General features: G+C 37.7%; 22 protein-coding genes and 1 long non-coding RNA gene across 41 annotated transcripts; 14 read left to right on the forward strand and 9 right to left on the reverse strand.

Moving 5' to 3' along the window:
* The first annotated feature begins 4353 nt into the window (after nucleotides 1–4353).
* Nucleotides 4354–10503, forward strand: LOC137725881 (uncharacterized). Of its 8 annotated transcripts, none has more exons than XM_088693859.1 (10): nucleotides 4356–4429; nucleotides 5138–5188; nucleotides 5617–5695; nucleotides 5834–5964; nucleotides 6073–6269; nucleotides 6750–6815; nucleotides 7035–7146; nucleotides 7506–8021; nucleotides 9245–9582; nucleotides 10003–10503. In XM_088693859.1, the coding sequence occupies exons 5-10, from the start codon at nucleotides 6213–6215 to the stop codon at nucleotides 10159–10161; spliced, it is 1248 nt and encodes a 415-aa protein (XP_088549985.1). In that variant the 5' UTR covers nucleotides 4356–4429; nucleotides 5138–5188; nucleotides 5617–5695; nucleotides 5834–5964; nucleotides 6073–6212; the 3' UTR covers nucleotides 10162–10503. The 8 variants fall into 8 exon arrangements, with proteins under 8 accessions (XP_068320813.2, XP_088549985.1, XP_088549983.1 ...); XM_088693857.1 differs by having other exon boundaries at nucleotides 4358–4429; nucleotides 6688–6815; XM_068464712.2 differs by lacking the exon at nucleotides 5617–5695 and having other exon boundaries at nucleotides 4354–4429; nucleotides 6688–6815.
* A 2505-nt stretch (nucleotides 10504–13008) lies between these two features.
* Nucleotides 13009–18943, reverse strand: LOC137723648 (cation/H(+) antiporter 4-like). The gene is made up of 4 exons (XM_088693259.1): nucleotides 18704–18943; nucleotides 16365–16478; nucleotides 14517–15542; nucleotides 13009–14136 (listed from the first exon to the last, which is right to left on the reverse strand). The coding sequence occupies exons 1-4, from the start codon at nucleotides 18941–18943 to the stop codon at nucleotides 13009–13011; spliced, it is 2508 nt and encodes an 835-aa protein (XP_088549385.1).
* Nucleotides 18944–20646: 1703 nt separating this feature from the next.
* Nucleotides 20647–22685, forward strand: LOC137725882 (cold-regulated 413 inner membrane protein 1, chloroplastic). The gene is made up of 6 exons (XM_068464713.2): nucleotides 20647–20892; nucleotides 20973–21098; nucleotides 21435–21530; nucleotides 21678–21742; nucleotides 22149–22218; nucleotides 22305–22685. The coding sequence occupies exons 1-6, from the start codon at nucleotides 20735–20737 to the stop codon at nucleotides 22468–22470; spliced, it is 681 nt and encodes a 226-aa protein (XP_068320814.2). The 5' UTR covers nucleotides 20647–20734; the 3' UTR covers nucleotides 22471–22685.
* Nucleotides 22686–23390: 705 nt separating this feature from the next.
* Nucleotides 23391–25395, reverse strand: LOC148696588 (uncharacterized). Its single transcript, XM_088693860.1, has 4 exons — nucleotides 25213–25395; nucleotides 24284–24832; nucleotides 24032–24074; nucleotides 23391–23948 (listed from the first exon to the last, which is right to left on the reverse strand). The coding sequence occupies exons 1-4, from the start codon at nucleotides 25271–25273 to the stop codon at nucleotides 23693–23695; spliced, it is 909 nt and encodes a 302-aa protein (XP_088549986.1). The 5' UTR covers nucleotides 25274–25395; the 3' UTR covers nucleotides 23391–23692.
* Nucleotides 25396–27356: 1961 nt separating this feature from the next.
* LOC137725659 (Peptidase S41 family protein) lies at nucleotides 27357–31964 on the reverse strand. The gene is made up of 12 exons (XM_068464429.2): nucleotides 31535–31964; nucleotides 31131–31250; nucleotides 30719–30856; nucleotides 30483–30587; nucleotides 30158–30326; nucleotides 29539–29615; nucleotides 28684–28728; nucleotides 28428–28511; nucleotides 28262–28300; nucleotides 28116–28178; nucleotides 27815–27944; nucleotides 27357–27736 (listed from the first exon to the last, which is right to left on the reverse strand). The coding sequence occupies exons 1-12, from the start codon at nucleotides 31922–31924 to the stop codon at nucleotides 27681–27683; spliced, it is 1416 nt and encodes a 471-aa protein (XP_068320530.2). The 5' UTR covers nucleotides 31925–31964; the 3' UTR covers nucleotides 27357–27680.
* A 2667-nt stretch (nucleotides 31965–34631) lies between these two features.
* LOC137725297 (uncharacterized) lies at nucleotides 34632–42034 on the forward strand. Of its 4 annotated transcripts, none has more exons than XM_068463936.2 (10): nucleotides 34632–36034; nucleotides 36721–36764; nucleotides 36910–37024; nucleotides 37138–37255; nucleotides 37829–38433; nucleotides 38851–39133; nucleotides 39221–39497; nucleotides 39998–40159; nucleotides 40814–41275; nucleotides 41410–42034. In XM_068463936.2, the coding sequence occupies exons 1-10, from the start codon at nucleotides 35836–35838 to the stop codon at nucleotides 41719–41721; spliced, it is 2577 nt and encodes an 858-aa protein (XP_068320037.2). In that variant the 5' UTR covers nucleotides 34632–35835; the 3' UTR covers nucleotides 41722–42034. The 4 variants fall into 4 exon arrangements, with proteins under 4 accessions (XP_068320037.2, XP_068320039.2, XP_068320038.2 ...); XM_068463938.2 differs by having other exon boundaries at nucleotides 41413–42034; XM_068463937.2 differs by having other exon boundaries at nucleotides 40001–40159.
* A 2272-nt stretch (nucleotides 42035–44306) lies between these two features.
* LOC148696589 (uncharacterized) lies at nucleotides 44307–46366 on the forward strand. Its single transcript, XR_015962297.1, has 2 exons — nucleotides 44307–44642; nucleotides 45819–46366. It is a non-coding gene; the product is annotated as an uncharacterized LOC148696589 (long non-coding RNA).
* A 511-nt stretch (nucleotides 46367–46877) lies between these two features.
* Nucleotides 46878–50729, forward strand: LOC137724545 (uncharacterized). 3 transcript variants are annotated; one of them, XM_088693862.1, is made up of 9 exons: nucleotides 47075–47123; nucleotides 47346–47427; nucleotides 47556–48286; nucleotides 48462–48650; nucleotides 48759–48850; nucleotides 49057–49116; nucleotides 49219–49288; nucleotides 49860–50063; nucleotides 50153–50729. In XM_088693862.1, the coding sequence occupies exons 3-9, from the start codon at nucleotides 47648–47650 to the stop codon at nucleotides 50537–50539; spliced, it is 1641 nt and encodes a 546-aa protein (XP_088549988.1). In that variant the 5' UTR covers nucleotides 47075–47123; nucleotides 47346–47427; nucleotides 47556–47647; the 3' UTR covers nucleotides 50540–50729. The 3 variants fall into 3 exon arrangements, with proteins under 3 accessions (XP_068319409.2, XP_088549988.1, XP_088549989.1); XM_068463308.2 differs by lacking the exon at nucleotides 47346–47427 and having other exon boundaries at nucleotides 46878–47123; XM_088693863.1 differs by lacking the exon at nucleotides 47075–47123 and having other exon boundaries at nucleotides 47274–47399.
* Nucleotides 50730–50743: 14 nt separating this feature from the next.
* Nucleotides 50744–52871, reverse strand: LOC137724547 (coatomer subunit zeta-2). Its single transcript, XM_068463310.2, has 6 exons — nucleotides 52732–52871; nucleotides 51826–51988; nucleotides 51533–51680; nucleotides 51371–51448; nucleotides 51140–51224; nucleotides 50744–51025 (listed from the first exon to the last, which is right to left on the reverse strand). Exons 1-6 carry the CDS (start codon nucleotides 52732–52734, stop codon nucleotides 50966–50968), a joined length of 537 nt encoding a protein of 178 aa, XP_068319411.1. The 5' UTR covers nucleotides 52735–52871; the 3' UTR covers nucleotides 50744–50965.
* A 250-nt stretch (nucleotides 52872–53121) lies between these two features.
* LOC137724548 (Transcriptional coactivator/pterin dehydratase) lies at nucleotides 53122–55932 on the forward strand. Its single transcript, XM_068463311.2, has 7 exons — nucleotides 53122–53237; nucleotides 53314–53360; nucleotides 53654–53757; nucleotides 54521–54606; nucleotides 54724–54847; nucleotides 54986–55054; nucleotides 55578–55932. Exons 1-7 carry the CDS (start codon nucleotides 53217–53219, stop codon nucleotides 55664–55666), a joined length of 540 nt encoding a protein of 179 aa, XP_068319412.1. The 5' UTR covers nucleotides 53122–53216; the 3' UTR covers nucleotides 55667–55932.
* A 976-nt stretch (nucleotides 55933–56908) lies between these two features.
* On the reverse strand, nucleotides 56909–59586 carry LOC137724549 (putative methyltransferase At1g29790). 3 transcript variants are annotated; one of them, XR_011067452.2, is made up of 3 exons: nucleotides 58279–59564; nucleotides 57253–57299; nucleotides 56909–57168 (listed from the first exon to the last, which is right to left on the reverse strand). XR_011067452.2 is itself a non-coding variant. In XM_068463312.2 (2 exons), the coding sequence occupies exon 1, from the start codon at nucleotides 59415–59417 to the stop codon at nucleotides 58293–58295; it is 1125 nt and encodes a 374-aa protein (XP_068319413.2). In that variant the 5' UTR covers nucleotides 59418–59586; the 3' UTR covers nucleotides 56909–57299; nucleotides 58279–58292. The 3 variants fall into 3 exon arrangements, 1 of the variants encoding a protein (XP_068319413.2); XR_015962298.1 differs by having other exon boundaries at nucleotides 56988–57168; nucleotides 57253–57345; nucleotides 58279–59567; XM_068463312.2 differs by having other exon boundaries at nucleotides 56909–57299; nucleotides 58279–59586.
* Nucleotides 59587–61832: 2246 nt separating this feature from the next.
* Nucleotides 61833–64336, forward strand: LOC137724550 (uncharacterized). Its single transcript, XM_068463315.2, has 7 exons — nucleotides 61833–61970; nucleotides 63092–63157; nucleotides 63260–63321; nucleotides 63408–63472; nucleotides 63718–63809; nucleotides 63937–64008; nucleotides 64117–64336. Exons 1-7 carry the CDS (start codon nucleotides 61968–61970, stop codon nucleotides 64153–64155), a joined length of 399 nt encoding a protein of 132 aa, XP_068319416.1. The 5' UTR covers nucleotides 61833–61967; the 3' UTR covers nucleotides 64156–64336.
* Nucleotides 64337–65803: 1467 nt separating this feature from the next.
* On the forward strand, nucleotides 65804–69794 carry LOC137724551 (two-pore potassium channel 3). Of its 2 annotated transcripts, XR_011067455.2 has the most exons (3): nucleotides 65876–67434; nucleotides 68563–68844; nucleotides 69331–69794. XR_011067455.2 is itself a non-coding variant. In XM_068463316.2 (2 exons), exons 1-2 carry the CDS (start codon nucleotides 66290–66292, stop codon nucleotides 68705–68707), a joined length of 1290 nt encoding a protein of 429 aa, XP_068319417.1. In that variant the 5' UTR covers nucleotides 65804–66289; the 3' UTR covers nucleotides 68708–69212. The 2 variants fall into 2 exon arrangements, 1 of the variants encoding a protein (XP_068319417.1); XM_068463316.2 differs by lacking the exon at nucleotides 69331–69794 and having other exon boundaries at nucleotides 65804–67434; nucleotides 68563–69212.
* A 9945-nt stretch (nucleotides 69795–79739) lies between these two features.
* LOC137725820 (WRKY transcription factor 28) lies at nucleotides 79740–82186 on the forward strand. Its single transcript, XM_068464615.2, has 3 exons — nucleotides 79740–80285; nucleotides 80496–80642; nucleotides 81156–82186. Exons 1-3 carry the CDS (start codon nucleotides 79870–79872, stop codon nucleotides 81541–81543), a joined length of 951 nt encoding a protein of 316 aa, XP_068320716.2. The 5' UTR covers nucleotides 79740–79869; the 3' UTR covers nucleotides 81544–82186.
* A 3735-nt stretch (nucleotides 82187–85921) lies between these two features.
* Nucleotides 85922–92143, forward strand: LOC137725584 (protein REDUCED WALL ACETYLATION 3). Its single transcript, XM_068464317.2, has 17 exons — nucleotides 85922–86165; nucleotides 86251–86311; nucleotides 86953–87044; nucleotides 87721–87864; nucleotides 87960–88016; nucleotides 88108–88180; nucleotides 88592–88750; nucleotides 89232–89381; nucleotides 89466–89721; nucleotides 90322–90437; nucleotides 90521–90607; nucleotides 90706–90794; nucleotides 90940–91002; nucleotides 91141–91197; nucleotides 91342–91438; nucleotides 91536–91694; nucleotides 91770–92143. Exons 2-16 carry the CDS (start codon nucleotides 86279–86281, stop codon nucleotides 91689–91691), a joined length of 1629 nt encoding a protein of 542 aa, XP_068320418.1. The 5' UTR covers nucleotides 85922–86165; nucleotides 86251–86278; the 3' UTR covers nucleotides 91692–91694; nucleotides 91770–92143.
* A 2749-nt stretch (nucleotides 92144–94892) lies between these two features.
* Nucleotides 94893–99287, reverse strand: LOC137725281 (UDP-N-acetylglucosamine transferase subunit ALG14). Of its 4 annotated transcripts, none has more exons than XR_015962300.1 (4): nucleotides 98730–99262; nucleotides 98557–98616; nucleotides 98208–98437; nucleotides 94893–95240 (listed from the first exon to the last, which is right to left on the reverse strand). XR_015962300.1 is itself a non-coding variant. In XM_068463916.2 (3 exons), the coding sequence occupies exons 1-3, from the start codon at nucleotides 99165–99167 to the stop codon at nucleotides 98261–98263; spliced, it is 675 nt and encodes a 224-aa protein (XP_068320017.2). In that variant the 5' UTR covers nucleotides 99168–99287; the 3' UTR covers nucleotides 97939–98260. The 4 variants fall into 4 exon arrangements, 1 of the variants encoding a protein (XP_068320017.2); XR_015962301.1 differs by having other exon boundaries at nucleotides 94896–95139; XR_015962299.1 differs by lacking the exon at nucleotides 94893–95240 and adding an exon at nucleotides 96943–97697.
* On the forward strand, nucleotides 95318–97184 carry LOC137725280 (purine permease 21). The gene is made up of 3 exons (XM_088693864.1): nucleotides 95318–95456; nucleotides 95765–96913; nucleotides 97086–97184. Exons 1-2 carry the CDS (start codon nucleotides 95420–95422, stop codon nucleotides 96907–96909), a joined length of 1182 nt encoding a protein of 393 aa, XP_088549990.1. The 5' UTR covers nucleotides 95318–95419; the 3' UTR covers nucleotides 96910–96913; nucleotides 97086–97184.
* A 603-nt stretch (nucleotides 99288–99890) lies between the features above and the next one.
* Nucleotides 99891–102879, reverse strand: LOC137726865 (Pentatricopeptide repeat (PPR) superfamily protein). The gene has a single exon (XM_068465820.2). The coding sequence runs from the start codon at nucleotides 102432–102434 to the stop codon at nucleotides 100551–100553; it is 1884 nt and encodes a 627-aa protein (XP_068321921.2). The 5' UTR covers nucleotides 102435–102879; the 3' UTR covers nucleotides 99891–100550.
* A 1194-nt stretch (nucleotides 102880–104073) lies between these two features.
* Nucleotides 104074–110520, forward strand: LOC137726552 (putative starch synthase 4, chloroplastic/amyloplastic). Its single transcript, XM_068465485.2, has 16 exons — nucleotides 104074–104386; nucleotides 104515–104746; nucleotides 104839–104887; nucleotides 105205–106303; nucleotides 106385–106436; nucleotides 106661–106783; nucleotides 106856–106931; nucleotides 107024–107208; nucleotides 107296–107490; nucleotides 107586–107657; nucleotides 108369–108578; nucleotides 108739–108864; nucleotides 109186–109335; nucleotides 109422–109483; nucleotides 109571–109646; nucleotides 109844–110520. The coding sequence occupies exons 1-16, from the start codon at nucleotides 104235–104237 to the stop codon at nucleotides 110018–110020; spliced, it is 3036 nt and encodes a 1011-aa protein (XP_068321586.2). The 5' UTR covers nucleotides 104074–104234; the 3' UTR covers nucleotides 110021–110520.
* An 865-nt stretch (nucleotides 110521–111385) lies between these two features.
* LOC137724482 (chlorophyll a-b binding protein of LHCII type I, chloroplastic) lies at nucleotides 111386–112561 on the reverse strand. The gene has a single exon (XM_068463221.2). It carries the CDS (start codon nucleotides 112269–112271, stop codon nucleotides 111477–111479), a length of 795 nt encoding a protein of 264 aa, XP_068319322.1. The 5' UTR covers nucleotides 112272–112561; the 3' UTR covers nucleotides 111386–111476.
* Nucleotides 112562–113939: 1378 nt separating this feature from the next.
* LOC137724484 (chlorophyll a-b binding protein 3, chloroplastic) lies at nucleotides 113940–115019 on the forward strand. Its single transcript, XM_068463223.2, has one exon. The coding sequence runs from the start codon at nucleotides 114045–114047 to the stop codon at nucleotides 114840–114842; it is 798 nt and encodes a 265-aa protein (XP_068319324.1). The 5' UTR covers nucleotides 113940–114044; the 3' UTR covers nucleotides 114843–115019.
* A 953-nt stretch (nucleotides 115020–115972) lies between these two features.
* On the forward strand, nucleotides 115973–116952 carry LOC137723749 (uncharacterized). Its single transcript, XM_068462943.2, has 2 exons — nucleotides 115973–116084; nucleotides 116195–116952. The coding sequence occupies exons 1-2, from the start codon at nucleotides 116025–116027 to the stop codon at nucleotides 116864–116866; spliced, it is 732 nt and encodes a 243-aa protein (XP_068319044.2). The 5' UTR covers nucleotides 115973–116024; the 3' UTR covers nucleotides 116867–116952.
* An 85-nt stretch (nucleotides 116953–117037) lies between these two features.
* FLS2 (Leucine-rich receptor-like protein kinase family protein) lies at nucleotides 117038–121100 on the reverse strand. Its single transcript, XM_068465692.2, has 2 exons — nucleotides 117965–121100; nucleotides 117038–117669 (listed from the first exon to the last, which is right to left on the reverse strand). Exons 1-2 carry the CDS (start codon nucleotides 121098–121100, stop codon nucleotides 117329–117331), a joined length of 3477 nt encoding a protein of 1158 aa, XP_068321793.2. The 3' UTR covers nucleotides 117038–117328.
* Between the last annotated feature and the right edge of the window lie 796 nt (nucleotides 121101–121896).

Raw genomic sequence — 121896 nt, forward strand, 5'->3', positions numbered from 1 at the left:
GTGAGGATATTCAAGGGTTGAAGTTTGCCTTGAATATAAAATAATGAACCTTGTATATGGCAAGCGAATGGTGCAGGGCTTGAGTATACAAATTGGTTGATTATAAAATAATGACATCTTGTATATGTCAGGCGTCGGGGGAAGGGCTTGAATATACAATTGGGCGTTGGGGGAAATGGTTGTTTAATAAAGTGAAAACTAAGAGTTTAATTACAAAAATTGGGTTAAGGGATGAACGGGAGTTAACTCATATCCTAAGATATTCAGGGCCAAGTGGTATAAGTATGGTATGGGATGTGTAGACTTGGGTGAATTAGATATGTGTTAGCGGGATTAGAAGGGGGTGAGTGCATTCATCCATCTCATTTGCATATATTCCATGCATTCGAAAGAATTGTTACCATTTAATTATTATTTTGTTGTGAATTAATTTGTGCACTATAGTTATTCCGTTGCGTATTCAATAAATTTTAATAATTTTATTTTAATTTTTTCACCATGTCTTGGTTGTAGAATTTATTTCTATAGCTAAGATATGGCTCACACCCTAACTCATGAATAGACTTTATTCGCGGGTCGGGGCGTGACAGGGAAATGAGTCATGGGCTTTTAATAAGCAAGCCTAATAAACAAGCCATACGATTTTGGGCTCATTAGGAATTAGGGGCGTATTTGTTTGGCTACCTTAAGTTTCACTGGATTGGACTATTTTGGTAGGATTATTATTCTGTGTTTGGTGCAAGTCGGGATTGAGTTTAATGGCATTAAGTCTGACTCGTGCCGACTAAATCTTTCGTTAGCTGGGCTTAGCGAGAGCCTTCGAAAATGAGGGGATTGCTAGTCCCGTTTCCCCGCTTCCCTTGCTTCGCCTTGCCCCAAGCTTGAAAACTTGCCCTCCTACTGTCTCTCTCCCCACCTCTCTCTCGTCTGTCCAGAAGATCTCTAAGTCTGCAAGAATTTCCAGGTCTGCAAGAATCCCCAAGTCTGCACCTGGGTTTGACAAAAACGATTCAAACGAATCTAAAATGTCTAAGTCTGCAAGACTTGATTTGCCAGTATTTTCCCTTTTTCTGGGTTTTCGAATTGATTTTTCTGGGTTTTTAAATCGATTTTTCTGGGATTGGTTTTTTTCTAGGTTTTTAATTCATTTTTTCTGGGATTTGGTTTTCCTTCCAAGTGGAATCCCTAATTGGGTTTTTGAATTTTGAACAGGATAAAAGGTTCTGGGTTGCGCTTTCTGCATTTTGTCTCGAAGGATTACAACTACAGAGGTATTTGATGGAAGGTCGAGAAGGAATTTTTTGTTGTTATTGAAGAGCTATTCGGCTACAAATCTTCAAGTAACTACTTGAGCAGAAAATAAACATATGACTTATGAAGGAGATGAACTCTCATATATCAGGAAAATGATTTTGTGAATTGGGTTGGATTTGTGAGTTGTATGTGAAAAACCAAATTGAAGGATTTGATTTTTCTAGGATATTAGAGCTTTTGAGCAATTTGGAGTGGTTGAGCAAATTGAATGATTTCAATAGTTCTGCTTTTTCTGGGATATCAAATTGAATGATTTCATTTAGTTCTGCTTTTTCTGGGATAGCAAATTGAAGAATTTGGTTAATTCTGCAGAAACTTTCATGTTGGGGTTCACTTTCATTAGATGAGAATATTTTGTTACATATCATGGTTTTTTTTTTTTTTTTTGTCATTATTTTGCTTCTAATTCGACATTGCACCAAACACTTCACTAAGTTAGTCCAGCTTAATCTAGTCTAAGGTAATCCAGCTTAGTCCTTGAAGCTAGTTCAGTCCGAGATAGTATGGTGCAACAAACGCACCCTAGGAGTTCACACCCAAGTTTGTCCTTTAGACACCAAAACCCTAAATATTTTTAGTAATGCTGGAAAGATTAATTTTTTAAATTATGTTTTGTAAATCACATGATATGTTTGTTGACTGTTGATCTTCTTTTTTAAATTCTTTAAATCTTGACATTGAATTCTATTGTCACATTATGTGATTACAAAATGTGGTTAAAATGATGGCCTCTCAAGCATTTTTCATACTTGTTTACCTAAAAAACATTTGTTTCGCTGACAGAATTTAAATTAGAAAGGACAAGAAGCTTCTCACGTAATTTTTCAAGAGATGAGATTCGAACTTATAAACTCTTCCAATATTGATTAGAAAGGTAACACCGAACCAAGAAGCTAACTTGTTAACATGGAGACTAAGAGGATTTAAATATAATTTATTTGAAATGATGTTAATGATCATGATCAATCATTTATAATGCAAGAAACTAATTTTACCACGTGACTATATCTGAGTTATATAATAAAGTTTTGGCAACGTAATTTCCAACCCAAAAAAAATAGGCATAAATAAGAGTTGGCACACATTTATTCTCCTAATTAAAAAAAAGTTTAGGGGTAGATTGGTTACTCTCACAATCAGCGCTAGAGCATACTCACAACTTCGGCCCGAAAGAACTTATGTGTAACACTTAACTGTTAGCTATCAGCAGTATAAATTTACGTAAAAATTTACATCTATAATTAATATTTTACGATCTTCACTTACAAGTGAAGTGTTACTGAGTGAAAATTAGGGAAAAATAAATATTATGTGATCAATAGGAATACAAAAATAAAAAGAAATTTATGGAGAGAGAATTAATTTTTAGGGTAAAATACAAAAAACTACCTCAACTATTGGTCTCAAGACACTTTCATACCTCATCTTTTAAAAATGACAATGTCATACCTCATCTTACGAATTTGTGCTAATGTCAAACCTCCGTTAGTTTTTCTGTTAAATGCTGACGTGGCTAAAGATGGGACCCACTCACTAATCCAATTGGATTAAAAAAGTAAAAAAAATATATTTTTAATAATTAAATATTAAAAAACTAAAAATAAAAATAAAAATGGCCTAAGGTATCCGGCCTTCCCTTCCACCTGCACCAAGCCTTTTTCTTCTTCTCTTCGACAGCCACCAAACCCTTCCCCGTTCCCCCAACCTTTCTCAATCATCCTCTATTTCTCTCTCTCTTTCTCTCTCTGGGATTCGATCTCCATCCTTTGTCCCTCTCCTTACCTGCACTCGTCTTTCCCTCACCACCACCTCCTAACCCGACCCAACCTGGCCACAGATTGTTCCCACCATAAAAATCCCAACCCAACCCATCCCTTCTCTGTCCCGCGACCAATGAATGCTCCGGCGACGGAGGAGCCCAAGAAGGAAGAAAAGTCGATTAAGCAGACGAAACCCAGGACTTCGAAAGAGAGGAAGCCACAACAACCCAAACCCAAAACCAAAACTGCCGCTCATCCTCCATACTTTCAGGTACTTGGATTCGTGATCTCAGATCATGGTTTCTTTATTTTCTCCACCAGCTTTTGCTTTTGGGTTTTGAATTTTGGCTGCAAATTTTGTTTGTAGATGATAAAAGAGGCACTTTTGGCTCTGAACGAGAAGAGTGGGTCGAGTCCGTACGCCATATACCAAACCCACACCCAGATCCCTCCTCCGACCTCTCTCTTCCGTCTGATTCGCCGTCGACCCCACACCTTGTCTGACCTCTCTCCTTCTCTCGACCTCTCGATTTCCTCCTCCTCTCGGCTGTTAAAACCCTCATCTCCTTCCCACCTCCGCTCTCTTCACCTTCAAACCCTCCCCTCGTTCCCACCGTTATTCTCCTCCTCGACGTCGATGGTTGCATAGAGAAGAGGGAGTTATAATGGGAGATAGATGCGGGAAAAGATAAAGAGAAGAAAGAAAGAAGGGTTGGTGCGGGTGGAAGAAATGAAGGCCCGCATCCCTAGGCCTTTTTTATTTGTTTAATTTTTTAACTTTTTTTAAATTTTTGAATATTTTATTATTAAAAATATATTTTATTATTTTTTAATCCAGTTGGATTAGTGCGTGAATCCCGTCTCTAACCACATCAGCATTTAACATAAAAAGTAACAGAAAAACTGACGGAGGTCTGACATTGGCACAAATTCGTAAGATGAGCTATGACATTGTCATTTTTAAAAGATGAGGTATCAAAGTATCTTGAGATTAATAGTTGAGATAATTTTTTGTATTTTACCCGAATTTTTATTTTCTTTGCTTTGACGAAGTGGTTCACGCGCTAAATAAGAGGGTCACCAAAATGGTCTTTGCCTAGCAACAAAAACACCTCCCTCTGTTTCCGGGAAAGTGCACGTGTCAAAAAGTCACTGTAAGCTGGCTCCACAGATTACGTGGCAAACTCCCATTGGCGAATATCATTTGGCGAAGATCCCATCAGAGCCGTCCGTATGATCCGAGCGAAGCCGACATATTAACTGTGTCTGACCGTTAAGAGAGAGAAGAACAGAGTCTTTACAGAGGGAGGGAGAGAGAGAGAGAGAGAGGGGGAGGGGGTCAGCTTTCTCTACAGGTATTTTCTTCTCCTAATTTTCCTCTTCAATTTTTCACCTTTTTATTTCCACTATTCAGTATAATTATTATTAAATAATTACTAATTAATTTAGCTAATTACGGTTCCTGTTGCTCGAATTCAATTGCTTTTTCAGTGCTTGAATTTGGTTGATTTAACTGTATACAACTGCCATTGGAGCTTCGTGTTTAGGGTTTTAAGTTCGTTTGCGGGTTTTGATTGTTCTTTCTTTTGAGGAAATGCTTACACGATTTGAGAGTAGTTGTTTTGGTCAATGGGGTTTTGGAATTTAGAAGCTTTTCGTAATGAGTCTCTTGGTCTGGTTTGGTTGACTTCAAATCTCGAGCTTTTACTTGGAAATTTCGGAGCTTTCACATTGGGGTTTTCGATTTTGTGCCTGTTTAGGTAATCAGTATGTTATCTTTAGTGTGCGTGTGTGTTTGTGGTTATTTTTCAGTTTTTAATTCATAATTTTTTTCAAGAAATATGGTTTTTGAAGAAGAAATTATGCATTTTTAGTAGATTTTGGAATCGGCGTTTGAGTTTACTTAGATTTCAACGAGATAGTATTGTAAATTTTGAGGTCAAAGGCCATTTTGGATGGATTTTTCTGTTCCTTGATTCGGATGTATCATGTTTGGATCATTTCGTGGAATGCATAAATCTGTAAACACAATAATTTTGACTTTTAGATGGTGATTTGAGCAGTGGTGTGCTGAGGAGGCTGTGGCTGTGTCGTGGCGGCATGAAAGCTTTCTGGTTAGTAAGGGAATTTTAATAGCCTTGTTAACAAGCCTTGTTTGTTGGGTTAGTTTACTTGTTTTAAGGATAGCCCAGTGTTTGACTTTAGGTTTCATTTCTTGAAGTTGAGATGAAAAGTATCATCGCTGCTCATTTATATTTGGGGAGGAGGGAAGTTTCTCTCTTTTTCAGATGGGAAAAAGGGAATTTAAACATGTGGGTGTTTACATGCGGGATGTAGTGAATATCTTGCAGCTGTTTAATCATGTTGAGTGGATGGTATCCATCAATGTGATCGCTGATGTTAAAGGGTGTCTTACGTTGTTGTCAACACACAGGAGAAACAAACTATATATGGTTGTAGTTGCAAAATTGTAGCATCTTCTTTGGAAGTCCAGTTTTAGATGGATTTATTGAATATTTTACTTTTTAATGGATGACCTCAGCATCTGATGCAAGAGAATCAGCAGTTGATTACGATATTCTTTGACATGGTTACTGATTGTTGTGGGGAAGATAACTTTGGTAATTAATTAACTTATTTCCCAATTTACTAGGTGAAATCTTGCTTTTGCACTTGTTTATTATCATGTGTAGTTTATCTGTGTGCAAGTTACTTTATTTGTGTGCCGAGGAGCCTTAATTTTTTTCCTCCCCAAACAGATACATTAGCGACGGTTCGACACAGTTTTTGGAAAACTTCAAAAAGCTTGGAGTTTAGATTGCTAATCATCAGTACTATGAATATTTGATTAGATACCCCAGACACAGATACGTGGACCCCACTACAAACTGTATGTTGCTTAATTTCTCTACTGCATGGTTCCCATTGTTACGGTTTCTTTTAGATTAGTATCATTTACTTTATTCTTATCTTGATTTTTTTTTTATTTTTATGACAGAGTCAAGATTGTGGTGCACATCACACGTACAGATCAAATGCCATCTTTCAAGATGAAGGCTCAATCAAGCATGGGATGTTTACGAGAAAAAAATGGTCTTCGTGTATGTCAAAGGTCAAGTGTGATTTCCAAGAATTCTCATGCTAGGAAATCGGAACATTCAGAAGATTTTGACACTTGTAATAATTGTCAGGAGGGTAAGAAACCAAACATAAAGAAGTTTAAGTTTGACCTATCATGTAGTATTATAGTAAGGACTTCATTATGTATCTTTGTATTGATGTGATCAAGTTATCTCATACTGCCTATCCAGATTTGAACATTCCACGCAAGTTTCTGTGGGTATTAGTAATATGGTAAACTATGATACTAGGTTGCACTGCTTAGCAAAGTCTGGAAAAAAATGCAGAATTTCAAAGTCTATGTTAATTTTCCACGCATTTGAGCTTGCTGGCTTTCTAGTTGTAAAATGCATTATTCAAATATTTCTTATGATTCTAATTGAGCATGCAATGGAAGTTTCAATGAAGGACATTGATTCAGTCCATGCAAAACTATCTGCATCTAAATTTTTTTTGTTTAATTATTAATATTAGAGCTTCTTATTATTCATAGTTTCTTCAAGCACACAAGTTTCTACTATAGAAATTGGAAGTGATGAAGCAATTGAACATCAGGAATTTCTGGGCGAGCAAACTGGTCAAATTCAGAAGCAGTCATGCGATTCTCCCACCAAAAGAATGGCAAGTATTTATTTTGAAGTTACGGTGTTGTGGGTACCATTTTTTCTGTTTGTCATTTCACAGTGCATTGCCTTTAATTTCATGAAGTTTGAGTAACCTGTAAATAAAAATTCATTATTCTCATCTTTGTCTTCTTGCTCAAGGTTTTCTAGAATTGCACCTTGTGGGCCTTAAAATTCCTTATAAGCTTGTATGCCAACGGTTGTTTATTAATTTCAGGACTCCTGTCAGGCCTGCCCATCAGACATAAAGACAATTTTCTCTCCTGCTTTGGAGTCCAGTGAAGTGAACGGCGAACAAAATAATGAACCAAATGCTGACATTGATGCAGGTATGTCTCAAACTCAGTATATTGAACGTATAGAGAATCTACTGGGTCTTTGTGGTTTTGCCATTGAAACCCCAGCCAAAGTTGAATAAAACAACCCCTTCTCAGTTCTTTTATACAATTAAAAAAGGAACAAATAGGATGGGTATGTGTTAACCCTGAACCAAGTGTAAAGCTATCCTCAAAACTTTATTCAGTATATTAGGTTATTTGACCAAATAAAATTCAACCACTTTCGGGTGGTAAACTGGTAAACGTGTTTCAAATAAATAATCTAATCTTCCTTGTCATTTAATGTAATGTAATGTTACATGTTCAGACGAGATACTATCTAATATGCTAATCTTGTCCTGCCTTTTCAGTGTTAGGAGCTGGTGACAGTGATGATAACGGAAGTTCATGTGATAATCGAACCTGCGATGTATCAGATTTCTACATTTCTGACATGATAATTTCAAGCTTACCCTTCGACGAGAATGCATTTCATGATGATATAAGTGAAATGAATTGCTTCCAAGACTACAAATCAGCTGAACCAAATATGTTTTTTGATGTGTCTGAGCAATACATGGTATTGCCTTTCCTAGAAGACACTATCAGAAGCAGTAATTTTAATACTAATGATGACAAATCATGTGAAGAAGCCATGATAGATACAAATTGTGCTGAAATGTATTTGGGAATTGGTCAGATGAGCCCCTGCAACCTGGAAACGGTTGTTAACTCTTCTGACTCAAATCAGGCAGAGTCCTTTGATCCACAGTTGTTCATAAAAAACTTACCAGAATTATCAGAGGTGGTATCAAATTATCAACCCAACATGTTGCCCGAGGAAGCTTCAAAAAGAAAGTCTGTAACTCTTGTACTTGATTTGGATGGTAAGTAATGCTATACGCATGTGTTTTCATATGGTTGTGTGCTATCTTGTCATCATTTAACGTTACATCTGACATATTTTTTAGATCATTTTAATGTTACATCGGACATATTTTTTAGACCAGTTGGGAGATTTTAATCGCTAATTTTGGAAATTTTATTTGTTAAATGTTATCTTAAGACTTAAATGACAAATATTCTTTAAATTTCCTAATGAATGTATATTGAAATCATTTAGTTCCCTTAACAAGTTCATCAAAGTCCATTGATCTATGCTACTGGTAGAGAACCTCGTCCTGAACTCTACATGAAGATGGTATACTAGCAAAATGCCTACAAGTCAAAATTGAAAGCCATAATGTTGAAAATTACTAATGAAGTTGTGGAAAATTTTGTGTTACCCATTTCCGGTCTCAGTGCAACATTTTAGGATTCTATCCATTGTGTAGTTGAAGTTTTGGCACATTCACCCTCTTTATACATAGGTGTGCGAGAAAACCTTATCTCTTAATATCATCATAATGTTATACATAAAATGTTATATATATATATATATATATATATATGTTTATAGTTCAGTCTTTATTTGCTCATAATGACACAAACTGTGACACAGTTCGGTGAACACTTTTTTTTAAAAAAAAAAATTCAGTTAATTTTGTCTCAAAGGTGTTGACTAGTTGTAAATGCAGTTTATAGTGTTTATATAAGAGTGATTGGTTGGTATATGTGCCACATAAACAATCTGGCCTCTGTCTAGAAAGCAAATCTCTTATTCTTTCAGTTAATACCTTACATGTGAACATGTTCACATGTACTTATGTGAGTGTGTGCTTGTCTGTCCATGGCCACATTAATACATTCATATGTATATATGTGAGTGCTTGTGTATTTATAATTTAGGCTTAGGATATAGTACACCAAGGCTCTAGGAATGTTATTTTTCCTTTTTCGTTTCTCTATTTGGTTGACTTTTGTCTGATCTTTTGGGAAAATATTTAATCAGTCAGAAATACTATTTCCAAATATGATGTAAATGATAAGGTACAAATCCGGACCACCATACCAACTATGCCCTTAGCAGGGATAGATCAACTAGGGTTCCTGCAGATCCAGTCTTCTACTTGGATATTTTTCAGTTTAATCTCAGTGTGATTTTTAGAGTTCATTCAAGAAATGTACGTTGATGATAAGTTGCTGAAATGTAATGTTGCTATACGTGCAGAAACACTGGTTCATTCTACATTGGAACATCGAGATGACGCGGACTTCACATTTACTGTCTTTTTCAACATGAAAGAGCACATGGTATATGTGAAACGGAGGCCTCACCTGCAAACTTTCTTGGAGAGAGTTGCAGAAATGTTTGAAGTTGTTATTTTTACTGCCAGCCAAAGCATATATGCAGCGCAGCTTCTTGATATATTGGATCCATATGCAAAGTTTATATCTCGCCGAGTTTATCGTGAATCATGCATTTTCTTGGATGGCAGTTACACTAAAGATTTGACAGTTTTGGGTGTTGATCTTGCGAAAGTTGCCATAATTGATAATACTCCACAGGTATAGCCCTTGGGCTTTTGTGTTAATTGCTTGGAATTTACTTATTTTTTTATCTGCCTTATTTTTTGCATTATGGGTTGTTCTATTGCTTGAGAACTCGCACCTTATTTCAGATTCTATATTATTAATTTCTTCTTTTGCCTAAATAAAAATTTATGACTCGAACGGTACTCTTTATGTTTTTGAAGCGGGCCAGCAGTGGGTACTAAGTAAAAACTGATCTTATTCCTGGTGAAAAAAAAAACCCTAGTCGTACCAAAATATGTAAGTAGGCAAAAAAGAGGAGAAAATGATAATTAACCTACTATACTTGTACCTGCAAAATAAACATAAAGGCAGAGAGAAAAAGTGAAAAGAATGAACCTTGTTATTACTGAATAAACCGATTGTTTTACCTTTATTCTCTTTTGACTATTTCAGGTCTTCTGCTTGCAAGTTAATAATGGAATTCCTATAAAGAGTTGGTTTGATGATCCGTCTGATAGTGCTTTGATTTCGTTACTTCCCTTCTTGGAGACCCTGGTTAATGCTGATGATGTTCGTCCTATAATTGCCAAAAAATTCGGTAACAAGGAATAAGAGTCAATTGCCTTCTCACTTGCTTGAATATAGAAGCTCATTGCCCCCTCTCATCCTTTTTAGCAAATATTGGCCTCTAATCTAGATGCTCATCGCTCTTTTTCTTTTAAGGTCATGAGATAAATAGCTATAGAATAAGCTCTTACTTTACCTTTTGTTAGCGTGCTGGTTCTTGTTCCCTTGTTTTCTGCGTTTCAGCTGACAACACTGTGGAATGGGTTGTCTGATTTTTGTTCAAAGGTAATTGTAGAGTCTTATTTATCCTTATTGTATAGTTTTAAGTTTTGCTTATCAGGGTGTACACATGGGAAAATTTATCTATACAATCTTGGTCTTTAATCAGGATGCTCCACTTTCTTTTCACTTGATCTCGTGAGATTTAGTTATGCAATTAAATTTTCTTTTCCTTATTGGCTGTCAGCTCTTCGATCCTGTTTCCTTGTTTTCTTCCTTTCAGCTGACAACACTGCAGAATAGTTTGTTAGTTTTTGTTCCAAGGTAACTGTATGGAATGCCTATTTTGCTCTTATCAAACAAGTTTAAGTTGCTTTCTACAGTATGCATGAACGCTATAATTCTTGAAAACGTGACATCTTACTGACTTTTGCCGCATATAACACACAACTTTCGATACATTGTCTTAAATAAATAACATTCACAATGCAAGTATGCTAGCACTTGAAAGCTGGAACTTTGGGCCTGATCTGGTCATTTTTAACTCTTAAAATTTTGTTATATTTTCATTTAATTATAAGATTATGTTTCGTAGAAAAGTAATTAATATCTTGTGTCAAATTTTTGAATTGGAAAGCCTGTGCAGTAAGCCTGTATAGATAGAAAACAAATCAAGTGGCTTATAAAGGACAATCTCTTACTAAACCTTATCTTTTTGACATCCTCTTAAGTATCTACTAGTAAGGAAATATTCAAACGCTGAATTTAACATTCGTTAATTTAAATTTTCAAAATTCAAATGATAGTCATGGAAGTAATAATTACTGTAAAAACTCGAAGTTGAGCCTGTGATACTGCATATCTGTGATTCTGTAGTAAATAAACAGTTCATAAAAATTTATACTGAGGAAAAAAAATGGAAGTGCTACAATAATTAACGGCATTGAATACTTTCTGAAATAAAAATTAAGTTATGCTTCTGATGAAATGATTTCTCGTATTATGCTAAATGGAGTTGAGAACTTTTCTGTAGTTCTGTGAAGGTTTGGCCCTTCTGGATAAGAAACAAGAAACAGGGAGGAACACAAAGAGGAGGACAAACTACTTGTGCATCCTATGTCTACAGGGCATCATGTTCCCAGAAGATTTGTTCGTACGCTTTGACTGACTGACTTTTTCTGGTTTACTATGTTCTAGAAATTAGTTTTTAGTTTCATTTTCTTTTCCTGAAGAGTTTAAATTACCGAAGCTCCATTTCTCGATTAAATCAAAATAGCTTGAAACAGAAATGTGAGGGGAAGTAATTTGACTATGCATCACATCAAATTAGGTATTGTCAATTTCGTTTTCTGATTAGGAATTCAAACCTTTGAATAATACATCACAGATTGTATGTTTAAGTGAATTATATGCTATGATTCAAGATTACTAAATATATTTAAGTGAACTATATGTACTGCATGGTGGCATAGGAAGTTCAGGTTAAGTATAGGCATGTTTCTACCCCACGAGGATATGGGGCATGAAATCCAGCATATAAACTGATTTAGGTCATACTCTTCATTAGATGCTGAACTGACTGACCTCTTAAATGGAAAACCGTCGTGAGGATGCTTGTTTTTTGTGCATACAAAGATAATGCATGAAGTATTGACAGGATCGGGCTCCTGCATGGTTTTCTGCTATCATGTTGAGAGGGCTGTGCAGATTGTGGAGACAAAAAGGGTTCGAATATCAGAGGGATTAGCTGGGTTGTTAAATTAGCTTGACTAACACTGCTATTCTTGATCTTCTGCAAATTTAGTCTCTTTGCGCTTTTACAACTTTGCATGCGTTGTCTGCAGGTCACGCGGAGAACACTAACACATTTTCTGGTAATGTAAGTCAGTTGTCGAGTTGTGTTGCTAGTTACTTCTTGATAAGTCTGTAAAGACTTGTATTATAAAAGCATAGAATTTTACTTCAAGTAACGTTTGCAACGGGTGGTGGTTGTGTAATTCCTGTTTAGATAATCACATTCTTTTCCGTTCATTGCTTCCCCCTTCATTTGCTTGTTTCATACTTGCCAATGGCTATGATTATCTTGAATATAAGTACAAGTATAGCTGCTGCTGGTTGTTTTCTTTTATCGTAACATTATGATTCGATAAATCTGAGAACACATGCTTCCACGTCCATGAACAAGCAATGGCGAAGCTACAAATTGTGGAATGTTCAGTATGCAGTTCAACTGACTACTAACATCCTTCTCACATACATCGACATTTGACAAATTCATGTTTGAAGCCTATTTGCAACGCAAAACCATGGCTCTATGTGCAGGGGCCAGCCTCTACTGGCTGAGAAGAGCTCGTCCCTAGCATTTTCCTTTTCATACAACTTATTCTACCACCTCTTCATTTTTCTTCCATAGAATTTTTACAAGAAGTGCTACAAAATTGTGGTTTCGAAACAATTTTTTTGTTTTTGACTGTCTAAGTAGCGAGAGAAAACACTTGTCATCACGTATTGCACATGTTATCATATGGTGTGAACTAAATGATCAATATCTCCATCTTCTAAGAATATTGATAAAAAAAACTAAATAACGTGTTATAATTTTAGTGGAATCATCAAATGATGGTGTTCTTGATACACCAAAAAAAGTATCCTAATTCCCTAAGTAGCCAACACCTACGAGCTAGTCCCTTGTTGCTGATGCTGAATCACCAACACACTAAATTTGCGGCAATAATCCGCCGAGGCAAGCATGTCGCCGATAACCCCAAGTTCCGGGAACTCACTCCATTGCTCAAGACCCAAAGTCTGAGGGCTTCTCACGTTGTATCTCCTCCCTACTATGTACAGGTCGTATTCATCCTCGTCCATCAACGACCGTATTTTCCTTGTCGTTTGAGTTCCGTCGTCCACGTATTCTTCTACATAACTCACGTACCCTACACCATTATGCCTTACTTCCTTCAACATCTCATTGTCCTGCACCACCTCCCAGTTGGTGAAACTTTCTTTGTCCTCGGACGCGTCCACCAGCCGAATCACCGTCAGGCTAATGCACGCGTCCCTAACCATGCGTTTCGCGAACATAAGCGCCTCCCAGTCGTCACTCCCTCCGATGAAAACCAATGCAACTCGATACGTTTCTGTAGGTGATACTGAGGAGTTGGTGCATTTTACGTGACCCCGGTTCACAAGAATGCCAACTGAACACGGCGCGGTTTCGAGCACCCGACAATTGAGCGTCCTTGCGGCTTGGTTTTCCAACTCTATAGACCCGTTAGTAACCGACCACTTTCGATGGAACGGCAGGATTATGAGCGATGTGTTTTTGTCCAGCGCGAGGGTGCATACGTCGTCGTACATGTATAGGGGTGGAGATATAGCCGTAAATACATGGACGAAGACTGCTCCTTCATTCTCTTTTTTAAACTGAACGAACGAACGGATGATGTTATCGGAGTAGGAATAATTAGAAAGGGCTCTCGTTTGTAAGTTGTGCGAGATTAAGACGGAGGTGGTTCGAGCAACTAGCTCGATGAGGTGAAGAACGTAGAGGCCGATGGGGCTTTCTCGAGTCGGGCACGAGGCATCGATAAGGTTGATTATGGCCGGGGTGTTATCAGCTCTATTGATGCATGCGAGAATTCGGAGCTCCGAATTGGGTTTGGAATTGAGAAGGGTTTTTCTGTAGTAGCCTTCATATTTTTTCTTAGGATCGTACAAGTACTTCACAAGAGGTGGCACGACAATTGCACTCAATAAAACTGTGAACATCATATGGTTAAAGACCCCAGAAACTATAACCTGCACATAACAAAAGAAAACCATGGAGAACATGAATGTGTTAGAGGTCGGGTTCTACTTCTATTAGAGAGATTATTAGCAATAAAGAGATGGTTAGCAATAAAGAAATATAGCGTACCGTAACAATATGACATGTTATAATTAATATTTTCATAGCATTTTGTTGTAATATCGTTACCAAAATATGAATGTGCATTTGAATTCTACTATTATTAAAGATGTGGTCAATAATATAGAAAAATCAGTTCGCGACAACAATTACGTAGTCTAATAAATCTATTCAGACTAAAACAAGTATTATTTATAGTTTATATCTTGATTCCTAACACCATATTCACATGTCACGTAATATTATAGAATTGATGTAAAAGTTTACATACCCAAGTGTCTTTAGCGATGGTGTATGCAGCTATCTCAACAACGCCTTTACTGGTCATTATGAGAGCCAGTGCCACTGCATGCCTCAGAGGCATCTTGCAACACAAAGGAGTCACCATAGAGGCTGCAAATTTGCTCAAGAAAATCACAAAAGTAACAATGGCGGTGCCTAATACCACCCTTCTATGAGCCGGAGGCATTTCTAAGGATACTGTAACCCTCATCAAGGACGTGGTCACAAAAACTGGCATGAAAACCCTATTGACCATAAAGTCAAGCTTTTTGACCAAAGTAGCTCCTAGTGGGGGCCCATCTGGCACAGCGAACCCTAAGATCAAAGGGCCGATCATGATCGGGAGCTCACACCAGTGGGAAAACAATCCAGATCCCAAAAATGCCAGCAGGATGAAGAAAATGTATGAATCCTTAACAGGGCTGCCTTCAGGGGTTCTTTTCACAATCCAAAACATTATTGGACGGAAAACACAGAAAACAGATAAAGTATAGATTATCATCACCCCAATGTCCATCATGCCCCTCCATGCGTCGTTCTGCAAGACTTTCACCAACGTCGCAACAATAGTTAGGGCAATGCTAAAGAAGTCACAGACGAGTGCAGAAGATAACGCGAGCCGGCCAAGTTCGGTGTTTAGGATCTTGAGCTCGGTGAGGAGGCAAGCAATGACGGTAGACGGAGCCTGAATATGAATTGCTGTTACGAAAAAAAGCTGCACGACCTCGTCCGCGTCTAAGGACCATTCCCAGGAGAGGAAGAGCAGCGTTAAGAAGCCTGCTATTAGAGGCACCACCAAGGCTAAAACGCCGTTGTAGATAGCCTTTTTTCCGGTTTTCGATACTAATCCCAAATCTATTTTGACTCCGATCAAGAAGCTGAAGAGTGTGAATCCAAACAGTGATATTACGTTGAGTACTTCTTGATTAGTAAAAGGAAATATGGGATTCTCTTGTTCAGGACGAAAATGTTGGATCACTCTGTCAAGTCCTGCATCACCAAGGAGTATTCCAGTCTGTATGGTTCAACAAAAATTGAGAAAATAAGTGTCCGTTAATTGGTCAAATAATGTCACCGCTATAGTAAATATAATTCACCAAAAATGCTACTCTTATTACCTAGTTGTACCATCAGATAGGACCCACATGCGTTTGCGGGCTCTACTCTATTAGAGAGATAATACAAATGAATGTACAAATATGTGGTAAATGTAGCATCACTCATGAGTTAATTAACGAAGTAAAAAAAACTTATGGTCTCTAGGTAAAAAAAAAAAAAACCAAACATATTTGGTGTGACCATTTTAGCTTTGTCAATCGCTATATATTAAACTTGGCGCCAAAAACTTGTCCAACGAATATAACCTTGCCCTATTACTCTGTTCCTTCTTGTAAAGATTTTGAGTAAACCCTAAATGTTGATTGGTTTTGCCCTACAACTGAAAATTTTGTCAAGTAAAGTACTTTACCCGACAAAATGTGGTTTGTCTGGAAAGATTTGTAGGGCAACCCTATTTTCTGGTAGTGGGAGAGGGAGTTTGTTTTTGTGGGATTTGTGACAGTAGGGCGATCGGCTAGCTGTCTCATATCTCACACAAAACAAAATTCCGTTCCTGAATCCACCTGTTTGTTACTATTATTTTCTTTCTAATAAAGCCTAATTAAATAACCGCGTAAGACAATTCGGACATTCATGGACGACTATCGATCAACTATATGTACTGCATTAGGTGAGATCGATATATCTATGATTATTTAACCTAGACCGACCATAGAGATGAAAGAAAACTTGAATGCATGGGAACTAAAGGCACATGATAAATGTGGAACGTACGTACCACAAGTTGAGCGGCAAGCACTGGGAGGCCAAACATATTGAGAAACAAATGGGTGAGTTGGGTGACGACGTAGATGAGAGTCATTTCAAATTCCAGAACTGGGAGGGTGTAGTTCTGCAACGGAAACGAGAAATGCAGGAGCGATGCCTTAACACTCACCCTACTAGTTTGTGATGCATTCCATATGCCTATAGAATTAACACGACTCGGAAATACCGTGCATATTGTTACAGGATGATGAATCACATTATTCATTTTTTCTTGGTACGAATTTTCGCCACTGCTCCACTAGAAGACCAAGAAGATGAGATTCGAATTTGAAACCCCTTCCAACTCTAAAAAGAATGTCGTAGCAACAAACTAAGAGCTAGTCTATATATGGTATTTACATGTGCAACAGTAATAGTTGGAATGGACGGTCTGTGTTAGCTAGGTTTAGCGAGAAAGCTGTCATGAACAAGTTTTTTAACAGAGTAACGGTCACCACCCCTTTTTACCGTCTGTAACTTCTCTAGAAGTGCTTTAGGATGTCAAAAAGGTTAATTCTGTTATTGATAAGACATAAGTTTCAAACGGTTTCACCAAGGAGGTTTCCCGCTCAGGTTGCCGCGACTAAGAATGGACGGTCTGTGTTAGCTGGAAGCAGGGCCGGCCCTGAGAATTTGGGAGCTCTAGGCGAGCTTTCGAAGTGGGGTTCTAAAATTTTCTGATTTCTGATTCTTTGTATATTGATTTGTATAAAAAAGAATTTGCTAAATACATAAAAAGTTTTATTTTCACATCAAATATCATTAAAATTTAATATCAAAAGAAGATAAATATACAAACATTATTTAAACATTACATAGATTCACGTTTTTAGACATAAATGTACTAAATGTTTGCAGTCAAGAGTTTAAGATTGAGAGTGAAGAACAATAAAACTTGATGATCAAGAGAGTAAATAACAATAAAACTAGATTGACAAGTATAATAAATTCAACGCCAATTGTTTCTCTTGTGTTTTTTTTTTTTTCCCTTCTAAAATCAACATCACACTAACGAATTGAATATTAAAATAATCCATTGAATAAAAAGTTATTGAAAAGAACAATATATAATTCAAAGTTTTGATTACCTTAAAGTACAATCTTTAAGACCATATAATAGTTGGTTTAAACATTCAATAGAAATTGAGAGAATGGGAAGTTGAAAGAAAAAAGATTGCAAAGAGACTTGAGTTTTATAACTTTATATGCATTTGGACATATGGATTGGCAGTAAATTTGAAAAACAAGAAAAGTTAAGAAAAATCTAGTAACTGAAAGGCAGCTTCGTATTTCGAACTCAACACGCCAAAGAAAAATGAAGACAACATTTCCACTGCACTAACAAATGAATTATGATATTTCTTACCTTTTTTTTTGTATTTATATGCTAATTACAGGATATAAATTTTTTTTGGAGGCCCTTATGAAATGGGGGCCCTAGGCGCCCGCCTACTTGGGCTACCCTTAGGGCCGGCCCTGGCTAGAAGAGTTGGGATTCATATCCAACTCTTCAACTGATAAGTCATTGTATTATCTTGTATTTTTTCAGTTTTGTAAAATTGTAATTCGAGATAAGTTTCCTTAATTTATGTAATTTACGTCTATAAATACAATGATCTGAACTTACTCAGAATTAACAGAGTTGAGCATCAGCAACTCTTTAGCTTTCAAACTTTTATGCGTGAATATTTCTGTTATATGGTATCCATGAGCAAATACCTAATGTCTCCAATTTTATGACGATCAAGCTTGATCGTACAAAGTTACCCACTTTGGCAAGCACAAATGCTGCCCCTGCTTCGCAGCAGAAACCTTGTTCCCATGGTCGATGGCACCAGTCAGTGGGGAAATTTTTCATTTTGACGGGAACACAAGTGGTACATCACGTGTTTTAATAGAAGTGGTGGGAAATTTATTTTTTAAGTTATTAAACTTTTAGCACACATATTCTATCATTTGTATAGTAACACGTGGTGTACCATCTTGTATACCAGTCAGACTAAAAAATCTCTACAGTTAGTGGAGAGATTTTTTAGTGTGACTGGCACACGAGATTGTACACCACGTGTCACTATACAAATGGTGGGATATGTGTGTTAAAAAGTTAATAACTTAAAAAATAAAATTTTTCACAATTTACATAAAAACACGTGATGTACTACTTTTATTCCCGTCACAACCAAAAATTTCTCCAATCAATGCCCTCCAGCATTTCTTAAGGACAGTGATGGCAATATTACTTGACACCGTCAATCCGGCTTTTGAGGCCTAAATCCAGCAAGACCACATGGCATCCTACTGAATCCACGCCTCAAAGGCCGAATTGACGGTGTCAGTAATATTGACGTCACCGTTTTTAAAAAATGCGGCAGGGCATTGGCTAGTGCCATTGACGATGGGAACAAGGTTCCTGTTGCGAAGCAGGGGCAACATATATGCTTGCCAAAGTGTGAAATTTGTACGATCAAGCTTGATCGTCAGAAAATTGGAGACACTAGGGAGAGTGGGGATGGGTTGGGTTGGAGAGGAGGAGGAGTCTGAGGAGGCCATTTCTGAGAAAAAAAATTATTTGTTCTGTCCTATGTTATAATCTGCATACGACTGTGCACCATTTTTGGCTTGATTTGTTAGTAAATTTTCTCGTAGTTATTTTTCAGTGAAATGTGAGATTAAATTTATTCAGTTTATACTATTGTTAATAGGAAAAGGTTCAAGGCAACCATGAAGAAAAACTTAAGATCCACCAAAGGAATCATATTGCACAATATTTAGATGCGTCTCATTTTCCACCGAGTTGAAATTAGTGAATCCTCGTTGTTTTCGTGTTATAATTGAAACTGTAATAGATCACGATCTCAAGATTGCCTCTGTTACAAATTAAATTAAATTAGAAATTGTTTAGTTATTTATATGTATCACACAAGTGCACAACTTATTATTGTTAAAGCTTAAATTTGGTGGGGCTAACAAAGACTAGTATAGTCGTGTAGTTGGTCCTTGTTGGCCTCAAGATCAGAATGATAAGAACTGAACAACATTATTTAAGTAATTCACCCTTCAAAACTGGGTTACGTCCACTGCATCTCTCAATTAGTCCAACCCATTCTAAGGAGTACCCGTCCTTAAATAGGCCCTCACTGAGCCCCAAATCTTTGGACTCGAGTCTTCCGCCACCTTTGTATTTAATGCGCCAAATACGTAGACCTGACCTGCTAGCTACCATTCTGTTCTTTAATCAACACGTGGCAGCGAAATGACATCCATTCAGGTCCACTTGTATGTTTTCTTGGGCAACGCATACAGAGTGCCTTGCTTGACCCTGAAGTTGGTGAGAGTCCACACTTGAGCGCTTAATCTGTCAGCCTTTGGTCCCTTTATAGGCTTATGTTCTTTTTGATAGTCATCACGTGCCCTGGAGTTGATGTCTGAGTAGGCTTGTCCCTGAGACTTTGTGTTATAAAGTTGTCAGTACGCCAACTCATTCCTAGCAGTTGGAAAGTACTTTATGAGGAAGCGCTCAATTTTGTTGCTTGCAAACAAACCAAACCGTTGAGTGATCATTCATAGTGCTCCATGGTTTTCCTTTGAGCCTGTGTTCCTTTGAACCTTGACGGGTCGGAAAAGACCATGAGTTAACAATTATGAGAATTAATTTTTTTTTAGCCAAAGCGGTGTAAGAATCTCAATTGTTACCGAAATTGTTAATTTTTTCGATACATGTTGATGCCTAAACATGTTAACACAATCACATCAAATTAAATTATCATATTGAAGTAAATCAAATGAATCTATAATACAAACTGTTTCATCACTTAATCAGATTAAACAAACAACAAAAACCTAATCTCAACCTCAAAGTTAAAAGCAAGGAAGACGGCCATATGATAAGAACACACCTAAACATTACAGGTACTAAAAGTATCCGCAACAATATTAGCTTAACGAAGAATAAAAATATTTTTCATTCATTTGATATCGATCTAAGCCAAAAAATTGTAAATTCACATCCAGCTAAAGAAGTTTGTTCAAATGCCAAGTATTCAAGCGTAAATTCTACATGTTATAAAATAAGTGAATATATACAAAAATTATATCATTTTATTTTCTTACATGTAAAATACTGCTTCAAACCTGATATTTTGAAAATATCTCTCATTCTACCTGTGTATGATGTGACCTAGAACCGCAAACCCCGCACGTGTACGGTGGCCGCGGATCCAAATTATTTGCCGCGAAATAGTGAACCGCACTCTAGTGTTGTCTCTTTATTGTACCCTCGAAGCCAGAAGCAGAAAGCAGAAAGCACAAAAAAGCAGAAAGCAGAGTTCGAAAACTACAAAAATGGCGACTCTTTCACTCTCCTCCACTTCACCACCGACTGTCTCTCTCTACAACGTCAGCAACAGCGGCACTGCCACCTCCAAATTCTCCGCCTTTCAACTGAGGTCGGCCAAGCTCTCTTGTCTTCGTCTGAGCTCACTCCACCGCAACCCTCTCAGGTAATCTCGTAATTTCACTCTCAATGCTTCAGATATCAATCGATCTGAGAGTGCAACGCTGTTGTTTTTGTTTGGCGCAGAGTTTCGATTGGTGGAAAGAAGGAGTTCATGGTGATGAAGGGTAAGAGGAGGGGATCGGGTGCGACGTGTTACGCTGCACCTCTCTCTGTCAACACCCTCCAGTTTGTCTCCACCATCTCTTCTGCGTAACTCTCTCTCTCTCTCTCTCTCTCTCTCTCTCTCTCTCTCGACAGCATTGGATTTTAGTAAAAACCCTTCAAACTCAATATTTTAGAGAAAAAAATCCAGCTGATTTTGTAATGGGAAAAAGAAATTTCAAAACTAAGAGTCAATTAGAGCATGGCAATTGATAAAGATGGTTTTTTTATTTATAAATTTGATTTTATTGTTGTTGTGGGGTGTTTTTTAAATAAATCTTTTGAGATTCCATGAAAGTTTTCTGCTTTCAGTAGTGAGATATTGAATGAGATGGATTAATGGTTTAATGGGTAATTGGGTATTCAAATTTCTTACATTTCCAGGATTCTGTTGCTTGCAAAAGGGACTGCTGTTCAGAAATCATTTCTTGTTCCCTTATTTCTTCTACAAGCACCGGATGCCATCATCTCATGGATTAAGTAAGCATTTCAAAAACTTGGGGTTTTCTTCTTTCCGTTTCTTGTTTTTTATTGCTAGAAAGTTTTTTTCTTGGTATCCTGTGGAGCACGTTTGCGGTCTAAGCTTAAATGTATAACTTGGCTGACATTCATTACTTTGGCTTGTAGGAGTGAATATGGTTTCTGGACTGCGTTCCTAGCCCTTCTTGTTCGTCTCTTCTTCTTTATTCCCGGTAGGTTCTCTTCTGAATTCTGAGTTCTTGGTTTGAGTGTTGGGCTAGACAATGCTAAACGGGGAGAGTTATCTGGTTTTCTCAAATGATAGGTTCTAATTACGACATGGTTTGTTGGTTTTATTCAATTCACTAGTGGGGAACAACCCATTTCTCGTAATCTACCCATCTTTGGGGATATTATAGTGTTTGAAGATGCCCTTATTTTCAATATACTGACTTTTTAAGTTTGGTCTGAAATTGGGAGTCATATTTTGAACCATGTCCGGGTCATAGGTATAAGTTTGGTCTGAAATTGGCACTACTCTAAGTCTTTTTGAGTTGTGTTAATATAGTGGTGCACTTGCCATATCAATTATCCTCTGTCAATTAATATTATATATGGTCTTATTTTGTTCTTTCTCAGGGGAACTTGAGTTGCCATTGGCAGCATTACTCCTGGTGATTGTGGCTCCTCACCAAGTTCTGAAAATAAGGTGCGCAAATGCATCATTTAAGACGAACTTTTGCCAATTATCAGTGATTTTCTTGGTTCTTATGTTTCAATGTGTTCCATTGGCAGGGGAAGACAAGAAGGTGCTATTATTGCACTGGTCGTTGCAGCATATTTGGCTTTCCAGCACTTCTCACGAATAGGAAGCCTGCAGAGATCATTTGAGCGAGGTTCAATTATTGCTACCATAGCCATCATTTCCATCACTGTTCTGTCATGCTTGTTCCTGTTCTGAGTTTATTGTAAATAAGGAGCAAGTCTGATAATAGTCATTAGTTACCTTTCGTTCGCCTGTTAGATTTCTTTAGCAAACAAGATAATAAAGTTCTAAATTTGTATTTATGTTTGTTTATTATAAGGAATTACTGTCAGTGTGATCTATCATCTGATTTTGTACTCTTGAATCACTCGTATGTATGGTAATAAAAGAGATATCATATTATCAGCTAAGAGGCAGGTTGTTGCTCTTCATTTTCAATCATAATTTTCTGATGCCAAGACACATCAAAGGGTTCACTTTAGACCACCGAGATACATTTACATAAATCAATCTTTGTGCATTGTGCATCCTGTTTCGTGTTTGTTAAGTTAGTGTTCAAGTTGATCTTTCCATGCACACAAGAATTGTCTTCTTTCCTTGTTCTAGTATTTTTCTTTTGGAGTGTCTTAACCCTGCGTTGCGGGAGGTGGTTTTTGGAAGGCTTCACTTTTGAGTAAACTGATGCCATTTTTGGGATCTATAATGAAAGACTGAAAGTACAATAATATGAATTAAGCAAAATTTTACTGTTGAAATAACTTGTATTAACATTTTATGAGTAGCAAATGAAGAAGAGCTTAGGTATCTGTTGTCTTCGTCTTCCAAGAAAGTAGCGTACAAGTTAGGTAAGTTTCTTATGTGTTTGTTGATAAACAGGAAACATACCCGATATTGAATACATTGATTCTTCTGTAGTATCTTAATGGGGTATGCCATAGGTCATTCCTTCAACCGACTACTTTACATCCATTCTTTCTAGTTAGGTCAATATTATTCATTACTACACCTATTACTCTGTCATATGTCTATGTATGTGTTGTGCTTTGGGATCATAGGGAAATTGCGTTAGTTAATATCATGTAGTAAGCATTTATCAATATATATGAAAGAGGGGCTGAAGCCTGGTGGCCTTAACTAATAATTTATTGTACTAAAACTGCAGATAAGGGACCTATATGTCTACAAGTACAAGAACCTAAAAAATATCTATGCTTTTCTGTCCTTAGGCTTAATAGTCAACGATTGGGTAATACATTGACGAAGTATGGCAATAATTTAAATGGTGAGGAACAAGGCCTAGGGGTAACATAGTAGCTTGTTTTGAGTCTCGGGGCCTCGTTGAAATTTATGTAGGATGCTGGCAAGTGAATGGCTTGCCATCAAATTGCAGATAGAGTAGCTGAAACGTAGTTTCCCTTTAGACATAATTTTCTGCGAGAAGTGACCCCAAGATCCCAGTCATGATGAATAGCAGCAACATGCAAGATGAGATTGAGGTTGCTGAGTTAGGGGAATCTGTTGGCGAGTCACCATAAATTGTTGATCCTCCACCTGGTGTAGCGATGCTTGGGGTGTATGGTGATGTTGTTGTTGTCGGCATTGTCGGTGTTGATGGCGTTGTTGACATCATTGGCGTTGGTGGCGACATTGTTGGCGTTGGTGGTGAGTTCATGCTGAATTTGCAAAGTAGAATAAGATCTCTGTTTTACTTTATGTATTTATAAATGAAGTTGGAGGTAGGGCTATGAAAGGTTACCTGGTTGATGCTGAGGAAGATGCAAAGCGACAGCTACCAGTACCTGCAATTTGGCAGAGCAAGGAGTTCAGTATTTATTCAAGCGTACATGTAACAAGAACAGCAAGGTCAGGAATTGAATTTGTTAAGTGGCGGATCTGAAACTTTTGGAAAAAGAAATGGAGAGTTCTTTCTGTGTTTCTTTCTGCGATAAGTGAAATTTTTAGGACGAGTGATAAGCTTGATAGAAACAATGTTCTGAAAATGTCTTACTTGGGTCAGTGTTGGTGACTTGAGCTGTTCCGCCGAAACTGCAGCTGGTAGGAGATGGGTGCTTCTGATAGTAGTCATTGAAGGCGTAGGAAGCGTGACCTTGAAGAGTGTTTGGGTTATAACAGCTTCCGCCCTGAGTAATTGCTGAACAGTCTGCAGCTCCATAGCCACAAGCATAATCAAGAGCTACCTGCAAGGCATTCTGTGCCGCAGATTGGCTTGCAATACACCAAGTACCACCTGATGATGAAGTCGTGGTGGGAGTTGTGGTGGGAGTCGTGGTGGGAGTTGTGGTGGGAGTTGTCGGGGTCAGGGTCGGTGGTATTGGGATTGGAGTTGTGGTTGGGTCTGTTGTGGTTGGTGATGGTGGGTATGTCGGGTTCACAAACGGTGTGGGAGTTGTTGGTAGAGTACTTGGATTGACTGTGGGAATGTTATCGAGCTGGGTAGTATACACCGAAGATGCAGAAGGTATATGCTTTTCTTGATTCACTTGCGTTCTTCTTTGGTGGGTTGCTTCCAAAAGAGGATTCTTTGGAACACTTGAACCTGAAGATATGAAAAGCATGGTATCAGATTGAATTAAAAGAGCATGCTAAATGCTTCTTGTGCTTGAATATAATCATTTTTCCTATGCTTGGATCATACGGAAATGAGGTGGATTAGCATTAGATAGAACTTCATGTAGTTTTGACTCGAAAATGTCACAAACCGTAGACGTTTTGAAATTAGGAGCGGCTGGTTTCCGAATCCAGTGCTCTTTAGAAATAGTAATCTTAATATCTTCATAAATCTATAGACATGAAGGAAAATTGATGATCATTGAGGAAATCCGGATTGGTGGTTCGAAGGCTCGTGTTTAAACACACAGAAGGAAGAGAAACGCATAACCAGGCAGGAACAGAGACCCATACAGCAATTCAAATTACCTGAACTAAAGCAAAAAAACAAGAAAAGCAAAGCAGAACGCCGAAGTGAGCCAACACCCATCTCTTCTAGCTACTTCTCTTCTTCTGCACTCTTGTGATTGCAGGTTTTCTTTGAGGCTCGAAACAATGATGCGGAAGCCAAGATATACTACCCAAGAGGAACAGAAATGGTGGAGGTACTGCAAAAAAGAAGCTTGTACGTCCTTTCTCTGCATATTTATTTTATATATGATATACCTAGAGGAAGAATCGTATCTTTCTTGGATCGAAGAGAGACGAAAAGAGAGAAGGGGAGGGAGAATATAGAAAACTTGACAAAGGAGGAATTGGGTAAGTTGGATATGCAAGCAAGAGATGGTTGCAAGAAAAGAAGTGTATGAAATGGGGAAAGGCAAAAGAGAATGATCTGTTGGGATCTAAATCTCATGTTCAATGCTCATGGGATTCAAATCTCATGTTTTATTCCGGTTAGGAGATGCTACTATGAGACGGAATGTTAGGGCAAAAAGAGTATAAGAAGACCTATGAAGACTTGGAAAGAGAATTTAAAAAAAGATACGAAGTATTTTGAGCTAACAGAAGACTTGACGCAAAACTGAACGCAATAACATTTTGGGATTCATACACCTGACTTCACTTAGTAGAATAAGACTCGGTGGTGGTTGTTGTTTGGGCTAATAAATTGGGAATCTCTCTGCAGAATCTTGTGTTTTAACCTTATTGTTTTGTGCTCTTTTTTCTACTGTTTTTGGTGTACTTTGTTCAGTTGAGGTGGTTTTTTTATTTTTCATGGTAGTAAATCAAAAAGTTAAAGTTGTTGATGAGGGATTTTATGAGTAGCATCTGGTGGTCTGTAATCGAGAATATTGTCTCCCCCTGGTCGATTTCTTTGTTCATTGCTCTTGTGATATTGTTTTGCTTTCTCAAAGAACAAGTTGGCATTGTTTTTTCTTAGCAAAAGGAGAAACTTAGCCTTAATATGGGCTCAAGAGCCTTTCAACTTTGCCTAAAACGACTATCCGCCCTTGAGATCTCACCCGTCGAGCAGGGACGAAAGTCGACCTTAGTGATCCAACGGTGCCGAGTAGAGGGTTGTTGTTAAACGGATAAAAGTTACTCTATGATTAACAAACTGGTCATCTCATATAAAGAGAACATAATAAAACATAAATACTGATTGATTCATAATTAGACAAATCAATGCATAAAACAAAAAGACAAACAACGATATTTTACTTTAAAATAATTGAAACAATGAAGAGGGGAATTTGAACCTGAGCGCATACGGGGAGCACATATGCTCTAGTCAACGTTGCTACTGACTAAGTCCATGTGTGCAACGAGCACAGTTAATCATGCTTGTTATTTATTGGGCATTTCTGACTTAATTTAGAACAGAACTTTTGATGTGAGCCAACACAGATGAGGAGAAAAAACATATGACGTGAGAGGACATATTTGGGTTTCTTGCTTGCTTTCTTTTGAGGTCAGTGTGGAGTTTCGTGGCAATTAAGGTTCACTTCCTCAAAAGCAGAATCGCCAATTTTAACTAAAAATTTAACTAAAACTTTAACTAAAATGTAATGCAAAGCCTCCATATTTGGTATATAGGCGGACGTACCTGAATTCCTTGAAATAATAATGATAAAAATTAACGAAAAGTCTTCAAAAATTTTAGTTTTAATAAAAAATGACAAATAAAAGTGTAAGTGAATAGCATCAAGAAAGGTAAAAATATGATTTTTTTTTTAAAAGTAAATAGTACCGAGAGTCTTCCGTTAAAACACCCCAATTAAGCAATGGCTTGGTCACAAATTACAGCAATATTTGGGTATGGAATAGGGGTGCAAGTTGGCATGATTTCAGCTTTCTGACAGTAAAATTTCGAATCCAAATCCAAAAATTCTCCAATCCGAATATTTTCCAAATTTTTTTAACAAAAATCAAAATGCACTTGACAATTCCAATCGAATTTTTAACCGTGTTCCGAACTTATTCTGAGAAAAAAATTTCAAAAAATTCTGATTTCTTATAGTTACGTATTTTGTTATCAACTTTTGTATTTTAAATTAACCTAATCAGATGAACGGTCATGATGATAAGGTAATCGGAAAATAACCTCGTGGTTTTATCGGACAACGCAGTTTCCTAGTGCAGGCCATTGGATTTAAAATACAGTTTTAGATATATTTTGTTCATTATTTTTAAACATACTTTTATCTATAAAACTAAAATAAAAAAAATGTAGAGCATATTTTCCTATACTAGTATACTCCGCCATCCCCCAGCTTCTTCTCCAATCCAAAATCCCCATGCGAGCACAGAGCACTCCTGCGATATGTTTCATCACACAACTCAAAATTCAAGAGTCCTAGACAAATTGGCCATCTCGTGCAGTTGCAGGCACACATTATCGACGAATACCGCTGCCGCTTTCATGGTAGGAACGAACCGTCTCAACCACTGATCTATCCCCGCTGAAGCATACTACACTGTGAAAGACGTTGCGTGACGTCACTCCATGCTGCAGATAAAAGAGATCCTCAGATTACTTGAGGACTTGAGCACATTTATTGCAAAAGAATGATGTTAAGTATTGTACCTGGGAATTTTCGAAAATCAGGCTCTATTCCGTTGCCATTTATGTCCTTGTGTTTTGGTGTGACATACTTCCCAACAGTTACAACCACGCCAGAGCCATCACGAAGTTCAAATACAGATTGAATTAAACCCTGTCAAAAGCATCAGAGACGCCATCAGAATCATAAAGAGAACTAACCATTAGAAAGCAAGTTGTTGGAATCTAGCTAAATGCAGTTCCGTCACAAGACATATACAATAAACATGCAAAGACAACGTTGAGCAACAGTAAAAACTGAAACAGCGATGGCAAATTTTTTTACCTTGCCAAATGTCCGTTCGCCCACAAGAACCCCTCTACAATTATCATGCAAGGCGGAAGCAACCTGCAATGAGAGCCACCGATGTAAGTGCTTGAATTGTACGAACCAAAAAAATCATACATAATTGGGATAATCGAGCTGCTCACAATTTCACTTGCACTAGCAGTATTGTTGTTCACCAAAACCTGAATTAGAATTTAAGTCAAGAGCCTTGTCACAACTCATAAACTCGAGATGTTTGCAATTACACTTGCCACAAATACAATTCATGGAAACAGATAAAAAGTATCTTAGACATGTACAAGGGCGTACAATAACAGGTGCTGTAACTAATGGTGCAGTATCTGCAACGATGCTTTGTTGGTATTCGGGATCCTTCCCGTCAGTATAAATCACCTGTTCATAATCATCAACAAGAAAAACACCACATTAACACAATCATTCTACTAGCATACAGGAGCTACTTAGAGAACGCAACACAAAGGACTAACGCCAAACACAAACACCACCAATGAGAAAATAAACATGAAAAATGTATCTGCAAAAAGGAAAAAGGAAAAACGCATACCGTCTCCCCTTGATTTAGAAATAGCTTGGCAATTTCTATTCCAGCCTGAAAATATGCGAACAGGTTTAAATAAAGAATCTTTATATTGCAGAATTCATCTGAACAAATTACTAACACGGAACATACAACATAACTGAGTTTGTGCTAAGAATCAATGTTACATGATTGATTGAATACAACTACAGAAAAAGGATGCATGATTTTCCACAAAAATATGTAAATTTTCATTTTATTATTGACAATGGCATTATTGTATAAAGACTTGATAACGACAATTCAATTTCTGTGATTGAAACAATAAATGATGACCACACATGGACTATCTAGCGACATTTTCAAATATTATTGAAATTGTCATTTATTTAGACAATCGTACAGTCTGACAAATACGACCAAGACTAATGGCAAGTCATGATGAATCGAAACATTCACATGACTCATGTATTTATAGAGCCTGATTGAGCAAAAAAAGGAGAGAGATTTACCCTTTTTTTAATGGCTCTATTCTTTTGGAAGCTAGAACAGGATAGAAGTAATAAATTCGTACATCATGTGATCAAAGATAAACTAGCAGTTATAGTTAAGGAGTATATGAGTAATAAACCTACTAGCTAGCTAAAAGATCCACATTGCCAACAAAACCAGTAGTTAGGATGAGCGAAATTCTCCGAGGTGTAATCATCAAACCTAGCATTAACTCAAAAGTTATCTCTCAACTAGCAGTTATAGTTAAGGAGTATATGAGTAATAAAACCTAGTCACTAGCTAAAAGATCCACAAAGAATGAAATTCTGCAAGGTGTAATCATCAAACCTAGCACTAACTTAAAGTTATCTCAAGATCCAGAATGGAAACCTGTACTAGTCCACCACGATTATCTCTAAGATCCAGAATGAAGTATGAGGCACCCATGTCCTGAAGCCGCTTCATAGCTGCAAAATCAATTTTTCCTTCAATATCCACCCTACTACTAACTGACACTATATAAGTCTAGTATAAAGCAAAGGAAGAAGCTGCTACTGCCCTTATAAATAAGGTAAAGCATAAAAATATTGAAGCTAGCGAACTGGGAACAAAACTGAGAAATTTTAAGTATTTAGAAAAATAACAAATGGTTGTGAAGATAATCATGATTCAGCAGGTGTAACGAATTGAAACTGATGATGAATCATAAAAGCAGGTATTTCCATGGTGACATTGCCCAATCTCTATATATTCAGTTGTTTCCTGTAAAATAGGTTTATTACTTTGGATACTATCCCGTTCCTCCTAGATATAGAACAGCCCCAAAGAGAAGGAACATGAAGTAGTTCCTTTTTGCTTTCCATTTACCACTAATGCTTAAAACCAAAAATATGCAAAGAAACACTTTCATGCTCAGAAATTTTACGCATTATAGCAACATGCAACTGATTAGTTTAGATTAAGAATAAGTGATATGTAACATTCAGTTGAATTTGCTAAAACCACATACCAATTACCAAGTCCTTTCTAGCCAATGCATTGAACTCTTTTACTCGCATGTATCCAACAGATCTGGTTCCATTTTCTATTTGTTCCAACCGATAAAAGACAGGGGTTCGAGCAACAAGTTGTCTTTGGACTTCAATAGACTGAATAGGCCCACAATTGCCATGCTTGACCTGAAATGTATGATGATGTTTATTCTCAACAATCATTTAAAAACAAACCAACAAAATGGTAAATTAGCAGTACTCATTGAGAAGCTTAATTTAAATGACAACCTATTTTTGGTAGAGAACCAAAACATCAGTATTCAGTACAAATAGTATCACAACCTTAATAGTAACGAACGTCTCGTTAGGGCCTTGCATCAATGATGATACTTCGAAAGCTGATTTCCCCTTCACATCCAATCCATTAACAGCTAGTACTTCATCCCCCTACCAAATAATAAAATGCAAGAAAACATATAACCAGCAGCCAACACAAAACCCCTTCAAGACTTTATTTGAGTTTGTTGAAAAGCCAAAGTGGAGAGGGAGACATGGAAACAGACATAATATAGGAATACCTGTCTCACACCTGCAGATTGTGCAGGACCATCCAGTACAAGTCCTAGTACCTTCACTTTCACATCTCCGTTTTCATCTGGGACTTCCCTGAGGTTTATTCCAATACCACTCATGTCATACCTCGCCATCTTGGAGAACTTTCATTTCAACATGACAAAAGTGACATATGCCATGGAATAAGATACGCTGTAAAGTTCGTAAATAAACACCAAGTGAAGACAACATGTATGTTTTAAGGGATGACATTCATAAGCAAAGCCCTTAATTTTTCTTCCCATCTTTCCTTAGCACAATGTGTCCTAAGACTAAACCTTGTAGCGTGATGATCATGTAAAGAAACGATATCAGAAGGAAAAATACTAGAAAATCCAAATACAGAGAGACTGAGGACGGGGGCAAATAATGCACTACCTCTTCTGGGGAAAGAAATCGCGTATAAGGGTCACCCAAGCTGGCCAACATTCGCTTAATCATATCATGAGCCTTAGCTCTTGTCTTTATTGAACTACTTCTTATGTCTTCCTTTTTCCTCTACGAAAAACATCTCCAACCATTAATCTCATACACACGCATTATATATACAAATATAAACGCACGAGCGCGGGCACACACGCACATATTATGAACTGAATCAACGAAGTATATAAGCATATGCAAAAACAGAACAATTACTCCCTAATCAAGTCCTTAACTAACTTTCATTCCAGAAATTAACTAACTTTCATTCGGAAATCAACTAACTTTGTTTCACATTTCTCTACAATCAACTTTCGCACGCATCAAAATCGAAGTTCTACAAATGCACACGTGTGTACCTGCCAAGTTTCAGGGAATGAGCTCAAGCGGCCGGTGTTGATAAAGCTGTCATTGACAATTTCCCAAGCCTCCTCCACAATCCCCTCATTGGTCACCGCCGCCGCTGCTTCGGGCACCAAAAACTCCGCCGCTTCACCTCCTTCTTCCTCGCGACAATACTCCGTCGACGGCGGAGAAGAAGAAGGAGAAGGCTCAATTGCTATGGAAGGCGAAGGCGAAGAGACCAAAAGACAGAGCGACAGAGCCCCACCTACGGCTCCAACAAGAGCTTTCTCGGCCCAATTGATCGAATTTCGCTTGAAATTAGATCGAATCGGGGATTTTAGGGTTTCCGATAAGGGCGGTGGTGAGAGTGAGAGTGTGGTGTTGCTGAGCAACAGAACCCTCATCTTCTTCTCCTCCTCCTTCCAATCAGAAATTAAAATTTATTTTTTTATTTAATTTCGCGGGAGTTTAAATACGCGGCGTTTTGACCTTTGTGACAGTTTGACACGTGGGAAGGGGGCCTGTTTGGGTGCGTGTGGGAGTTTAATCCAGTCCCGGGGTAGAACGGACAGCGGTGGGCCAGGGCCAGCTGTTGAGTAGGTGTCCGACTGTCCATCCCTCGGTTGCCAAGTGTTGGATTGTCGAACATGGGACTGGATTAGTTTGGGCCGGATTGAGACGAGCTTAGTCTGGTTCAGTGTATGCGAGTACGCCGTATGAAAACTTAGGATAAGTGCAATCATTTGTTATAATATTATTCCTTTCATATACTCACTTTAAAGGCGCGTCCATCCACTTACATATATATATATATATATATATATTTTTTTTTTTTAACTAAAGTAACTTAGTTCAAATAAAAAATCCTCGAGTCTATCCGATTCCAATACAATCGAAATAAAAGGCGTTAAAGGTTAGTAATAATGTGATTCAAATTTGTATTTGACAATAATCAAACATAAGACTTCTCGTTTATAAATAAATAAGAATATCACTAAACTGTTGTTTGAAGTAACCATCAATTATATAGTCATCGAAATCTATTAAATCATCATCTTTATTATTATATATCCATCGTTATCTTGTAATTAATAATATCATTTTAGAACTAACAAGCTACGAGATACGAAAGTCACACCGACAAAATTCTCCACAAGAGGCAAGTGTGTTGGTGTTATGCGAGGATGGTCAATTTGATTTGATTTAAAAGGATTGCTAAGGTGGCAATCAATCATTGTGAATCTTTTTACATAAAAAATTGTAAATGTATTCTCATTACATTTTTAACTCAAGGAATTGGGGGAGATCGCATTTTGAATATTGTCTAGAAGGAACTTGGCTAAATATATACTTGATTGTGTGGTTCCTACTTTTTCAAGCATAAATTAGCCAATGGAAAAGTACAAATAATTGTGCAAATATACATCTAAGAAATTTTTTACTGTCAGACTTGATCATATTTGATATCAAGCGTTAGATGTAATGTGTTTAAAATTTTAAAGTTGTCAAAATTTTAGGTTTTAACCAAAAAATTATTTTAGACCCAATTATTGAAGAATGATTGAGTTAGTTTATGTGACATCCCACATCACCCAGGGGAGTGATCCTTATATGTATATTCTCATCCCTACCTAGCACGAGGCCTTTTGGGAGCTCATTAGCTTCGGGTTCCATCGGAACTCCGAAGTTAAGCGAGAAGGAAGCTGGAGCAATCCCATGATGGGTGACCCACTGGGAAGTTGCTCGTGAGTTCCCAAAAAACAAAACCGTGAGGGCATGGTCGGGGCCTAAAGCGGACAATATCGTGCTACGGTGGTGGAGCGGGCCCGGGAAGTGGTCCGCCCCGGGCCGGGATGTGACAGTTTAAAATCTAAATTTTAGTGTCACTATGATTTAATGGTATTGTTCTTCACTTGTAAGTGAGATATCTTAGGTTTTGATTCTCGCCAAAGGTGAATTTGAACCATATTATTGCTAGTCCATTATAAGACTTAATTTACTGACACACCCCGATCAAAATCAAGGCGTGCTGACCGTCACGTTTGTAAGGGTTTTGAGTCCAGTCCGTACAAGTGAGAAGGAAAGAGAGAAAGAGGGGGAGTTCGAGACAGAGAGAGATACACGAGCGAATGAGATGATGTGGATGTGGGTGAGTGTGTGGCCTAGATGCAACCAACAAAACCACAAAACAATCACCCCAAAATGACAAATACCCACCAAGGGCAAAGTCGTCATTTCACACATACGGTACGAATAATTCGGGATTGGCTGTCACAACCTACCCCCCTTAAGAAAATTTCATCTCAAAATTCATAACAACAAGTCAAACAAACCACTAGTAATTGAAGAACAACCAAGGATACAAATCTCCATAAAGATAATGTCTCCACATCTTCAAAGCAAAGATAATGGCCGCTAACTCCAAAATCAAGGCGTGCTAGCCGTCACGTTTGTAAAGGTTTTGAGTCCCGTCCGTATAAGTGAGAAGGAAAGAGAGAGACAGAGAGAGACAGAGAGAGGGAGGGAGTTTGAGACAAAGAGAGATACACGGGGGGAAGGAGATGATAAATGTAGGATCATCTTTGGGTGTTGTGTAATTAGTATTCATTCTTCTGGACTGCACTTAGGCTTTATGTGCTCTGATACCAAACTGACACACCCCGACCAAAATCAAGGCGTGACGCCCAACTCGTCTTGATTTCGGTCGCGGTGTGTCAATTTGAAAAGTTATGATAGCTTGTCCCGAATTATTCGCACCGTAGGTGTGAAAAATGACGATTTTGCCCTTGGTGGGTATTTGTCATTTTGGGGTGATTGTTTTGTGGTTTTGTTGGTTGCATCTAGACCACACACTCACCCACATCCACATCATCTCCTTCCTCCGCCGTGTATCTCTCTCTATCTCTCTCTCTTTCCTTCTCACTTGTACGGATGAGACTCAAAACCCTTACAAACGTGACGGCCAGCACGCCTTGATTTTGGTCGAGGTGTGTCAGTTGACAAATACCCACTAAGGGAAAAATCATCATTTCACACTCACAGACGAATAATTCGGGACGGGCTGTCACATTTACTCTCTAACCTCATAGTATAGATACATCATTTGTTCCCAAAAAAAAAAAAAAAAAAAAAAAACCTAAATTTTGGTGGACCAGCCATTTTACTTTAAAGTTGCCTAAATTTTGAAAATTTAGATGTAATGTATTTAAAAATTTAAAGTTGCCCAAATTTTTTAACTAAAAAAATATTTTAGTCCCAACTATTGAATAATGATTGAGTTAGTTTAAAACCTAAATTTAGGGTTTAATTTGGTCTAAATTTAGGGTTAAATTTGCCCAAATTTTAGTTTTAAACCCAAAACTTATTTTAGGCCCATCTATTGGAGAAAGATTGAGTTAGCTTAAATCATAAATTTTAAGTTTAACCCAAGGGTTGGAGATGGTATTCGTCATCGTCGTGTGATTCAGGAGTGTTATAAAGCAAATACAAAATGTGCTATGTGGAATATATTATGATTCAAATGTGTTAGGAATCAAACTCAAAACATACTACGTAAAATACGGGCTTAAAATTTGTTTCCAACCACAGAGCCACTTGTGACGGTTCATATTGATAATTTGACATTGTAGTGCTAAATTATTGGTATGAGACAAAGATAGGTTGATGCCAATTAACAAAAAGTCAAATTATTTATATATATATAATTTTTGTTTTTTTGTGTTTCAAAAAAAAAAATTTATAATTTACAATTCGTTTTAGTAATGACCCAGGGGGAATAGGATCCTCTTTGGATTTTCTTTGTAGAGATCGAGAAGATCAATTAATTATATTTGTTTATTGTACATCTTATGGTTATAAATTATTTTAAAATTTTAATTTAAAAATAAATATAAATAATATATAACAAAAAATAATCTTATAATAGATGATAAACGAACATGATTGATTTATCTTGAATCCTAAAAAGAGGATCTTGAGGATCCGTGTCCGCCCTAGGGACTAATCACCATGTAATTTACTTTAGTGGGGTTTTAAATTCGTGAAGCCGAAAATAATAATTAATTAAAAAATCTGCACACTCACAGAGGAAAGAAAAAAGAAAGAGCGAAAGGAAAGGGTTTTCGGTGCCCCGAGAGAGAGAGAGAGAGGAGAGAGAATTTGGATTGTTATCTTCATCTTCTTCCTCCTTGCGTTCTGTTTGGCAGCAGCGGCGGAAACTCAGAGAGAGGGAGACGAACAGCTGTAAATCCAATACGTTGCCGTATCGGCAGTCTCAGATCTAATAAGGGTTTTCTCACAGAAGGGGAGAGAGAGAATGAGCGGGAGAGGCGGCGGAGGCGTGGCCAGCAATGGCAAGGGCAATACTGGGATTTCCAGCATACCGGCGGGGTCTCGGAAGATGGTGCAGAGCTTGAAGGAGATTGTGAATAACTGCACTGAGCAGGAGATCTACGCTATGCTTAAAGACTGTAACATGGACCCTAACGAAGCCGTCAATCGCCTCTTGGCCCAAGGTCCACCCCCTATCCCTCTCTCTCTCTCTCTATCTCTCTCTCCTCACTTTCTCTCTCTAAAATCTTCTCTCTTTTCAAATTTATTTGTCAAAATTTTATTTTGAATTTGAAGTTTCGGGTTTTTTCTATTTTAGGGCAAATCAAAAAGTTAGTATTGGACTGAGGCATAGCTGTAGTATTGGTGACAGTCCAGTGGATTTTCTGGATTATAAAAGGAAAAATATTTATTGGGTTGAAGGAAATTGTTCATTTGATTTATCAAGTTTTGTGCTTTCCCTACTATTTGGTCTTTCAATTTTCGAAAAATATATATGTCATGCTTTGCTGGGCTGTTTCCCCCTTTTGGGTTTTTGTTTATTTAGTTATTTTCTGGGTTCCCATCTTTCTCACTCGCACTCGTTCACTCATCTTGTTTGAAAAATCATGCTTTGGAAGAAATGAAATCAATGAGTTTTTTACGAGTTTTGTTGTTTAAAACATCAATTATGTCCTTGAAGCATGCTTCTTGTGATTCTTGCTCGGCAAAATCGTGGTTGAAAGTTGAAATATGATCTCTTTTCTGTAATTTTTGGTTTCGTAGGTTGAGTATGTGGAGGTCTTAGTGCTTATATGAATGTGATTTGGTGTGTGTGTGTGTATGGTTTTTGTTGAAACTGCTTCTGATGTAAAGCTTGTAACTTGTGTAGATCCTTTTCATGAAGTGAAGAGCAAACGAGAAAAGAAAAAAGAGGTCCGTGCGTGTCATTTGCCTAATTTCAAGTTCATGTTTTGTCATTTACCTCCCATCCTTGCTCTCTTCATGGTTTATGTACTGAGAAGATTTTATTTTATCCTATCCTTTCTAACGTAACACACACACTCATATTTTTCTTCAGAGTAAGGAGCCGACAGATTCCAGGTCCCGTGGGGCAAGTAACACTTCAAGTTATGGTGCTAGAGGTGGTGACCGTTATTCTGCACGTGGCGGATCAAACCACTTTAGCTCTAATGGTATGTGACAGACCGATGCAATTAAAGTTGGATAATGCTGTTTACACAGTTTGAAAATTTCTACAGAACGTTGATAAACTTAGTCTCACCTATCTGTTTCTTTTCCCCCTCAGATTCTGGTTTTTCGCATGGTAAGTCTGCATACAAGAAGGAAAATGGGACACATGCGTATCCAGGTTCTGCGCCTGGCATGGCAGGACATCACACAGGTCGACGACCTACATCATACAGGTTATAACTATAAAACCTCAAACTGATAGTTCTTTCTCTGATTTAGAAGCATAAAATGCAACTAAATAATATAATTATTAATTTTGAGAAAGTTGCTAACCCTCATCTGTTTGTTCATGTTCTTTGGTTCTCTTTTTTAAACTAGTATTTGAATTTTTCAAAGAAAGCTTTTATCTGTTGAGTGTCTTGTCGCACTTCACTTTCACTGTTACAGGTCACTTCATTTCTAACAACTTTCTGTTCAATATATTAATGCTCTTCTGGACATACTTCAATTGTAAAAGAAGTAAATAATGCAATTAGGCCTTTTTTATGTCTCGAATCTTGACATGAAAATTGCGGAGGAAGTTCCCTCATCTTCATATCTTTGTGAAAACATGCTCTACATTAATCATACATGGTTTGTTTGCATGTCTGTTTGTCTCTAGCAGTTTTTCTCTAGCTGATCATTTTTTTATTACTTCCATAGCCCTTGGGGTGGTATAGATTCCTATTCATGTTGCTATTCATGTTAAAAACATGGGGATGATGCATACTCGATGTGTTGCTCATCTGTTTGTAAATCTGTTGCAGCGATTCTGTGGGGAGTGAAAACAAAGTGCCAACATTGAGCACAGATGATGGAATATCGTCATTCTCACAGCCTTCTTCAGGATATCAGTCTGCATGGGGAGGGGTTCCAGGTCAAGTATCCATGGCTGACATTGTTAAGATGGGCAGGCCGCAAGCCAAGGCTACCACCCTGCCAAACCCCCATAATCATAGTGGTAATCATCATGATGGGGCACCTCCTGCAGCATCATTGCATTACAATTTGCATTCACCGCAAGATCATGTTCCGAAGTTGTCAGCGACCAATGATGAGTGGCCCTTGATTGATCCACCATCTGTTAGCATGTCCTCTGTTCTTGGGGCACCCACAAACTCTGAGCTGTATGCTGATTCATCTAACTTGCCCATCGATAGAGCTAATCAACCTATAAGATCCCAGATAGATGAGGTTGAGGTGGAAGAAGATGATTCTGTTGAGGCACTTCCAAGCCATAATGAGCCTACTTCTGTATCTGGTAGACATTTACAAGAAGATAATTCCGGAGGTGCATCTAATTTTGATAATAACTTGTATGAAGACATAAATTCCTACCAACCACAGAGGCATGCTTTCGAGGAGAATGAAGGTAACCTGATGTTTTTTTTTTTTTTTTTTTCCTTGGGTTTGTCCTGCAACGTCTTTTTCCGCTGTTCTTTCTGACCTATATTTTTCTCAAAGTTCCACTATATATTTCAATACGAACATTGCATAAAGATATGGAAATATTGTGATGAAGGTTTATGTTACTCTGCAAAGAGTATTTTAAGGGGTTATTTGTAACTGAAAACTCAGTTGCAACATGTGCTTTGAAGTTAGTATCTTGAATCAGGGAAGAAAAGCTTAATACTCTAATTTGGTGGATTTTGACCTGAACAGTTTTTTTCTTTTCCATAAATTATAACTAATTTTTTCTCTGGATAGCGAGGTTGCTAATTTAAAGTTTAATAAATTCCAGAATGCTGAATGCCGCTTTTAAGAAATTGTCTTCCCTTTTTTTCCCCAGCTGAAGAAGATGTGTCATCAGTGGCTGCAAACTTGCAGCAACTTAATTTACAAAACGATGATAGGGGAGCAGCTCCTGATGAAGAAAAACCTCCTGTGGTCATTCCTAATCACCTTCAGCTTCATACTCCAGATGTCTTGAACTTGAGCTTTGGAAGTTTCCGATCTGGCCCAGATCCTGCTCTTCCTAGCTCCGATTCATTTGCATCAGAGCCACAGGAAAGTAACTTTGAAGAGACATCTGGGGTCGTAGATGTTTCTGCAATTGCACACTCAGATGCAAGGTATGACCTGGTGATAATAATTCCCTTGATTTTATTGTTGGTTGTTTAGCACCATCTTAAGAATTTTTTTTTTTTTTTTTCCTGCAGAAATCCTGAGTATTATGGAGATGAGCATCTCATGAATGCCTCGGACGAAAATCTAGTTCATAGAACTGTAGCCAGTGCTGGAGATTATGAATCTCCTTCAGTTTCACAAGCAGAGATCTTGAAACAAGAAACCCATGAACCTGATCAGGGGAATCATTATGTGTTCTCTTCTGCACCTGGGTTTGCATATGAGAACTCCCAACAATTGGATGCGGCATTTTCTCACCAACAGACAAGCTCGCAGATGCAGAATATGGCTCCTTTTTCGAATGTGATGGTAAGGCGGTGAACTATTTTTTTTAATTTTATTTGTTGTGTTAATTGTTTTGAGGTACTATTGCAGTCTCCACATAATAATTGATTCTGGTTTGAGCAATATATTGCCAGTTGGTTGGGATGCCAACATCATTGGACCTGGAGATCTTACATGTTAGAGCCTTTAGATCGACTGCATTGGAGTCTTTAGATTCACATCATTATATACATCACATGTAATGCTAGTGCTGAATGTATTGTATGTTTTTTTTTTTTAATTACCAAGTGTTGCGAGTGTGTTTTGTCTGTATGTTCACATTGTTATATACATTACATAAGCATTGGAAAATTAAAACTGGAAGATAAAAGGGGCATGAGATGAAGCTTAACCTTTAGTATCATCATACCTTAGATCATTCGGTTCTGTTGGTGTGTTTGTTTGTCTTAGAGTGATGTGGTTGCATTTTGCAAATCCTGTTTGTTACTGTTAGTTGAGTCTCGTTTCTCATATTTTCTTTAAAGCAGGCATATACAAATTCATTGCCCAGCACTCTGTTAGCTTCAAGTGCTCAAGCTGCAAGGGAGGATTTTCCATACTCACCATTCCCCATGACCCAATCTATGCCCACAAAGTATGGCAGTGCGGCTTCTTCTATCAGCGGTCCCACCATCTCCATGGCAGAGGTTTCTTCCTTAATATTGTGTATTAAGCTTATCAATTATTCTTTTAGTTGATAGTTTGACTGGCATAAAAATACTAGAACATTTTTACAACTTACATTGTGGATGTACGTTTCTTATGCTTGCAAAGAAAAAGAATTACGTGCAGATGTTAACACATTCTTGTTGACTGAGATTCATGCTTAAATCCAAGAAACTTATTGTAACATAGTCAAACTAGTTTAAGTTGGCTGAAATTTTGCATTGTATTCATTATGTTATATAGAGGCCATGGATTATTTGTGAAATTGGTTGTCTTGTGCTAACTCATCATCATTCTGCTAAAGTTATATCCTTAGTTTCTTAAGGGAAAGATTCATTACTTATCCGTTCTAATTACATATTTCTTGTCAGCCTGCACATTTTCTTTGGTTAGTTGCCTCTGTTTTCTGTATTTCGTGTGCATGTTCCATTGCTGTGGAAATCTTCTTGAAATTGTTTGGTTAGTTGCCTCTGTTTTCTGTATTGCGTGTGTTTGTTATGTACGACAAGTCGATATAACGAAATTGTTCTTGTTCGAGGTTTTTTTGGTCAACTTATTTCTCTATTGCTCTGATCAAATCCGGACATGTTAGAGATCTCAAATTTTCTTCCAATTGTTTTATTGTGGTTACACAGGCATTGAGAGCTGGTGGTATTTCTGCACCTCAGCCTACTCCACAGGGCCTGCCTGGTGCTAATGTTGCTACTGGACCAGCTCTTCCACAACACCTTGCTGTGCACCCTTATTCTCAACCTACTCTTCCGCTAGGGCATTTTTCAAACATGATCGGTTATCCTTTCCTGCCTCAGAGCTACACATATATGCCGTCAGCTTTCCAGCAGCAATTTACTGGTAACAGCACATATCATCAGTCTCTGGCTGCAGTTCTCCCACAGTATAAAAATAGCGTCTCTGTTAGCAGTTTGCCTCAGTCTGCTAATATTCCGCCAGGTTATGGGTTCAGTAGTTCAACCAGCATTCCTGGTGGAAACTTTCCTTTGAATCCACCCTCGGCACCTACAGGCTCTACGATGGGCTATGACGATGTTGTAAACCCTCAGTACAAGGACAATAGCCATTTGATCTCACTTCAGCAGGTAATTTGTTATCTTGGTTAAAAACTCATGAAAGTGCTTATCCTTTCGTTCGTTTAACAGTATATTCTCAAAGCAAACAACTACTATTCTGCAATCAGTAAAACTCATTCTTCTTGTTCTTTTTTCTTTGTCAGCAGCAAAATGATAACTCGGGCATGTGGGTTCATGGACCTGGTTCCCGAGCAATGTCCGCTGTTCCAGCCAGCAACTATTACAGCTTTCAGGGGCAGAATCAACAGCACGCAGGGTTCCGGCAAGCTCAGCAACCACCGCCTTCACAGCAGTATGCTGGAACTCTCGGTTACCCTAACTTTTATCACTCTCAAACCGGGATGTCCCTAGAACACCAGCAGCAGCAAAGTTCGAGGGACGCATCCCTGGGCGGCTCACAAGGTGGCCAACCCTCGAAGCAGTCGCAACAGCAGCTATGGCAGAACAGCTACTAATTCCCAGTCATCTCCTCCCTCTCCTCAAGGTTTTTTTGGGGTCTCGTAGTGAGTTTGAAAGTGGCCGATCAGAGGCGTTTACTGCGGTCGGAATAATCGTCATCATGTATCATTATTTGGTCATAAGAGGAAGAGAGCTTGGCTTGGCTGCTGCCCTGTCCCTGTCCCCGTGCCTGTGCCTGTGCCACGAGAGAGATTGTATTTCTAGATATTGTTTTCTTGCTCACCATGTTTAACCTGTTACCTTAGGTAAAAACAAGTGTGCTAATTTGGATTAGTGGATATTTTACTACGATCCTTTTCGTTTCTTTTCTCTCCTGTTTTCTTGTTCAGTTGTGTTTTTGGTTTTTCCCGTAGTCTCCTCCGAATGAAATTTGTGCATTTCTTAGCTAAATACAAATTAGAGAGTAAATCACAATGCGTAGAAAACGCTTGCGGGTTTACTAACTAGCTCTTGATCTAGTAACATTACATTTGATCAAACGGGAGAAGAATTTTTTATGTTCAACTAGTTAATCAGGTGAACTGTCGAACTCATCGAGTATAGAGCGAGACAAGTTCCTGATCTAATAAAATTTTTTTTGGTCAAACGGTAGAATAATTTATGTTCGACAGTTGAATCAGATGGACTGTCGAACTCACTGACTAAAGAGCGAGGCCTGTGTGACCTACATATAGAGCTTGTGTTCCTAAGAAGTGGGACAGAATTGTCGGACAATCCACTTATTGTCTTTCTAAAGAGGAATTCACACTCAAATGAATTGAGGAGCTTCCTACAACTTAAAAGTTCCAAGCTTTAAACATTTCTCAGGAAAAAGAATGGAAATTAAATTGAACTTCACCCTGCCACCTTCATTTTGTGGTAAGTAACCAAGAACATTTCTAACCGATCCAACCAAAGGGTCATAGGGCTAAAAATAGTTTGGAATGACACGAAAACCGTCTCCAATTAAAGGCTAGGTCAAAGGGCTTGTGGACCCTATGAGGCTCAAATCAGGCCAGCGGGCTGGCTATTTCCAACCAGCCATCCAACGCTAGAATGTCAAGCTTGACATTTTGCCAGCCATCCAGCTCCAGAATGTTAAGCTTGACATTTTGCCAGCACTCTAGCTCAGCCCATTTGAATGCCAACGCCTACCGAGCGTCATCATGACACCAGTTAGCAACGGCTAGCTAATGTCAGGTTAGTGTTGGAATTTGAATTTTTTTTTTTTGGATGAATTTTATATTTTTTTCCCTATAAATACCTACACCATTCATACAACATTGAAAGCTGAAAATAAGAAGTGCCATGTGGATAAGAATCCTATCTAAAATTTTCACAACCCATTACATCTCGACATGTGGCACTCGAAATCCTATCAGAAAAATTATTAAGATTACATAAAGATAAGAAATCTGAAAAGTTACTCACATTAGCGACATATGCCACTTGAAATCATATCCAAAAAATTATTGAGAATATATAAAAATAAGAAATTTGGAGGCTTATTCATTGGCGACAAGTGACACTCAAAATATGTCTGAAAATCTTATTTTAATATGATAGTTTAATTTAACCGTATTAATTTAATTAAAATAATAAATTATGTTTAACCTATGACTATTTGGCCCCCTCAGTTGGAGATGATTTTTTATCAAAGAGTTATGTTTCACCTATGGATCTTTGGTCTCCTCTGTACGAGATGGTATAAAATATGGTCCATCACTTTTTATTAAAATATAATTTTTTGTAGCACTATAGGGCTAAAGAAAACATTTTGACCCTCCTTTTGATTGAATATGGCCTAAGCTTCTCCCTCTCTTGTTTTATCGTCGCACAAGCACTTCTCTTTTCTTCATTACGTACCTTTCTTCTAACTTTTCACATGGTTTTGCTTTTCATGGTTGTTCTCTTGTTTCTTTAGGTAAACTTTAGCATTTGTTATTTGCTTGTTGGTTGGTTCTTCTGTTTTACTTTGCTTTTCATGGTTCTTCTACTTCTCTCTCCCTCCGACTCTCTTTTCTCTTCTTTTTCTCCTTTTTTTTTTCCCTCTACTTTTTTGCCCTTTTTTCCTATGCTTTTCTTTTGTAGAGGCTTCTGGTGAGCGTCTCTTATTTTCTTTTCCTTTTCTCTTCCTTTTCGAATTCGGGAACCGGCCACAACCCGATGAACCCCAACCGGCACCTGCCAATCCGTGAAGGAAGGAAGGTGCAGAAGATTTGTGGATCAAAAAGGACGGGCCGATTGTTGAACCGCCTCCGTCGTTTCGACTGTACGGATGGACGGACGAGATAGATTGCGGTGCCGCCGCTGGACTTGAGGAAACTGATATCAAAAGGTCGTGATTTGGCAGGATGGCTCTGTCTGTCCAATATCCAAATCGACATCGAACCATCCTAGCAGAAGCAGAAGCAGTCTAATTTCTTATTTCCCACCTCCAAAATTAAATCACACACTGTCCTCAAGGTGTGGAAAAAAGAAAAAAAAAGTAACTAAAATATTACATTACGACACAAATAAAAATAGAAAATAAACTAAACAGAATATAAAATAAGAAACAAAACAAAAACTAAAAGAAAAATAAAAGGAATGAATCCATCGGGATTCGAACTCAAGACCTCGGGGTACAAGCTGAGCTGTGCACGAAACACATGGAGCCACACGTGCTAGCTCCCACGTGTGTCAAACCCCAACAAATGCAGTTATAAAAGCTGGTTTAACAGCTTCACTCTCATTCTTCACCATAGCAGCTGTTGGCCTCTCTCTGTGGAAGCTGCTCCACTCAAGCCTCTCTCGCTTTTGGTCATTTCCACCTGCAATTCAAAACCAAAAGAACCCACACCTCCATGTCTGCAAGTCTCGCCCTCTCGCTTCGAATTTCAAAGAGCCACGCCTCCATTTCATCTAAGCCCAAATCCCTCGGAATCAAACATGAAAGGTAAAAAGTGTCTCATTTTCCTCCAATCTCATCTCCATTATTAGCTCAAGGGAAAATAAATGCGAACTATCTCATGCATGCATGATTATTGGAGGAAGAAGCATCCTCTGCTTGTCTCTTATTGTTGCTCACACCTTTTTTCCAAATTCACCAATAATACAGTTGAAGTAGATGTACATATACAGTACATCATACGTATGTGATTATTCTTTGTTGAGTTGATTTGTAAACTTGGCATTTGTTTATGCTATAATGCTGATGGATGTTTTCTGTATGTGATTATTCGTGGCTTTACCTTTGTATGTGGACCATTAAACCTTTTACTTACATCTCGATATTGATAATGGTTGGTTCTCACTTGTTCTGGAGTATCGAATGTCTATTTTTTGAGGGAAAGCAGTCGGTTGTAGCTTGTTTTCACTCTGCCCACTTTTTTACTGCCTGGCAACATAAATTGGAAACCTTTGCTTTCGTTAGATTCCATTAGAAAATATGCCCGCGCTTTGCTGTGGGCGTCGAATGTATTAGTCTCAATATGCATGAATAGTTTCCACACAAAGCAACGAAAAAGACTTTGTAGCACCTTTGGAATATCCGTACGAAATCTCTCTCTCTCGGTTTCTCTCACTGTCACCCTCCCACTCCTGAATCGAAGATCCGCACGAAATCTCTCTCTATCACTCTCTCCCTCTGCAAGCGGCGTGGCCACTGTCCCTCTCTGTCTGCCCTCACCATCAATCCCAATCCCAAAATTAAGATGACAAAAGTGGCCAGCAACTCTTTAATTCTAGCCGCGTGATCCTAACCCTAGATGAATATTTTCGTCGTTTGAACACCCAAAGGGCCGGCCTCATTAACAACTGGGGTAAGCCCAGCAAACACAGCCTAAAACGAACTAACCCAGCAGCAAAAGCAGTGGTACAAAAACTCAGTGGCATGGTCGTAAATAAAATGAAATTGGGTCCCAAACACTGTTCATTTAAACAGTGCAATTGAAAACCCTTCTTTAGACTAAAGTAACATTATTATAGGAAAACTAATAAAAAAAAGTTTAACATTGAAAATAAATAAATAAATAATACCAGAATTGACTTTTTAATGTAAATTTTTCGTTAAAATGAATATTATTCGTTAAAGTCTTTATTATTATTCATCGTCTCCTCAAAGTTAATGCAGGATAGAAGCCTTCGAGTGACGCATAACTGACTATCTTCGGCGGCTGCGGCCTTGTCCTTTCCACCATCATCAGCCTATTTGGAGTCAATGTCGATGGAATCCCCGGGACAAAGTACACACCCTATGCCTTCGGTTTGTTTTCAGCCCTCCTCGTCGTTCCATGAGTCGTCCTGATTGCACTCGGGTTGCTCTACTTTGGGGTGAAAAAGCCTGTCACAGGACAGCAAGTTCGAGACAGAAAGTTGGAGCTTCAAAAGTTAAAGGAGTTTCAGCTCGAGAGAAACACCGCCGGGGTTCGTAACAAAGTGTCTCGGAGTAACTTACCCAACGGCTGGTGATGTGTCGACCCGCAAGACTTCATTAACCTTCGTATACGATCCTACCGGTTTTTCAATTGTTGTGCTACGGGTCGGGCCCTAAGGGCCTCTTAATATTTTGTAAACTAAAGAACATGTAAGTTAATAATTGATTTATTACTTAAGAACTAATAAACGTGCTTATTCTTATTCATGACACATTATTTATTTATAAATTTTATCTTCCTAACATTACCCATATATATTAACATTAAAACTTTGTGTCGGTTCAATAGCAAGTTTACAAAGTTTGAGTCTTTGAGTCTTTGTTTATAGAAATTTGTTATAATACCAATTACAGTTGCCTATGTAAAAAGAAGTTTTTTAAAATTAAAGTTCAAATGTTATTTTCGATCAATTATGTTATAAGAAAATTTGAATGGGCTAATTATTTTATCAATTGATAAAGGATTGGTTAAAAAACTAGATTATGTAAACTTAATTAGTGCATTTGTGTCTAAATATTTAAGTAATGTTTGTATATATATTTTTTTGATATTAATTTTTAATGATATTTGATCTAAAAATAAAAATTTTCATATATCTAACAAATATTTTATTATACATACAATGTATAAAGGGTTAGACGTCAAAGAATCTATGACCCCACTTCGAAGGCTCACCTAGGATTCCAAATTTTCAGAACCAACTCTTTTGAAAATCGAAAAGACTTATAATGTCATTTTAGTCGTGTGATACCAAAAATCGAATCCAGACGTGCCGTAACGAATTTATCCCCTTAGGCTTGGAGGATGTTTTGTGGGTGGCGGTGTATTCGAACAGTTATGGCGGTGTAAATGCACACCACCTACAAGAAAACAACGTTCGTAGCCTTTCCACGTCCTTCCCTTTTTCGCATAGTTAAAGTTTTTCAACATTTTCTCCTGCAGAAATCAAACAAAGGCATTGCCTTTTTGGATTTGAGCAACACTGTTACCTTCTTTCCTGGGTAAGCTCCTCCTCTCATCTCATTTCCTAGAGATAGAAATCATCTTTTATTCACTCAAAAACCCATAATTTACCATTTAAATTCATCATTTTTTTTGCCCTCTAATTTTTCAGGGACAATTTTCTCTCTCTCCCACTTGATTTTTGTTTCTTGGGTATTTCTTATATTTGCTTTCTGGGTCTGTTTGCTTATATGGGTAGATTTTATTTGTTTGCTTGCAAGTTCTTCTGTTTCCTTGTTTAGCTTGGACTTGGAGCCTTGCAGGTTGCAATGTCTGTAAATTTTTGACACTCAGAGATGGAAAGTTTGAATCTTTATCAGTTATGCTGTCCAAAATTATGAATGCAAACTGCAAACTGCAATCCATGGACTGAAATTATAATTCATTATTTAATTGTAGTCAGGTTTTGATAATTTTTCCAAACATTGCAGTATTTAGCTGTGATCAAGAATTGCAACTGAACGTTGTGATTGTCCGTTCTCCTTGGGCTTCTGAGAATATTAGCTGATTGTTATGTGCACTGATGGAACACAGAAAGAGTAGGGTGGGGGAGAACGGTTCTTCTTCCCATTGCAATAACACGAAGAAACCGGATAACCATAGAAATAGTCCTAGTAGAGATCCAATGCCTGGGAGTGATCTTTGGAAAGATGGGCTTATTTGTGCTTTTGAGTTTATTCGGAGCCGGAAGAAACCAATCAGTTCAAAACCTGGTCCAAGGATCCCGATCAAACAACAAGCAGATGGTGAGCAAGAAAGGGTGTGCGTTCCTTCTTACGGATTTTCTGATTCTCCATCCCAAATGGAAGATAGAAGCCAGCAATCAGGCCAAGTTCAGGATATCGAAAGATTTGAGGGTGGTCATTGGGTTCCAATTGGGTGGGTTAGGATTTCGGAAATTGTACAAACTGTGCAAGCAAATGCTAGTTGGCCCTCTCAGCAGGTTGTGATGGATGGTGAAGATGACTTCACTGTTGCAGATTTAGCAGCTCCGTATTGGGAGCGTCCGGCAGGGCCCATTTGGTGGTGCCATGTCTCTGCAGGCCACCCCACGGTTGAAGCATGGCTCAGGAATGCCCAGTGGCTTCACCCTGCAGTTGGCTTAGCTTTAAGAGATGAAAGTCGACTTATCAGTGACAGGATGAAGCACCTGCTATACGAGGTAAATTGCGTTTGTTATATCTGAAATTGCTAAATAATTAGTAGTATTGGTTTGTAAAGCCTGTTGCAGTAATTCGCAGGATTGTAACAAAGTGACCGGCTTTCAGCTCAAACTTTTTCGGAATCTGGTTTTGTTGAAGAGTTGATTTTGAACATGCTTTGATGCCTCTATCCAGGTCCCAGTTAGGGTTGCTGGGGGGTTGCTATTTGAGCTTTTGGGTCAGTCTGCTGGGAATCCATTTATTGATGAGGATGATGTCCCCATTGTGCTTCGATCGTGGCAAGCGCAAAACTTCCTTGTAACGGTTTTGCATATCAAAGGCTCTGTGTCAAGTATAAATGTGTTGGGTATCACAGAAGTTCAGGTTGTTCATCCTTGATTGATCCTTTCATTGGCTTTGATCTTCTTACTGTGTTACGTTGTTTGTGCATTGAACTTAAAAATTGGTGGTTTAATCCTTTGATATGGTTAGGAACTTCTTTCAACTGGAGGCTATAATGCACCGAGAACAGTGCATGAAGTCATAGCACATCTAGCTTGCCGCCTTTCTCGATGGGATGACAGGTAACTTTAACACTATCATTCTGATTTAGCAAACATTACAGCAGCCTACCTACTGTGGAAATGGCACATCAATTATTGGTGTTGGCTCATGCATGTACCACAACTAATTCTCTTCCGTTGTCCATAATGTTATGTATGCATTGTTACATGTTTGTCATTTTTTATTCCCTGACTTGTGGTTGCCTTAAATGTCTCCGCTGTTTCAGGTTATTCCGTAAGTCCATATTTGGAGCAGCAGATGAGGTTGAATTAAAATTTATGGACAGGTTCTTCCATATGCATACAACCATTCCTTGTAAAGTAACATTACGTCGTTAATTACTATTTAGTTTGTACTTCACTTATGACTTTACCTTCTTTTTTAATAGGAGAAACCATGAGGATATGAATCTTTTCACTGTGATCCTCAACCAAGAAATCAGAAAGCTATCGACACAGGTATGCTGTATCTCCTTGCTAGCAAATTCCGGTTGATGTGAAAATTGCTCGATTATATATTTGTGTTTATTCTTGTTGAAAGGATCTAGCAAAGATGAAAAACCTGAACTTCTAGTAAGAGAATGGCTTCTATGAGCCGTTGGATCTCACTCCTAGTAAGACAATTGGCTTCTATGAGCCGTTGGGGTGCGGCTGTGTGAGTGACTGAGTGATATACTAATGTACAGATCTTGCACATCGAAATGGAAGCAAGAAACTGAGTCAGTCGGAAAGGAATATATTTTCTTAAGATGTTACTGAATCTACCCTACTCCCATTATTTCTACGGGTCTAACTGTATACTTGGTGATTGGGTGCATACGTAATATATAACCCGTAGCCACCATATGCATGTGGTATCGTATTCCCTATGGCCTTCAATACCCCTTCCCTGTTGAAGTGGAAAAATCGAGTCCGGCTAACATTTAGGTTTAGCATCTAGGCAGTCAGTAGAAACATTTTGTTTGACTGTCCTTTGAGGTTACCCTGCCATTCAAATTAATAGATTTTGTTAGCAAACTCTCCATTGCAGGTTATCAGAGTGAAGTGGTCACTTCATGCACGAGAAGAGATTGTATTCGAGCTTCTCCAACATTTGAGAGGAAATGCCGCAAGAACCTTGTTAGAGCAAATAAGAAAGAGTACAAGGGAAATGATTGAGGAACAAGAAGCAGTTCGCGGCCGCTTATTTACCATTCAGGACGTGATGCAGAGCACTGTTCGTGCATGGTTACAGGTCTGTACACATTCTTAGGTTTTAACTGTAAAACTCTTCATTGTTCGGATATTTTTACTGTAAAATTATCGTCCTGAATGTTAAACCAGGATCGAAGCCTTCGAGTGACGCACAACCTGACTGTTTTTGGTGGCTGCGGCCTTGTGCTCTCGGTCATCACTGGGCTATTTGGAATTAATGTTGATGGAATGCCGGGTGCAGAGAACGCTCCATATGCCTTCGGTGTATTTTCAGCCATTCTCATCTTTATAGGAACTGTGCTGATTGCGGTCGGGCTGCTCTACCTTGGGTTGAAAAAACCGGTCACTGGAGAGCAAGTTGAGGTTAGAAAGTTGGAGCTTCAAGAGTTGGTTAAGATGTTTCAGCACGAGGCAGAGAATCATGAAGTGGTTCGTAAACATGCGTCTCGCAACAATCTAACCCCAACAGCCGGCGATGCTTTCCTACGTGATGCAGATTATGTCATGATTCAGTGAGTATGATACAATTGTTGGTGTACCGTTTATACACCAACAGTCGGATTTTGCGGAAACAGAAACAAAGAGAATAGGAAGAGTATGGTTCCTGGTGATGCCTTCACGAAATATAGATGTATAACGGATATATCGTAGTTCTGGAAAGTGTTATTGACAAAGTTTATAGTTCAATCACGATCGTTTGTGAGTTCATGTGGCATTCAATTCATCAAAAAGATGTAACCGTATATCTTAAATCGCGAACATGAAATTGTAAACCATTGACATTTCCGATGTCCAGGTTAACCAAGTTCTACAAAGATAATCGAATTTGATAACATCGCAGCATTTTAAGCTAATTCGATACTGGAAATCAAGCACACCAGTAATGGAACAGAAACATACAAAACTGATGTCCTCTCTCCTTGCTTCTCCTCTTTCAACACATCATTTAAGAAGTGATCTTGCTAGATGTTCGCGGGCGGTCGCCAATGCTTGGCTTATTGTCTGCAAAAAGAGATATGCATACATTAACAACATAAAATTTGGTGGCAGGGAGTATCCAGTTGTTGACACAGTATTTTTACACGTCAAGTTTAACTATCTAGCGAACGGATATACCTGCTCAGACAACGGAGCTCCAGCGTCAATGCTATGACTTGCAACCTTACTTGCTATAACATTTGAATCAGTCTCAAGAACAATACTGAACAAAAAATAAACAGTTAGGCTCAGGCTGCGAGATTTGAGGTCGAGTGGGTCATGATTCGTAAAAGATATAAGGTACAACCAATCTAAACAAGAGGTAGCAATCTTGGTTCTTATATCATTCTAGCTTTTCATTTAGCTTACCCGCCATCAACAATTTCATCAAGGCATAGTAAAATGAGATCCAAATTCTCAAGTGCTTCCTTCTTGTCCACATTGCCTCTGTACAAAAGAGAGCCCAAATTAATATCAAATTACAACTACTTGAGAGCAAAAATTATCAAGTTTTATGACGGGAACAAAGACCTCAGGAGAATGCCGACTGCATCAAAAAAACCCTGGAGAACTGTGGCTAAAATGAGCTCATTTTCATTTTCACCTCCAGTTACAAAAAAGTGAAGGTCTTGAACAAACTTGTAAACTACAATGGTGCCCTCAAACATTGCTATCTCAGCTGTACAGGAAGAAGCAACAAATTAATATGGACGCAGGTCGAATCAAAACAACACAATGCTTCATATGAGGGGATATCAGTTGATAGGGATTCAAATAATTTGATGACATATGACCTGTACAGAAATAAATAAAGCTTAAATTACCTTCTGTCCGTGCATTTGTCTTTTGAGTTTTAGTAAACACAGCTTTCTCAAAAGATTCTTTGGCAGCATTCGTTGGCCAGTCCTCCTCTGAATAATACTTGACAGCCACACGTTTCCCTTCGGAATCAAGGAGGAGGATGTTCTTTATCGAAGGGCATGACTCCTACAATCAACAACCAATAACTGATTTGCAAAACATGAATCATTATAGGATCACAGCACCAACTGATTCTAGCACTACCGTTACAAAAGGGTCCGATATCTCCCTCATCCATGCTTATCGTGTACATCTAACATTGTGATTGCACAATTGTACTTAATATGTTCCACTACAAGTTCACGCAAATGATCTCGCGGGATCATAGTTGGTTATGTTAACTCATTTACAAGCTTATATTGAACATCTTAAAATCTTAAGTGTGATCCGTTTACAATGTCAACTACATTGTTTATAACAACATGAACAAGATCAAACAAACACATAAAACTAGTAGAATCATTTCCCAGGATCACGGTCCGCTACGGTAACTCAGTTGCAAGCTCAAATGCAAATGGGACCATGTATGCCATTCATCTGTTAATTTTGAGTCATTTAACAGCATCAAATCAACAAGAACAAACAAACATAAAATCTGAACAATTTATTATCTTCCAATTAAACAATGCATACATACATACAGATATAACCTTAATTTCAAAAATATGCATTTCATTTATGTTAAAATTGCAGGATCTGCTAGATCCTGTTCTAAGGAACTTGGATCCGACCCCAACTATTCCACTCACAAACAGATCAAGAAGCTGATACCAATGTCTAATCCCTAACCCTAACCCTAGCCCTAAACATTTGCCAAATCAATTGGAATTTCAAGAGAGAGAAAGATGAGGAGTGAGAAAGAAACTGACCATTTTGTTCGGAGGAGAGCGGAGTCTCCGACGAAGCAGCAGAAAGCACCGAAATTTTTTTGTTTTCGGCACACGCTTTTTCAACTTTATACTTTCCCCAACCCACCACTTAATTTTACGTTATTTCCAAAAAAAAAAAACCCCGAAATTAATTTTATTTGATAATAGTTCCACCAATTTTATCCGATTTTTCACTTCAGCCTCTGTTATCTCTCTTATATTTCTCAGTCACGTCCTGGTCCTACCGTGAAAGCTTCGCAAAGTATATCTCGTTTAGATGTGCTTTTAAAATAACTAAAAATATTTTAAAATAAAAAAAATTTATTTGAAAATATTTTTTTCATTTGAATTCACTTTCATTTTTATTAAAAATTAGTTCAAAAAATATTTCCATAAAAAACGTAATCATTTGACATACACATCTAAACGATGCTCTGCCCACCGTTCAAATATCACCTTTCCTTCCGGAGTCCGCAGAAGCATTCATGAGTCGACTGTTGCAGAAGGTTTCTATCTCTCTCCTCTCTCTCCTCTCTCTCTCAGCTTTCCCTTTTGCTGAAATTTTCTCGGGAAAATTTACAGGTACCATTAGCATCTGTGTTTCAAAGCTTCACTGGAACTCATGGACGGTAATTCCCTGCATGCCCTTTTGTTTGATGATAAAAAAAATTGTATTTTTTTTTAATCTTCAATTTCATTTTTTTATAATTTCTCGACTTACCCATGTTCGGTTTTTCATCGATCATGTGATTTATTGTGTTGTTTGATGAGAATTCGAGATTTGTAGGTTAAAAGATTGCTGCTTTACCTTCAATTTTCTTGTTTGGAATTTAGAATTCTCGGATTTACTTATAACTTGAACATGCACGCATTCTTGACGTTGGATTGTTCTGTGAAAACAAATTTTGGACTTAAAATACAGTTCCGGTAGCCGAGTGTTTGAGATGGTTCGGAACAATGTCATTGTGGGATTGTCATCCAGTAGAAAATCGGTTTCTGGATTTAGAACTTTTTGCACTGGCAAAGGTGCGTCCAGACCTTTCGTCGTTTTTGTAGTTTGATAATCAAATGCAATTTCTCTCGGAACTTCAATTTATGTAACGATTCCTTTCAAGTAATCTTGGAGTGCCAGCATGCGGTAGAACATCCCGTGACTTTGGTATAATTCTATCGAAGCCATTTAGGCGTCGTTGTTCCATTCACGAAATTTTGGACATCAGCTGTATCTGTTTACTTCTCAGGAGTAGAGATATAGCTTGGAAAGACCAATTTTTCTTGTGCGCAAGGCTTAATCCGCATGGCCGAAAACTAAATTATCTACTCACGCCTATAGCCGATTTGTCTGTGATTTATTGCATTGGCCATTCGGAATACTCTTGTCCTGGTTTACAACTTTGAGTTATTGCTTAATCGGTTCAGGACCTTTATGAGCAAAATTTTAAATTTCAAATTATTCCCAGTCCTATTCGGGGTTGGGAGTGCAAACATTTGTTCAAGTGTCATCTTTGTTTTTTCTGTCTAAAGTGTCATCCCTGTTTTTTCTGTCTATCCTCCATAGTTAGCTTGTATGGTTTTCAGTAAAATATTGAAGCTCGTATTCATTGAAGGGAAGGAACCTGCCTCTCAATTTGCTGGGCTGGGCTTATCCATGACTGTTATTTTCTTATTTAATAAAACTGGCATTGATTATTATTTTTTATATCGAATTTTCGTAATACTAATTTTGATATCTTTGTTTGTAAGCGAAGTCTTATTTTTCTTATTTGACGCTGTTTTCTGGCTGCTTTAGATTTGTCAATAAAGAAGTGTGTGTCTTGCGACTCAAAGGATATGCGACCCATGACTGAACAAGCAGCAAATGAATTAATCACAAAGGTTTCTGATTAAATGAATCACCTGCAATATTTATATATATACACACATGTATGTTTCTCTTGTAATATATATACACACAGGTATGTTTCTCTTGTAAAGCTAATATATTTGGTTCAGGTGGACGGATGGAATTTGGTGCATGAAGGTGATGCCTTGAGACTGAAACGGTCATGGAAAGTTAAGACCTTCACAAAAGGACTTGAAATGTTTAAGCTCATAGCTGATCTTGCAGAAGCAGAAGGTATTTTTAAGATTGTTTTTGTTTTCTGATGAGTAGCGGTAGCTGTCTGCATGTATGAAGAATGCATTCGAATTTAAATAAGATGGAATGCGTCTGATGTGGATGGAAAACCATAATGTGTAATTGTGTATGTTCTAGGTCATCATCCAGATCTTCATCTAGTTGGATGGAACAATGTAACAGTCGAGATATGGACACATGCGGTTGGTAAGGATTCGCCATTAATTAATTGGTGCTATATATTTATACATGTTTCGTGAATAAGACCAGTATGCATTAGGTAGCCTTGGAGGGCTGAGGTTTTTCTGTCCCCAAGTCTCGGTGTATATAATGTTTTGCTTATGAAGTTTTCCTACGACCATTAAAGCTTTAGGAAATAAAAGTATTGTAATTCGTGCTTTACCTTGAGGAAAATGGTTGGACATAGTGTACTTGAAGCTTACTCAATCCAGCTATTTGGCTCAGACTTTTGTTTTGTTTTGGTTCCTGGCGTTCGTGAACCAAATATTTCCTTAAAAAATTGCAGTGTAATTAGATGGAATTGTACCTCACCAAAACTAACCAGCCAAACTCCGAATGTTCCCTATTCTGCACCATTTGCTAATAATGGTACAACTAGAGATCACCTTAATACAACATTGAAAGGCATTCGATGTACTTGAAGAGCCAGTTCATTTGAAAAGTTCGATGCACATGAGATATAGTTTTTGACGTGATATGCGTTGTGCAGGTGGATTGACCGAGAATGACTTCATACTTGCTGCTAAGATCAATGGAATCAGCATGCAACACCTACTTAGGCGGAAAGCTACCAATTGAACCGTCAAAGCTGTGTGAGAAAATGTTTCCATGGAAAGACATGTTTTCGGGTTTTGTTTGGCATCGTCTTCGGTTTGAAGTGACGCATTGTAGGAGATTACCTGGTTTGATACTGTTTTCTTTTTTCTCTTAGCAAGCGTGCCTGAAGGCAGATACTCGAAGGTACCGTTTTCTTTGTGCTGTGGTGATGCAGATTTCATATTCCAACTTTTTAATTTTGGTTTTATAATTTTGCAAGTTAGTATAGCTGTGGGCTGTTTTACCAACTCCATGTGTGATGCGTCCAAATCTTGACGGATTAAGATCCACTCCGGATCTCTGTGTCAGAAGCTCGCAGACCAAGAGATCTGGACTACTTAATTTCAATCTCACGGCTCTCATTAGTCTATCCAATTGGTCTACTTAACAAAAATTCAAAACTGAAATGGTCCGGATCTCTTTATCTCTTTTTTAAAAGGTCCGATATTTTAATTCGCGAGCTCTAGACAAAGAATCCAAAGTGGATCTCATTTTATATCTCGACTGTGACATTTTTCCATCCAACTAGACGAAGACGTGGATGATGACCAGAACATACACATTATGGTTTTGCATCTACATCAGACACATTCTATCTTATTTAATATTTCATTAGGTGGGATACTATTTATTATCGCAGAATAATCATTATTAAGTCACATTTTTTTTACTATGGATGAGTTCAAACGATAATTTAGCGTTGTACTTGCGTATGTTTGAAGGTGTGGAAAACTAATGAAAATAGCTTGAAAACTTTGAGTTTTAATGATAAGAACAAAATAAAGAGTAAAGGGAATAATACCAAGATTGACTTTTTAATATAAAAATGTAGTTTTTCGTTAAATGAACAGTAACGTAGGCTTATCGTTAAAACTTTCTAAAAATAACTAAAATCAGTTTTAGATCATCAAAAGTGTTTATGATAGTGTTTGACAGAAAAATTTAAAAGTACTTTTAACTTTTTAAAATAAATAATTTGGTAAGTGTTGGGAATTAAAAGGTACGTATTACCTAAATAAATTTGATTTGTTGGATATTTTCTATGGAGATTGGGGTTGTTAACTTGTACTTTCAATGCCGTAAAACGCATTAAAAGCTATGATCCAAAGATTAAATCGACTAATTATAAAGGTTTAGGGAGTAATCGGCTAGATTTAAAGTTCATGAAGAAAATTGACAGCACCTTGCAAAGTTCTGGGGAGGGAAGGGGGGGCAATCAGCGAATATCTTAAAATAAATCCTTCAATAAAACATCAAAAAAGCTTCCTTATGTCTACTTCATGCATTCATCTAGTCATGCAGATTCATTTATGAAGAATTAATTGGAATAAATATTACAATTTGTCAAGAGTAATTCTACAAAATAACGTCAACTAAGGGTTACCAATGAACACGCTTAATTTTCTGCTTCTCCCTTGGTTCCCTTTTCGAATTTACACCCGGCCTACCATACAAATCTTGTGACGTTCGACGATTGTTTGCATCTGTAACAAGTAGCAAAAGGCGTAACACGCTTCAGATCGGAGAATGTAAATATACCGTTTCATTGCTCGATGAAGGACGCCCACCTTCTCAGGAGAGGTAATTCGTGAACAGCAATGATCGGCAGCAATGCCTGCAACCCAAGCACAAAACCCCCATGTCAGTCGGATTGTAAGTTACTGTAAGCACACAAAAATACCAGTTAAAAGTTCCTGTAGTTTGAAGGGAACAAAAATTGAAACCATTCATCAGTTTGAATCACCGTGTGGCAGATAGTGCGATGATCCAACACCACCACTTCCAAGCAATTAGAAAATGTAGGTTCAGATATGACTAAAAACTACTGCTCATAGGGTTTACCGGGTACCACATCTCTCCGAAAAATTTACCCAATGTTTGCCGGGTATCACATTTTGGATTATTCATTAGACTAAAGCAAAACCTAGCAAACAAATCTGCTATTCATTTACATTCTTTCAACCATCTACTATTGCTCCACTGAAGATTAGTTTCATCGAGTCGATGCATGTGAACTGAGTTTTTCATCCTCTTTGACTTCCTTAAAACTTAAAACCGTGCGCTGGTAAAGAGCAGAACGTATAACCTATTTCCGTTTGGTTTGATTCCCTAGTTTCCCTCAGAAGATAAGTTCTTGTTCCTAAAACGTCCTGTTCGGTGAAGAAACAACCAAAAACCAGCAACTGAAAAAACCCACATTGACAAAAAAAATTTGGTACTTGGTGTTCGAAAAGTGTAGTCCATCCCTAGAACACCACGTTATTTGATAGCAATACTAACATGACTGGTTCTGGTTCGCGTTAAGATTTCATAGAACTTTGTCCAACAACATGAATCGTCAAATCAGATCAAGCAATGCATGTCGGGGACCAAACAATCATGTTTAGAACACGCAATAATGCACAAAACTTCACACCAACTAAGATAGCAACGCGATTCTCAATGTACTAATTCGAGTATACTTGATATTCAGCTGACATTGTAGCTACACAGTTACCACCAACAAGTGTGGATCCAACTAAATACACTTATCAATTTTGACCACAAATTGCAGATTCAATGAACATACTGGGATATAAATAGCACATTAGTACCTCCAATTGCAGCCTCATTTCGAGACGGGTTTTTGGAGCAGAGCAGACAAGTAAACCTCGCCATTCTTCAACCCACCGGAATCGTTCTTACTCGCCGTAGCCCACTTCACCTTCCTGTACCCCAATTTCCCAATCAACGGCCCGAAAACCTTCTCAAGATCCACCCCTTTGCTGAAAAACTGATCCAACCACAAGTACCCTCCTCCTCTCAACACTCTATCCGCATCAAACAGCAAAAACTCCAATGCCGTCACCGGTATCCACCGGTTCACGGCGTGCCCGCACCGCACCAGATCCACCACTCCGTCGAACACCGGCAACCGTTGCTGCAGCGGAGCGTGAATTGGCACCAAACCCCTCAGCGCCACCGCTTCATTGTTGGGGATTCCAAGGTTCATGGTGGTCGTGAGAATGGTGACATTGTAGAGCTTCATCCTCGCCGCGAAAGTCCCAGTTCCACCGCCGATGTCGATGCCGAGACGGAGGACCGAGTTGGCTGCTTTGGCGATTTGGAAGAGCTGAGGGATCGGGAGGTCGAGCTCCGACTTGTAAGTCATGAAGTTGGACAATTCGTGAGGCATGTCGAAGCCCAAATTTGGGTTTTTGCCGCCGAGGCAGCTGAAGCTTTTGCAGGAATACTTGGCCCACACGACATTGGAGTCAGGAAGCGACGGAGGAAACGGATTCATGGGGAGAGAAGAAGTGGGCTTTGGTGGGGTTCTGGTAAAGCAGCGGCGGCGGGGGAGCGGGTGGCAGCCGCGGAGAATGAGGGACTCGGCGAGGTCGGAGTCCAGCGGGCAGAGAGAGAAGGGGGTGTAGGTCATGTACTTGTGGAGGAGGTCAGGGTGGTCGTGGCAGGATGAGGCGATGGGGGAGAGCTGAGAGTAGAGGAGGAGATCCGAGGGGACGGTGGGTTTGGTTGTTTTGGCGGTGGCGGTAGAGGGAGATGGGTGGTGGCGCGTGAGGTGGTTGATGGTGGCGCGTATGGTGTGGAGCTGGTGGAGGAGATGGTCAGGGACTGGCTGGGGAGTTGGTGGTTTTGGGGTTTGGAGAGTGGAGGAGAGGTGGTAGAGTGAGAGTATGTTGGTGGCCACCATAGCCATCAGCAGCAGCAGATTCAGACCCATTGTCACTCCCATTTGCTTCACTCTCTGTTGTTTCTCCAGGGTTTTGATCTCTCACTCTCTCTCTCTCCCCTCTCTCTCTAGATTTCTGGGTTTTTTTTGGGGAAATGGAGAGTGATTGAAATTTTTGGATTTAGCATTTTGAATCTTGTAATTTGTGATGTTCTTACTGATTGTTTGACTTACCAGTGAAGCAAGTGAGCGCTCAGCGGGGTCAGGTGTGATTCGGTATGAACAGCGTATTAGATTTGAGATTTAATTTGGGGATTCTGGACCGTTCGATTGGGACAAGTGTGCGGGTTTCCACTTTCCTAGACCATGCAGATGCTGATTTGTTGGAATCCAACGGCTTGTAAGACATTTTGTAGTAGAAAAAAACTGTTTTTTTTTTTTTTTCAATTATTAGACCATCTCTAACCTTTAGACCATCTCCAATGCTTAGTCTAAAAGCCAAATTTTTTAGCCCGAAAAATTTGGCTTTTAACCTATAAATAACTTTTCTGCTTCAACCGTTCTAACTTAAAATTTTAACCCGGGATTATTAAAGAATTAAATTAGGCTTTTTTTTTTGTTAAATTAATTTTTTTTTTTTAAATATGTAGACTATTGTAAATTAATTTTATGAACATTTTAACCTAAAAAAAATTTAAATTCCGATAAATATTGGGTGGAGTCCACTCCGATTTCTAGGCTAAATTTTGAGGGGAATTTGGCATTGGTTTAGCATTTAGCATTTAGCCCAAAATTTCCCCTTGGGTTGGAGTGGTTTTGGGAGGAAATTTTGGGGGGTAATTTGGCTTTTAGCCCACCATTGGAGTTGGTCTTAGAGTAAAATCTAAAATTTTTAACATATAAATAATTTTTTTGCTCTAATCTTTATAGCTTAAAATTTTAACCCAAATTATTAAATAATGAATTTAGGCTAATATTTTTTTAACTCAATTTAAAAAAATATATGTATATGTAGACTATCCTAAATTAATTTTATGAACATTTTGAGTTAAAAATATTTAAATTCCGATAAATATTGAAAAATCACTAAATTGACACATGAAACTCATGAAACACTATGGAAAAATATAAAACACAATAGAGATTGGAAGAATTGTAAACAGGAAGAAATGGTTTTGGAAGATGGTAGAAAGAAAAATTGGAAGAATTGTAGGAGAAAAGTGAGTTTTGTGTGGATGTTTGAACAAATACATAGGTATTTATAAAGTTTTCGGGTTAATTTTGATTTATATATATATTTTTAATTATTTTAACCGTTGAATTTAAATTTGGGTGGTTAGATCTTTTTTTTTTACCATTAGATTTGATTATATTCGATCTTAGCCATTAGATTTAATATATATATAAATATAAAACTAAAAAAAAAGTTTGAATGTGGACTGTTGGATGAACTAACGGCCCAAATGATTGTGGCTGCCAAATCATAAAAAAGCCATTGGGCCCAGTTACCCATCAAACATCAAGGTAGACACCCCTATGTGGGTGGGTCATATTTTCCGAGCTCTACCAAGTTTTTTAGGCTAAATCTTGAAGGGAATTTGAGTTTTTTTTAGGTTTTAACACTAAACCCAATTTTAGAACTGTTGGAGAGAAATGGAGGGGGAATAAAAGGGAAAATCTAGGACTTACTCCAAATGAAACAAGGCACATCAAGAGAGATGATGTAGGGTTTAAAATACGATAATGGGTACGATAAAAACACATGTAACTTTGTATCTCAACAAAAAGTTAATAGCAGTAACGTAATTTTATAAAACAAAATTTTACTTTTTTTTTTTTTTTTTTTTTTTAAACAAACGATATTATTTACACTAAGGGGAGGGGGTCAACTTAGCCTTACAATGGGCTTGCAATAATGTGATTCAAATTTACTTTTGGCGAGAATCAAACCTAAGACCCCTCACTTATAAGTGAAGAGGAATACTACTAAACTGTAGTACTAAGTTGCCCCTCTCTTTCAATTTTAAAATTAAAAAGTTTCACACATACTTTGTATGTGCATACATCCATGCATTTACAATTCATGTGACTGTGTTAATACTTTTAAAAGGTATTTTATTTGCTTGCAGTTTGCGTTTGATACCTGATAAAACAAATCTTGGTTTTTGTTTTTCTTGTGACGGGCATGATACATTTGTTATGATAGAATCTGGATCCTCTTTATGAAGATCACAGGATCTGTGAATCATATTCGTTAATCGTGCGGTCAAAATTTATTTTAAATATTTTTATTTAAAATTAAATACAAACGATACCTGAAAAAAATTGATAACATAATATACAATAAACGTATACAATTTATGAATCCTTAAGATCCTTATAAAAAAGATGCGGAGAGGATCCTGTTGGGTTATGATATTATATATTATGTGACTGATTTGAAAATAAAAATATTGCAGTTGATAAATAAATTTTAAAAATAAAACAAAAAGGCGACTCTACGCACAGTAAACACTATTGTCTGTTGGTTAGTTATAAAAGTGCTTTTAGAATCCGCGTCTGCCAAACGCAACCTGTTTCGGAGACTCGATCGCTCATCTGGAACTCGAATCAATGGTAACGTATTCCTTCTCTCTCTGATATCTTTTTTTTTTTTTGAATTTCATTTCTGCATTTTTTTCGGCTGCTATTTTTAGGTGCAGATATCAAATGTAGTGAGATTAGGGTTTTGGGAATTGTCTGTAAATGGTATAGAGTTCTTGTCGATTTTATCTTCGTTCTCAAAATTAGGGTTTGAGTTGAATCATTCACAAGTTTTGATGCTGTTTTGGATGATTTAATTTCGTGCGGGATTGTGATTTTCTTTGGGATTTTGGTGTGCAACTGGCTAAGAAATGAATATTGGGAGTTCAATGTTTACTGAGGAATTGGTGCTGCCTGTACACCTTTGATGTTGTGAGAGGAAGAGAGTTGTAGCTGTCAGGGTTATAGGGCATGTCGGCTTTTTACACCGAGCAGGCATAGAGATCAATGGGATTTGAAAACTTCCTTAAACTGTGAAACATGCTCAAAGAGAGTTAGGTATATTGAAGGATATACATATAAGCATGGCTTTGAACATTCGTGCGGATTGTTTGTATGTCTATTCAAAAGATTTTGTTGACTGTCTTGGTAGTCGTAAGGTGTTCCAAACTGTCTGTCTTTTGAACAAGTCGGGAGATTTGGTTCACAAGTTCAACGATTTTTCTTTTGGTTTTTCATTTGGCTTCTGGGAATTGGGATGCGAGATGTACTATGCGATGGGGTTTGGGAGGGATGGGGAAAATGGGTTCTGATTTCTCAATCCTCATGTTTCTTTGCTGGTCTAAGAAGGGTTTGTGATATATCACTCAGAAACAGGTTTTATTTTCACAAAGCTATGAGTTCGTAGATTTCATTAAACTCTGTCCAAATGCTGCTATTCAAGTTCTGCACTTTGTAATTGAAATGGGATCCCCATTAAGAATCCCCAGGTATTTACATGTATGTGTGTGTATACTTAGGAAAAGAATCATTTAGGTAGCTGAGTTGGTTTATGGATAGCGAATGGCAGGAACTAAATGCTGTAGCTATAGTTTCTGGTATACATATCATCGTGGTTAGCAAAATATTTATATTAAGGGAAGTCTTTCGTCAAGTGTTTTGTTTGCCTGTTGTTAGACTTTTGTTGTTTTTAAATTCGTGGGTCTCTCTTTTAGGCTGATCCTGAACTAGAAGCAATCAGACAAAGAAGAATGCAGGAGCTTATGGCTCAACATGGTGTAGTAAGCAATCAGCTTCAGTTCATTTAAACATTTTCGCCAAACTCTGTGGTTGCGTTTCGTTGCGATTTTTTGCTGATCTCACTACCTTACATTGATCAACAGGGAGGGTCTGGAGGGCAACAACCAAACCCAGAGCAGCACAAGGCAAATGAAGATGCCAAGAGGTTGGGTTGGGTTTCAGATCAATTTGGACAACGCTTCTCCAAAATGTTCTTATTGATTTGATTAATACATAATGCAATTAATGCAGGGAGGCCGAAGAACGGAGGCAGATGATGCTTAGTCAGATTGTGTCAGGCGAAGCTCGTGAAAGAAGTAAGTTAATACGTCTAACATTTTCATTAGTTAATACGATTATTTTACTTGGTACTCTTTAGAAAATTTCTGATATCAGCACTTCTCCTCTCATGGACTAACCCATTCTTGGTCTAGTGTATTTTGGCACGAGAAGTAGATTGTTTAAAATAATGACTGAAAGATGATATGTTCGTACTTGGTAGAATTACGTTGGGTTAGCCTTATCTGTTGGTCTAATTCATTTGCTGCTATACATTGTACAGTTGCTAGAATTGCTTTGGTGAAACCTGAGAAGGCAAGGGGTGTTGAAGATGTTATACTGAGAGCTGCTCAAATGGGCCAGATAGTTGAGAAGGTATGGTGTGATACTTCATGTCATGGTCGGCTTTATAGTTTCTGTGCAGGGCTTTTTTTTTATTTTGAAGTGCATTAACAAGAGTTCGTTTAAACAGAAGCAAAGTGCTCATTACTTCATTTTTCAGGTATCTGAGGAGAGACTCATTTCGTTGTTGGAGCAGATCAACAACCAAACAAACAAGCAGACCAAAGTCACTGTAAGTTGTGACCAATAATACTGAATTCTGTTTCTTCTTTTTATAGGTGAAGTTTTACATGAAAAAATATACTGGGTTTTGACGTCTTTCCGTCACTCATTATTCCAGATTCAGAGGCGTCGGAGCGTCCTTGAGGATGATGATTGATTTTGTATGTTGCAGTTGAGGACATTTTGTTCTTGGTTAGTTGTATATTAGAAAAAAGTACTTTGATTATTGGTTTGTGTAATGTTCAACTCTATCCATGCTTGTAGCCTGTGATTTCGACGTTTTCCGGTAATGTCTTGACGTGCAGATATATCCGTTCAATTTATATTTTTTGGATGCATATACTTTCGAACTGGTAAAGCTTGTGAATCCTTGTCGATGTGAGGTAACATCACACGATATGAGGTGCTCCATGTTGTTTGAGAATGGTTGAATGGATGCAGTCCTTGCGGGACGTTCTTTGGTTAGAAAAAGGTACTCTGAAAGCCAAATCGGTGAAGACTCAGTCGTGTATTTTGTGATGAGCTTATTCTCGTTGAGAATAAATTTCACATTGTGCTATTTTTCATATTATCAATTATTTTTACGGTGAAACTCAACTTTTTTTATAGTATCAGAGCAGTTTATTTTACGTGTGAAGTTCAAAACGGTCATACATGCTCCATGTCATTTCATTTGTGTTGTTTATGTATTGGTTTAAAAATTTGTCACACGTGGGGATGCTTTGAGAATGATCCGTTGACAGACGTTTAATTAGTGGACATGGAAGGTTGCAAATTTGATGATAACAAGCTGACAATGATAACTACAAATTTGTCAAACGGACGAATGATAACCACAAATTCTGTCAAACGGATGGATGTGATGGCGGTAGTTTTATATTCATAATAAATGCTAATGAGACTTTTTCAAAAGTAAAATTTTTTATGAACGCTCATACAACGCAATATTTTATAGTATTAGCACGAAAATTAACATTGAAATATGAGATGACAAAAATCTATAAAGAGTTTCATTTTTAAGAGAGTCTCCTTAGTATTTTTCTTTACTCCATCTCTGTATGACCATCTAGAAGAAGCGATGAAATAATTGATGCTTTCCACCAAAAAAATTTACTTTCAATATCCACTGCCAGTGTCACTTTCATCAAATTATCCAATAATTCAATTCAATTGTTAATGTTTTTTATAGTTGTTTTATGTACAAATTTGTTTTGTGCTTAACTAATTCTGAGGTTCCACCACATGGTCCACCACATCTAATCATGTTACAATGTTGAGTTTGGTTAACTAGAAAACAAATACCATTTAAACAAAATTAGGAAACAAATGCATCACAACTAATTACTCATTATTTACAATCGAATATAAGTTGGACAAATGAAGATGCGAAATTGGTTGCAGCAAGGAGACGATAAATTGTCGTAGCTTGCTTAATTATGCCTACATTCGACACAACAAATTATTTAAGATGTGTAAGTCAGTAAAATTTATACTAAAAAAATGTCACATGCCGTATGTGGTGGAAGTTAAATCGTAAAAAGAAGGTGGGCACGAGGATTAGGAATCTCAACACTAACATAGAGATATCAACTTTTTTTTGTTTACAGAAAATTCTTTCATGTTACGAACATTGGAAGACATGATTTGATATTTTATTTTACTTTCATTTTGATATCAAAAACCTAAATCATCTAATGCTGATAATGTTTAACGTTACGTAACATGAAAGTAAAAATCATTTTTTACATTGCAGTTTATTTTGTTGGAAAACTACATAAATTACTTAAGATTTGACCTTCAAAAATAAATAAACCCCAAAACCATAATGTTTGTGTGTGGTCGAATCGTATTCAACTGAGGTCCCCGAATCTCAGTACGCAACACATGTCGAACTCTGCCTCTCGCTCGCCGTAATCCTGAGACGTTGATTCTCTCACCCCATTTAGTTATCCTGCACTTTTTCGCTTAGGCTTTCGCTTCCCCAGCTCCCAACAAACCGACCGAATCTATTGAATATTTGACCCAAAGATCCCTGATTTTCTATCCCATTTTTCCAGACCAGCAAAAAAAATCTCCAGTTTCCGGTTTCCCGGCGACGCCAAGAGCGGTTTTCCGGCAGACCCAGAGGGAGAAGAGCCTCTGCTTCCATACGTAGGCAGCCCAACAGGTGAAAAAAATTGGACGTTGACCCAAGTTCCTTGCAACCCTCCCCACAATACCATTTCTCCCAACCAACCAAAACGGTTTCCGGTTTCCCGGCGGCACCAGAAGCGGTTTTCTGGTGGACCCAGATGGAGAAAGAGCCATTACTCCCATACGTAGGCAGCCCTAGAAGAAAGCTGTCACCTTTACCGACTCTCTGCCCACTTCCAGAAGAGGATGAAGTCACTGTTCCTTTAACCCCTTCGGAATTCAAAGACCGTATAATCTTTGGCCCTGCAACTGCTTCGACGCAGGATTCTTCTCCTCTCGTCGATGCATTGACTCTGCCTATCAATTCTCCCAGAACTTCAAGACCCCCTTCGTCGTCTTCTCTGTTGGACTCTGTAGCCACAATCTCACAGGACCCACAAACCCAACAGCCACCCCTGCAATCATGGCTCCTCGACCCCAATTGCTCATGGACCAAAACCAACCTCCACCGCTCCAAAACAGCTCCTGCCATGGCCGTGATCAACGAGGTGGCGAACCGGCGCTCTGTTCCCCGACCCCAATTCGGTTCACAGTCGATTGTAAGACAAGCTGTTGTACTTCTTGTTATATATCTTGCATTGGGTGTGGCCATATATTGGTTTAACCGTGATCATTTCGCTGCGTCGGAGACGCACCCTGTGGTTGATGCATTATACTTTTGTATTGTGACAATGTGCACAATTGGGTATGGAGATATTACGCCTACTACTACTGCAACCAAGTTGTTTTCGATAATGTTTGTGTTGGTGGGGTTTGGATTCATTGATATTTTGCTTAGTGGGATGGTTAGTTATGTGCTTGACTTGCAAGAGACTTATTTGTTGAGGAGCCTTAAGGATGTGGGTGAGAAAAAGGAGTCCTACATATTTGATGTTAAGAAGGGGAGGATGAGGATTAGGATGAAGGTGGGATTGGCGTTGGGAGTTGTGGTTCTTTGTATTGGGATCGGTGTGGGTGTGATGCATTTCGTGGAAAAGCTTGGATGGTTGGATTCGTTTTATCTTTCGGTTATGTCAGTTACCACAGTAGGGTATGGTGACCGGGCTTTCCAGTCTTTGCCAGGACGTATCTTTGCTTCAATTTGGTTGCTTGTGTCGACACTTGCAGTTGCTCGAGCATTTCTGTTTTTGGCTGAGGCTAGGGTGGATAAGCGGCATAGGAGGATGGCGAAGTGGGTTCTTGGTCAGGATATGACTGTTTCTGAGTTTCTTGCTGCTGACATTGACAATAATGGTTTTGTGAGGTATGTGTTATTATTGAGTCTTTTGACATTTTGATCAGTGTTGTGGTTTGAGATTGTTTTTCTTTTGATTATCTATTCTATGAATATACTCATTCGAAACTACCTGTTATAACTAGCTTTTGGATGAGAAGTTATAATAGAGTACCTGCTTATGAAATGAGGCCGTGCACAAACCCCTCTCCATTCTCCTTATCATGTTAGTTCATCCCCCTCTGCGGGTCTTAACAATTTAGCGTTTCACTTGTCTTCAGCACAATATTCCATTCATATTCTAATTATCGAAATTTGTTGCAAATTTCTTGGGCGTGGGAAAAGGGTTTGTTGTTGTTGTTGTGTATAGAACATTGTTTCTATTCCTTAATTCCTTACGGGATAGTCTCTCTGAACTTTGTCTTGGAGTTGCAACTGGTAATCTGATATCCTGCATAGTCCTTTTGCCTTCACTCCTTTTGGAATTTAATGTATAGCATTTGAAGTTGGAACCTTGGGAACTGACGTTTGATTTAGCATTTTCGACCCCTAATAATGAGTAAAGTAAAAGTTTTGATTCAGTTATCTTTACAAATTAGTGAATGTACTGTTTGGGGTTTCTACCCCCTATCTTACCAAAAATAATAATTAGTCAATGTACTAAACAGTTTAACACTTATGGGACCAAAAATTCTTGGTGATGAAGAGAATATGAGTGCGAGAGTTGATTCAAGTGCCTAGGTTACACCAATTTTGAAGAAGAATAAAAAGAATGGTTGGGTAGTGACCTTTTCGATTCAACGTGCATTGATTATTTAGTTCCTTCTAGAAATCTGGAGGTTGAGCAACTTGTATAAGTTGTCCTCAGTGCTCGGCAACAATGTGCTTGAATTTTGGTTTTTCTTATTGACTAGTAGTTTCAATCTTGTTAGCCTAAAATTCTTATCATAAGGAACTTTTGATTATAAACTAGTGCTAGTTTTTCTCTGCTGACTTCATTTATTTGTAAATTTCTAATCTTAAAAATGTATCTGTCACTGGTGCGGCTTATTTCTGTTTTCTTGAGTCGTTGACTTATTTCTTTGCTTATTCTGAGTTACAGTAAACTGCAAATAGTCATGTTTAAGTTGGCTAATTGTATTGGCCTTACATGTGCAGTAAGTCGGAATATGTCATATACAAACTCAAGGAGATGGGAAAGGTATCAGAGAAAGATATTATGCAGATCGGCACCCAATTCGATAGGCTAGACACTGGGAACTGCGGAAAGATAAGCCTTGCTGATCTTATGAGTCGACCTTGATATCCAAGTACCTTTTCATTACTTTTCATCTTGATACAGCAACGCAAGCATATACCTTCTCTCTTTAAACATGAAGTATGATAAGCCAGAGATTTCACGGAAGTCACAAATGAAGCATGAACTTCGCTGCCATATCGGTTGGTCTCTTGCCCATGCATCCTAAGCATCAAATCAATCTTTCGTACTTTAAACGGTGATGCATGATAACCCTCTCGGATGTATTTCCTGTTTGTATACAACAGTCAACAACTAGTTCAGACTCGTAGGCATATTCCAGGAATACTAGTGATGGGAGAACCTCAGCTGTTTGAGGGTAGTTTCGATTTTATACGGATTGAATGACGGTATAGACGACTAGCGGTTATCTTGCCGAAATGAATATAAAAGATAAAAGCTCAGAAATCTACAAAATGTTACATTTTGCTTAGAGTTTGAGACCCTTTTTTTTTACTGCTTCATAACTGTAAATTAGTACCAATGAATGGAGAAGCACCTTGTTTACGTCTCTCGTAGCTTTCTTTCTCTGTTTTGTTGCATTGAGAGATCAAGTTGTTGATAACCACAAATATGAACACTTTGGTAGTTTGATTTTGTTAAAATGTTGCTTTTTTCTGCATCAGCAGGTCATGAGTTGTAGTGTCAATGAATTGGGTTTGAAACGAAAGAATCAAAGGAGTATTGACGGACATAAGCAAGGGGATGACTAGATGAGTGCATAAAGAGAAAACAAGAGCGAAAATTATTGTCCGGCACTCATAACTTAAAATAGCCGTTATTCTGCCGCCCCGACAGCATGATTTTTTCGGCTTGATAACTTGGTACCAGCTGGTGCATTGTCACCAACACATAACAAAAGTTTGCCCTAAATCTTTAGAAACAAAAGTAAAAAGTTAAATGTGGAAAGGTTATGTTGAAAAATGACAACATGTGTGTTTGAATGTTGACGGCACACTCTCATTGAAAGTTTTGCTGCCCACGTTTCTGCACAAGTACGTATGGTCCATACTTATATTCTTTTTCTTGGAAAACATGAAAGGCAATCATAAGAAACCCTAGAGTCTTGCATTTTCGACTCATGATTTACCAATTCTTCTCTCACATCACACACACACACACACACACACACACACATATACATATACATATATATATATATATATATATAAAAGTGAATTTGAATGCCCAAATCTACGAATGAGGATCCTCTTTGTGAGGATATCCTCCAATCACGTCTGTTTATTGTACATCTTGTGGTTATAGAGCATTGTAAATTTTTTTATGTAAAATTGAATATAAATAGTACCTGACGAAAACTAGCCGCATGATGTACGATAAACAGACGTAATTTGATGATCTTCGGATCCTCACAAAGTGGATCCGGAGAGGATCCTCATTCCAAATCTGCAAGAAGTATATTCTGCTGTCAACTTGGGTTATGCGGTTTCAAAAGCTTGATCAGCAAAGCAATATCCACTCATAATCACTTGCTGACTTATTAGGGTGATTGAATGGAAAGGAGACCAAGGGAGGGGATTGAGAGTAATCAAACGACTCGCTGATACCAATGTTAGATTCTTGCTTTCCATCTTCCATAATTGAACAGAGAATGATAGTTTCCCAAAATACCAAATACGATTTCATTAACTGCCTTTCTTCTTTTACAAGATACTATTTGTAGTAATCCTTTAACTCTTAACAGCTAGTAACTAACTGTTAATATCTATTGTACATTTGTCACCGCATGATGATGCCACTTGACATTCTAAAAATAAAGAGAAAACGAGAGTGTGCAAATCACTATTTTGCGTTCATAACTCAAAATAGCCATTATTCTGCCACTCGACGGCATGATTTTTCCGGCTTTGTAACTGGGTACCAGCCGATGCATTGTCACAAACACAGAACAAAAGTTTGCCCTAAATTTGGAAACAAAAGTGAAGTTAAATGCGGCAAAAAGTTATACTCTTATTGAAAGTTTTGCTTCCGAATTTCTGCGCACCTACGGATGTTCCATGCTTTTCTTCTTTTTCTTGGAAAACATGAAAGGCACTCGTGATAAACACTAGAGTTGTGCATTTTCGACTCATGAAGCAAATCTGCGTGTGTATTTCGCTGCCAACTTTGATTGTGTCGGTTTCAAAAGCTTGATCAGCAAAGCAATATCCACTCATAAGCTCTTGCGACTTATTAGGGTGATTGAATTGAAAGGAGACCAAGGAGTGGCTATATTGCTTTATTCTTTTTCCCTTCAAAAAGTTGCTATAAAATTATGAAACTTGTCCTTTTCTTTGAAAGTGTTTGACAGGCTTAGAGCAATGTCCACGAATTCAAAACTATGGAAGAGCACAAGAAGTTTATAGTGCGACTGGTAGCTAGACGTAAGGTCCTGTGTTGTTATTAATTCATGTGTTTAACAATTTTTTATAAAGGAAATTGAATCAAACGATGTATAAATAATTAAAATCACAATTACATTGAGTCTTGGATCAAAACATCCTGAACAATGTCAGGAGGATCCTTAATTCATACTCAAAACGTCCTGAATAATATGTTCAATATTTTTTTAAAAAGAAAGTGATATATAGATAAATGACACCATAATTACACGGATTCATGAATGAGAATATCCTGAACAATGTTAAGAGAAACCTTAAATCATATTCAGATCATTGCATGTATGAATAGTTTGTCTAGTCTATGGACAACTCTAGTAAACTTTCTTGAATAGCTACACGTATTATAATATCAGTGAATTAAATACATCATGTGATGCATTTAAAAATTAGTGTTAAGATGCTTCATATATACCAAGTCTCTCTTACTCTGTCTCTATATTGTAAACTAGCTAACTTGAAGGATCATCATAACATGACTTGAATTCTATATCGTAGTGATATTCTTGACTAACTGGGAAGCAAAGACTTAAGACTATGTTCTATTTGATTCTACAGAGATTACCCAACAAGGAGAGAAAAACTACAAAGAATGCAAAAATATTTAATATTTATAAATACATATTATGGCAAGGCTGAGTCAGCTTAAGTAACCAACGCTCTGCAGTTTATGACTGCTAATGACTGTGTCAAAGAATAATACATTAACAATTTGGTAAAGGCCCGGGGAAGGTCTTTTGTTTCGTTTTCTATTCTTTAACAGTTAGTAAAATAGTGGAAGCATTGTGCCAATTAGAAAATTCAAATTGTATGAAGGGTAATTATACAAAATGGTCCATGAGATTTGCATGATTAATAGAAATGATCATTGAAATTAAAAATCAATAGAAATGGTCCTGAGATTGTCCACCATCCATGATTTTGATCCTTCTATTAAAAATGATTTTGGGCAATTTTCAAAGCTTTGTAACTCAATCGTTTCTTAACCAAATTCGACCCATAATATATCAAAATGAAGATAGGAAAGAGTAGAATAAGATTATAACTATTTTTAAGCCCCATGGTTGCTGGAGATAGCCGGAAAGTAGCCTGAAATATGACTGGTCCGCGGGAAAACTGGAAAACTCGCCGGAAACTGGATAAACTTTAAACGTTCATAACTTTTTCAATACTCAACCAAATCGATTGATTCAAAAACAAAAATAATACTTCTTGACTAGACGAAGAGAAAAATACCTTTTTCGAAGGCTAACTTGCCGTGGTTTGTTTGGACAATGGCTTGAAAATGGCTAACCATTTTCGAGCAGTTTTCCGGACAAACCATGGCGAGTTAGCAGTAAAGAAAGATACCATTCTCTTGTCTCATCGAGAAGTATGATTTTATTTTTTGAATCACTCGATTTTGTTGAGTATTGAAGAAGTTATCAATGTTTAAAGTTTACCCAGTTTCTGACGAGTTTTCCAGTTTTCCTGCTGACCAGTCAGCTTTCAGACTATTTTCCGGCTATCTTTGGCAACCATTGGGCTTCCAAATAGGTATAATCTTGTTCTACACTTTCTTATCTTTATTTTGATATATTATGGGTTGAATTTGGTTAAGAGTCGATTGAGTTACGAAGCTTTGAAAATTGTCCAAAGAGTTTTTAAATGAATGACCAAAATCATGGATGGTGGACAATTTCAGAGACCATTTCTATTGATTTTCAATTTTATGAACCATTTCTATTGATCATGCAAATCTCAGGACCATTTTATATAATAACCCATTGTATAAATAAAGTAAAAGGGAGAGCTGCAGTTGTTAGAAGAACCGGTCAAGTAGATTTTTGACCTCTTGAAGAATCTTTTGATGTGGGGCTCCTTTCACATTTGATCCAGAAGATCGAGTAGGGTATTTTTTACTCTAGGATTTCAATGAGACAAACCCCATCTTTATTTTTGCTTATTAAATTTGCAATTTGCATCATAAATCTTGGTTTTTCAGGCACATCTCATGTATACATACATACATATATATATATATTTATGTGTTAGGAAATACTCTGAGTGGAGTGGATGTTGAATAGTCATTTCCAATGTTGACTATTGGCCTTCAAGTCAATCGGAATCATTGCTATCAGGATTTAAAAACATTAGGCTGAGATGGATAAAGGTTCTAGTGAATTGGATTGTCAGCATTTCTTCAGCCATATATAATTAAAAACAATCTGTTTGGAAGCTGACTGGAAAGGAAAAGAGAGGACTAATGGAAAGAAGAGAAAAAGTTGTGCCAAGTAAAACTTGTTGAACTAAGAAGTTATATCTGGAAGAGAAGCTGTTCATTATTTCTGCAGAATGGCCCTTGTTATATGTAACCTTATCAAAACTACATTATCAGAAGCGAATGTGAGGCAATTGGTCGACGAGTGGTGCATTGTCAGTCAACCAGCTGTCTCACCTCTCGTACAATAGAAAGGTCTCATTTTTAGCTTTAATTTTTTTTAACTTTCATGCTTACAAGTTAGCATGCTGATTCTTGGACTGGAGTTCCCCCTTATAATACATGCAAACGCAAAGGACTACGTACATATGCATTGTCATATCAGCTTATAGCTAGGCCCTCTGAACGGATTCAATTATTGAGCGGAAAAGTTAGGCACACTCTGCTATCTCTTGATCAAGTGGACTTCTGATCCATTATTGGCTGCGTTAGCTTAGCTTAATCCAGGCAAAACCTGGCATATATATGCAGTACTCATACTATTTTATATCAATAGTCATTCAGCTGGTTCCGACTGAAGGGGGTTGTTCCTGCTACTACCTTAAAGCCGAGGGCACGAAGCTGCATATGCATCGACCCTACCTATATATATTTTAGCCGTCAAATACCATGGCTAACGGAAGCCATGCAAAAGTAGAAAATCAGTACAGTGTTGGACAACTTCTAAGGGTTACAAAAATTGGAGTAGAGGCAATACTTTTACTCGTACTTGTGTAGTCGGTTCATGAATGAGAAGATGTCATCCTATTAATGGAAGCCATGTAAAAGTAAAATCAATACAATGTGGGATGACTTCAAGGGTAGCAAACATTGGAGTAGGGGCAATAGTTTTTACTAGTACTTGTGTGGTCTGTTCACGAATGAGAAAACGTTATCCTATTAATATAAGTTAGTAACTTTATAAAATACACACATCCATATATCGTGTGTAAGTTCATAAGTGTGGTTCAAAACAACAAATTAACATACTGAGTAGGGACAGTAACTTTCACTCATTCTGACCTAGATTATGAGAGAACACTATCTTATTAATACGAGTAACTCACAGCTCACAACTCCATATCCTACGAAGTAGTAGATAAATATGACTCAGAAAGTTATATTGTGTATGTACGGATAAGATAGCTTGTCGCTAATGAGAAGTGATTAGGCAACTGATCACAACAAAAACATAGGTTAGATGCAGCTTGATGCCCTTAAATTCGAGGGTTGGGTGCAAGTTAACTCAAATGTGTCTACATCCTAAAGATTCTTTTTCTCAGTGTGCACACCTAACAAAAAACCTGCCCTCTACTACATCGATGGTGACTTCCATTACCAATGCCAAAGTTCCTATTTTATGTCACTTATTGTGGACGCAACTAATTAAAAAAAAGTCAACAATCTCATGCTTTTCTTCTTTAAATCACTTTTTGCATTAAAGTCATCCATCTTAAGCAACCGCCCCAACCCCATCGATCGGATTGATTTACGCTTTGATTAGATTTAGCTAGCTTAAACTATGTACTCTCTCCTAATTCATGTATTTATGCTTAGTGACTTTTGATTAATTTACCTAGTCAAAAGACACCAAGCTAAATTACCTTTCTGATTAGACATTAATCTCCCAAATTACTTACATAGTTTCTTTCATTATAAACATGATGATAGTCATGACGCACCAGTAGTCATTGTGCACGTCATGTGTGACATGTGTGTTTATACTTCTTCTTCTCTTTTTGAGTAGAGAGTAGCTAACACAATTCATACCATGAGTAATTAATAGCTCATATTAAGGGTTTATGGTGCCACATCCTACAATAATCGTGCAAAACATGAACGAACCACTTGGGTAATTTCAAGAAACTGCATGCATTATGCATGAAATGTCTAGAGCCATAAACCCATCAAATAAAATGCTTATAATTTACAAAAAGATAATGCAAGGTTCTAAAAGGTGCTAGTCGGATGGTGGGCAGGGATCTAGCACTTAGTGGTGGGCAGAGGCCTAGCGGCTAAACGTAGCGGGGGCCTAAGCGTTTTTTTGTTAATTTTAATTAAATTTATTATATAATATATAAATAAATGTTTACTTATATTTAAAAAGGTACATAATTGTATTGAAATACATAAATTGCAACATAGAATGACATATAAATTTAAGGATTCAAAACATAAGGAACAAGCATATATGACTGTTCATCCAAGTAACCACCAAATCTCTCATACAATTTAATGGAAAATTAAAATGTGAAATGGAAGGTATTTGTTTTATGTCTAAATTAGAGTCGCGACCTAGGCGGATCTATACGGGCTACGCTTGCGCTTAAGCATGTCTAAGAACCCTTTCTTATTGTATAAATGCCTAGAGATTAATCATGGCGATAGCCAACCGCCTAACACCTAGACAGAGCCTAAACGACGTTAAGCGGGGACTTTTAGAACAATGTCACTCTCAAGCAATAACTTTGGCCCTTGATTTTCCAAGTTTGACCTAATCTCACAAAGTTAATTGAATTGAATTGGTCTCTCTCTTATAATTTCAATTGGTTTATGATGTTTGCTAGCTACAAAAGTTTAATTTTGTTGACTACATAAAAGTTCAGATGTGTTTGTAATTTTGCATCTTTCTTCCTTCTCGTCAAGTAGGCGGTGATGGAAGCTCTGTTTTGTTTTTCCTTTCCCACATTGATCCATTTTATAAGAGAGATAAATCACAAATTACATATGGGTGTTTTCTTTGTATGATAGGAAGGTAATTAATAAATAATTATTCAAGTTACACACCTAATTAAAGTTTAAACATGTAATTAACATTGCACCTTGCTTCAAGTAGTTGAAAGAGTAGTCTATATTAATCTCTATCGTGGTGGGTGCTTCTGTGCCCATCAAAGAGCAAAGCAACTACCAACTCCCCATTAATGCATGGAGTTGCTACCGTTTAACTAATACAGTCGTGTCCGCCAATAAGCTCAACTTAAGTTGGTGTTAACTATGACAGGTTTTCCCACATGTGTACGTGTTAGCCCAAATCAATCTTATTTTGTTTCTTCAATATTTTAATACTGTAAAAGAATAGAGAATTAGATGAAGATCTCAATCAAGTTAGTGTTATCTAAGAAAAGACATGGAGTACTCGGGGTTAACGAAAGACTTGCTGCAAAACAGAGTGCAGTGACGTTTTAAGATTCGTATAATCGACCCATTTAGTGAGATAAGACTGTTGTTGACGTTGTTTGAACATTTTAATCCTCTTTTATCTGTATTCAAGATTTAAAAGTAAGTAAGTTCCTTCGAAAATGAAGTAAAAGTGTTATTTTGGGTATTGCTACGATGTGCTTGACAAGTTGACAACTATTTGGTTTTGAGGAAGACTAGCTAATAGGGTTAATTTTTTATGTTTGACATCTTGGATGTTATATCTCTCAATGTAAATCTAGCTAGACTCATACATGTCAACAATAATATATTGAATTATTAATTTGAATAACCGGTTTTAGCATGCAATGCATTATATGTACAAAAATTTAAAGACTTGTTTGTAAGTGTTTTTGCAATGATTGAAAGGCTTTTAGAAAAAATATTTTTGGGTTCTAAAAGCACTTGAAGTGCTTTCATGTGCTTCTTGCAAAAAACATTTTAAGTGTTTTTCTAGGATTCACTTAAATTTTTACTAAGGATTGGTTCCAAAATATTTACACCAAAAGTAATTTCAGGCATTTTAAAAGTACTTTCAAACCAGACTTAAACTTGCTTTTGTATACATATGGTTGAGAAAGTTTGTCCATCACGTAAACACTGTTTATTTTCTTATAGTTGGTAGAGTTTAGCGTGAATCACATATCTCATTTTAGTCCTTCCACCCGTACATTACTTAGTATATATGCAGTTTAATTTTATTGAGAAAATGTGAGAACGCATTATGTATTCTAAATCTTATAATTATTAATTCAAAACTTCTAGGTCCTACTTCTCTTCACTACAAACTTTTACGCGTTATGTTTTGGTTGGTTTTTGGTACTATATACGTACATTAAAGTAGACAAGATCTATCACTGTTGTATTGAAGACTATACATGGATTGTCCAGCTAACACGATAACCACATGGGCATACCAATAACGTACTTGCCTAAATGATGTTTATATATAAAGTATACTAGTATTTTGCTACACACATGGACGATAACCACATGACCATACCAATTATGTACTCATCTAAATGATATTTATATATACTAATCTCTTATCATACGCTGACACGTGTGGCAACATACTCTTTTATTTTTGTTTTATTTAAATTTAGAACATGTGATTCAAAATTTTCAACAAAAAAAAAAAAAAAAAAAAAAAAAGGAAATCTGCAAAACTACTTCAGTACGTGGAGAAAAGGAAAAACGTGGGATGGGGCATTTACTATTTTTCCATTTTTATTAAATTATCTATGTCAAGAGTTTTAAGAAATGGACATTCTTAATATATTAAAAGGAAAACTAATGAAAATGACTTGAAACCTTTGAGTTTTAATGATAATAACAAAATAAAGGGTAAAATGAATAGTACAAGATTTGACTTTTTAGTGTAAAAATATAATTTTTCGTTAAAACTCCCATTATTAAAAGCTTCTTAATATTAAAGTGCTGGCTTTATATAGATAAAAAAATTATAGTGGATGGGAAAAAAAAAAGCTCTCAATTCTCAAACGTTACTTAAATTTTAGATGATGGCCTTTAATTTTGCTAAAATAATTATCAGGTAAATGGCATTGACGTAAGAGGTGGCGATTTACATGAAACGTAATTTATAGCTACGTAATTTTTTTGTTCAATGATATACTGTTGTGTATAATTTTTTTATATAACAATGTATTATTAAATTTATACTCTATGTGGCTGTAAATTTATTTACGTACGTAACAAAAATATAGACCAAAAATCGAACAAAAAAAATTTCAGAAAATAATATGAAAGTATATTGTTGATCAAGTACTACGGGGAGAGCCGGCAAGAGTCGCAGAAAGGCGGAGGATAGAAAAAGGAAGGCTGCCGTGGGTCACGCGTCAGCAGGGACAAGCACGTGATTTTAAGTGCTGCCGACTAGACTACGGTCAAATACCGGTAACACTTGTGCCACGTATTGCCTAATATTCCAAACACTGTCTCCCTAATAAAACTTTGAACAATTGACCACACATGGAAATCATCCGGAAGGGCTTGCATGGGACTAATTTGTCGTCACGTGACGTCGCGTGTTAATAACATAAAAATATGTGGTAGGTTTTTTACATTACATAAAATGTCACTATAACAGTAAATTTATGTCATACAAACTGTTCTCCCAAGCTTTGTAAAATTATCGTTGTACATAAATTTGCCCTACTTTTTTTATTTTTACTTAGAGATATTTATAATGAGCAATAAAATTAGACTGTTGGATTGCATTTTATTTGTGCTAATTACATTTCTAATAGTCCATGAGAATAAAACTACCCGTTTAACCGTACTGCACATTTTCATCTTCTGTCATTATATCGAACCGTCAAAATTTTAAATAAAATAAAATAAAATTTATACCTGGAAGGTCACGTTATTTAAATCTAATCACATATTACCATATGTGATTTTTGTTATTTAAGCGGTATAGCTTACTTAAATATTACGCCACCAGTATCGTCAAGGGCATGTTTTGAACAATCGATATTATCTACACTAAGAGAGTGGGGGGTGGTTTTGCCTCACTCTGTAATGCATTTTAACGATCTGAACCGTCTGCCTTTTAGAACATCGTTCATAAATCATCCTCACAAAAAAAATTAGACAAATCCAAAATCATTAAGACATTCATTTGTAATAAAAAAAATAAAAAAAAGGATGAATACGGTTCTACAAAGAAACCCTAAACCGTTAATCCAATGATCATATAATTTCAAATTTTGGTGATTTTTGATGTACATAATATTTCCTAAAAAATAAACGGTTTGAATCGTTGAAATACAATATAAAAATAGACTCCAAAATGTATGTAAAAAACTATGCAAAAAATGATGCTACGTATCCATCCTCTATATTTATAGTGATCATACTATACGATACTTTAAATTAAGAACTAAGAATTAATCGTATCAATCATGTAACGAGTACTGTATTATCAATTAAAGTTGTCGAGGAATATGATGCCTTCAATATTTGTAACTTTATTCGTATGAATAAACGGGAGTAGCAAAGGACTAACAATGTTTCCGTTTGAGGAGTCACTTTTTGGTCCTCCCAATTGGAAGGTGCTTTGTCAACCTCCTCCATAAAAGTGATAGCTAGCAAAGTCCATTCAAACTTATAGGCTCACTCTTTCTCTCTCCATTATTATATATATATATATATATATATATATATATATATATATATATATATATATATATATTGTATTCTCCAAACCAAACCATATCCAGAGAGAGAAATTTCAAGTCTTGAATCAAAGAGTAGCAGTCCTCCAATCTCCATAGTTTAATTCCCTTGTCTAAACCCTTCTTTCTTCCATGTCTGATCATGAACCTAAAGACCTCTACTACCATGACCTATTTCAGTATGAAGCTCATGAACACCTCAATGGTGGGATGGTCAGCATCAACGACCACCAAAATTTGCAAGGGTTTGATGTGAATCCTTCATACATGAACTTCACAGAGTGTTCCAAAGGATCTGTGGACTATAACTCACTTGCCACGGCTTTTGGCTTGTCATCTTCAACATCTGAAGCACTATTTTCATCCGTTGAAGGCAATCAAAACGCTGTTGATGATCTTGGAGGCGGCGGCGGTGAAACTCCTTTGACGCCAAACTCTTCAGTGTCTTCTTCTTCAGCTGAGGCTGATGCTGATAAGGACTGTGGTAAGAATAAGAAAGATAGGCAGCCAAAAGGGTCATCAGAAGATGGAGATAGCTCTAAGAAAGTGTAAGTTTGAACTGAATACATATTAATACTGTCTTAGGTTGCAAGGAGGTTTGTACCTCAGTTGGTTAAGAGTAATTCTTCTTTCATTTGAGGTCCTGAGTTTGAATCTCCCCTATCGCTCGTATTAATTAAAAAAAAATAGTCTGGGTAATTAATGACATGCACATATACCTGATCTGATCATGTTTGATATATTTGATGACCATACAGGAGCAAACCAGCAAAAAAGAAGGGAGAGAAAAAGCAAAAAGAGCCACGATTTGCCTTCATGACCAAGACTGAGGTTGATCATCTAGAAGATGGATACAGATGGAGAAAATATGGACAAAAAGCTGTGAAAAATAGTCCATTTCCAAGGTAATTAATGGATATATAATGTTTTAATTCCTAGCTATTTCTTTGTTTGCACTTAAAAGAACCCACCAAGAAAAACCCTTAAACAGGAAAAATAAGCAATATATTCGAAAGTTGATTAGTTTGTTTCATTCATGTGCTATAGTTTTCAAGGATTTAATTTATTTTTTAAATTTTACTCCACCAAACTGTGCCAAAAAGTCATGCAAAGGACATACTAATCACTAAAACCAAAGGTTGACTAATTTGGTTTTCCAAAAAAAAAAAAAAGGTTGACTAATTTGTTATATATGATCCCAAATATTAGTCCTATATACTAATATATCTCGCAAATTGTGTATTGGGTAATGAAGCTAAATTAAATCAAGAAGAACCCTTTTAATCAATTAATCCGCCATTTCTTAATTTGTTTGGTAGTAAAACTGAAAAAAGTTTTTTGACAAAAAAGCCTAACAAATTAAGTTTGATTTGAGCACGACTCTCTAATTATTTATGTACTGCGGTTCTCCATTGTAGAAGCTACTACCGATGCACGACACAAAAATGCGGGGTCAAGAAACGCGTAGAGAGGTCGTACGAGGACCCATCTACTGTGATTACGACATATGAAGGCCAGCACAACCACCAACTTCCAGCAAACCTAAGAGGAAATGCGGCTGCAGCATTGTTCCCACCTTCTATGCTAAACCTGTCGAACTTGGCTGCTGGTGGCCCGAGCTCTACCTTTCCTCAGGAACTCTTGTTTCAAATGCCCCAATACATGATCAGTAGCAATGTTAATCAGGGATCGTCACGAAACCCTAATCATCATCTGCAGCAATATCAACTGCCTCATGCAGCTGCTGATCAGTATGGACATTTGCAGGACTTTGCTCCTTCCATGTTCCTCAAACAAGAGCCTTGAATGATCTCCCTCTCGATCGATCTCTAGCTCGTTAATTTGTAGATACGATTAATTATTATATATACTAGCTAGTCTCATGACCTTGATTGATCATCCTTGATATTTTTAATTAGTGAGCTAGCTAGGTAGCAGATACTACGTACCCTTCACTTCTAATCATTTGAATTCCACTTAGATTTATGAGCCGGAAATTACTGATAGCTTTAGCAGTAGAGCACTTATCCTACACACTTATCGTCAAAGAGAAAGTTCGGTTCTTTCTCCGATCTCTCGGTGTGTAAGATTAATTTGGACTGTCCTTGTACAAATAAGTCCATTGAAGATGGCATCATCCAGAAGTGGGAATTTTTTTCTCCTCGGTCTTCCATTTGGAGATAATTTGCTAGCTCGAACTGCTTCTATCTAGTTGAAGTTAAGTGGATTTGTAAGATGTTGAGTTTATTTACAGTGGTTCGAACGTAGTGCATGCGAATTGAGAATTGCATGCTTCATGCTTGCATGTCTTACTGCAAGTGGTGCAACAAGATTTTCTTATTTACGGTTTAAGATGTAAAATCCTTGTTGTGCAGCCTTACTTTCATGCAGCAGGGTGGGATTTTTATTGAGTTGAATATATACTAGTTTTCTTTTTGTTTCTGTATAACTTGGTGAATAATTTCTTTATACGCAATTCCAACAAATAATTTCTTCTCGTAGTACATACGGTGTTCACGGTTCACATGATCATGCATGTCAAACATGATTAATTGAATCGGATCAGCGTTAACCATTTTGGCGCTTGTGAGTGAAACTATGTTAAGATGAATGTTTTTAATACTTGCATCTGTATGTGATGATGCACATATCCTTCTATCTGCGAATAACGTTTACTTTGATCAAATAAAATAACGATCGAAACCGTTCAATTTATTAATCTTCAGTTGAAGATCACTGCTACAAAAATGATCATTCAAATTCGAGATTTTTTAATCATCCAAACATATCAAAAAGATGGATGGTTCATCATGAATATGTTATTTGATACCTACCTCTCGATTTTCTCATACATTTGAATGACTAAATGATTTCCGATTAAAATGATTTTTTGTAAGGATGATTGTCAAATGAAGATAAAAAAATTGAATGAGTCCGATTATGAAATTTGTACGGTTAAGACATGTTTTTTGTAAGGGGAATGAGCTCCTTCCCCAAAGGAGGAATGTAAGTATTATCCCTTTTTGTATGTAAGTGACAGAGATTCTCATTCAAACGAATAAAAAAACAGTACAAAAGTGAAGGCCATGAAAGCCAAAGATACTTGTTATCAATTAACCATTGATTAGTTTAATGCATATGAATGGCTAAACGGTCTCCAAATTGAATGATTTAATTCTTATATATTTTTACCCCATATACGATCTTTAGATGATAATAAAGAGAATGAACAGTTTAAATTATAATGTTTGTATGATGAAGATACGTTAATCATAAGTGAGGGGACAAATAGGTTCCCATAAATGAAACACAGGCATTATCCTATTACTAATATGATAAATATGATCATATATAATGTCAGGATGGGTCAGGAACTGCGAGAGAGATTTTTTTTTTTTTTTTTTTTTTGAAATTTTGTGGTCAGTCTTCGAATGGTCATTGAGTTGATTTGCCACAAAGAGTGAAAGAAAATAGATCTATTCGTGCCATAAGGAATGGGCCTATAAGGTTTTAAACCGTTGTGAAATTCACTTGTGTTTCAGCCTTAGGGTGGTGGTGGTGTTAATTTTCCTCCATCAAGTAATTGTTAGCACTATTTTCCAAACTGAACCATCACGATGAACAAACTTCTTCAACTTGTACTTGAAATTAATATATTTCACACGTTCAATTAGCATATACATATGTAAACCTTTCGTATATGATGGTCTGAGACCAGTGCATCCACTGATTGATACAATATTGGAAATGGAGAATTGAACTCAATATCTCAAGAACATAAGTGAATGTTTTTAACTAACTAGGTCACAAACCTCATGCTCAGTTGGTTTAGGCAATCCTACTTTTGAGTCAAACAAATGTGTGTGTGTGTGTGTGTAGCTGCAAACTGCATTGGCTATGATTGAATTCAATCTAGTTTGAGCATGATCGGAAACGTAGATGATTAGTCTTTTCCCGATCCACCCATTAAAAGAGGACATTAATCCTAGAGAAAACCTTGCAGGAAGTTAAAATACAAAGATTTAAAGCTGGGCGAGCATATACCTTTGATTTTACATGCAGACCATATAATCATATAAAATGTTTGAATCAATGTATAACAAGCACTTATGTCGGAAAAAAAAAAAAAAATACATGCACTGATGCACCTCATGCAAAATATTGTTTATTTCTTAATTTTTTGATTTAATAAATAAATATAACTTTATAAGATATAGTTTATTTAATATTGTGGCGATGTGAAAGTAAAGGAGTTTCACATTGATAAAAAAAAGAACTTTGCAAGGGTTTATAAAAGGTCGGGCTGCTCCATATATTGTCAATTGATTTTAATAATAGAACTCCAACTTTTTTCATGGTTTCATAGTAGGTTGACCTACGTGTGAAGCCTAACGGCTACACGTGCTCCACGTCACTCAATTCGTGTTGTCCACGTGTTTAGCTTGAAAATTCGTCACACGTGAGGGAGTGTGTGAGGATGTGAAGGTAAAAGAATCCTACATTAGTAAAAGGAGAAACCTAGCCAACTTTCTTCCAATATAGACTATATAATTTATATCATTTTGCATGGATCGCCTAACAACATCTCCAAAGAAGAAGTCAAAATATTCACATCAACAATAACAGTAAAAAAAGGCAGCATTAGTGTTTTCCAATTGTAATGCCAAATCCTATGTTGCATGATGTGAATTGCTATCAAATTCAAAATTTATTTTTAGTGATTAGTAAATGTTTTTTTTATCACTTTTTTAATTATTATTGTTCTAAAAATACTTTTGCAATTATGAAAAGTAAACAACGTAATGATCTTCGGTTTAAATTTGAGAATAAATTTTTTCAAAAAAAATCAAAGTGGCACATAAGCTTATAAATTTAAACATTATGTTTAGAAGTTGACATCTCATTTATAGATGCTCTAACAAATAAAAAAAATGTTTGGTATATAAAGGTGCATGATCCCTAGAGGGACCTCTGCCGGGAGCAATCATCACCATGTAATTAGCACTTAATTAGTAATTATTTAATGTTTGATAGCACAAAACCTAAACGGAGATCAGCATATGCCACCTTAAAACTTAATTATTTAATGTTTGATTAGCACAGATCTAGTTGCTTCATTTAGACGGCCAATTTTACATATCTGACAAAAATACTCTCTTCTTGAACAATACTCATGTATAGATTGGCATCGTTGTGCTCATAAAATAAAGAAAGTTTATTCTTGACGTTTACTTCAAAGAAAGTAATGATATGTTTACATATAAAATGGAATTGAATCCTATCCGGATTTACTTTGTAGGAATTCTCACGTCTTAATCATTCATCGTGTATTATGCTGTCAGAAAAGCATTTAACTTTTTTTTATTTAAAATTAAACACAAATAGTATCTGACCAAAACTGACCACAAGATGTACGATGAACGGCTAAGATATGAGGATCCTTAAGATCCCCACAAAGTGGATCCGAAGATGATCCTCTTCCATCTAAAGTAGGTATGAGAGGAAACGAAATTATTTCGATTTCTAACTTCATCACGTTTACTAACACATAAAAAATCAAAATTTATATGAATCACATTCTAAAATTTATAATTAAATACACGTAAAACCAAAAATTAGATCAATCAGAAGAGCATTTGATCTAATGCTCATTCATCGAGAGTTTTAACGAAAAGCTCACGGTACTGTTCACTTTAACGAAAAACTACATTTTTACACTAAAAAGTCAATCATGGTACTATTCATTTTACCATTTATTTTGTTTTTATCATTAAAACTCAAAGTTTTCAGGTCATTTTCATTAGTTTTCCTCATTCTTTATTCTCTCAAGTTCATTTTTTGTTTTTCTTGCCGTATTCCTAGTAAGAGAAATGCTAATTCTTTATTTCTGATAATGAGACTTTTTCAAAAGTGAGATGCTTCACGTACTCTCTGTCATTTCAATATTTAACGTCAATTTTCATGCTAATATTATAAAATAAATATGAGATGACAGAAAGTACATGAAGAGTCAAGTTACTTAACATTTATCTGTTCAAATTTCTGTTAGAAAATCTAGTCAATGATGAGGTCAAAGATTAGTAGTTATTGAACATGAAATAATTGTCTTAATTAGGTTAATCCTAAACATTAAACAAATCGCAATTATCACCTAATAATTAAATTACCAACTTAATTACGTTTTAATTATGTTAAGAAAACAAAAGGCCAACTAAACCACAACAACCCACCACCACCACCACCAACCGCTTGGGGAAAAACAAACTTCACTGGAGAGGGACGTTCCTTCCGACATTTTCCCTATTCTTCAAGCAACAGCCTAAAACGACAGCGTCTTCTTCTTCTTCATCCTCGATCTTCAGCTAGGGTTTTCATATTTATCCCCAATGTTCGATAGAGTAGTCAGTCTCTGAACTTCCTTCGACTAGGTACTTTTCTCTGCGTCGATCTACGCTTCGTATTTCCCATTCCTGCTACTGTTTTTTTTGTTGAATTTCGATTTGGGTTTTTCAGTTCGGAGCCTGATTTGGGGATTTTGAAAATGGTGGACGCGGGGCCAGTTACACCTGGACAGGTAGCAAAGACTGTTAATTTGTTTTATGTGATTTGATCTTCTGCTGATTTAATTGAATTCCTAGACTTTTTCATTTTCTTAGTTTGATTTGTAGTTGTTCAATTCTGATGAAGATCTGTGAATGTTAGGAAGTACTGGTTTTTAATTTTTGTTGAACAATAAGAACTTGCTTTGTTCTTTAAGTTCTTGATCCGAAGAAAGTTGCGTGATTTTGTAATGGAATTGCCTTTTGTAGTGGCTGGTTGGGTTATAGTAGCACATAGAAAGGAAGCCCTATTTGGAGTAGTAAATCTTGTATCTTGGTAACAAAGAAAATGCAACATTGTACAACGATGGCTCTGTTCAACTAATCCTTAATATTTTATTTTCTACCCAAGTAGATCAAGGATCTTGTTTTTATTCTAGTAATATCATAACCAAGAGACTCGCATTTCTGTTGGTGCATGGGAAACGCAATGCCTCAATGTGTTTGGACTTTTGTGCAATTCTAAATGCTTGACATGCAATCAAACTAGCTACACTTTTGAGCCTGTGTTAAATAGATCTGTGTCAAACGTTATGAAAGATCTTGTTTTGGTATCAATAATGTAAGAACTAAATGAATGAGCAAATTTATTGAAGCTTTCTATATCATTCCCCAGGTGTCGTTTTTGCTTGGAATCATCCCCGTTTTTGTTACATGGATATATTCAGAGTACTTGGAGTATAAAAAATCTTCATCTCATCCTAAAGTGTGAGTTCCTTACCTTCAAAGTGGCAATATGAATTGGTCTTTTGTTTTGTTGGCATCAACTTACATGCTTCCACTTACCTTTTATTGAAATATGAAATATGGAGTTAAATATTTCATTTATATTCTATTCTGTTAGCTGATACAGTAATGCTGGCTTCCCTAGTTCACATAGTTTGACTGTGAGATAAGTGTGACAGGGAGTGCTTTTATTTTTCACCTCCTCACTTTTCAATCGAAAGGAGCCCACCCAGGCCTCATGCAGAGTTTTGTGGCCATATATTATGGTACTTGATAAATCAAGCCTAGTACAAACAAAGTCCAAGTGAAACCCTTGTCTCTTTGGGTTTTTCGTTAAAATAAAGGAAGAAAACAGAAAAGCACCGACTTTTAAGGGATTCTGATAATGATGAATAAACAAGCACACTTTGAATGTTTAACAGAACGTAGTTATAAATATGGTCAACTAGTGATTTCTTCTATTCAACGATCATTACCCAACTAGTCTACATAAATCAAATGTGGATATTAAAAGTATTTTGAGTACGTTGGATGAGTGGTAATGGTGCTCTAGATATGTCTTTGATTAGAAATGAGATACAAGGATTTTCAAAGATATGATATTTCGAGCCAATATTCTCTAATGCGGAACAACTAAGTTTTTTCTATCCTATTGTAGTCATTCAGATACAGATACTAATCTGGTTGAGTTGGGGAAGGAGACAATCAAGGAAGATGAACGAGCTGTTTTGCTGGAAGGAGGTCTTTCTAGATCAGCATCTACAAAGTTTGATAGTTCATCCATCAAAATAAACTTGATCAGGTTACCATCCATAATATACAGTATCTTCATTGAATTTTTTGGTTGATTTTACTTTTCAAGGTCTTTCTCACATTCCATTTCTCATGAACTTCTAGGTTTCTGACAATGGATGACTCTTTTTTACTTGAAAACCGAGCAACTCTTAGAGTGATGTGAGTAATTACTAATTAGTACAATATGTATCTTTGCAGGGTCAGATTTCTTATTTATATTATATTATATTGCACTTAATGCCAATTGTAGGTCTGAGCTTGGTGCAATTCTATTCTATTTCTACATATGTGACCGCACAAATATACTGGGAGATTCTACGAAGGTACATTTGTCTGCTTCCTGAATGTATTCTTAAATTACCACTAGTTACTTATATGGACAACTTGCACAGACGCTAGTATCATGATAATAAATGTGTATCATCACATCAAAGGTTCTAATCTATTAGCTTTTTCCACATTGTCCGTTCGTTCTCACTGATATTTCTGCCTAAGTGCCCTGAGTTCACCTATCTGGCTCATCATTTCACATCCTGATATAAAAGGATACTATATTTTATATGGCTTCTATTAAAGAAAAAGTTAAGATGTTGGTGTTACTATTTTCCAACGTTGATATACACAAAAATTCTTTCTTTTATATTCAGATGATCACATGCTGATATTTACTATAAGAACAATAAACTGGTTTTTGGTTGTAAAATTGATTAATTATGTGGTTCTTCTTTGAACAGAAATACAATCGGGATCTTTTCATCTTCCTGTACCTTATCCTTGTCATAGTTTCAGCAATGACATCTTTGAAGAAACATACTGACAGATCAGCATTTTCTGGAAAATCCATACTTTACCTAAATCGGCATCAGACTGAGGAATGGAAAGGGTGGATGCAGGCAAGTACTCTTTACCAAGATCATCACTTTTAGGGTACAGATATTTCCTTTGGGAAAGAAGAACTGTGTGCTCTTGGTATTTCTTCTCTCTTTTGTTTTAGGCGGGGAACTGTGAACTTATACCCGTGGTGACCTGCCACTGTTATTTTTACTGTTTGGGTGTTTGTACATAATAACCATGAACCATCCATGCTTGTCTAACTGGAACAAGCATGTGTCATCCTTTGATTTTTTCATTATCGGTTGAACTTAAATTTGGATACTATATGCTTGATAAATCTGTAGATTTGATTGGCTTTTTATTCATTTAGAGTTTATCAGATTTGATGTGAAAACCTACACTGGTACGCTTTAGTTTTCTTCCAGTTGAACATCAAACTTTGTTATATATATATAAAGCTTGGTGCGCTCACTACACTGTTTATAATATTTAGTTATGAATGTACTATGAGTCTAATTCATCTTTTTTGCTTCTTGTCAGGTCCTGTTTCTAATGTACCATTACTTTGCTGCAAGTGAGATTTACAATGCAATACGTGTCTTTATTGCTGCTTATGTTTGGATGACTGGATTTGGAAACTTTTCCTATTACTACATTAGAAAGGATTTTAGCCTTGCCCGCTTTGCTCAGGTAACATGTAGTTCTGGGCAGTATATTCTCACAAATGTCCTTGGGGAGTACTGAAATACTTGTATTCTTTATTGTACAATGCAGATGATGTGGCGGCTGAATTTTTTTGTGGCGTTTTGCTGTATTGTTCTTAACAATGACTATATGCTCTATTACATCTGTCCAATGCACACTCTGTATACTCTTATGGTGTATGGAGCCCTTGGCATCTTTAGCAAGTACAATGAGATCAGATCAGTGATGGCTTTGAAGATTCTCGGGTGCTTTCTTGCGGTTATCTTGATTTGGGAAATACCCGGAGTATTTGAAATAGTCTTTCTTCCTTTATCATTCTTATTGGGTGAGTAACCCCATTCGGCTTTCTGGTTTTTTATTTATATTATGTTTTTCACTGTTGGAAATTCAACCCCCCCAAAAAAAAAAAAAAAAAAATGGTACAGTTGGAAAACTCAAGAGCTTTCATCTTTTCAGCATGGTGGTTCTTCTGATTCTGACTTTTTGATAAAATTTAATCAAACTCATCCTAGAGTCTTTATTTTTTGATATTCGATTTTCATTTTTGGACAGGCTCATTACTTAGAACCTTTGGCCAATATTGTATGAAAAATAGTTTATAACCAATAAAAGATGGTCATCCTCTTGTGAATTATTTATATATATATATATATATATATATATATATATATATATATATATATATATGCATGAATATTGAATAACTTTAGGTGACCAGTTCAAATACTTTCAAGTTAAGGGGCTTGAGGTTTTGGCAAAAAAAAGAAGGCCCGCTTGTACGTATAGGTCTTAAACTAATTTGACATTCTTTATATAAAGAAGACGAAGAAAAGGTTGATATGTGATTCTTGATTTGTTTCCGTGCATGAATTTCTTACTGTTCACGCATTGTTCAAACTTATCGCCTTTGTTTCCTACTGTGCAGGGTATACTGATCCTGCTAAACCAGATCTCCATCGTCTGCATGAATGGCATTTTAGATCTGGACTTGATCGCTACATTTGGATCATTGGAATGATATATGCCTATTATCATCCTAATGTAATCTCTTGAATATCTACATCTGGTTGCTTTTGCTCTCTTGATACTCCAACTACTGAAATTTTAAACGTAATATCTCTTAGGTGGAGAAATGGATGGAGAAATTGGAAGAATCTGATACCAGAAGGAGAGTCTCAATCAAAGCTGGAATATTTTCCAGTTCTATATTTGTAAGTTTCATCCTTTATGGCAGTTATCTGCTTACAAAAAATTGCAAATGTTTTGATCTTGTAATCTGATCTCATGCTCATTATTTCTTTGTTGTTAGGTTGGGTATCTGTGGTATGAATATATTTACAAGCTGGACAAGGTTTCATACAACAAGTTGCACCCCTACACATCCTGGATTCCTATAACGTGAGTGTTATAAAACTTTTTTTTTTCTTTTTCAATTCAAGCAGAATGATTTTCTAGGAGTTTTATCAGATGGCACAATTTTCGGTCGTTTACTCTTCAGTTCATATTAGCGACTTACCATCACCTCTGCTTATTGTGATTTCAGTGTATATATATGCTTGCGGAACTTTACTCAGCAGTTGCGGGGTGTCTCTTTGACTCTCTTTGCGTATGTATTCTTATCTGAGAGTCAAACACAGCAGTCCCTCTTGTAGGGTTAATAATTATTCAGTCCTAAGTGGTTTTTCATGTTTATGAAAGGTTTTGCTGACTCATTTTGTGTACAATTTCACTTTTGTAATGCTAGGTGGCTTGGGAAGATTACTTTGGAGACCTATATTTCACAGTTCCACATCTGGTTGAGGTACGTGACACTTCTATTTTTTTATTTTTCTTTAACTATGACCACTTAATCCATACGTTTTTTGACCAATGGAATGCTTCTTAGTCTTTACAAATGCCTTATTTTCATAAAGAATTACACGAAGCTTTTCCTTTTCTCGTACAGAACAAACACACCTAATGGACAGCCTAAGTGGCTTCTCTCTGTCATTCCAGAATACCCGTTGCTCAACTTCATGCTGACAACCGCCATCTATGTTTTGGTAAGAGAATCTTCATTTAGCCCTTAAAACTTTGCAAGCCAACGGTACTTACAAATTCTCATCTTCCATCTGCTGTTCTGTTGACTTGGTTCTGTAGGTATCTCATCGGATTTTTGAGTTAACCAATACACTTAAGACAGTGTTTGTACCCACCAAAGACAACCAAAGGCTGCTTCATAATTTTCTTGCCGGGGCAGCCATATTTACTTGTTTGTATTTTGTCTCGTTCATTCTTGTTCAGATTCCTCATTGACCCGTAAGAACCTTTCTGCTATGCGCTCACTCTTTATTTGTTCATAATTCCATATATTAACGAGTTTTTCTGCTACAGGCTTAACCGTTCAAGACCCAAAAGTGGTTATACAGATGTTTCCTGTTGGATGTGCATATATAGAAAGAACTTCAATAAGGAATTGGAAGATGTCGGTTGCGAATATAGCCTGCAAAGCTTGCGTTTCAACATTTTTTTTTTTTTTTGTTTTGAGAATGGCAAACTCTCCGTTGCCGTGTGAAAGCTTGGATATGGATGTTAGATTTGGCTTCGGAAAGTTTGGCCGGAGGGCAGGAAGCGGGAAGCAACAATGTAGATCTCTGTACCTTCTTTTTCTTTGTCCCACTGTTTTGTTAAATCACTGAAGAAAATGTAGATCTCTGTGACATAGATTTGTTGTTTGTTATAAGTCAAAGTTCAATTTTTCATGAGCAGTACAATATCTGTTTGACGTAACTGTGAAGAAATGATTATTAAGATATTATTTATTCTATCATCGGGGGAGGGAAATTCGAACTTGAACCTTCTCCTCACCTTCTCCTCCGCCCTCCTCGTGCTCCAAGACGACTCTACAGACGATCCAACTGGAGGATCGAAAGCAAAGTATGCAATCGGGTTGGTACACTATCATATCCAAGAGCGGTGATGGATATGATAGCGTACCAATCTCTCGTTGCAACCTGCGCCGTCTTGGTGGGACTTTTCGGTAGCGGAGAGTGGAAGGGTTTGAGTGTGAGATGGAGGGGTACGAATTAGGGAAGGTATCCTATGTCATGAACTTGATACGGTCAGCCACAACATGTCAACTCTTTGGTGTTGGTATGGTGGGATTGATTTTTTAGGCATAGCCTCTCTTCTCCAATGCCATAAATGTTGTGTGTTTGCTGTGATTATCTTCCATGGCAAAATGGATGGGATTAAGGCAATGGTGACGCAGCATGAAGCTAATAAGGATACCAACGAAAAGCCCTCGAAGAATGAATTCTAGAGCCATCAGATTTTGGGAAAAATTCCAAAGGATTTTGTTTGATTAATGATTCAAGATGATTACAATATTAGTCAGCCAATGGCTTAAATAACCTGATTACAACACCCTAGGGTAATTCAGAGGCCTTAGAAAATTAAATGAAAGCAAAACGACATTAATTGGACGCAAGGTTTTAAAATACTTTAGGCGCTAGTCGGGCAGCGGGCTAGAAGTGGACTAGTCAGATTTAAGTAAATCTTTAGGCGCTAGTCGGGCAGCGGGCAGCGGGCTAGAAGGCTAGGTGGGTACCAAGGTGGACTAGTCAGATTTAAGTAAATCTATTATATTTTGTGTAAATAAGTGTCTGTTTATACTTAAAATATATATAATTTCATCATAAACTACAAAATAGAATGACATATATATTATGAAGTTTTGGAACATAATGAAAACATGGGGAACAAGCCTATAATGTGTTCATTTAAGTATTCAACAAGTCTCTTATAATTTATTGAAAAAAATAAATTCAAAATGAAAGTTATCTATTTCTTGTCTAAGTGAGTTGCAACCTAGGCGGGTGCCTAGGCAGGTCTGAGCGGGTAAGCGGATGCCTAGGCGGGTGCCTCAATAGGCTTAAGCATCCTTTCTTAATTTTCAAACGTCTAGGTATTAATCGGGGCAATGACCAACTGCCTAGCGTCTAGGCGACTCTAAGCGGAGATTTTTAGAATAGTGATTGGACGACAAACAAAAAGTTTGATTTTTATTAGAGGACTTAAAACGCAGTTTTGGAAGCCTAAATGACCTCGGGCGCTAAATATGCAAATTCCTGCGGCATCCTTTAAACTTCCATTGGTCCATCTTCTCTCCAATCCACTTGGCCATTCGGGGATTTGTTTCATGTGTTTATTAGCACTACCTTGATGACCCAAAAGTCCAAGAGGTGAGAACACAAATGCAAATAGTTGAAGAGATTTTGTTTTTTGTTATAAATAGGTAAAAGTTAGAGAGATAATATTTATTAGTGACAGGAGCGAAACAAGTGTAAAATAATAAACTGTATCTATAGCACAAGAGGATGACAAATAAAAGAGGTAGGAATAGATACTGATGTTATTGATCTTTTCTTTCTTACTCTGTATCTTGATAGTAGTCGGAGTGCTCTATTTATAGAGCAACTCCAGACAAACATTTTGAAATTTACAGTACACATCTTTGAAAGTACGATCCTCCTTCATCTCCTAAGTCAATATCACTTTGTGTGGGCATTGAAAATCTGTGTGAGCATTCATAACACTGCCAATGTTTTCAATGCTGCATTCAACATTGCCAATGTTTTCAACATTTTTGCATATATCAAGTTTAACATCAAATAATTCAATACGTAAACAAATATATTTTATTTAATTAAAAAAAATTAAGTATGTAATATTTGTCGTATATTGTTGTATGGTTGTAAGACTCGTCAAACTTACCTAAACTAACCTACTACTGTTTTAAGGTCTATGATACATATAATTATAATCTTGTGTGCCGGTAGTTAGCTAGCAGCTGATGAACTAGTAAGTAATGGACCCATGACTACAAATAATTGTACCTATCTTTGTTGAATTTTTAATAGAAAGAAGATAAGGGTGGACCTTGACTTGTCACTGACACCGCATGATATAATGAATATCAAAACTTGTTTGTTTATTTATTTATTATTATTCTGAATCAAAAGTTATTTTGCAGTCGAATGAAAATAAATAAATATTGAGGAATAACGGGGTCGGTACGCATATTTTATGAAGTTTTGTTTGGATTAAGATAAATTATGATTAGGGTTGAATTTCTCCAATATATAACGTAAAAAAATTGCAGCTTTGCTGGAAGCAAAGATTGGCAGCTTTCTTTTGTGATTTTTTATTTGTTGCAGTAAGCAGGATTTGAGCGAGAAGCTGCTGTTTTGGAATTTAATGAGTGATTTTTCTTGATTTGGTAAAGTGAAGCTCAGAACGTTATCAACTACTAGTCGACTTTCTACAAAAGACCAAATTTGGAGGTTTCTATTCTTAATTAAGATCCTCACCGTATTTTTGTGTTACGTATTTAGAGATCGAATTGTTCAATTTACATTATACGATCCTTATTAGTTCATTTTATCGGTCTATCTCATATAAAATAAGAGTTCAAATCTCTTTCTCTCATTAATGATCCGGATCTCTAAATCCATAGACTTTGAACATAGAGATTTGCAGAAAATCTCGATTGCTATTCTTATAGAACTTTCAAAAGGAGAATATATATTTCACTTCATTTCAAGTATGTAAACGCTAATGACTGTATCTTCGAGATTGGAAACTTTAGACCACCGATGTCCTACTTATCTTAAAGGAGTTGGAAGTTCTTGTGCTCAAATATACACACACGTAGCCAGAAAATGAAGTGTCGACATAGAGTTTTTTCAATAATCTCAGCCGCCTGAAAACAGGTAGATTCATATATCAGACAAGGTTGAGTAATCCAATTTGGTCCGTTTAATTTTTCATGAATGTGAAGTCCTTGTCTGTAGCTTGCAGTTTCTGAGGATACAAAAAAAAAAAATATAAAAAAAGCAACAATAATACAGATTACAAGTCGTAGCCAGCATGCATTTCATTTACATAATTTATGTGAGCTGAAACAAGGACCCCTCTCTCTCTCTCTCTCTCTCTCTCTCTCTCTCTCCTCTCCATTGTTTGTGAGTTTTTTCATCTTTGACATGGGAGAAGCTCAAGAACTTCAGCTCAGCATCGGGGGTAAGTCTACTTCTATTCTATGTGATCTTTTCTGAGTATATATAGCAACTGAATTAAAGTTTATCTAGTATGTACCGGAATTCTTGACCGCATATTTAGTTGTTCTACGAACCAGTCTATTTAGAACTTTTGATTGATACATGTTAAGTGAATCAAATTACGAGAAGTGAATTATGTTCTTATTACAACTTACGTGAGTCATAAAAGTTACAAGTTGGGGGTGGTTTTGGGGGGAGAATTCTACAAAATCCCAACCTTGTTATTATCCTAAGCTTAATACTGATCCTTGTAAATATATGTTGCTATAGTTAAGGAAGCAAATGGAGAAGATGAAACAAATTTATCAGGGCCTCCAGATGCCTCCGACCGATCACTGCTACCGCGGCGCAGAGGCGTCAACTGGTGGATTAGAATCGCCATTTACTCGTTCCTCGTCATTGCCGGCCAGTCAGTTGCAACGTTCTTGGGGAAACAGTACTACGACAAAGGCGCCAAAAGCAATTGGCTGGCGACAGTAGTACAACTTTGTGGCTTCCCTATCATGCTTCCCTACTATTTTATCCCAGCAAGCAGAAATAATCCAACCCCAAAAGGTAGTCCTATCCCATCAAAACCACCGTCTACCAAAGTCCTCGCATCAGTATATGTCTCTCTTGGCTTACTGATAGCCCTAGACTGCTACCTGTATTCCGTAGGACTATCTTACCTTCCTGTGTCTACTTATTCCCTCATTTGTGCATCTCAGTTGGCCTTCAACGCGTTGTTCTCATTCTTCCTCAACGCGCAAAAGTTCACTGCTTACATTGTGAATTCTCTAGTTCTCCTCACCATCTCCTCCACCCTCCTCGCGTTCCAAGGTGAAGACGACTCTGGAGGCGATGATCCAAGTGGAGGGTCGAAGGTCAAGTATGCAATTGGGTTCCTATGCACTTTAGGGGCATCTGCCGGATACGGATTAACGCTCTCCCTAACTCAGCTTGCCTTCAAAAGGGTTATAAAAAGGGAGACGTTTAGAGAGCTCGTGGGCATGATAGTGTATCCAAATATGGTTGCAACCTGTTTTACCGTGGTTGGACTTTTCGCTAGCGGAGAGTGGAAGCATTTGAAGGGTGAGATGGAGGGGTATAAACTAGGGAAGGTATCCTATGTGATGAATTTGACATGGACAGCAATAACATGGCAGGTCTTTTCTGTTGGAGCAGTAGGCTTGATTTTGGAGGCCTCTTCCCTCTTCTCCAACTCCATAAGTGCTTTGGGTTTGCCTGCCGTTCCAGTTCTAGCTGTGATCTTCTTCCATGAAAAAATGAATGGAATCAAGGGAATAGCCATGGTTTTGGGTATTTGGGGATTTGTTTCGTACGCGTATCATCACTACATCGAAGATCGTAAGTCCAAGACGGAGAATAGAAACGCCGGAAATGATGAATCTTCGAAAGCTTTAGGGGTTGAATAGAGAGGTCTGTTTTGTAGATCAATCTCTGCTTTCATGCAAAAGAATAGAATTACAAGCTTACCAATTGTCCTGATGAAAGGCTGTTGCTTTCCACTTGAATCTTGTTTCGAACGGCCTGAAACATGTTTTAAATCATACCAGTAGCTATATGTACTGACTGATGCTTGTTGATGCAGCCTACAAGTTTTCCAAAAAATGTTTAAGACGGTGTTGTAACGTCTTGACAGTGATACCTCCATCACCTGCAAGAATTTCAGGTTTTCCATATTACTCAAGAGCTCTGCTCCTTCTTCTGCCTCCTCTTCCTTCTCTCTCTCTCTCTCTCTCTCTCTCTCTCTCTCTCTGTGGTATATCAGTTTAAGATTACACTTCTGACATGGGAACGGCTCAAGATATGCAACCCCACATCGTAGGTAAGTTAGATTTCCATATGTACACAGATTTTCTGGTTTTTCATGTTTTTATATGGTTTTCTGCATAAACTCCAAAAATTGTTTCGACGGTTTTTTCCCTTTATATTTGTTAATTATCTAGCAGTAGAATTATAGCGCACATATGCAATGGAGGAATGAAGAAAAAACACCGAATAGTTTGACAGATCGTTTATATTCATATGCTATAGAGAAAAAATTGAGAGTTTATTGATGAACTAAATCATAGATGAAGCCACCTCCATGGTAATCCAAATATGTGTTTCATACCAGTTAAAGAAGCTGAAGAAGACAATGCACATGAGTTTAAGAAAAACCCTTTCTTTGTTGTCTGCAGTAGTTACCGGAGTCTTTTTGCTGCACATAAGTTTTGTCAACTAAAACTAATCCTTCAAGTTTGAATGTCAAAAACGGTATGTACATTAGACATAACCAAACCGACTTTATCAATGACATGCCGGTTTAGAGCTATGCCTTCAGTATGTACAGAAAAGTTTAAAACGTCAACATTTTGAAACATTATGAGTGCCAAATATATGCAGAACATCATCACGTGGAAGTGTGAACTAGAAAAGGGAAGACTGCAGAGCCTAAAAGGTAAAGATATAATGATGCGTTTTGATAAACTAGAATGAAATCACTGTTAAATTATCTGAGGTTACAAGTTGAAGCCAGTTATGCATAACTTTTGATTTCAAGTATTCCCTAAGAAAGATTATAAATATCGTAACGATCTTTACACAATCCTCGTAGCACAATGATATCAGTTTCTTCTTCAATTAGTAAGAAGTTAAAAATGCTGGCAACTATAGTTGTATTTAAAATAACTGTAGAGGATTAAAAAAAAACTTGAGAAGTGCACATTACATTGAGAAAACCTGGACGTTAGAGCACGTATAGCAGCAGCAGAATCGGATCAACTACATGAGACAACCGACATAGTGAGCTCTGGGATACTTCTTCTGTAACTGGGGCCATTGGACAAAGAACTGATCGGCTATCCGTAACTTGTAAAGAAGCAAGCCGCTCAGGGAGAGCCTCTGCACTCTTGCTATACTCTCAACATAAAACACAGACGACCATCTAATCCCCACAACCTGCACATTTCCGATATCACCTCACTAATCGAAAAGGTCCCGAAATTCATAACAGCAGAAAACCGCAAAGACCCAACAAAGAAATATGAGAAAAGAACATCAAAAGGATCAATCCAAACCTTGAATAAGAATGCAATTACACAAAGTGGAACACAAGTCCCAGGCCCATTGCACAGAATCTGCAACACCAACAGCATTGATCATCAACAATTTGATCTCCAATGTCTCATATCAACAGAAACAAATTGCGAAAATGCGAAATAGCGAACATCTGAAAAGGCGAAAAGATTACCACTTGGGGTCGGATTCTGATCATTAGCCAGAGCCCATGAGCCACAGCAATCAAAGTAGTCAAAACAGAGGTGAAATAAGACTGACCCACTTCCCTGCTCCGGTAGATCTGCATGAACTGCGAGCTCGAACTCTCATCGGCGTTCTCTTCCAGCAGTCGAGCTTTCTGGAGACTCATGTTGTCAGTGGCCGCGGCGATGTAGAACCTGGGGGCAAATCTGTCTCTTTGAAGGACGGACAACAGGTTGATCATCTCGGCGGTGTGGCCTCCGGAGCCCAATACGATTAGGGTGCTGAGGGGTTGGGGAGCTGAGCCTTTCGAACTGCTGGGTTTGCGGGGTTTGTGGGGTTTGCCAGTTCGGTGCAGGACGTAGAGGAACCGAGTGACGATCAGCGTTGCGGCGGCGATTACAAGAGTGATTGCGACGGCGCAGCCCATGTTTTGGGGAATCGAAAGGCTTTCGCTTTCCGTCGAAGGCGAGGACTTTTAAGGGAAAATACGGAACGACTCTCAGATGAAGTGATCGAAGAAACAAAAGGGAATTTTCGGTTTATTCCCGGGAATTTTTTTTTTTTTGAAAATTTTAATGAAAAGTTCAAGATAATGTTTATTTTAACGAGAAATTATATTTTTAAATTAAATTTTTTAATTTTAGTATTATTTATTTTACTCTTTATTTTATCATTTTCGTTAAAATTCAAAGTTTACAAGTTATTATTTTTAGTTTTCATTTTTTTTTCCTTTATTCTAACTAACTACAAAACATATTAATAAAACTTGTTTATCAATCAAAACTCTAGCAAATTACCATTCTAATCTTCTTCACAGAACTGAACAAAAATGAAAAACGTGGACAACTTAGTAATTACATTTAACACAAATTTTACTGTTTTCTATACTAACATCACAACCATGTAAATATAACATATCTTATTTAAAAATTAAAAAATAAATATACCCTGCTTTTCTCCTCTTCTTCCTCTCTCTACATTCTCCACGTTCTCCTACCTTTTCTCTTCTCTTTTTAATCTGTCTTTTCCTTTTTTGAGTTGTCATCTGTGCTCATTAATGATAAGTCATAGTAAATTAAAAAATAAATTACTTTGCATGGGTGGAGCATGTGTGCCGATTGCTAGCATCTTTTTAAAAGGAGGGGACGAGTTGGAGCAATGAAAATGTTACTCTTTTGCAACCGAAAGGTCACAGATTTGAATCATGAAAACTTCTTTGCAAAACAAAAGTAAGGCTACTTCGCAAAGTGCTTTTGCTCTTTCTGAAAGAAGAAATGGAAAAAGAAACAAATATGTTGCATTGTAAAAACTGTTCATGGCTCAAAATTTGTTTGTTTTGCATAATGTTCTGAAGAATTGCTTGTCAAGTCCTGAGAGTGATGCAGCTTTCTTCAAACACTGATTAAACATTGCCCAGAGCCGAAACAGTCGCAAGCCATTTCGTGTTTCAGATCTACGGTCGAGTAGCATTCAGCGATCCTGACTAACACAGCATAGCGTTTCAGAGCACCCCAAATGAGAGAATCGAAATAAGTTTTGGTTTCTCTTACGTCTCTTCTTCAATTTCCGTCTCTTCACAAGTGTAGCAAGCTATTATTCCCTTCTGCGGTTCAGCGATCAACCTTGCACCCCAAGTAAGAGCAGATCAAGATCATTTCGGCCAAAAATGCAAGTAAAAATCGATTCTTCACTCTCCGGTGTAACTCCTGTTGTCAATTGTCCTGTTTGTTTTGTTTTCTGCGTATTGCGGGGAAGATGGGGAAAATATCCATCGAGAACCACCACGCTGGACTTCAGTACAAATCAAGTTCTAGAAATGAGGCACACATCCGATCTCACCAAGACGAGCAGTCAATGAGTCTAATTCGGCATAAATAAAGTTAGCTTTAGGATGGGCTCTATCACCAGTAATAAAAGCATGCACACCATCCTTCAGCTCAATCCAGCTACAGCCCGGTGTCTTCTTCACATTCTGTTGGCTCATTGAATGTCTAACTTCTGTTACCTCATCATATTGACCATTCGCTACATAAAGATTGGACATCAGCACATAATTACCAGAGTGCCCTGGATCAAGTTCAATCACCTTCTGCCCAGCGACCTCTGCGAGATCCTGGTTCCCATGGAGTCGACATGCTGCTAGCAATGCCCTCCACAGCACAGGATTGGTCTCGATAGGCATTTCTAGCACCAGTTCATAAGCCTCCTCCAGATGCCCAGCTCGACCAAGCATGTCAACCACACAAGTATAATGCTCGATGGTTGGAACCACGCCATACTTCGACTTCATTTGTCTCAAGAATTCACGCCCTTCTCTGACTAAACCTGTGTGGCTGCACGCAGACAAAACCCCAACAAATGTAACCTCATCAAGCCTAATTTGTGCCTCAAACATATCAGAGAACACATCCAATGCCCTGCTGCCATATCCGTGCATGCCATAACCCATGATCATGATGTTCCAGGATGCAACATCCTTATTCCTCATCTTATCGAAAACCATATAAGCATTTCTCATGCTCCCACATTTTGCATACATGTCCATGACTGCATTGGTGATTTGCACGTCGTCAACATTCACATCCCTCTCCAACCCATTTTTAATCATATATCCATGAATTTCTCTACCATGCATCAATGCTGCCAGATGAGCGCACACTGGAAGGACCGTCGTGATGGTTACCAAATCAGGAAGAACTCCAGCCCTTAACATTCTATCAAAAAGCCTCAGAGTCCCATCGTGATCACCGCATTGCTCATGCACCGCAATAATTGAGTTCCAAGAATATATATCCTTCTCAACCATCATCTCAAAAATCTTCAAGGCGTCTCCAACACACTTGCATTTCCCATACATGTCGATCAACGCATTCAAAACCTCAACACCTGAATCATACCCCATTTTCGTCGCAAACCCGTGCACCGCTCTCCCATTGTCAAAACCACCCATCACAGCGAAAACCGACAAGACCCCAGTCACGGTAAACCTACTCGGCACAACCCCTTCCTCACCCATCATCCTAAACACCGCCAAAGCCTCCTCAAGCCGCCCAATCTGCGCAAACCCATTAACCATCGCATTCCAAAGCACAACATCTCTAACAGGCAATTCGTCAAACACTTCCTGTGCCTCCTCCATCAACCCAAATTTCAAATACGTATTCACCAGAGCACTGCCAACATACACATCCAACTCCAACCCAAATTTCACCACCAACCCATGAATCTTCCTCAACTCCAAAACCCCACTGCAACCCCTAATCACACACGGAAACGTAAACTTATCCGGCACAACACCGGCAAACCGCATTCTTCTATAAAACTCGAACCCATCCCTACCCAACCCGTTTGCTATAAACCCAGCAATGACAGCATTGTAAGCAAACACATTGTGGTCAAAAGACTGATAATTGAAAGTCGAAACGGCGTCGTCCATCTGGTTGCACTTGGAGTACATGTTGATGAGGCTGGTGGTGGAGAGAGGGGAACTGAGGAAGCCATTGGCAAGCATAAATGAGTGGACTTGCTTGCCTTTTCTGAGATTCTGGCGGCGGGCGCATGCTTGAAGGGAGGCTATGCAGGCGGCGAGGTTGTGCGGCGGCTGAGTAGGCGACAGGGCGGCGGAGTGCGAGAAGGAGGAGCCGAGGCGCAGAGAAACAGATGGGTTCCTGAACAAATTGGCGGCTTTGTTCATCAGGAGTGTCGGTGTCTGATCACAGCACCATGAATTTTTGCAAAGATATTTATTTATCTATTTAGAAATAATAAATTCCTCAGCTTTACAAAACGTTGCTTCCAAGTTCCATAAATCGCGATTTTACAGGTGACTTTTATTCTCCGGAAAAATATTAAGTTGCATTGAACCACAAGGAACTCCAATTCCTAACAATCGTATGTCATAAAATAATGGCTTTTAATGGTCTCCATTGTTATAGGATAATTGAAAGTTAATACCATAGAGAAAAAATTCAAACGTAAATATTTGTAGTAAAGTCCGTTAAAATTCAAGCCCATAATTAATAATTTCGTCAATTCTTCGTTAACATTTTCATACCACCCCATCTTTTTCCCAACTTGGGTTCTGCCTCCCCCCGCCTCTTTCTGCACTGCTTCTGGTTGATGGCTATCATGCCTCTTCCTGCTCTTTTGACTTCTTCAACTCGTCTTTCAGCTCAAATTAGCCAAAACTCCTATTATGGGTAGTGTTTTTTTTATAGTCCTTTGCTCTTTGCAAATCCCTGACTCGTTCATTCACTTATTTAGATTCAATCTCGTTTGATTGTTGATTAGTTCATAGGTAGTTAGTTACTCTTTACATCCCGTCTCTCTCTCATTTTCTTTCCAGACTTTCGCCCTGGAGCAAAACCAATGGATATTTATCTGAATCCCCAGCACCCAAATCCTAGAGTCACAAAATGTGACAATGATGACAGATATTTCTTTTTTTTTGGTCGAAAACAAAGTAAGCAGTTTCATTGAAAGAGAAAAATCCAGTACAAGTACATTAAATTAGCCCAACAAAATAAGAATAGCCAAAGCCCAATCAGTAAAAATGCAAAATACAAATAGTTAATTAACTAATAACTTTCAGCCCCAAAAGGTAACAACGATGACAATAATTAATTGTAACAATTAATGTTTGCAATTTCACAAGTTCAAACCCTTAAGGTAATAATGATGACAATTAATGTCCCCACGAGTGGAACTGATCTAATGTGACCTAAGTTCCAAATTTTGTGGAAGGGCCATCCAATACGGATCTTGGCCCATGAAAAGGGATGTTCTCCGGATTATTTTCACCAATTTTGTCAATCAACAAATTCAGACTCTTGAAATTTGATTAACGACTAAAATTATTATAATTTTTAAAGGAACTCCTTATTTTTAGCTGTTGGATCAAATTTCAAAAACTCGAATTAATTGATTGACAAGATTTAATGAAACGAATCCGGAGATGATCTCTCTCCCATGACCCACACCCATCACCATTCGATTTGGATAAGAGTGTGAAGCGCCCAACTTTGCATCTACATTTTACACCTCACCTCCTCAATATTGTTCACTAATCCAATTCAATTTTTTAATTTCTTTTATTTTTTAAAATATGAGCTATCTCGTAACAAATTAATGGAAAATTAATGAGCGGTTTTGGTACGTTAATTTACTTTTTAAAATGAGAAACACTCACATATGTATTTTAATAATTTTTAATTATTATTGAGTAATTTATCAGCGTGACTAATCGAACGCAAAGAACGGTCTAAAAAATGAATCCGTGAAAAATGAAATAAAAAATTAACAAAATAAAAAGGGGAGAGGATTCGAATATACCTTCCTTGGACCGGAGATTGCTTCTGCTTGGACACACCGCGAGTCGTACGATGAGAAGAAAGAGATAATAGTAAATCCAACTAGTACTCATTGTGCCAAAGAAATCACTCCTTCGTCTCTCTCTCCACGGAAAGAGGAGAGAGAAAGGTTGAGTTGATCATCAATGGCGGTCAGGCTAACGACCTGGTTCGTAACTCAGGGGCTCACCATTAGCGGCTCCAACTCCACCTCCAGGCACTGCTCAAATTCGAGCTCCCGCTTTTCATTTCACTGCTCTCCCCCTTCTTCCTGCAAGCTCCGGCACCGCAATCTCAGGTCCCTCTCTCTCTCTCCTCTCTTTCTCCCTCTTCTCTCTGAGCTCGTTTATCGATCAAATTCTCAAAGTTCAATCTGCTTGATCAAGTGATTGATGATGATTTTGATTCAATTTCAAACTTGTGAAGTTGCTATTGCGTGAATAAGAGGCAGAGACTGAGGAAGAAAGACTCGGTCGAACAGCCTTCGATGACTGCAGATTTCCAGCTCAATGGCGACGACGACTCCGAATCTGAAAATGCTTCTTCGGCGGGCGTCGTCGTCCCCATTGAAAGCGTATCTGATGACGAAGCTCGCACTGCCAATGGAGACGATTCGATTTCGACGGCTCTGACTCCGTCTGATCAAGCAGATCCTTCGGTAACTCATCGCCTTTGCTTTTCGAAACTCAAGGGTTCATACATACATATTTGTTCAATTTTCATACATTTGATTACTCGTTGGCTTTACAGGCGTATAGTACACAGGATTTGGTTGGCATGATTAGAAATGCAGAGAAAAGTATGATATTACTCTTCCCTGTTCATTTGGTTTCATTTATGGTCCGTTTGGGACTGCTTTTGTTAGAAGCACTTCCAGGCATAAGCACTTCTAGCACCTTTATTAGAAAACTTCGAAATTTCTAGCACAAATTCAAATGATTTTTTTAAATGCAGTTAAGAAAGCAGTTGACTTATGTAAAAGTGCTTCTAAGTTTTTTTTTTTTTCAAATGTGATCAGAAGCGCTTTTAGTCTTTAGAAGCATTCCCAAACAGGTCTTACTGTTTATGCCTCTTCTATTAGATTTGTGAAATGTGTATATATCTTTGTTTCCTCAGATATCCATATTCTCAACCAAGCGCGGGTTAATGCGCTTGAAGACCTTGACAGGATTCTTGGTGAGAAGGAGGCATTGCAAGGAGAGATGAATGCTTTGGAAATGAGATTGGCAGAGACCGATGCACGGATTAGAGTAGCTGCCCAGGAAAAAATAAAGGTGGAACTTCTAGAAAACCAATTAGATAAGATGCGGAATGATCTGAATCTTAATACTGGTGGTGGTGTCGAAAGAGGTCAGGTGGAGATTTTTGAGAATGAAGACGAGCTGTTTAATGAAGAAGCTCCTGTACCATACAGAACTAGCATCAATGCTCTTGTTGCCAATCTGAATGCATTGAGATTAGAAAATCAATCCCTCAGGAATGATGTAGAAGCGCTTAGGGAGGAGCTTAGCTGTGTGAAGAATACGGATGAACGAGTGGTAATGCTGGAAAAACAACGGTCGACTTTAGAGTCTGCCTTGAAAGAGTTGGAATTGAAATTGTCAGTTTCTCAGGAAGATGTTTCCAAACTATCCAATCTTAAAGTCGAATGCAAAGGATTATGGGAGAAGGTGGAGAGTTTGCAGCTATTGCTAGACAAGTCAACCAAACAGGCAGATCAAGCTATTACCGTGTTACAGCAGAACCAGGAGATTCGAAAGAAAGTTGATAAATTAGAAGAATCTCTTGAAACAGCTAATATCTATAAGGAGTCATCAGAAAAGATGCAACAATATAATGAGCTAATGCAGCAGAAGATAAAACTTATGGAGGACCGGCTTCAAAGATCTGATGAAGAGATACATTCCTATGTTCAATTATATCAAGAATCTGTGGAGGAATTTCAAGATACACTAAATACTCTAAAAGAAGAAAGCAAGAGAAGGGCAGTTGATGAACCTGTGGATGATATGCCGTGGGAATTTTGGAGTCGTTTATTGCTTATGATCGATGGTTGGTTGTTTGAGAAAAAAATATCAATGGATGATGCCAAGGTGTTGAGAGAAATGGTCTGGAAGAGAGATCGACGAATTCGTGACTCATACATGGCATGCAAGGAAAAGAACGTGAATGACGCTGTGTTTACATTTCTCAAACTGACATCATCACAAACAAGGTATGAACGTTCTAGTATTAGAAGAATGAAGGGGTTACATATTTAAGCTTCTATTTAATCTGCGACTTTGTTGATTTTTAGTCCAGGATTGCATGTCGTTCATATTGCAGCAGAGATGGCACCAGTTGCTAAGGTGAGATTAGCTTGCCTTTATACATTTGTATCTTTCTTTGCTTTATTCTATTAAGATAACCGAGTGGGGTTTCTTACTTGTCAAGCTACAATAACTTTTATTACAGCAGTTCAGATTCAGGAATTTGTTAAGCATTAACATTTGTGTAAATGTATAGGGACAACTCAATGATCTTTCATTTGGTTTGATAAACATACCATCAACATAACTAGTTAATTTTACAGGTTGGTGGTTTGGGGGATGTTGTGGCTGGTCTTGGTAAAGCACTGCAGAAGAAGGGACACCTTGTGGAAATTATACTTCCCAAATATGACTGCATGCAGTACGATCATGTTCCTGACCTAATGGTAAACTGAATACTTAATGAATCTTAGAAAAGATGTTTTTCTACTTGAGTCTCATTACACATTAACATGCAGGCCGTAGATGTGGTGCTGGAGTCATACTTTGATGGTCGACTATTCAAAAATAAAGTCTGGGTTGGCACTGTAGAAGGTTCGTACATTGAAAGTTTCTGTTTGCATGACTTTTTTTGTCTTGGATTCTCACTGTAGTCTTGGATGCTCACTCTAGTGTTGATTATGCAGGTCTTCCAGTTTATTTTATTGAGCCTCTTCATCCTGACAAGTTCTTCTGGAGAGGACAATTTTATGGGGAACGTGATGATTTCAAGCGATTTTCCTTTTTCAGTCGTGCAGCCCTTGAGTTGCTTCTTCAATCTGGCAAGAAACCAGACATAATTCATTGCCATGATTGGCAGACAGCTTTTGTTGTATGGACCGTTAAACCCTTCATTTTCCTACCATGCTGTCTTTGACCACCTTAGTTCTCTCAGTGATTGACTTGTTGCTGTTCTTAGGCACCACTTTACTGGGATCTATATGCTCCAAAGGGATTGAACTCAGGTAGAATATGTTTTACATGCCACAACTTTGAATACCAAGGGACTGCGCGTGCTTCAGAATTGGCATCTTGTGGTCTTGATGTCCACCAGCTAAATCGACCAGATAGAATGCAGGACAACTCAGCACACGATAGGATCAATGCTGTTAAGGTATAGCAATTGTTGATTCATCTATTACCAGCATCTTTCAGGAGTCAGTAAAACCTTTCCTGATTCCATTTTCATTTTTGTTTTTCCTCTTTAAGGGTGCAGTTGTATTCTCTAATATTGTGACAACAGTATCACCCACCTATGCGCAAGAGGTGCGGACTGCTGAGGTATGGCTTTTGCTCATACTTACGAGTTCCTATAGATATCAGATTCAAATTCAATTGCTTGCCCTGTCCCAGCCTAGAGATATTGTTTTCCTTTAACATTTGATTTTGGAGAATCTAATTATTTTCACCAAATGTTAATTTCTGTCATAAATTGAGTAAATATGTCTCTCTTGTATAAGTAGTAATCCAGATTCCAGACACGTTAGGAATAACATCTGAGTATGATTTTGTTTATGGATTTGTGCTGAGATGATGTTGCCCTCTTTAAGATGAAAGAAAAACTTTCAAAAATGTGCTTTTCTATGAGAGCTTTGATATAGAAGTCATCAGGTGTTGGACTCTAGTAAATTATGTGGCTCCTACTCAATAGGTTCTTCTTGTTGGACACTCAATATCCCACTTTTATTCTGTTTTTGGGCATAAGTACACTTCACAGATGAGAAAAGAGAACAACATTTCTCTTCCCTACTTATGCAAAATACATCATGGTCTCTGTTTTGAACTTTCATGACAAAGTCAAGATAACTTTACGGTAGACAGCCTTGAAATTGATTAAGATGCCATGGGTGAAAAGTCTTGTGTAGTTAGCCAATTTGTCGAATTTTTGTGTCAGTCATATGGTTTGCCTGATGTATCATTTCATGCTTCCATGTTATTGGATATTCTTGAACTTCCATTTGTATAAAAATAGTTGTTTATTTATGATCACAGGGAGGACATGGTCTCCATTCAACATTAAACTTCCATTCTAAGAAGTTCGTTGGAATTCTTAATGGTATTGACGCTGATGCGTGGAATCCTGCCACTGATGCATATCTCAAAGTACAGTACAGTGCTAATGATCGTCAGGGGAAAGCAGAAAATAAGGAAGCATTAAGAAGAAATCTGGGGCTTTCTTCGGCAGATGTCAAGAGGCCATTGGTAATTTGATTTTCTATTAAATTTGATTTTCACATGGAGTCATATTTGGCACTCCATAAAATGGCATCATATTCTATTTTCGGTAAGCGGTAAGCCAGATGAGTGATTGGTCAAGCAACTTTAGTCCTTAGTTGAAACTGTTTGATCACTCCTTGAATAGGTGGGCTGCATAACAAGATTGGTGCCACAGAAAGGTGTGCATCTTATCAGACATGCGATATATCGAACATTGGAGCTCGGAGGACAGTTTGTTCTTTTGGGTTCTAGCCCAGTTCATCATATTCAGGCACTGCTCTATCTTCCGTTTTGATATTATATCCTGGCTATGTTCGTTACTGTTAGACTTTTATGTTGTTATATATGCTCAAGAAGGGACATGTCTGGGCAGTCTCTTATCATATAAATATATTGTTAAGATGAATGGATTATCAAACATTATACCTATTCTCTAATCGAATATATTACTAAGATTCTGGGTTCAAGTCCAATTTAATATCGCGTGTTGAGTTCGGTGTGTTTGTTGGGCTTATTTGATTAACAAGTGGTTGTAAATACTTATTAGTAGAACCGTTAACTGAAAGGTTTCTTGCCATGTTTTCTACTGTAGAGGGAATTTGAGGGTATTGCAAGTCATTTTGCGAATCATGATCATATTCGGTTGATTTTGAAGTATGATGATTCTCTTTCCCATACCATTTACGCTGCTTCTGATATGTTCATCATCCCGTCTATCTTTGAGCCTTGTGGACTTACACAGGTAAAGTCTGTTCTCTTACCCGTGCAAAACTTCAGCACACTAGTCACTATGTATTGCTGGATTAACGTCTTATTTTTCTTGGGCAGATGATAGCCATGAGATACGGTTCTATACCCATTGCAAGAAAAACTGGTGGTCTAAATGATAGGTGGGTATCCAATGCCTATAGCTTCTACTAACGATTTATGTTATTCCTTGAAGTGTAAACTTAATTCCTTATATACTTTGTCTGCAGTGTCTTTGATGTTGATGATGACACCGTACCTCTTCAGTTTCGGAATGGATATTCATTCTTGACTCCTGACGAACAGGTAAATCTCACACACATATACATTCTTGTTTTTCTTTTCTTTCATTCTTCTTTTTTATCGGTGGTTCCCAAGGCTTGGAATTTTATAGGACATCCTTGCATCATCTGTCTCCGTTATTCTCGTGATTTTTCTCCACTTCAATATTTTAGTTTTCCCTGTCCATGATTAGCTGTATCCTGACTTGGAAATGCCGACAGGGATTAAACGGTGCTATGGAACGTGCATTCAACCTCTACATGAATAACCCTGATAGTTGGCAGCAGCTTGTTCAGAAGGTCATGAATATAGATTTCAGTTGGGATACTTCTGCATCACAATACGAAGAACTCTACTCCAAGTCTCTGGCCAGAGCAAGGGCAGCCGCTCGCACTTGAGCTTTGCGATACCTCGCTAAACCAGACATGTCGACGCTTTATTTAGCAAAACCAATGTGACTTCGTCTCTGACAAGTTGGAGCTCAGACTGATAAGCTCAATATATGGATGCATGTTGTGAATGCAAGTAATCTGACCAGCGAGCACAACAGAAGCTTGAGATCGAATATGTTCAAGTTCTGCAAGGGTTATGCTTCAATGCTGGAAGCGACAGAGTCGCTGCGCCTTCGTCCAAATGTTCATTTTTTTACATTCGATCGCCATTTATTTGTTCATAAAACCAGCTGTAGTTGTTGTATGCTAATGACTAGGTTCTTACTATAATTACAAAACTCATCTGTATACGCCACTTAGTGGGATAAAGTTTTGTTATTGTCGTCGTTGGTTGTATACCTTTTAGGTCATTTTCTATACGCAAAATATAGAAGAGAGATGAAACAAATAAATGTTCAAAATCATCTCCATTTTGAGCAATACTAATTGTCGTTTGAATGCTTCAATCTTTTATTCTCGTAATTGTTGTATCTTTTTCCTTCATAGAAGCAAATTAAAATAACCGAGCTCGCACTGCACGTAAACACGGAATGATTTTATTCGGATCCTGCCGGCACATATTTGATCAACTGTCATTTGTCACTCAGTTTAGACCTGGTTTGGTACTGAGGTGATTCTGAAAAAAGCTGGTATCAAAAAAAGCTGGGAGCTGTTTTTGTGTTTGGTAAACATTCAGCTTCAGCTTTTTTTCACAGTTTTGGGTGAAAAAAAGCCAAAAACAAGAAGCTGCAAAACCCAGCTTTGAAAAACTGGCTTTTTTTCACATCTGTTTTACATAAAAGTTTACCAAACACTATAATATTGCTTTTTTTTTTCAAAAGCACTTTTACAAAAAAGTTTACCAAACACTTTGCTGCTTTATTTCACAGCTGCTTATTCTCACAGCACAGCAGAAGCAGTTTTTTTTCAAAGCACAGCAATACCAAATCAGCCCTTAATCTGTTGAATCAAATTCAACACTCAAACTGGCATGTTCGTTTAAGATTCACATTTTAAGGATTTGACATGAAGAACAAAGTGTTGGTTGTCATCTATCTTATGCACTTTCCCTTCTCCTTTATTTGGATTTCAAACCAGTAGTATAAGATAAACTTACACGGGTGGAATTAACACTCGAACTAACATGTGTCGATACTAAATGTTTGTATTTGTATGTACTCAAGAAAAATCGTTGTTCCAGTAAAGGAATAGATTGAGTTCTATGCCTAAATTGAATCGAGGTTTTTTGAAATAAAAAATTTCAGTTTGGAGGAAAGATTTTAGGTGGATCTGAACCATGTAATCTCTTAATTTCAGACACATTGTAGCACATAGTTCAAATTATTGCTGTCCATATTACTTGGTACCAAATTTACATCACCGACAACAGTACAAACAAAAGTACAAAACAACTCCTGAGCTCTCACTTTCCGGGAACAAAGTTTGTGGCGTAGTTCCAGGCATTGTTGGCGACTGGGTCGGCGAGGTGGTCGGCAAGGTTCTCCAACGGTCCCTTTCCGGTGACGATGGCCTGGACAAAGAATCCGAACATGGAGAACATGGCCAACCTTCCATTCTTGAGCTCCTTCACCTTGAGCTCGGCAAAGGCTTCTGGGTCGTCAGCAAGGCCCAAGGGGTCGAAGCTTCCGCCGGGGTAAAGGGGGTCGGTCACCTCTCCGAGGGGTCCGCCGGCAATTCTGTATCCCTCAACTGCTCCCATCAACACAACTTGGGTAGCCCAGATGGCCAAGATGCTCTGTGCATGGACCAAGCTAGGGTTTCCCAAGTAGTCGAGACCGCCCTCGCTGAAGATCTGGGCTCCGGCCTTGAACCACACAGCCTCGCCGAACTTGACACCGTTGCGGGACAAGAGCTCGGGGAAAACGCATCCAAGAGCTCCGAGCATGGCCCATCTGGAGTGGATCACTTCGAGCTCACGGTTCTTGGCGAAGGTCTCTGGGTCGGCTGACAGTCCAGCGGTGTCCCAGCCGTAGTCACCGGGGAACTCGCCCTTGAGGTAGCTTGGGGGTTCACCGGAGAATGGGCCCAAGTACTTGACTCTGTCAGGGCCATACCAAGGGCTGCCAGAGGAAACTTGTTTGGTAGCAGTTTTCCTCATGGACACTCTTCCGTTTCCGAAAAGCTCGGTGGCTCCAGGGGAAAGTTGTACGGCTTTGCCGGCGAAGGTTGGGGAAGAGAGAGCCATGGAAGCAGCCATTGCAAAACTAATGTGATTCAAGTAGAAGGAAAAAACAGTTGAGGGAAGAGAGGATGATGGGTGGTTGTGAGTGACTTCATGGCTTATATAGATCAGTGCCCTTATCCTAGAAAATCAACATCTTAATTCTCATTGGTTGTGAGATTTTGATGGTCGATTTTCCTTGTCTAGTTGGCTCCCTCTACCACCAGTACCAACAGTCGTTGGATTATACAGTTTGGAATTTGAGACCTTAGTGACCGGAAATTCGAGTTTTAGTTTGTGCGAATGAGGAATCGAAGTCCTCGATTTATGTGACGAGGTAGGCCAGCAGAACAAGTTAATAAAACCGTCAGATTCAATTTGAATGGTCTAAATTAGCTGATTGATTCGTAGTGGATCTCTGTCCAGTGTTTGAAAAATCTAAAGACAATAATGCATGGGCACCACTAGTTTGTCCAATCCAGCATTGCCAATTGTTCCAATTGGATAGGCTTTCTGTGCTTGGAGATGGTAGAGGATTTCCTCTGTAGGACCAAACCCTAATTCTACCATGCAAATGTACACCTACGTGTTTCCAAATTCTGGACCTCTCAGAATATTGCTGCATTGCTAGCCATGAATGAATGAAGCAACTTCCAATGGCTGCCAATCAACTAGCCAAATTAATAAGAAAATAAAAAATAAAAACTAGTCAAATTATATGTTTCTACAGCCAGGTGCAGAATTTTCACGATAACCCTTTGTTCTGAAATCATGTTTCGTACTTTAATAGGAGACAACTTCACATTGTATGTATTTTTTTTCAAAATAAGATCTCACATCGATCGGTCATAGACTCATATTAGATAAAATAATATATAAACATATGTGAGTTTTCACTAATAATATCAACGAAATCATTTGTGATAAAACTCATACCTAATAATAGGTGATTAAACTAAGACAATATCAATAACATTAAATGAATATCGACCGGCCAGACTCTCAAAAAAAAATTACCGTTAGTTTTGGTATAATGGCTTGCATCCAAAGTTTAATCTGGTTCGTGAAAATAAGTTGGGAAGTGGACCAAGATTATCACAAAGATTTTTTCTTCTTCTGCAGAGATATTTTTCTCTCACACCCTCTGCCTACCACTCGATTTTTCATTAACCTTTTTCTGAAGGATGAAAATTAATTACCATATAATCAACCCTAACATATTCGACAGACGTTGATAAGGCATTCTCACGACGCCCATCTGTAGCACTCCAGCGATATTAATTACTTTTTTTTACAATTTTATTTTACCATAATTCATACTATATCTTATCGAACGCACCAACGTGCCAAAATTTTTTTCAATGTGGTCAAAACATGAGTTAGTAAACTACGTGTTTTTATAGAAGTGATTAAATATTTGTATAAAAAATTAAGAATTTAAAAGATGCAACTTTTCATTATATATAACGCATAATATACTACCCGTCCGTGTTTCAGAAAGTAAAAAATTTCTCCAACGTACCAGCTTGTAGATTTTTTTCAAGATTGTTAGGGAGAGTGTCAGTGGCACATTGGTTATAAGCCAGGGATTGAATTTGAGGACGTGGTGGATTACAGAGACAGACATGTGGCAAACGAAAACAAGAGAAAAATCTTGGCAGTCCAATGAGATTAAAGCTTTAGATAGCATAAGATAAATGGCTTCGATAGCAAACGCACCATAAATACGTACCAAATTAACTTCACCAACCATCAGTCACCACTCTCAAACTTCAACCATCGATCAAGCCTCAATTCTCTCTCTCAACCATGGCTGCTTCCACAATGGCTCTCTCCTCCCCAACCTTCGCCGGCAAAGCCGTGCAACTTTCCCCGGGAGCCACCGAGCTTTTCGGAAACGGAAGAGTTTCCATGAGGAAAACTGCTACCAAACAAGTTTCCTCTGGCAGCCCTTGGTACGGCCCTGACAGAGTCAAATACTTGGGCCCATTCTCCGGTGAGCCCCCAAGCTACCTCAAGGGCGAGTTCCCCGGTGACTACGGCTGGGACACCGCTGGACTCTCAGCCGACCCAGAGACCTTCGCCAAGAACCGTGAGCTTGAGGTGATCCACTCCAGATGGGCCATGCTCGGAGCTCTTGGATGCGTTTTCCCTGAGCTCTTGTCCCGCAACGGTGTCAAGTTCGGTGAGGCTGTGTGGTTCAAGGCCGGAGCCCAGATCTTCAGCGAGGGCGGTCTCGACTACTTGGGAAACCCTAGCTTGGTCCATGCACAGAGCATCTTGGCCATCTGGGCTACACAAGTTGTGTTGATGGGAGCAGTTGAGGGATACAGAATCGCCGGCGGACCCCTCGGAGAGGTGACCGACCCCCTTTACCCCGGCGGAAGCTTCGACCCCTTGGGCCTTGCTGACGACCCAGAAGCCTTTGCCGAGCTCAAGGTGAAGGAGCTCAAGAATGGAAGGTTGGCCATGTTCTCCATGTTCGGATTCTTTGTCCAGGCCATCGTCACCGGAAAGGGACCATTGGAGAATCTTGCCGACCACCTTGCAGACCCAGTTGCCAACAATGCCTGGAACTACGCCACAAACTTTGTACCCGGAAAGTGATTGAGAGTATGAGAAGTGTTGAAGAAATGTTGTGAATTCCTTTAATTGAGTGTGGATTTGAGTGGGGAAAATTTGTTCATGTTGTAGATTTGTGGGCGAACCCTAGTGCATAAAAATGTGAATTATCTATTTATGTGATGCTGAATTTTGAATGGAGTAAATTTCAACATTTGTCAATTTATCTGCCGTTTGTTTATTTGGAGGATATTCTAAACTAATTTAAGTTACAACATTCGAGCAAATGCGGTTTAAGTTACTAGTTGGCTATTACAATGTAACTTGCTCCTTACTCTTGTTTCCACCTGGATTAATGTAGTTTAAGATAACGCCTTCTGCAATTATGTTTATGCATTATGGTGTGAGTTTGATTCCACTTATTTTCATCATCTTAACAATTTATTATCTAATTCACTAATGCTAACGTCCTTCTAAAAATGAAAAAAAAGGTTAAAATATCCTCTTGGAAAAAAAATCTTACTGTACTGTTATTGTTAAGTGATTCGGAGCAGAGGGCACTGCATAACGAATTTAGCTAGATAAGGTTAATGTTAGGGAGATTAAATTTGTAAACAAAATTTGTAAATTTAATGATGTGTCACCAATAAGAACGAACATATTTATCAACAATTAAGTAATAAAGTAATTATTAACTTCTATGTCATTTAATTTTCAAAATTTTGTCTACCTCCCTAACATTACCATTTAATTAGTTGCGATTACATTTTTTCTATAGGTGTTGTCAGGGAGACTATATTTTCTAAACTACATTAAGTAGAGAGAGATTCTTTAGTGTGCCAGGAATACAACTCGCAATACAAAGTGACTTTACAATTGGTTATAGAAACTTAAAAAAAATAATAATAATAATAATAATAATAATAATTAATCAATTGTACTACGACACTTCGAATTTCTGTCCGTGTTCCTGACATCCTAAAATTTTTCAAAACCCGTTGCTGGTGTGGAAGTCAGATTTGTGGTTAGAAGGAGACTGAAATGCCTCTGTGAGTATTTTTGGCCTCCAAAAAGAGTGGATAACTGTGACTTACCACCATATGTATTTGAGAGATGATATAAAGGTTAGTTACAAATTGCAGTCTGCCTAGCAATTTATTTATTTATTTATTTTTATCGGTACTATATAAGCTATCAAGTATAAACCCTCTGCAGCACAAGTCAAACATGAAAGATGGACGGTCACCAGCGTCTCTGCACTCCAATTTCTTCTCCTCCCTGAAACAGGTTCATCTATTTCTCTGTTTCCCAGATTTTTTAAATTAATTTATGGATTTAGTTTAGTGTGTTTCTTGGTCTTGAATTTATTTTTATTTTCTTGGTATTTAATTCCATAGGTTGAGAAGAGACTGAAATTAGAGAACCCAGAAAAAAAATCCAGTATTTCACCATCACCATTGTTACAAAGCAACAAGCTTTTAACAGAAGAGGAATCACTAAGCTCACCATTATATCTCCCCTTTGACCAGTCCAATAACAACAACAATCAGAGCTTAAACGCATTGCAAGAGAGTGGTGAACCTCCAGAAGCATTCCTCTCATGCTCCCTACTTTTCCCACCAACCCAACAAAACCCACCTCAAACGAGTGCCCTGCATCAACCCGAAACCATCAATGACACCGAAAATTATGCAACCGGCGATATTGGAGAGTTAATTGAACTCTTGGGTTTGTCTAATTGTGAAGGAGGAGAGGAAGAAAGGGGTGAATGTTGTGGTGGTGGTAGCGGCATTGGTGGTGGTTCTTGTCGTTGTCAAGGCGGGTTTTATGAGAAGATTGTTGGGGTGAAGGGGCCGAAGTGTGGGAAAGAAATGGAGAGGTTGGATGGTTGGATTAAGTGCTTTATGAATGGTGGTGGGGAGGGGAGTATTGAACCTTTCAGGTTGGCACATTTGCTTTTGGGAAAAGCTGCTTTTGTTTCTGATGGTGCTGATCATGGTTTTGGAGGCTTGGAATTCCCTTCGACTGTTGGGGATTTTTTGGTCAAAGATCCTCCCCCAACAGATTGATCAAGGCACCGAAACTTTACTCTCTATCTTATTCTCTGTCTTTAACTGTAAAAATTTCTGCATAAATCTAAATTTCTTAGCATAAAGTAATGTAATTCGTTTTTCCTAACTGTTGTTTACATGTATTCATAATTTTATGGTTTATGCAACAATTAAGTGAAAGATCCAATCTTTCTTCATCAAATTCGGTTGTTTTTCAATCTTTCAACCCAATTTTTATTGGGAAATGTTCTTTTGGCATCCAAGTGACTGCCATACTTCAAATGGAATTTAATACATCAGAGTTCGATTCTACAAAACATTGTGAAACTTGAATATGTCTGTGGAACATATAAGAAATTTATACGTTTCATTGCACAATAACTACTGCACGATGAGACAACGTTATTCTTCCTATCTTCCATCGCTGAAACTGATTCAACATTTATTGAACTGTGAAATGTAATCACCATGGTGGTTGTACTATGTTTCCCTTTTCAGCTTCAGAAGGGCGGTCAACACCTCATTCATGTTAGGTCGGTTGTCAGGATCCGGGTTGGTGCAAAGCAAGGCTATCTTAAGTAGCTCTTCTGCAATTTTCTCCCCTTCCGTTGAGATATTTGAAGCTAGCATAGGGTCCAGAACTTGAAGAAGTGTCTTTCTTCCATTTGCAACGGCTTTCTCCACAAGTTGAGACAAGCTCACTGGCAGCCCATTCTCTTCCATAAGTCCTGTTGGTCTTTTCTTTGTCAGCAGCTCCATCACTATTATACCAAAGCTGAATAAGTCGACCTTAGTTGTGATTTTCCTCATATATGCAAATTCTGCAGATGCGTGTTTTAAGCTGGTGAGTACCATGGAAAGCGATAAAATTGTATTTTGAGACATATTAAAGTTGGAATTTAGAGCAAGACTAAAAAAAGGAGAAAGAGAGATGAATGTATTTGCTTTGAATATTAATTTCAGAAATTGAAAAGAAAAGTCCGGTGTAAGTTGTTTCCAACCGATTGACTGCATATTTGCATGAACACTATCAGCATATAAAATATAAGCAATGGAGATGAGTTATAACTTTCATTGTTTAAGGTTGGAATTTAGGGCAAGACTAAAAAAGGTCACCTGGTGCCAGGTAGCCAATTGTTCCTTGGAAAGCTGATGCTGAGGAAAGGCTACTCCCGTCCTGGAGATGAACACCCAACATTCTAGCCGTCCCGAAATCACTCACATGGGCCACCCAGTCATCATCCAACAATATGTTAGAAGGCTTCAAGTCACAATGAACAATCGGAAAATCATAACCCGAATGCAGGTAATCCAATCCGCTTGCTATCGAAATTAAAATGTTGGTTCTCTCAGATAATGTGCATTTCCAATTATTCAACTCATCTTCATGTATAATGCTGTCCAGGTTCCCGTTCTTCATGTACGTCAGGACCAAGGCCTTTAACTTCATGCTTTCCCATGCATAACCGAGTACCTTCACCAAATTCCTATGCCGTAGTTGGGACAGTGTCTTGATTTCTCTATTGAAGCATTTATCAGACTCGACAGAGAACTGGTACTGCAGATTCAATCTCTTTATGGCTACCATCTGCCCGTCTTCTAGTTCACCCTTGTACACAGTGCTCAAATTGCTTGCACCTATAATATTATCTTTGCTGAAGGAACCGGTGGCATTTTCTAAATCCTTTTGATCAAACCTCTTGAGGGTCAATGCTGAAGCATAGTCATATTCTGGATCCTCAAGCTTTTCTGGTCTACGTGAGTTGCTGAAGCGGCGGAGGATGTGAATACTGAGCACTAGAACCAGAAGTAGAGAAGCAGATCCAAGCACCAACAGGATAAACTTGGTTTTCTTGGACAGCCGGTGTGAACTTTTCTTGCATATCTTGAGAAATTTGTTACCACAGAGATCTGGGTTCCCCATCAAGCTGGACACATTCATTTTTTTGAATATTCCACTGTCTGGAACATGGCCTTGAAGTCGATTGAAAGAGACATTTAAGTGCTTCAAGCTGGAAAGATTGGCAAAGTTCTCAGGGATAATGCCCCTCAGATGATTTTGAGAAAGGTCAAGGGAACTAAGATGCTTCAGATTTGATAACTTTTCCGGGATTTCACCATCTAAGTTGTTCCTTGAAAGATTCAAGCTTGTGAGGATGTCCATCTGAGCAAAAGCTTCAACTGGAATTGAACCAGAAAGTTTGTTCCCCGATAGATCAAAAGAGAACAAGTTCTTGCAGCCTTCTATTGTTCTGGGAATGATTCCAGAGAGATTATTGTTGGAAATGTCAATGGCTTGTACCATTTCCAACTTACCAAGCTCATCCGGAATGGTGCCATCCAAGAAATTGTATGAGAAGTTCAGGTATATCTGCATGCTTCTCATGCTTGAGACCACTGATCCAGGAATGGATCCCGAGAGATGGTTGTGAGAGAGATCCAGGGTTGTCAGCCGATTAAGGTGAGCCATGCTTTTTGGAATGGAACCATTGAGCATATTATGCCCGAGGTTTAAGTATGAAAGCAACTCAAGTTTTGACACAGAATCTGGAATTGGACCCTTCAGTTTATTGTGTTGCAACTGAAGATTGGTTAGCTGTTTCAGTTTAAAAATTTCCTCAGGTATGGCTCCTTCTAAAGCATTGTCGTACAGGGAAAGGCCTTGGAGCTGAGAGAGCTTAGATAACTGTGGTGGAACTGGACCCGAAAAGCTATTCTCAGCAAGTGAAAGGAGGATAAGTTGGCTTAATTGGCCAATTTCTGGTGGAATTGGCCCGACAAATGAATTTGAGACGGCATTAAAAAGCCTGAGATTTGAGAGTTTTCCAATTCCTGGTTTCAGCAAACCGCTAAAGTTGTTCATGGCCAAATCTAGAGTTTTTAGGCTTGTACAATTGAAGAGGTCATCTGGGATTTCTCCATACAGTTTATTTGATCCAAACGAAAGGAAAGTAAGATTTGGTAACTGCCCCAGCCCCTGTGGAATTTTTCCTGTTATTCTGTTGTAAGCTAAGCTTATAACTAAAAGATGTGTACAATTGGTGATACTTGATGGAATGGATCCCTCAAGAAAGTTGCTGTTCATGGTCAGGTTTTTCAGATTATAAAGCAACCCGATATTTGATGGAAGCTCCCCGGTTAGGAAATTGATGCCCATTGACAAATATGTTAGATTTGTCAGGCTTGTCAAGGATGAAGGGATCTCACCGGTGAACTTGTTGGAATGCAGGGTCAGCACTTGCAATGATCTTAAAGATTCAATCTCGGCTGGTATTGTTCCGGTTAACTCATTCTGTGAAAGTCCTAAATGGGTTAAGGACGTCAACTGAAAAATGGAAAGTGGGATTGTGGAATTTAGCCTATTGTTGTACAATCTCAATGTTTCTAAGTTGAGCAAATCTCCAAGTTCAGAAGGAATGCCTCCGGTGAACTGATTGTCATAGAGTTCAAGATTAACAAGCTTCTTACAACGACCTAGTGCACTAGGGATATTCCCGAAAAAGGAATTCTCGAGCAAGAGAAGCATTTCTAAATTTGACAAATTCCCTAGCTCTCTGGGCATTACACCTGACAACTGGTTTTGACTTAAATCTAGAGCTTTCAAAACTCTCAACCTACCAATGGAAGCAGGTATTGAGCCTACCAAGTTGTTGCGATACACCGCGAAGAACTGAAGATTAACAAGATTTCCTATGTTTGATGGGATTTTTCCGGTGAGATTATTAAAATTGGCACCAAACTGTGACAGGTTTTTGCAGTTGCAAATGCTCTCCGGGATGCTTCCAGTTAAAGAGTTATCACCTAAATCTAATGCCTGAAGATTTCCAAGGTTGCCTAGCTCTGGCGGAATTGGACCCAAAAGAGCATTTTGATACAAAATAAGTTCAGAGAGTTGGGAGCAAAGCCCCAGCTCAGCTGGAATACGTCCAGTGAATGAATTTAAAGTTAAATCAAGAACCTGGAGGCCTGAGATGTTTCCGAGGAACGGTGATATCTGACCGCTGAGCTGCTTGTCATACATGGAAATCGAAATGACACGATTTGTGGAAGGGCCACAGGCAACACCAGACCAATTGCAGTGATGATTTGCCTCTGTCCAGTCTGCAAGTGCTCCATTGGGGTCAGCATCGATGGATTTCTTGAATTCATGCAAGGCCTCAACTTCAACCTCCAAGCTTGGCTGAGCCGAAAGAACAGTAAGTAGAGCAGAACAGAGTAAGACTATGACCAAACTTAACCTCTGAGACACCATTTTTGTAGCAGATAAGCTTTCAAGTGAGGATAATGCCTTTTATATACAAGCTTTTCGACTAATCAGTGCCCCCCACAATTAATTAAGTGAACTTTGTTAAACTACATATGATCAAGGGAAGGAAGACAAAAAGATTGTGATTTTTTGAATCATCAAAGAATGTACAATTTGACTATGAAGTTTGAACTCAACCCAGTTGGACCAAACCCTACCACCAATCTCTCTACTTGTGCACTCAGAAAGTATATAAATCCGAAAAGGCTAGCTGTCTACCCACGTGTTTACTTATCAGGAAGTATATATATCCGGAAAGGCTAGCTCACTATTACGCAAAATCTGAGATATTTCGCATGTTTACTTATTTGGAATTAACATTCGAATTATTACATATTTACTAGTACATGAGGGTCATAATTATTTGGATTCTTGACTCTCCACGTGTTTACCAACATATTTGAAATATTACGTATATGGATTCTACAGTATAAACTGTAATTCATTACCTGAGTAAACATGGCCAAAATTTACCGACTTTCTAAATTCACAATTTCCTTCGTTTCAACTTTCAAGTAAGGAAACATGTGAAACTTCCATACCAAATTAAGTTTGACAAATCTGGTTGACAGTACTCCCCCTTCGTTCTGGCGCTCGAATACAAGACTATAGGGCCTCTTGTGATTGGGACTCTAGTGGGAGTCTAAATTCCCAATTCTATAAACTGAGCAGATTATGGTTCTGAGTGTGTCGTGCCAAACGCGGTTTCGACCAAACACCGTGTGCGCATTATGCACAACTA

The sequence above is a fragment of the Pyrus communis genome, chromosome 5, assembly GCF_041283825.1.
Source record: "Pyrus communis isolate YQ-2024b chromosome 5, ASM4128382v1, whole genome shotgun sequence".
In the NCBI taxonomy this organism is placed as follows: Eukaryota; Viridiplantae; Streptophyta; class Magnoliopsida; order Rosales; family Rosaceae; genus Pyrus; species Pyrus communis.

Bases quoted from the DNA above. Each gene is read 5' to 3' on its own strand.
- LOC137724484 (XM_068463223.2), top strand. From the start codon at position 114,045: ATGGCTGCTTCCACAATGGCTCTCTCCTCCCCAACCTTCGCCGGCAAA.
- LOC148696588 (XM_088693860.1), bottom strand. From the start codon at position 25,273: ATGGGTGTTGGCTCACTTCGGCGTTCTGCTTTGCTTTTCTTGTTTTTT. The intron at 24,833-25,212 runs GTAATTTGAATT...TCATATCTTCAG, and splicing joins GTTTTTTTGCTTTAGTTCAG to GTTCAAGTGTTCCAAAGAAT. The intron at 23,949-24,031 runs GTAACCTTTCAT...TTGCAAATTCAG, and splicing joins TCTTCCTCAGCATCAACCAG to CATGAACTCACCACCAACGC.
- LOC137724545 (XM_068463308.2), top strand. From the start codon at position 47,648: ATGGAACACAGAAAGAGTAGGGTGGGGGAGAACGGTTCTTCTTCCCAT. The intron at 48,287-48,461 runs GTAAATTGCGTT...GCCTCTATCCAG, and splicing joins TGAAGCACCTGCTATACGAG to GTCCCAGTTAGGGTTGCTGG. The intron at 48,651-48,758 runs GTTGTTCATCCT...TGATATGGTTAG, and splicing joins TGGGTATCACAGAAGTTCAG to GAACTTCTTTCAACTGGAGG.
- LOC137725820 (XM_068464615.2), top strand. From the start codon at position 79,870: ATGTCTGATCATGAACCTAAAGACCTCTACTACCATGACCTATTTCAG. The intron at 80,286-80,495 runs GTAAGTTTGAAC...ATGACCATACAG, and splicing joins GGAGATAGCTCTAAGAAAGT to GAGCAAACCAGCAAAAAAGA. The intron at 80,643-81,155 runs GTAATTAATGGA...TCTCCATTGTAG, and splicing joins AAAAATAGTCCATTTCCAAG to AAGCTACTACCGATGCACGA.
- LOC137724551 (XM_068463316.2), top strand. From the start codon at position 66,290: ATGGAGAAAGAGCCATTACTCCCATACGTAGGCAGCCCTAGAAGAAAG. The intron at 67,435-68,562 runs GTATGTGTTATT...TTACATGTGCAG, and splicing joins GACAATAATGGTTTTGTGAG to TAAGTCGGAATATGTCATAT.
- LOC137724482 (XM_068463221.2), bottom strand. From the start codon at position 112,271: ATGGCTGCTTCCATGGCTCTCTCTTCCCCAACCTTCGCCGGCAAAGCC.
- LOC137724548 (XM_068463311.2), top strand. From the start codon at position 53,217: ATGAGTCGACTGTTGCAGAAG. The intron at 53,758-54,520 runs GTGCGTCCAGAC...TGGCTGCTTTAG, and splicing joins AACTTTTTGCACTGGCAAAG to ATTTGTCAATAAAGAAGTGT. The intron at 55,055-55,577 runs GTAAGGATTCGC...TGCGTTGTGCAG, and splicing joins GATATGGACACATGCGGTTG to GTGGATTGACCGAGAATGAC.
- FLS2 (XM_068465692.2), bottom strand. From the start codon at position 121,100: ATGGTGTCTCAGAGGTTAAGTTTGGTCATAGTCTTACTCTGTTCTGCT. The intron at 117,670-117,964 runs GTGACCTTTTTT...ACGCATCTGCAG, and splicing joins AATTGGCTACCTGGCACCAG to AATTTGCATATATGAGGAAA.
- LOC137725584 (XM_068464317.2), top strand. From the start codon at position 86,279: ATGGTGGACGCGGGGCCAGTTACACCTGGACAG. The intron at 86,312-86,952 runs GTAGCAAAGACT...ATCATTCCCCAG, and splicing joins GGCCAGTTACACCTGGACAG to GTGTCGTTTTTGCTTGGAAT. The intron at 91,198-91,341 runs GTACGTGACACT...TTTCTCGTACAG, and splicing joins CAGTTCCACATCTGGTTGAG to AACAAACACACCTAATGGAC.
- LOC137725280 (XM_088693864.1), top strand. From the start codon at position 95,420: ATGGGAGAAGCTCAAGAACTTCAGCTCAGCATCGGGG. The intron at 95,457-95,764 runs GTAAGTCTACTT...ATGTTGCTATAG, and splicing joins ACTTCAGCTCAGCATCGGGG to TTAAGGAAGCAAATGGAGAA.
- LOC137726552 (XM_068465485.2), top strand. From the start codon at position 104,235: ATGGCGGTCAGGCTAACGACCTGGTTCGTAACTCAGGGGCTCACCATT. The intron at 106,437-106,660 runs GTGAGATTAGCT...TTAATTTTACAG, and splicing joins AGATGGCACCAGTTGCTAAG to GTTGGTGGTTTGGGGGATGT. The intron at 109,647-109,843 runs GTAAATCTCACA...AAATGCCGACAG, and splicing joins TCTTGACTCCTGACGAACAG to GGATTAAACGGTGCTATGGA.
- LOC137724550 (XM_068463315.2), top strand. The intron at 63,473-63,717 runs GTAAGTTAATAC...TACATTGTACAG, and splicing joins AGGCGAAGCTCGTGAAAGAA to TTGCTAGAATTGCTTTGGTG. The intron at 63,810-63,936 runs GTATGGTGTGAT...TTCATTTTTCAG, and splicing joins TGGGCCAGATAGTTGAGAAG to GTATCTGAGGAGAGACTCAT.
- LOC137723648 (XM_088693259.1), bottom strand. From the start codon at position 18,943: ATGGCCTCCTCAGACTCCTCCTCCTCTCCAACCCAACCCATCCCCACT. The intron at 15,543-16,364 runs GTACGTACGTTC...TGAACCATACAG, and splicing joins TGCTTGCCGCTCAACTTGTG to ACTGGAATACTCCTTGGTGA. The intron at 14,137-14,516 runs GTATGTAAACTT...TGTTATGTGCAG, and splicing joins CCATCGCTAAAGACACTTGG to GTTATAGTTTCTGGGGTCTT.
- LOC137723749 (XM_068462943.2), top strand. From the start codon at position 116,025: ATGAAAGATGGACGGTCACCAGCGTCTCTGCACTCCAATTTCTTCTCC. The intron at 116,085-116,194 runs GTTCATCTATTT...TTAATTCCATAG, and splicing joins TCTTCTCCTCCCTGAAACAG to GTTGAGAAGAGACTGAAATT.
- LOC137726865 (XM_068465820.2), bottom strand. From the start codon at position 102,434: ATGAACAAAGCCGCCAATTTGTTCAGGAACCCATCTGTTTCTCTGCGC.
- LOC137725297 (XM_068463936.2), top strand. From the start codon at position 35,836: ATGAGCGGGAGAGGCGGCGGAGGCGTGGCCAGCAATGGCAAGGGCAAT. The intron at 40,160-40,813 runs GTTTCTTCCTTA...GTGGTTACACAG, and splicing joins CCACCATCTCCATGGCAGAG to GCATTGAGAGCTGGTGGTAT. The intron at 41,276-41,409 runs GTAATTTGTTAT...TTTCTTTGTCAG, and splicing joins ATTTGATCTCACTTCAGCAG to CAGCAAAATGATAACTCGGG.
- LOC137725881 (XM_068464712.2), top strand. From the start codon at position 6,110: ATGCCATCTTTCAAGATGAAGGCTCAATCAAGCATGGGATGTTTACGA. The intron at 6,270-6,687 runs GTAAGAAACCAA...TATTATTCATAG, and splicing joins TTGTAATAATTGTCAGGAGG to TTTCTTCAAGCACACAAGTT. The intron at 9,583-10,002 runs GTATAGCCCTTG...TGACTATTTCAG, and splicing joins TAATTGATAATACTCCACAG to GTCTTCTGCTTGCAAGTTAA.
- LOC137725281 (XM_068463916.2), bottom strand. From the start codon at position 99,167: ATGGGCTGCGCCGTCGCAATCACTCTTGTAATCGCCGCCGCAACGCTG. The intron at 98,617-98,729 runs GTAATCTTTTCG...TTGGTGTTGCAG, and splicing joins TCAGAATCCGACCCCAAGTG to ATTCTGTGCAATGGGCCTGG. The intron at 98,438-98,556 runs GTTTGGATTGAT...GGAAATGTGCAG, and splicing joins TAATTGCATTCTTATTCAAG to GTTGTGGGGATTAGATGGTC.
- LOC137725882 (XM_068464713.2), top strand. From the start codon at position 20,735: ATGGCGACTCTTTCACTCTCCTCCACTTCACCACCGACTGTCTCTCTC. The intron at 21,743-22,148 runs GTAGGTTCTCTT...GTTCTTTCTCAG, and splicing joins TCTCTTCTTCTTTATTCCCG to GGGAACTTGAGTTGCCATTG. The intron at 22,219-22,304 runs GTGCGCAAATGC...TTCCATTGGCAG, and splicing joins CACCAAGTTCTGAAAATAAG to GGGAAGACAAGAAGGTGCTA.
- LOC137724547 (XM_068463310.2), bottom strand. The intron at 51,449-51,532 runs GTCTTTGTTCCC...TCTTTTGTACAG, and splicing joins GCAGTCGGCATTCTCCTGAG to AGGCAATGTGGACAAGAAGG. The intron at 51,225-51,370 runs GTAAGCTAAATG...TTTTTTGTTCAG, and splicing joins GATGAAATTGTTGATGGCGG to TATTGTTCTTGAGACTGATT.
- LOC137724549 (XM_068463312.2), bottom strand. From the start codon at position 59,417: ATGGGAGTGACAATGGGTCTGAATCTGCTGCTGCTGATGGCTATGGTG.
- LOC137725659 (XM_068464429.2), bottom strand. From the start codon at position 31,924: ATGAGGGTTCTGTTGCTCAGCAACACCACACTCTCACTCTCACCACCG. The intron at 28,179-28,261 runs GTGAGCAGCTCG...CTCTCATTGCAG, and splicing joins CTGCTAGTGCAAGTGAAATT to GTTGCTTCCGCCTTGCATGA. The intron at 27,945-28,115 runs GTAAAAAAATTT...TGCTTTTGACAG, and splicing joins GCGAACGGACATTTGGCAAG to GGTTTAATTCAATCTGTATT.